The sequence below is a fragment of the Leucopleurus acutus genome (assembly GCF_964270905.1).
Source record: "Leucopleurus acutus genome assembly, chromosome: 10".
NCBI classification, from domain to species: domain Eukaryota; kingdom Metazoa; phylum Chordata; class Mammalia; order Artiodactyla; family Delphinidae; genus Leucopleurus; species Leucopleurus acutus.
In genome coordinates, this window is record NC_139153.1 from 11642559 (window position 1) to 11786737 (window position 144179).

Here is a 144179-nt window from a genome sequence, read left to right on the forward strand (position 1 = left end):
GTAGGATCAAAAGAGCGGAAGCAGGTAATTTTTATGGATTTTTATGTTATTATTTGTTAGCATTTTAATAGTTGTGATTTGCTAGACTTCTCATCCTACATACATATTCACTTTTACATTCACTTTCAAAACTTTATATTGTTTTTCTTAAAGGGATCCCTCTAAAACTTGGATCAACCCCTGCAAGACATAGAAAAGTCGACAGTGTCCTTCCTACTGCAAGATTCTCCAAGGGGCATGGCTGCAGGGAAAGCTCTAAGCAGGGCTCTCAAACTGTGGTCCCCAGATTGGCAGCATCAGCCTCACCTGGAAACTTGTGAGCAATGCAGATTCTCAGGTCTCACCCCAGACCTACTGAGTCATAAACTGTGGGGTATGGCCCAGCAATCTGTGTTTTCACAGACACTCCAGGTGTATTGGAGGCACTCTGAACTCTGCACACCACTGGCTCTCAGGGAATCCATTTCCAGATCCTCAGGGTAAAAATATGCATTTGTATTGATCCTTTCACCTAAAATCGATCAGCTTGAGACCGGACCTACGATCTACCAGTTCTCAGCACCCACAATCCCCTCTTCTACTTTACCAGAGGGCACGCCTCTCGCAAACCCAGAATCTCACCACTCTGGTTGCACAGCCGTGGCGAGTTTTTCTTCTGGGGCACCAAAGGGTCCATGTGAAATATTTTTCATGTAATAACCTGCCCTTTCCCTTCCCTCCTTGTTGGCAAACAGTGCCTTGCTCCAGAGGTTGTCTCCATACGTTCCATTCCTGCAGCAAACTACAGCGCGACTTCCTGCCAGCATCTCTCCATCCTAGAACTCGGAAGGGAGATGGCTATTACTGGACATGCATTACCACAACTATCAGGACTGAAAAATGAAATCAGACATTTCCGGTGAGCAAATAAGCCTGATAGGGCCAATTAACTTGAAAACAAGGATCCGCTTAGCCAATTATGTTAAATGATGGATACATTTTTTCTAAATTGAATAAGTCTACAGCTTCAAGGTTTTGATGCAAACATATTTAAGGGAGGTCATAAGATAAAGGCACTTATTTTTTTTAATGTATTATCAGAGATAATATTGCATTTAATAATATTTTAAAATTTCCCAGCACTTTTGAGTATTTCAGGTTACACAAGGTGCCTCTAAATTGAAAAATAACAGGTACAAAAAATAATCATTTGACAAATCTTGGAAGGCCTTTCTGGAATACATACCAGAAAGTGCAAAAGTGAATGACTCTAATAACTGAATAACAAATCTTTTTGCAAGTCAGTGGTTTCCAATTCTTTGCTTGCAACAAAATTGAAAGAGAGCCCAATTTATTTGTCAGCAAATGGATTCTAAAACTTAAGTTCTGATCATAAACTACTGGGTAATTTTGGGCATACTGCTAAGTTCAAAGAATTAAGATATCTATAGCTATAGATATTTATATATAATAGCTATAAAAACTCTTTGTACTTCTATCCACTTATTTACGTGAATGAGGTTACATCTATAAAAATGAAAAATAGGATAATTGATTCTAAAACCCGTCTCATTCTGGCAATAAGTAGTGTTCATCCAGAGACATACAATTCAATTAGAGAGAGAGAGAAAAAAAACAACAGTTACTTAATAAAAGGAAATTTTTCCAAAAGAATTTTACCTTTTTAAAAATTAGCAAAATACATATTTACGCTATTTATATAGTAATTGTAATGTTAGTTCAATCCTGAAGAAATTTTTTAATACTTGGAGTTTTATGATCACAGAAAATTTGTTAGACCTTCTATTTGTCAAACTATGTATGTTTGAGTGGGTGGGCAGCAAAACTTTAAGGACTGAAACATATTAAATCAGTAGAAAATTCTGTGGTGAAAAAGGAATAAAGAAGAACTTGTTTGAAAGTGCTTTTAAATAGATGATGGTAGGTAACAAATTGCAATCGTTTTTAGATTTAAACAAATATATTTAAGAGAGTAACTTTCAGTTTCATTTTAAAATGTCCTTATTTACCCACAAAATCAGTTCAGGGTGGCCCAGATGGGTTTTCCAGCAATGGAAGCCGGCTCTTGGCTCCCTTCTGGTTTTCTTGCTAAGCAGGTGTCAAGCTTTTCAAATAACAGGGCAGTTTTCTCCAAGAATTTGATCAGCCTGCCACTGAAGATGCCCTTCACCCTGCTCCCTTCAGAGTAGAGCTTCCTCAATGTACCCCATGATGCCAGAAATCCCTGCCTTGGAAAGGTGGATATTTGAGGAGGACCAAGCTCTTCAAAGAGGGCATTTCTGTTGTGTGGAGGCCATGTGGACCCCCAACTGGCCTCCCTGCCTCCTTCCCACATCCCCACACAGGCACGGAGATTATTCTGAGCTGTGGGGAAAGCCTCTGGCCCGGGCCTCTCCGAGCCAGTCCCAGTTCTTATCCCTCCCTGGGGTCCCTGTTTAAAGACTGTAGGGCTGGACTTCCCCGGTGGCGCAGTGATTAAGAATCCGCCTGCCAATGCAGGGGACACGGGTTCGATCCCTTGTCTGGGAAGATCCCACATGCCATGGAGCAACTAAGCCCCTGTGCCACAACTATTGAGCCTGCGCTCTAGAGCCCATGAGCCACAGCCACTGAAGCCCACGTGCCACAACTACTGAAGCCTGCAAGCCACAACTACTGAGCCTGTGCTCTAGAGCCTGCGAGCCACAACTACTGAGCCTGCATGCCCTAGAGCCCACACACTACAACTACTGAGCCCACACGCCGCCACTACTGAAGCCCGCGTGCTCTAGGGCCTGCATGCCGCAGCTACTGAACCCACATGCTGCAACTACTGAAGCCCACGCACCTAGAGCCTGTGCTCTGCAACAAGAGAAGCCACCGCAATGAGAAGCCCGTGCACCAAAACGAAGGGTAGTCCCTGCTCGCCTCAACTAGAGAAAGCCTGCGCGCAGTAACGAAGACCCTACGCAGTCAAAAAATAACTTAATTAAAAAAAAAGACCGTAGGGCTTGTCCTGGGTATCAAATCCAATTTGGCCATGATTAAAGGAAACACACACACAGAGCCTGCCGTGCGCCAGGTGCCATGTTAAGCACTTTACACATAATGATCCACTCAGACCACTCTGTGTATATGGACTGTTATCACCATCCCATGTAATGGATGGGAAAACTGAAAATGGATGGTATGACTGTGTAACTTGGCACAAAGCTCGTCAGTGGCAGAGCCAGCACTTACCCCAAAGAGCGTGGAACCGGAGTCCCTACCCTCACCCCGACACCCTCCAGCGCTGTCCACACAGGATGCTCCAGTCCACTCGCTCCACAGCTGACCGAGGGCTCCAGCTACCAGGGCTCTGCATCTTGGAGAGCGAAGGCGGGGCTGAGGCGTGATCTATGGCCCTTCAGCTGTCCACTGGCGTACTGGGCCTGCTTGAACTTGAAGTCAAGAGGATTACAAACCCATGGGACTTCATACACACACTCACCCTGCCTTACAGTGGCATGTGTTCTGAGATCAGCAGGTGCTTCCAAACTCGGGACTGCCCTTCACCCTGTTGCAATTCAGGACTTTTATAAAGCCCCGTCAAAATTGCAATGACACAGAGCTGGGACACCAGGATGTCACAGGGGCAGAATCAGCAACCCCTTCAAGACCCCATCAAGGTTCAGGCAGCAGTAGGCATGGAGGCCATCCCTCTGAAACCCTCCTAGGTCGTGCTTCCCCTGGACCATTAATCCCATCTTAACCTGTAAAAAGATAGGAGGAAAGAATTGCCTCGCTTAAGGTAACACCAAGAATTCCTTCCAGGTTCTAGAGAGACTCAGGTAAATGGCAGCAAGAAATTGAGAGTGAGTCAGTCCTGGGAAAAAGGAGGCTAAGGCGAAGAGGGTAGGGATAGGACAAAGGTCATTAAAAGTGGCTCTGACCCATACGTGAAGGACGGTTAAATGAAGGTATGACAGACAAGCCTGAAGTGGTATTACTCAGGGCTTAGCTGTAAGGAAACAAAACAAAGTTTTTATTCATCCTGTTTTATAGACTCTGCTCCCCTCTTTATCCTCTATATAATGTGTATGTGTGAGTATATAAAGGAGAAACAAAATGACAACTCAAAAAAAAAAGAATCTTTTAATAAAAATTACTCATAAAAATCCTAATAAATTTCAAAGAGCACGATATTTCTTAGTACATTTATAAAGAACATTTGGTCCTTTTACAAAAAGCTCCCTTTTAATTTAAATACATTTCTTATTTACAGATTAAACATAAAATATCATCTATAGTTGCAAAGCATATTGCACGTTACAGAGAGAAGCATTTGTATATTTCAATAGGTTTTTCCCAGAGTTTCCAACTCTAGATTTTTTTGTGTGTGTAAAAACATATTTACCTTTCTTGTGCATAATAAATAAAAATGCAGCCTGTGTTTTGCTATTTAAAACTAAAACAAAATACCTTTAAAAATATTATTTCTCTGCCTCTCAGTAAGAGGGAAGGGGGGTAACAAACAAATCAGGAAGGTCCACAGGTACTTAACATTCTCGCCAGATTCACATGTAAATTCAAGGGGGAACGTAACCCTGAGCCCTGCAAAACCTGGGGACACACAGCCCAGCCGACTCACCTTCTCACTTTCACAAGAGTCCCTGCCCTGCAGGAACAGGCACTAGAGAAGGAGCTGGATGTCTGGGAATGGAAAAGGAAAGAAAGATCAAGGCTTTTTTTTCCTAAAGTCCCTGCTCAGCCGCTCTAGGGCTGGGGCAGTCATCCGGCCCGACCTGGTCGCCAGCATTAAATCTGCGGTCGGCAAAAAGAAAGACAGACCTCTAGAAAAAAAGAACTTCTGATATTTTGTCTACAAAACCCAAAGTGAAGGATTACAGTTTGTAATCATTCATTAACTGAGCTAAGAAAATAGCTGACAGGGATGTTTTTCTTTGGTGGAGGACACAGCAGGGAGGCGAGAGAGGAATCAAGCTGAGACCCTCAGATTGCACGTATCCAGCCAGGGAGCTAATTTCCATCTGCACAGACACCATCCTGGTGCATAAACACACAGAAAACTATTGGACTGATGTGCACACGCCCCATGATCCAGGACAGCCTCAGAACCTGGGGATTCAGTCGCTCAGAGCAGTCACACAGAGCAAGTTCTGACGGAAGATTTCCAAGTTCTGAAGGGAAGATTTGAACATGGAAGCTGGATTTCCACCAAGGCCAGGACAATTGGAGAGCTAGCAAACACTTCCTTCGTCACCTCCTCCTCCAGGAAATGGAGTTCCTCAGTCACAGCACCTCAGCCAGCGAAGCCTGCCCTGGAACAATACAGAACTCTGTGGTGGGACATTTAGACTCCACCCACAAAGGTAGCTATAAGGTAGCTTCCCACAAAGGTTTGGCAAAACCACTTTCATTGTGTGAACCAAAGCAGAGTCTAGACATTAGCTACACACAGGATTGCAAGGATGGTGCAAGCTGTCAGCTGTTCCAAAGCATGGAATGTTTGGAATCAGGGTGCTCCTAGGGCAAATCACAAGGGAATTTCCCTGACACTCCCCTCCTCAGCCCTCGCCTTCCTGATCTCCCACGACACAGAAGAAACAGCAAAGACCCTGAAGGACATATCACAGTTGTTGACACTCTGACCTTTAAAGAGAAAGCAAGTTTTGAACGTGGCTCAAAGGACCTTCTCTGTAACTAGCCACGAGACGGGCATTCTGGCATCTAGTCACTGACTACATGGCATCCAGCTTCAGACTGGGCAGTCTGGAAGCTCAGCAACCGGGGTGAGAATGCGTCGCTCACCCTCGGACTCACGACTGGTATAAGTCCAGTGCCTGGAAGCCAAGAGGGTCTGAGACTTAATACAAAACATGTCTCATGCCAGCCTGTAGCCGTGAGGTGCCTCTGTGGCACTCAGGCCCAGGTCCCTGTTCCAGAGCGGGAGGGAGATGGGATACCTGAGCCCAGAGGAGGGGGAACATTGGGGTGCTATAACCTAACAGTGTGATCACAAAGGGCCCACTTTCTTCCCTGAGGTGCCCCGTTCTCCCAAACAGCTCATTTATAGTCCCACCTTGGTTAACCTGGAGAACAGGTGCAGGGATGCTCATGCAGGTGTGTGTCTTTAAAAGGGGATATTTTGGGTTTACTGAGGCAATGAAAATATTTTAAATATATAGAGTATTCTCAAAGAAACTTTTCTGTTCAGTAGATGAGACAATGTTGACAAACAGAATGCTTCTGAAATGAAGAAAAAATGTAAAACAGAAGCATTTGATTTTTTTTCCTTTAAAACATTTGCACAGTAAATGTTAAAAGACAGAGGTGACGTTTATTACTGAAAATCCCTCTTCTAAAAACCTCAAAGAGCTGAATTAGATATCTATTTTAAAACCAGCAACACTTAAATTTTCAAGAATAAAATTCCTCCCTTTTGATTGAAAATGCAATGGCTTACACAGCATTCCTTTCTAGCTTTAAAAAGACTAAAATAAAATCATTTGAAGTATCCTAGCGGTGACGGGTGAGCCACATGACAGGTGAAACTGGAGGTTTTTAAGAGACTTCCTACCCTTTCTATTGAGGTTCATTTCAACCTCTGACGTTACAGGGAAGCCAAAGCTCAGGGTTCTGCTTTCTCTGAGCCCTCTGCACAGTTCAAAGAGGCACAGTTCCGTGCTCACTAAAGAAATAATACCAACAAAGAAAAGAGGCGTTTTAGCACAACTTCCTCTTTATGTATGCTTGCTTAAAATATCAGGTTGAAAGGCAAGGACTGGCCAAGAAGTTTCCAGAACCTGCCTGATATCCATCCCATGCCCCTTTCGCTGTGGTCACACCATGTAGCAATACAAAACAAGGCGGTTAAAATCATAGCAGCAGCTGTGACATCCAGTGGCCCGAACCAAAAGAGTATAAGGCACCCATCAAAAGCCTGCATTGCACAGAGAAATGGCTCAAGGATGCCAGAAAGTCATCCGATCATTTCTTTCTCCCTGACTTAGCTGATTGGCACTAGACACAGAAAACAAAAACGAAACAATTCCAACCCAAACATGGTCGGAACTGATAATCCTTGGTTAGTAAATATAAGACAGATGAAAGCGCAGACGATCATAGGTATTTTTCTCTCCCTTGAAAGGCACCTGGTTCTGAAACTATGGGAGATCCTCAGGTGAGTTCACAATAAATGTAGAACACCATCCAAAAGATCTACCTGTTAAGCTCTTAAACTGTGAGGCGACAACTTAAGAGATTGCCTGTTAGAATTCGGATAAATTCGTGAGCAAATAATCTGTCAACACCATGACGAATTGCATGGGACGCAAATGCATAACTGGATGATTTTTCCCCATGTGACCGACAATCGTGGGTGGAGACCTGGGAGACAGCCCAATTATCCAATAAGAGAGAGAGGATGTCAAAATGCAGTAAATAGGGATGTCAGGGGAACCGCAGGCCCTGCTGCACAGAAATTCATTCACACTCCTCTGGCAGAGAGGCGGCCAGGCAGCGGTCACACAAGCGCCGGCAGAGAAGACTCGACGGATTCCACAGTAGGAAGGTCTGGAGATCCAGCCAAAGAGGCCCACCCACGGTGCACAGTAACATCCGCACGTCGTAAGAAGCCAACTCCTACGTACCTTCTCACTTCAAAGTACATCCTTAAGACAAACAGGGCATTTTATTGAACAGAAGAGAAACGCTAAAGTATCCAAGAATCTACCAGATGCGGCTGAGGAGCTGGACAGAGATTCCTACACCATCGTGGACAGCCAGACGCCTAGCCTCCTCCACTTCGGACTGGGTCGCAGCCTGGCCTGGGTTCAGCTGTTTTAGGTCCAGTTTCAGATGAGGCCGCGCAGGGGAGAGCAGATCAAATCAAGCCAACCATCTGGTCAATCTGTCGCATGTAGACGCTCTTTAAGGGCAGGGAATATCGCCTCTCGTCAGGAACACGATTGCACTAGAAAGAAAGTGAATGAGGGACAATTCGAATTTTGAGTTAAGACGCCATGTGTTAATTCCTCAGATGTGACTGGATGACCTCCCCTGGGGTTTCTCGTCCTGGCACTGTCAACACTTGGGGCCTGTCCCGTGCACTGCGGGATGGTCAACAGCATCCCTGGGCTCTTCCGCTATATGCCCCCCTGCCCCTAAGCCCCAGCTGTGACAACCAAGATTGTCTCCAGACATTGCTCAATGTCCCTTGAGGAGCAAAGTCACCTCCAGTTGAGGACCACTGATGTAATTTAATTTCCTCACTTCACAGGTGAAGAAATGGAAACCCAGGGAGGCTAAAACACATGCACCCAAGTGAAGAGGGGCTGGGACTAAACCCTGCACCCCTTGGGTCCTCAATCCACCCAGAATCGCAAAAAATGTTTCAGTTACTTGAAAATACTGTTGTTTTTCTGAGTCTGTTGCTCTTCTCATCCACAGCTAAAACCTAAATGCTTAAGAGTGTTACTTATTTACTTATTTTTTTAAATTAAAGGCTTTTTTGCTTTTCTCTCTCTCAAAGGGGATTTAAGTGTGAGAACCAAACGTGCTGCCTGGAAAGTTTCCACATATATTCATGCTCTTCCTCAAAGAAACATTTGCTCGCTGCTCTGTACCTGAACTCACACACCCTGCTCCTCAACTTTGCAAGATCGAGACCGACAGGTTCTTCAGTTGGTCCCAACGCCCCCCACTCGTGCTTTTTGTAGGTGCTGTGCCTTCTGCCAGAGCGTCCCTCCTGGGAAGCCCCCCCTCATCATTCCAGGAGCTACTGAGAGGCAACCTCCTGAGTGAAGCCCCCCTTGTTTTCCTGGCAGAGTAATTCCTCCCTCTTCGGTGTTTCAACAGCACTTCACACAGCCTCCTACTGACAAGCACCCGGGGGGAACCGGTCTCTACGCTGGGCCCTGGGCCCATCCAGCACCAGGACCCCTCTGACCGGCCCGCAGCCCTGGTGCCCGGCACAATGGAATCGGGTCTATCAGACAAGTGTCTCCTTCGGTACAAATCCGGGCTCCACCACGCGGCTCCACCGTGTGACCTGACCCTCTCTGTACCTCCCTTTTTCTGTCTGTGAAGTAGGGATCTTACGATACCCACCCCTCACAGGGCTGCTCTGAGAAGTTAGCATACTTAAGCATTTAGCACAGTGCTTAGCATGCGGTAAGCTCTATAAATAAACGTTGGCTATGATATTCTCTCTCCTCCTGTTTTACCCTTTCCTCTCAATCACGCTTTGTTCGCTTAATCTACACTCCATGGCCTAATATAAATTTCAGGGTCTTATCTATAGCTACAGAAATGCCTCTTTCTGAGACTCTTCTCAAATTACCCAACCCGAGTGTGCCATGAATATTCTGTCAGACACTCTGGATGATAATGTGATGAGTAGTGTTTTCTCTTCCTCCAATTGCAAACCACCCCTGGAGAAAGCAACTTACATTGGAGCTGGAGTTGATGACTTTTAGCTCATGAGGTCTCGGCCTGTGCCCCGACTTTCCCACTGGGTCCCGCCCTCCCTCTTCAGAAAAGAACTCCTTCCAGGGTGACTCCCGGAGATGTGCGTCCACAGATACAATGTGTCCCTCAGTTGTAAACATGTATCTGGTTCCAGATTTGTGTACTGGATTCTCCTCATCAAAGAGCTAGTAGAAAAAAGAAAAGAAAACAGACACAATTGTAGCAGGTTTGGAACCAATTCATAGGGCGGCTGAGTTCAGACTACTTAGGGACAAGAACCTGCTTGGCTCTCAGGCCAACTCAGGCTGTGGGGCGGAATCCCCAGTTGCGTTGAAACTCAGACACCTGGACTTCCCCGATCCCGCCCAGACCTAGAGATTAGAAAGCCCGGGGCTACGACCCAAGCGCCACTAATCTGTAAAAGCCCTAGATGATGCCCCCACGCTCTCCGGAGAGTCCCAGCGCTGGAATCCTGGAACTACCCCCAGCTCACACGCACCTAGGCCTGAAACTGGAAAAGCCTAGAGAGAAGGAGGTCGGTGGTTTAACCTTCACCAGGTCCCCAGGGCCTGACACACGTGCCACCGCGTGGCGCACTCCTGTGTGGGCTCTGAGGGCACAGGGCACCCCAGGCAGTCCTTCCTTCAGCAGTGGGCGTGGGTGGTGGAGGAGGGCGCAGCAGGGGCATCTAGAAAGGACCCCTAACCCAGGCATGCGGTAAACGATGCATGAGGAAGGACGCAGAACTCTCAGAGACGGAGGAAACCTCACAGGCACCTCAGGTATTTTACAAACGAGGAAGAACACTCGGCACAGCTGCTCCGTGTTCACACGGCTCCCAGGATGAGAACAGGGTCGGCCTGGGTCCTCCCCCTCCGCCACCCCCCGCAGCCCTGAGTTCTTTCTCCAGGAACACCTTTCTCCAGGAACACCTCCATTCATTCGCTCCAGAACTTGCCCCGTGAATACCCCGGACCCCACGGCTGCCGGACGGGATGCCCGCCAGGCTCTCGGCAGCCGACCGGACTGGCCGCACTGTGAGGTGTGGGAGACCTCGGTGCCCACAGGACCTGGTGGCAGGACCACGCGGCCAGCGGGCGGTTCCCCAGGAACCGTCACCTGCGCTTCACACAACGTGTAACCCAAAGAGTGTCTATGTGTGTACTCGGCAGTGCCTCCCGTACGAGGTCAGGAACCACGGAGTAGACAGCAACGCGCCTTTGCTCCGACAGTACTGCGCCCCTGGGCCAGCGAAATGTCCAGCCTGGAGCAGTGCCTGGTGGCGTATGTTAGATGGAAGGCGGAGGAGTGCTTGCTGTCAGCAGAATGGAGCACTTCCTGGGTTAATCTTACAACACACCTACCAGATACAAGTATTTACAGGTCTCGCTGAGGAAGAAGCTCTCCATCCGGTCCTCTTTGGATTTGTCGATGACATGATGCAGCGTAGCGTAGCCACACCTACAGAACAATCACCCAGTGAGGCCCACCTCTGCTCCTTCCCACCTGCTCATTAACTGAAGAGGCAGAAGTAGCCTATTCACAGAGCCACCAAGGCATCAGACACCACGTGAGAAACAAATTAGGGTAGGTTTAAGGGCTGTCCTTTTCCAGCCTAGATTGCCTGCAAACTTCATTAAAAAGTGGTCTGGCTGCCGAATCATCAGGTTAATGGCAGCGGAAGGGGGGTGGGGGCGGAGGACAGTATTTGCCAAAAGCATAACAGGACACCAAGAAAATGACTCGCAGCAAATTCAGAAGGACTGATTTAAATTTCGTGTCCCAATACTTGTATAGACTGACTAATCATTTGATAGTCTAAGACAATATTTTGTAAGAAAATACTCATGATATTATAGCTAGGTAAAAAAAGCACATCTCAAAAAACTGAAATAGAGTTTTTATACATATATACACACATTATAGATTTATATATAAATATATAAAAGAGTAGAAAACTATATACTTCAATGCTGATGGTAGTTATCTCTGCAGGTGGAGATTACAGTGATAATATTCTACCTCTATATTTTCTATATTCCATGAACTTTTTAGTATATATATCATTTGTATAACAGGGGAAATAAGTTACTTAAAAAGAGCTCATATAGTCTGCTGGAACCCTACAGGAATAAAGGTGAAAAATAAATTTTAATTCCCACTATGATGGGCAGGTTCTACTACACAAAAAGTAAGCAATTTCCCTACAAAATTAACATTAACGACCTGTTCTAAAAAGTAAAATGCAAAATAGAATAATATTACCTCAGCACAACTCAAATGAAATCAAAAGTGGCCAACAGAAAAAGGAAGGAACTTAGAAAACTAACTTGACTTTTGTGTACTTTTCCAGACTCTGCAGGATGTCCATTCCTACATGGAGGTAGAAGGGATTCTTGGTTGCCTAGAGAGAACACGAGAGAATGTGATCCAGCGGGGGCCTGGAAGACACGCCGTCAACACACATCGCGGTGATTGCAGGACGGTCCCGAGGAGACGAATCACTGTCCAAAGGTAGGCACGGGCCAGTTCACTTTATCCTGAAGGGTCGCGAATGTTACAGGATTAAGGTGTTCTGTCGGTTCACATCAAAGCGCACCTCCAATCTGCTTAACTTGAACGGGGTTGGGGGGGGGGCGAGAAGATCTGCCCCAGAGCAGATCAACTCCCTGCCTTTGGCTCTCGTGATCCCCATCGTGATCAGAAATGAAACAACGCCTCACTGACAGCCCCATATCTGAGAACAAATCCAGTTTCTGTGTTGCCTCAGAACTCGCTAGACACTTAAGCTGCGAGCACAGGGAACAGGACGTGGCCCCCATTCCATCCACAGCACCGTGAGAAGGGCTAGGGGACAAGAAGACTCTCAAGTATCTAAGGAGGCCTCCACGTGCTGTGCTCTCTAATCACCCTAGGAACTCAGTCCCTGGGTTGCTGCTTCCTCTTCTGTCACATGCTCACAGATGGTTTCGTTAGGGGAAAAAAAAAATTATCTGGGAAGATGAGACTTTTATCCCAAAACTAGTTTGAAAGTTGGGGATCACCTATAATTCGTGCCCAGTGCCAACTGTGCAGCAGCAAAAGCAAACGAGCACAGGGTCAGCTGTGTCTGGATTAGGAGGGCACACGGAGCAGCTTCCGAAGGCAGGGCAGAAAGCCACAGATTTCTCTGGATTCTAAGAAAGTAGTCAACATGAGGAAGAAGCTGCAAGAAGAAAGAAGCAGTGACAAAACAAAGAGGCATCAACCCAAAGGCAACAGACCTAAGCTTAAGAGGAGAACGCAGCCAGCACCCGAGTGTGTCACCCTCGCAGCGTGAGCGGCCGGACTCTACCCTGAGATCTGGGATCTGGGAGGCAAAACCAGAGGCTACCTCCCCACCCCTGAGAGCTTACATACAACTCACAAGGTCTCTCTACACCTGAAGTCAGTTACCAGTTGCATAGGATTTCTCCCTTTTTCAGAAGCAAATGGCAAGGATTCGGTGCTAAAACAAACTATGGAATAAATCTAAACTACTAATCCTACTACCAGAGCTCATGAGATCTCCTTGCGAGGGCCTGCCCACTACACGCGTCTGCCGAACGCACGGAGGGCCAGCTTCTTGGAAAGTGAGCAGCTCGTGCTGCTGAATTTGCGAATGGCTGACAACTCTCGATGTGTACGTATGTATGGCACGCCCAGAGGTATAAATATCGGCCTTAAACCGTCGGGGAGAAGATCCTTCACGGTTAGAGTGACATTTCCTCTGGCATTCAAGTAATTCCACAAAAGAGGAACACTGTATGTGTTTTTGAACGATTAAACAAAAGTAGGCACTCAGACAATCCCAGATGGTTCCCTTTCCAACTAAGAAAAATAATTTTTCTGTCTGAATACTTTACACAGACCAGGGTTCCGCAGTACATGAGGACAGAAATGCATCCCCCAACAAGAGTTGTTTGGTCAAATAAATTTGGAAAACAGAGAGCACCAAATCTTCCTCTTGATTGAAGGATGTGAGAAACAAGCCCTGCAGTAAAGATGCGACTCAGCTTTGCAGAACGTCGGGCAAACGCGTACATGACTGCAGACGTCTTCCCTGTCCCGTGCGACCAGGACAGACACTGAGCGCTAACAAGGCTCTGGGCCGGTGGTCACTCTAACGGTCGCTGTGAAATAACACTATTCCCCACCTGTCAGCAAGTGTTCCCTACGAACCAATTGCTACAGGTCTTCCCAGCATTTCAACACAAACTACTGTTCAACAAGCTCTTGTACCTGGTAGAGGAGATACGTAGACTCCACCAGCTCAGGTCTCAGTGGGTAGAAGAGCACGTCGGGGGCCTGCAGCTGCCAGTTGTACCTCTCGGGGAGGGCCCCGTAGCGCTTCCATATGGCGTAGTAGAAGGCGTGCAGGCAGATGGCGTCTTCCACGTCTCCTATCAGAACCTACAGGGAAGGCGCAGGTCACCAGGCTAAGACACTGTTCTCAGAGCGGCAAGACGTGACACAGGCCCTGGGCTTCCCCCTCCCCCCACCGGTCACCTGACCTACAAATGTGGCGGGAGACAAAACCAACCCAAAAGGAGCATCCCAGACAGACCCCCCACCCCCCATCTGGCTATCAATGCCAAAGCCCTGAGAACTGCACAGGACAAGAGGCTAGCTGTACTCGTGAATGGAGAACGGACAGCTGAGACATGAATCACCCAAAAGTCACACGCCGTTACTTTTCTGGCATGGCTTTGCACTGATTTAGTGTGGAGTAGTGCCCAAAGAGAATAATGGGGACGTACTGTGCTATTCACTTCCCAAATCTGAAGGAGCCAGAGAATGTTCTGGTACCATAAAAAGAAAACAGAGGGGGGAAAAAAAGCCCTTTCCCAATGACTGCTATTCCTTAGCAAACAGGATTGCGAAATACCTGCAGTCCTGGGAAGAACGCCTGCAGAGAGTCAATCCACGTGTTCATCAGCTGCCCGCTGAACATGTTCACGTTGACGTAGAGGGGCGGGTCCCCTTCCCCCTCGTTACAGGCTTCGCGACTGAGGAGCCACGCAGAGCGGCCAAAGGGGAGGAAAGAGAAACAGCTCAGGCTCTGTCCCCCCAGCAGCCCCTGGCAGCTTCACTTAGATGGAATCAACATTAACCTTTCTCCTCACTCATTCTTTAAACCTTTGGAGACAGGCTGCCTCCACCTCTCAATACAAGACTCTAGCATAAGATGACACTTACCAAAGGATAAAAGCTCTAAACCCAGCCATGGTAACACATTGGGATTTCACTGCATTTTGCAGAAAGCACTTTGACAATCAGGTTTGAGAAATACTTCCACGTAATTTGGTATATAGCATGGGTCAGTTTTGACCTGAGTGGGGAAGTCTGGTTATTTCTGCACAAAAAAAAAAAGAGTCTCTTCTCTAATAAAATCCTACACCACGGGCCTGGAGGAACACCTCAGAGCAAGAAGCTCAGTGATTACTACTAATTTAGTAAATTTAGGGGCTTTAAAAATCGAAAAGGATTGAACTCTGGCCAAACAGCCTCTTACTAAAACACATCACTTGAATTATCCTACAACAGCTAGGGTAGAAATGCGCAGGCAACTAGTAGCTATCACTTGCACTGGCCACTTAACACACACACGTGCACAAGGGAAGACCCAGGGAAGGCAGAGGCGGCACCAGGGTCGAGGCCGCTGCAGCTTCCAATGGTACTTCTCTTCTGCCGTCCTGAATGCACAACTGACAAGCGGCAAGCAAAGCTGTTTTAAACAAACACAGAGGGAAAAGAAGGTGGCAGCTGTCCTTCCTCTCATCAAGTATAAAGATCAATCCTAACTTCTTTAGAAAGTGAAAGAACCAACACAGCTGTGCCGCATTACAGCGCTATGTGCAATTAAAACCAGCGAAACAGAGGGATGTGTCACTCTTGTGGCAGCCAGTCTCCGGGCGGCCCCCAGTGACCCCCGCCTCCTGGCTGTCACACCCTTGTGCAGTACCCTCACAGGCTACATCAGCCCTGGTCTGTGTGACCAACAGTGTCCGGCAGAAGTGCTGGTTGTCATTCTGAGATTAGGGCATGAAAGCATATGACATCCATTCTGGTGGCTCTCTTTCCATCTCTCTCAGATCCCTCATTCTGAGGAAGCCACCTTCCATGAGCTGCCTACAAAGAGGCCCACATGGCAAGGAACTGACACTTCCAGCCACAGCACGTGAAGAACTGAAGCCTAGGGGGGGACCCTTCAGCCCTGAGTGAGCCGTGACAAGGCTGCAGCCCTCACCAATAGCTTGTGGATGACCTCGTGAGAGCCCCTGGATCAGCCCAGCTGCTCCTGGCTTCCTGACCCTCAGAAAATGGGTGAGATAATGTTTGCTGTTTTAAGCCACTAGGTTTCAGGGTAATTTGTTACGCAGCAGTAAATAGCTAATACCTCTTCACCACCCTCTCAAATGACTAACAAACAACTAGGAGGCAGTAAAATGAGGGCAGAGACCAAAAGACCCTGTGAATCTATGTTGAGAAAAATACGAACATTTCACAATACATTCTATTTGCTTGACGGGACAGTAAGAGAGATGGTGAGGAGACATACCCTCTTCTTAAGTAGTTCTGAATACTCTTATATACAGCATTAAACATTTCTAGGTCTTCTTTTTCTCCAAAGAGAATGTAAGATTTCAAGAGGTATTCATAGAAGGAGTCCAGTCCGGCACCCAAGCCACTCTGCTTTCCAACCCAATGGCCCGTCTGAATGTTCACAACATTGCCTGTGAAAACAAGCAAGCTCGTCAGGGCCCCCGGGTGGGGGGCAGGGGGGCCTCCTACTTCAGCCCCACTGCTCCTCAGCACTTTCGTCCCTCACAGGAAAGAGGAGGGATGAATGCGTGCCCCTCTCGTCTTTATCGGTCCTATCAGCAGCATGGGTGGCCAGAGCTTCCTGAACATACAGTGTTTCAACACTGACACAAAAATGGGGAAAACATTTAATGCACAAGAAAACTAGGCTTGTCGTGTTGCTTTTCCAGGTTGACAATGCATTTCAAAAGCCTAAAGGGTGTTGTTCATCAGAGAATGATGAATTATATAATTTACATTATCTGTAAAATGGAAAAAAAAAGAAAAACGGAAATAATCCAAACGTCCAACATCAGAAGAGTCAATGGACTGTCATATAGACTTTAAAGACAATAACTGTGAAAGCAAGATAACTTGAAACCACCTGCATGATTTGCCAAATGAAAGGCAGAATAAAAATATCTATATTATAATTTGAAAGTATACAAAAGTTGCACATGGGGCTTCCCTGGTGGCTCAGTGGTTGAGAGTCCACCTGCCGATGCAGGGGACACGGGTTCGTGCCCGGTCCGGGAGGATCCCGCATGCCGCGGAGCGGCTGGGCCCATGAGCCATGGCCGCTGAGCCTGCACGTCCGGAGCCTGTGCTCCACAACGGGAGAGGCCACAACAGTGAGAGGCCCGCGTGCCGCAAAAAAAAAAAAAAAAAAAAAAAGTTGCACACGACAGGCTGCAAGGGCCTAAGGAAAAGTTTAAAGTTGACAGTTTGGGGTGACACTGGTAATGGGGTGACGGGGCAACTGTTTTGTTTCTACTGTTGTTGTTAAATACAAAAAATTTATAAATAAATTGAAGAACTTAAGGAACAGTAATCGAAGATCACTTCTAAAAAGCAGTGCTTTTGCAATGACACGCTAGGCTCCAGGACCACCAATCCAGTTCCTTCCCGATGACAAAAAGAAAATATTTCTCAAAATAAGACAAACAGTTACAAGAGGCAAACAACCTATTTTAAAATAACATCTCGAGCTAGTAATATACTGATAATCATTGAAGATAAATAATGAGTACATAGGGGTTCATTATTCATTATACTTTTTCCTACTTCGCTATGTTTGAAATTTTCCATAATAATTTTTTAATAACATCTTGATCAAAATTCTCAAGGGAAAAAAATAAAATCTAATACAGGTTTAATCTGGGCTTTTAACCTACTACCACATGCCGTGATTTTTTAAAAGGAGGAAGTCACTCTACCAGTTAACTCTAAATTCCTATCTTTGGAACCTTATACTGAAGCACTATAATCTGCCTCCGAGGCAGTTCTTTTTATAGCATTTAACAATCATTTTCAAGTGGAATATGCCAAGGGATTCAGATCAGAAAGGAGCCCTCAAATAGGAAGAGCATTACTCTGTCCCATCAAACCTTCCACCCACCCTCTAAGTGAAAAGTCACAGGGAGAAATCAGATGTGGCAGACACTGAGGGAGGGCCCTTCTCTCTGAGCTGTCAATTTTCAGGTTCAGTGGTACAAGGAAGAAGGAGTGGAAAGGAGGGAGGGCCCCAGAGAAGAGGAAAGGAAAGGGGGCGATGTGCACAGTGCCAAGGGCCTCACAGGTGCCCCACACCTAACAATCCCGTATTGTTGCTCCGCAGGTTCCAAAGGGCTTTCACGGCTCGCCTGGCCACCCACTCAAACGTGGAATCCCCCAGCAGTCGACTCAGAATCCCAAATTCCACCAGCAGGGAACCAGCGCCGGCCGTGCACGTCTCATTATTACTGTCAGGAGGAACGCCTGTCTTTAGATTCACCTGGGGACAGGAAGAGACCAAGGATTTGTGGCAGAAGTCAAGGAGCCCACAGGGCTAGAAGACCAGGTTACAGCGACCACACTCCACTTATGAACCAAGCTCACCACAGGAGGAGTCAGCCCGCTGCCTCCCACTTTACATTCAAAAGGAAAATGGGGGTAAGTTTAAGACACAAACAAGACAGTACGAACACCAGAGCCCTGTGTTATTCATAAGAGCAAGTCTTGGGGGAATCATTGTAACGCTATTCACTAATCTGCCTCTTCCCAGCAGGTTCTCTTCATGGTGACGGCAGCACCAGGCTTTGGCACTGGGGACAAAGGCAAGCTGTGGAACCACGTAGAAATTTTAAGTGAGCTGCTATGAACTCACTCCTGCTCAGCAAACATTAACAAATCTTGGACTGGGAGAGAAATGAACCCAGCGAGCAAGTGACAGCCTGTTTGATCACTGAGGCTCAGTGGTCTGGCAATTCTCCCCTGGTTGCTGACCCAAAGGCTGACTCAATTCTCAGAGGGGTTCTGGACTCGGTAAATCAGATGCCACAAAGACAGAGTCTCATTCCAGACCTTGCATTTAAATCAGCAGCTAACTTACTGGTCTGTACAGGTTTTATTTGAAAGATCCACATGAAGTGTCCAAAAGAACATTCGCTGAGCTCCTAGAGCGTACGTGTGGGGAAATGGACCCAAGTCAGAAATGAAGACAAACTGCCCCCACTGTTTTGCAGCAGAGGATATAAATCCCACCTGCAAAAAGGGTTAAGAATACAGAGCACAGGAACATAACTTCCTTAAGGGAAAGGATTAAGTCAAATATGTCACTGTGGGCTTCCCTGGTGGCGCAGTGATTGAGAGTCCACCTGCCGATGCAGCGGACACGGCTTCGTGCCCTGGTCCGGGAAGATCCCACATGCCGCGGAGCGGCTGGGCCCGTGAGCCATGGCCGCTGAGCCTGTGCATCTGGAGGCTGTGCTCCGCAACGGGAGAGGCCACAACAGTGAGAGGCCCAAGTACCAATAAAAAAAAAAAAAAAAAAAAATTTCACTGTATGCCCACCCAGCACACAACAGGTGTCCAGTAAATGCTGAATGAATTAAAAACCATTTCTATCATATTTAGGGCCAAATTCTCTCAAGGACATGGCTTTCCTCTTCCGCATCAGCCCCACTCCTTCCCGCAAATAAATTCATCAACAAAGAGTTTTCATTCGGGAAGGTGGTGAGTTGTTGACACCGTCTACCTACCCGAGGGTAGGGGATCCCTGTCCTGGTGTTTTCAAAGGCAGGGAGGAGCCGCACGGCCAGGTCGTGAGCCATATGCAACAACTCATTATCATAATCCTTAATCGTCATGTCACCAAAGGGCTGCTTGGAGTCAGTTATTATTCTGTGGGCAGAAAGAAGGCTTCCCAGGACCCTAATGACAGGAAAAACAAAAGAAGAATAAAATCACGTTGGTTGTAACTGTGTACAATGCAGCTCAGAATGACAGAAGCAGGCTTGAATCCCCTATGGACTTAGCGCTGCCTGAAATCAGAGGGACTGGACTTAATGGCCCCCTGAAGTTCTTTCCAGCCGTGACAGTAAACGATCATTGTTAGCTAACAGCATTATGGAAAGGGAGAAAGCGAACCATTCTTCTGAGGCTACTGAGAATAATCCCACTTGAAGTAGTAACAATGTTTAGTCATTTTCATCATCTCATCAGAAGGGAGTGTCCTAATCATTCCCAGAATAACACCTTTTAGTATTAATAAACTACTCTTGGTTTCTCTCACATGGGGAAAAAACTCAGCAAAATAAAAAACAGAAAAGAGCAAGACAACAAACACTAAGTAACTTTTGTAATTCTGGCTGCCAAGCAACGTCCAATTCTCCAGCTTCTGCTAAACAGGCAAGGTGGGGAAGAGAAGGAGAAGGAGAGAATGACCCGACTGAGAGGCAGGCGCCCCCAGCTTAGATCTCAGTCCCTCAGCAGCCACGAGTTCAGGTCCCCCTCCAATGAGGTGAAGCAGATTGTGACATTTTTCAGAACAAATGTTTTCATAACTTTACTTTTAAATAAACGCTACATCTGGAATGTTATGCAGTGATACAACTTTCAAAGTTTAAATGGAATAGGAAGGCAGTCGCAATCTATCAAACTAAAAAGGCAAGATATAAAACATGAGCCCAGTACATTAGAGGGAGGGAGAGGGAGGGAGACCCAAATGGTCAGCAGTGGTTTTACTGCAGGCGGTGGGTGACAGGAGAAACTATGATTCCTTCAGAAATACATACGGGTTTTCCTAGGACACAGTGGAGGAAATGACACCAGACATAAAGTGAAATAATGAAAAACTCCTTTAAAGGGACATCTATCTTAAACCTGCATTACAATGTGTCTTTCTATTTGGTCCCAAATATAATTAATGAAATGGCAACTGTTTCAGTTTTGATCAATGCAAAGCAGATGAAAAAGGGACACAGTGCCCACAAGGTCTGCACGGACTCCCTACCTGGACCCCGGGGCTGGTGGACCCTCCAGGAGTTTCCTCCTTACACACCCAAAAGCAGCCTTCAATCCGTTTGATGTACTATTTTACCTTATCGTGGCCTCAAAGACTTGGACGGTGGAATCTTTGTCAAATGACACTGTGTTGATCACTAACTTGACTGCTTTCTGGAACTCGGATGAATTTCCCATTATCTTTAAAAAGAGGAACACAAACCATTACAACGGCCTGAAACGACACTGAGGCTGCATGATCGCAGGAGCTGGGCCACTTCATCTGAATGTCTGTACGTGTGGTTTTGCCACTCGTGGGAGAAGAAACACAAAAGGCAGAAGAGCACAGTTATCTCTTAGAACACATTCTGGGACAGACGGCAAGCCCATTTCCACCAAACTCAAGCATCCTATCTCCAAATGGCAAAACTGTGTCAGTAACTCCTCATAAAATCATTAGCAGCCCTCCTCGTCCTGCCCCATTCTCCCTCACCTTCTGTCTGATCTTGTTTAGCATGCAAGGCATTACACTTCCAGAAATTCCTGAAATGAGTAACAATAAATCCAAAAACTGAAGAAACGAAAAACATGGCTTTCCCTCTGCTCCTCAGATAACGCGACAGCTTGGGCGGTTAGCTCCCAGGAGACCGAAACATCTGGAAAACTGACTCCTTGCTTGTTACCCAGATGTCTGAACACTTTGGGAAATAGTGGTATTATCTTTTGGAGCATAGCATAAGACCAATGACATTCAAAACAAACAAAACATACAAATAACCAGCTCTACGTCCTTTGTAAGAAATGTTCTAGAACTAGGATTCCTATTTTGGGTGTGTGGATATGGTATCATTCCAAGCTTCTCTCTCTTATATGAACTGCAAATTGGACATAAAATTTGATAAAAATAACCTGAATAGAAATGCTTTCATGCCGTTCAAAATTTTATGACAATCCTGGTACTATAACGACATCATAAAGACACCAAAAAAAAAACAAGAAAAAACAATTTCATTCAGACACTACTTATTTCAAGTATGTCTTATTTCCTAGTGTTTATTGATCTAGTGCATCTTTTTTTCTTTTTCTCCCCCTCATTGTTATTTTGCTGTTACATGCAGAGCAAGTACAGACGTTTCTTTTCTGGCTTTCGGTTCTTTCTTTTTAAAAGATTATGCGATCATGCTGCAAGTTGCATCGAACAGTCAAGGGACTGCTATCATCCAAGTGTTTCCAAAGCACACCTGTTAAAGTTTGTTTAAAATGTCAGCAAAAGAAAAGGGAAACGTCAACAGAAGTAACACCTGAAAAATAAGCCTGAAGTGTACCTTAAAGACCGGATGTTCTACAATGAAAACCACAGAGATGGGTCTGTTTCCCTACAGATGTTCACCAGCAGCAAACTCTGTTATAGCAGCTGCAGGCGCTGATATGATCTCAGATCACGTGGAGGACGGCAAAGGAAGCCAACAGCTTTCAATGATATATTGTAATTTGCCATTTTAGACAGCTACGGAACAGAGTAACGAGGCTCTGAAATCGTTCACTCAGGCTCAAGAAAAGCTGGACTGCGTTTCTTTACTTCTCAGAGCCTTTAAACTGCTGGTGTGCATGGTGGCTCTCCAGTAGTGGGACACTAGTGGGACTGGTAGAATTTCTCAAGTTCATTTGGGAGCAGAACTCTTCTTTGAGGGAGGACACCCTTGGAATCTGTGTTGGGAAGTGCCAGGTTACGAGAAATTCATTTTCTTAACACGTATTTGCCCTCCTATCATGTATCAGACACCATGCGGTGTGGACAGAGTGCAGTGACTGTAACAGGGACAAGGTCTCTATACTTCAAGAGCATGGCAGACGGATAAAAAGACACAATGGGGCAAAAAGAGAGAGGGTCAGGGGGAAAAGGTGTGCTTTCATAAGCTATATATGAGTCTTGGGACTTTTTTTAAAGCAACACTTGTAGCCTGAGTCAGCCTCTGGTCCCCTCAACAAGTTAACTCTAATCAGGGTGAACACACCCGTCCGGGCACATTTTGATCAGTGATGGTGGATGACTGACAGGGAGTAGCAATCACTTCATAAGGAGAGATTGGGAAACTAAACTGCTGTGCAACTACAGCCTGGCAGAATGAAACCCCGGGCTCTCTGTTAGACCATGAGCCTAGGGGAATTGAGAAGGACCGCTCCAGCTCTTCCCAAGTTCCGGTAATTCTACTACTAGCAAGATCTGGGACAGCTGTAATGCATACTTAGCGAGCGTTACCCAATTCTAACTCCTGACAGCTTCAAACTCTGTTTAAGGAAAGTTAAAATGCAGGATTTGGAATCGACTTCAGTACAAATTTTCTTATGGTAAAGGTGTGCCGGACAACGGAGGAGAGCAAAGAGGCAGTAGAATCGTGGTTGCTAAGGAAATTTTTCAGCGCTACGCTGGGATATAGTCCCTTGCTGTATCCTACAGCAAAGGGTCGTGAGGCACACCAAGCACACACGGCAGCCTGGTAGTAAGAACCATGCATGGTGCCTGCCTGCCTTCCACGTGCTTTGGCTCATCTGTCTAGAGGCCTCCAGCTGCCTTGAGGGAAACCAAGGGCTGAGCATGTAAAGGCTGCTCCTGAGCTGGCAGCCCAAGTCTGGAGGGGGTAGTGTCCACAAAACACGGACAGCAAATAAAACAAGAGTGTTTATACAGAGGGTCTCTGCACAGGGGCTGGAACCAGGGCTCAGACTTGATTTGGGGGAGCCAGTAGCTGGGGCACATTTCAGGGGATCTTGTCCCCTGGAGATCTTGAAATCCTGAGATCCTGTCTTTTACTTCTGAAATCTTAACTACAGTAACTGTATACTGGTTCCTTTAAGGAATAAAATAGTGGGGACCCTGCAGAAAAATAGGTTTCCCCCAAAACAATCACATTTTCTTTTTTTTAAAAAAACATTTTTTAAAAATTTATTTATTTATTAATTAATTTATTTTTGGCTGCACTGGGTCTCTGTTGCTGCGCATGGGCTTTCTCTAGTTGCGGTGTGCGGGCTTCTCATTGCAGCGGCCTCTCTTGTTGTGGAGCACGGGTTCTAAGAGCACGGGCTTCAGTAGTTGTGGCACATGGGCTCAGTAGTTGTGGCTTACGGGCTCTAGAGCGCAGCAGGCTCAGGACTTGTGGCGCACGGGCTTAGTTGCTCCACGGCATGTGGGATCTTCCCGGACCAGGGCTTGAAACCGTGACTCCTGCATTGGCAGGTGGATTCTTAACCAGTGCACCACCAGGGAAGCCCAACGATCACACTTTCTCCTCTGCTTTTTTAGGGGAATCACATTTCCCCTCATCTAACCTTCAATGTTCTTCTTGCTCTCAGCATTAAGCTCATTAAAATAAACAATAGCCATCAGAGCTATGAATACATGTTGAGAATCACATTTCCTGGAATTCTCATCCCTGGGGGAAAGTAAGGGTAATTAACTCCAAAATATCTTAATTAATTTTTAAAAATAATAATAAAGCTGAACACTTACTGCAAGTGTATCCAACGCATCAACAAGAGTCAGTGAATAATTCCCTAGGACATCATTGATGTTCAGATTTGAACTGAAAAAGAAAGAAAATTAAAATTAAACCAAGGTACTTTTAAAAGATAAAAGAGACAACAAAACTAAACACTCATCAGAAACTAAAATGGCTGGAAACTTATTTATTCAGGGACTACTGTGGGTGGATCAGTATGGCAATGGTCCTTCTGCCTCACAAGGGACAGTCTCTATAGTGGCACAGAATAGCAGAGACACACACGCTTATGCTATAGTGGAAAGAACACAAAACGGGAAGTAAGGAAATGGGAAACAAGAGTCATTGCCCTCTCCAAGATACAGTTTTAACAGCACAAATGACCTTTCTGTCCAGCTTCAAAAAGCTCTGATTTCGAAATCATTAGGAATGAAAAAGGAGAGGCCCTGTCACATGACCTGCAAATAAAACTTTAATACAGAAATCAGACACTGGCGCAGATTACACACACAAAGCAGCAAATAAATACCTCAGTTACAGGCTCAGTATCACTCATCTGTCCTTGGGGTGGGGGAATAAATTAACTGCTTTGTATCATTTTTTCCCTAACGTACCACCCTAAGAATCCCCACCAGCTCCATCAATTGTGAGGAGCTGTTGTTTTACCATGAACCAAGCCAGGGCTTCTCGTAACTGCAGCTGCATTAATGATTCTACCACACACCTCCTGCCCCATGATCAACACCAGTCGCCCACTCTGAAACAATCTTAAGACACCAACTTCAGGGCTGCAATGAGGGTAACTGACAGTTCTTTATAGCACTAAAAACGACAAAGATAATACTAATACATCTGGGAAAGGTGGGGACGGAGAAATAGTGCAAGTCATAAAGTCAGCTTGACAAATTCTAGGGAGTTCAGCTATTCCTGTCCCGTTCCCACAAACCCAGAAAGCAACTGCAGAAGCTTGAAAAGATTTGAAAGTAAGGAGAGAAACGAAAAAGATGAAAAAGATGTAAGTCAGGAGAGAAAGAGGATGACTGTTTCAAGATTACGTTTATGAAAAACCACAGTGAAAACACCCTAGTTTTATCTTCAGCAACTGATTCACCGTCATTATGACGTCTTCCATCAAACCCCAGACCACGTCACCTGCTCCGTGGCTCTCTCTGATGGGTCCTGTCTCACTTCCCTACGGGCAGCATCTCCGTGTTCCTGTTGCTCGCCCTGCTCTCTGAGAGGCCTCCTATGTGCCTCAGCTGGGGCGAAGTGGGCCCCACGTGAAACACACCTCACATCCGATTTTACCTGAGCCTTTGTTTTAGGCTGATTACGTCACTTAATCTAGGACGAAGAATGTAGGGCAAAATTGTACCTCCTTTTTTTTTTGAAACAAACTATCTAGAAGGGGCGATCTGGGAACCAGGGCTCTCACATGTCTCTCCCAAGCCACGAGGCCAGCACACCACACCTGCTGAAGAACCGCACCTGCTGCTTCTAGCTGTCGATTCTTTCTGAATACATGAATATGATTGCAGAAGGTCCTCTGAAGACGAGAGCTGTGGGTTAAGCTCAGCCCTTCAAGGGCAGTGCCAGCCAGAGAGGATATAGGAAGTGTCAAAAGCTGGAGGGGAAGGCCAAAGGAGACAGGGAGATCCTCAATGCTGCCATTCAAGAACATTCTACTGAGCTTAAATATTTACCTCCACTGGTCTGCTGCTCAGAAACCAGGAGCTGCCTCCAACAACCCACCTCATCCCAACACGGGTCCCTCATCACCTAGCCTCCAGGCTGGATGCTGGGTGAACCCCGTGGGACCACCCTCCCCTGAGGCGTATCACCCTTTCCACCTGCACCGGCCCTGGAAGGGAGGACTAATCTGGAGCACTGCACTCCTTCCCATGGTTTACTGTGCTTTTCCTTTCAGGCTATAACTACACCGGACCCAGTTTTAAAATACTTCTCAGTAGAACGCCCAAGCAGCCACAACAGAGAACAATTGTAAGAGTTGGCACAAGAAAAAACGTGTTTGTAGTAACTGGTGGTTCCTTCTCTCCACTCAGGCAAATCCACTCAAAGACCTAAGGCGTTCATGAAAACACTTCCAAATGCTTTTCTACCAGATTGTTACACACTCTTTCAAAATGTGCCAAACTAGAAAAAAGAAAAATGGGGAGGGCAGGAAGGAAACAGGAGACTCCACAGAAGCCTGTTGGCCTAACGGCACCAGATTACCGGGCATCCACTGAGGCCAGCCCACCGTGCAGGCGAGACGGCGATCCGTCTGTCCTGTGCAAACCTGACCAAGAACTCAAACTTCAGGTACAAGGCTGGGTTCAAAAGTGCCCATCTTTCCACATAACCAGCTGCCGAACCACGATGGCTCTCCACTTAAGATACCCTGTGTGCCTGTTCGTGACATTCACCCCACGCTGCATTTTTAAGGTTCTTATTACCCCCAAACAGAGAAGATGGAGAAAACTATGGCCTTTCACAGAAAATTTCTGGCGACGCAGCTAACATAATGCTAACATAGCATGTTCAAAATTAAACGCATGTGTAAAAAAGAAAAAAAAAATTCCACATATACCTAACCTGTAACAGCTGTTCAGAAATCTACCTGATGCTGTGTAGGCACAGAGGTAATATAAGAAACAGTCCCTATGTTCCAGGGATTGACAATCTGGGGAGACAAGACAAAGGGAAAGGAAGGTGAACACACAACAGTACTCAAGTCTCACACGATATTAAAAGGTGGAAAAGCAGCTCAAAGGAAAGGAACCGAAAGGAGAACTGAGTAGATCAAGGACAGTCATCTTCAAACAGTTCAATGGCGTCATGGAAAAAGACTTGAGCCTGACTCTGAAGGAAGCCAAGATTTTAGGAAGAAAGGGGAATGCAGAGGAGGCCATCTTAAACTAGGGGTGCCTAGGAACGAGTCGGTTTAGGGGCCAGCATCGGTTTGGTTTGATTTGCTTTTTTGTTTGCACAGCAATATGGTTGGGGAGAAAACAAAGAAGGGTCATGCACCCAAGGTCCGAACTAACGTTATTATTCATGAGACTGCAAAATTTCAATATCCAGACTTACTTGAAGAAACTTTTGAATTTGGATCCTCCAACCCAAATCGGGGATGTGAGAGGAACTGAGTTTACATAGTGATTTGTAGCTGGACAGAAACGTTTGCTATTTTTAAAAAAGTGTTCCGGTTTTATTTACTTCATGTCAATACTCTTCATCCTACCTCCAGTCAAACAAGACAGGTAAGATAAGCCCCAAGTAAACGTGACTAAAAAGAGAAGACAGGCACATTGAGCACTCATACTTTGTTTCTGTACTTTTTACATAATATTCTAATGGCTAAGTTACTCTCTTTTTTAAGTGAGTCATTAGAATTCACTTGACAGTAATCATTAGAATACATTTGCTTAAAATAAATATCTGAAAGACTTTTTATTACCAGTTATTTATTTCAGGGATGTAAATGTGGCCTGCTCTTTTCCTGAAAACACGAAAGTCTGAGAGGAGTTAAGTGAAAGGAAAAGGACTAAGAAAAATTAACTTTCCACTCTTTACGAGCGGCCAGCGTGAGGGTCTACTCAAGGCTACCATAACCCCAGAGCTCTTTCACCTTCTCAAAGACACCAAGGCTGACCAACCGAAAGGGCACAACCCTTCCCACATGGCATCCCCTCAATATCTCTAACTCCATCTTTCCAAAAGCAATATATCTGTCTCAAAGCAACCTGCCCTCAACTTATCCAGACTGTCACTGAACAGTCAAACCAAACCACTCATCAGCAGATGTCATCCCCAAGCAAAGAGAACTAGTTAAGCAAAACAACTCAATTTCCTAAAATCTGGAAAAGCCTAGTAATTTTTTAAAAAAAAACTTACTTAAAATTTTTCTCAAAAAAAAAATTGAGATAGAAAATACATTTCTATGTATAAAGCCTGACACAGTGAAACATGAAAAATATAACTCATCAGTTTCCTACAACTTTAAAAAGGCCAAGTCCTTTTTAAGTTAACCTGGGATGTCCCCCTGGCTTCACTAAAAATCATGCTCTCCAAATGCAATTTAAGACAAGAATCTGTAGATAATCCAACCATTTTTAAAACTCTTTAAGTCCCTTTAGTGTATGGGCTTCCTTTTTAGGACCTAAGGACTGGACTCTGCTGCTTTTCATCAGGTGAAGGAAAACACAAGCCTCAAATGTCCACAGGGACCAAGCAGCTCAACTCCTCCACTGCCAACTGAGGGGAGCGGCCGAGAGAAAGGCAGCCATATCCAGCCTAACAGGGTCAGTGTCAAGGCACACCGGTTCCCTCCAGCTAGGAGGTCCTTAGCTGGGCGTGCTGTCCTCTTGGACTCTGATGTCAACAGCAGTAACCCTTGAAGCTCAGCCTCTGTAAACACGGCTGATGGAAGGGGAAGACTGGTAGATCTTCCCTGACAGCCCTGCCACCAGGGTGGGGGAATTTATGGAACAGACCCTACAGAGCAAGGAATGTCATCTTGAGCATCAGGACCCCAAATCTGGGCCACGCAGCCTCTCTCTCTCCCTTCCATCTAACCATCGTCAGCCTAAGGAGCCACCCCTGTGATAACGGAGAAAGGCTGTAGCCCTGCTCTGCCTCAAACTCACTAGATGGCTTTAGAGAGTCCCTTCTCAGGATCAACTCTTGAATTTTTATATTTTTATACAGTAAAGTTGGAGTTGGCTAGGTGGAGGGAGATAAGCGCCGTTTCGAAGCTGCGCTTACAAGGGATTTCATTTTGATTTGACTTTCACTTGGAGGAAGGATTGCAGACGGAAGTCTAAGGCCCCCCAAGCCACCCCTCGGTACTGCCACTGTCCCTTCCGGTCTCTGGGCCTCAGTTTCCCCATCTGTAAAAGAGACTGCGCTGACAGCTGTCCAGTAACAGAGATTCCAGGAGAAGCAAGAGAAGGACAGCCACCGGGCCGTCCACGCAACCCCCAGCCCAGGCCGACCTCAAAGGGGGTCGGTCAGCCGAGGCGCCGGACGGGTGGGCGCTGCCCCCAGGACCCTAAACGCCCGGGCACCAATGGGGGGACCCGGAGGAATGAAGGCTGCACCCGCCGGGAGAACGGAAGGAAGCGCGTGCGGCGCGCGGTCCTGGGCGTCGGGCCGGCGCGGGCTACTCACGGGTCTCCGCGGTCGGGTCCTCGGCCGCGGCAGTGGATGGGGTTGAGCTCGTCCTCGGGGAAGGCGTGCGCCATGTAGTTGTCGTAGCCGAACACGAACATGCCCCGCGCCAGGTCGCGCATCTGGGCGCGCAGCTGCGGCGGGAAGGCGCCGCTGTAGCGCTTCTCATACTCGTCCCGGCCCCGGCCCCGGCCGCCCAGCACGTAGCCCCAGTGGCCTGGGCCGCAGACGTCCGGCCCGGGCCGCCGCGGAGCCCGCCGCCGCCCCGCCGCCGCCCCAGGGACCTGCGGCTGCAGCCACGATGGCCCCGACGGCCCCCCGGGCGTCCCGGGCCGGCCCGCGGGCTCCGAGGCGGGAGACTCGGGGCCGTCGGGGCCCCTCAGGCGCTGGAAGCCGAAGCTGAGCGGGAAGCGCTGGTAGAAGCCCATGCTGGGCCCCAGCCCGAAGACGAGCCATAGCACTCCGTGGAGGCCAAGCCGGAGGAGCACCAGCCCCAGGACGAGCGCTCGCCATTGCATGGTCGCGCGGGCGCCGCGGGCATTATTTACAAACGCGGGGGGCCTTCCCCGCCGACCACCGCACCCTACGTCCACCCAGTAGCTCCGCTCACTTCCCCTTTAAGGAACTCCCTCGTGACGCACCAGGAACTGGCCCATTATCTCCACACCCCCAGCACCTCGGGCCGGGCCGGCCAGGCCCCACGTTCGCCCGCCCAGTCGCCCGGATTGGCCCGGCCCCGGCCCGGCCTCGCGGGGCGCGGCAGCGGACTCCCTCCCGCGCCATAGGCCACCCGTACGTCTCCAGCGCCGCGAGGCCCCGCCCCTCCTTCCGCCCCGCCCTCCGGGCCCCGCCCCCTGGGCGGGAGGATTCGGATGGGCTGGCGTGGCGAGTAGGGACCGCTCGGGCTCCGGACGAGGGAACTTTCAGCCAATGGGAGCGCGGCACGGGAGCGGACGGCCGCGGGACAAGGACGTGGCCCCGGGCCCAACCGGTTCCGCGTAGAGCCTGTTTCTCCCAGAGCTAGGAAGGAGGAAAACTACTCCAGCTCTATGTTAAGGATGGTGACAGGTAAAAGACGTAAGGAACGAGGAGGAAAAAGGACATTTCTGTAGGACAGGGTTTTTATTTTGTCTGTTATGTGGTAGAGGATGTTTTGTGGTAGAGGATGTTACGTGGTAGGGGATGTTATGTGGTAGGGATGATACTATCCTTAAGCTTAAGACTGAACAAAACGGTATCCTGAATTCTTTATGTTAAAACATCCTAATTTGTAGTCTTTTAACACTTTTTTTATTGAAACACCCTAACTTGGAAGAATTGCTCACGGTGATTGTTCCCAGGTCCTGTCCTAGACCTATCGAACTCCAGTGGAGTGTCCCGAGAATGTGTGTATAACAAGTGTTCTTGAGCAATTCTTAGCATCCGGCAATCTCAGGAAATATTGAGTTAGGTTACATTGCCTTTATCTCGGAAATAGGATCTTTTTAAAAACAGATACAGCGGTAGGAGTGAAGGCTGCTGCTGCCACCACCGAAGTATTTTTACTAGATCTATTTAATCATGTCCCCTCCTGCCCCTCCCACTGCCACCATCTCTCCTGTACAGTGTAGCAGTGACCTATCCTTTGAGGTGTGGGATAGATTCCTGGTCACTTTACCCCTCTGTATCTGCTTCCCATAATTAATAAGGTGGCAAGTGTCAGCTCTGAAGGTCTACTGCTTTCATGTGATGACTCAGCAGTTGAGGGGTTTTGTTTTCTTTTGCTTGCTGCACTTGAAAATGTCTGCTAAGGTTTGCCCTCCATAAGCTTAGACCATGTGCCTCTTATATACCGAGGTTCCCGAAAAGCTTGGGAAGCAAGGCCTGATGGGTGGCTCAAATCAGAGATTGGCTGAGTGACCAAGGGAGTGATTAAGGATGATAAAGTTGTCACGTGGCACACTCATCACATTCTCAGAGTCAGAGGACTTTTAGCAACACAGAGGAGGTATAATGGGGACTGAGAAGGAATCCAAAGAAACATTTGATTCTAACACAAGGTAGCAGGCACATAGTAAGGCCCTTTTTGTTGGCTGAGCTGTATTCCTGTCCAAAATCCTGAGATAGGCCTGCCCAAGCATTGAAAAGAGTGTAAAGAGTTGGAGCGTGGGTCTTTTGCCTATACAGATTCTTTTCCTCTGTGAAAGGCACCTAGGGACCCTGCTGAAAGTCCAACACCAGCGCTTGATCCTCAACTTTCAGATGCGCCCTCTTGGAACTTGCAAACTGAACGTGAATATTAAGGACCGCGTTGTATGTTTCCTCCCTAAGTTATTTTACTGCAAATCTTAACTCACCACAGTCAACTACAGACCACATTGATAATAGCTCCTGTTTGCACATTAGAGACAAGGTCTAATAAAAACAAATCTTTTTTCGTAACCGGAGAAAACCATCTAACTTTTGAAAGATCCTTTTCATGGTCAAACTGACAATACCTGCCAACTGTATATGTCTGGCGAGTTTCAAACTACTTTCACGTGTACTCATTTAACCTTCGCAGAAAACCTTATATGCTCTGTTCCATAAACCATAAGGGAAGAAGTCAGGTTGGGGGTCTCAAGTCCTCCAAGCTAGTTGGCTCTAGGCAGAAAAAGCGCTACTGCCCTGCTTTCTCACACTTTAGTCCCAGAAATTTACTGTAACTAGCTGGCCCTCAAAGCAAAGAAAGACTGGTCCTTCTCTATTCTTCCCAAAGCAACAATGCTGACACTAGTGTCCTGCAAGGCACAGCCTAGGATTTAGGGGCCAGGTTCAGAAAATATCTCCTTCTCGAATTAAACTCAACAACAACGAAAATCTTGTGCTAGCCCTTTAGATTAGACTAGACTCCCCTGAAGGTAAATGTGGCTAAGACTGGAACAACACCTGTATCTAACTAGAAAACCCAACCTTAAAAATCAACTCCTTAAGAGACTGTTTTGTGACAGGTTCTTCCACACATAAGCTCACAAAAGCATCAGGGGACTAATTAAAAAGAACACTGAAATGCGCCGTGGTAAAAATGGGTGACGCCAAAGAGATAACAGCTACGAACCCAGACTCAGAAGTCCAGCTGCCAGGTGTTCATATCTTAGCGCTGCCCTCTGAGTAACCTTGGGAAGTTACTTTTCAGGACCTGTTTTCTCATCTGTAAAATGAGGGTGATAAAAACAGTACTTACCACATACGGTTGTGAGAGTTAAATTCTTTATTGTATATAGTATACCTACAACAGTGCCACATACGTGGTGAGGCCTATTATTACTACTCATCTACTCTGTGTTAAGACCAGCAACTAGTAAAAGTACCTGGAACATATAAGGCTGAGGTCTGTTGGATTAATTAAATAACTAAGCCCCTACAATTTTCAAAGCACTATTTTAGGAGAAAAATGTGTCTAACTCAACCGAGCATGAAGTAGGACAAGGGCTAAAAGTTACCACAGTCTAAGAACAGTTGAAAAAGCTTTGAATCCTCGTCTAATTCCAGTTCTATTTAACTTAACCTGTTCCAGCTTCCACACATCAAGGTCCTAAATCTGTGTGATTTGGGTTACGTCCCAAAAGGTCATCCTAATTCAATCACCCTCTTACTTTGATAGTTGAAGGAGATGACTGCTTACCTCTATTTCAGTGCCTTTAAAGATATCCTCCACTGTAAATCAATAGACATTACAGTTCTGGGGATCAGTTTTGTGAGGCTGTGGGGGTGAATCAACGCACTAGTTTCCTAAAACTGCAAAGCCAGAAAAAAAACTCTGGCCCTTTTTTTTTTTTTTTTTTTTTTTTTTGTAGGTACGTAGGCTTCTCACCGCTGTGGCCTCTCCCGTCACGGAGCACAGGCTTCGGACGTGCAGGCTCAGCGGCCATGGCTCATGGGCCCAGCCGCTCCACGGCACGCGGGATCTTCCCAGACCGGGGCACGAACCCGTGTTCCCTGCATCGGCAGGCGGACTCTCAACCACTGCGCCACCAGGGAAGCCCGCTCTGGCCCTTTGATGACCCTAAAGGGTAGTCCCAGAGCTTCCTATATTAAATATCAGGACTAGAGTAGTCTATAAAAAGGAGGGATTTTTCTACTCTAAGAAGTTATGTGAGCTTCCCTGGTGGCACTGTTGTTGGGAATCCGCCTGCCAATGCAGGGGACATGGGTTCGAGCCCTGGTCCGGAGAGATCCCACATGCCGCGGAGCAACTAAGCCCGTGCGCCACAACTACTGAGCCTGCGCTCTAGAGCCCGCGAGCCACAACTGCTGAAGCCCGTGCGCCTAGAGCCCGTGCTCTGCAACAAGATAAGCCACCGCCATGAGAAGGCCGCGCACCACAATGAAGAGTAGCCCCCGCTCGCCCCAACTAGAGAAAGCCTGCGCGCAGCATTGAAGACCCAACGCAGCCATAAATAAATTAATTAATTAGAAAGGAAAAAAAAAGCAAAAGGTTATATAAACAACCCAAATGTCTATCAATAAGGACCAGTTAAATAAATTACGGAAACCCGACACAGTGAAAACCACACACAGTGAAATGGGAACCATACTACTGTCAAAGAAAATGAGGAATTCTCTACATAGGGCTGTGGAAATATCACTCGTACATAGCAAATGGAAAAAAGCTATGTTCAAATACCTCCTATACAAGAGACTTTTTAAAAAGTATATATTTCTATTTGTTTCCTGTATTTTGTATAAAACACTAGAAAGATAAATAAGAAATTGATATAAGGGTGACCTATAAGACCAGGTGGTAGTGGAAGAGTGGTTACTCAGTCATGGGTGGGATCAAGAGTTCCTACGTCTTTTTATGTATTTTCAATTTTTGAAACATGTAACATACATATGAAAAATCAACTTATTCAAAAAACAAATGGAACTTGGAGAAAAAATGATGAGCTTTCTGGCCCACACTTTTATTTTTTTAAATAAAGTTATTTATTTAGTTTTGGCTGTGCTGGGTCTTCATTGTTGTGCGCGGCCTTTCTCTAGTTCGGCAAGCGGGGGCTACTCTTCATTGCGGTGCACGGCCTTCTCACTACGGTGGCTTCTCTTTGTCGCAGAGCACAGGCTCTAAGTGCACTGGCTTCAGTAGTTGTGGCTCGCAGGCTCTGGAGCACAGGCTCAGTAGTTGTGGCACATGGGCTTAGTTGCTCCGCGGCATGTGGGATCTTCCCGGACCAGGGATCGAACCCATGTTCCCTGCATTGGCAGGCGGATTCATAACCACTGCACCACCAGGGAAGTCCCTTGCCCACGTGTTCCAACTACTATACCACTAAATCAAACACTGCAACTTTCCATCGAGAACTGATTTTCATCACCATTCACGTGCCATGCCCCAGCCCTTAAGTTACTGACGCGTCCAGAAAAAGTAGGAATAAGTTCCTAACCCTTCTTTGAAGGGAGAGGAGAGCTAGCAATTTCATAAATTGGCTCATGGTATGACAATTTCTTTTTCCTTAGGGGCTGATACAAATAGAAAAAGGAGTCATCTAATTCACGTATTGAGTAACAGTAGATAAAAATAATGGACTCTGGGGCTTCCCAGGTGGCGCAGTGGTTGGGAATCCGCCTGCCAATGCAGGGGACGCGGGTTCGTGACCCGGTCCGAGAAGATCCCACATGCCATGGAGCGGCTGGGCCCGTGAGCCATGGCTGCTGAGCCTGCGTGTCTGGAGCCTGTGCTCCGCAACGGGAGAGGCCACAACAGTGAGAGGCCCGCGTACTGAAAACAAACAAACAAAAGAAAAGATGGACTCTGAAAATGTAGAAACAAGATTGTACATTATGTGATACAAATTGTACAAAACTGAGGGTAGGCCAAAGCTGTGGATTATATAAGAGCTGGTTGGAGACATACTATAATTAGCAATCTGTTGATGTTCTACTTCCCATGTTCAAAAGGGAACACATTGATTTTGTTGGGGGATTCCCCCCCACTTGCTATTTTAAAGGACTATTTTCTAACTGCCCCCCCGTTTCTCCAAGCTCTAAATAAATTTTAGAACTTAGCAACACAGCAGTTATAAAGTGTTAAAACACTCACTCTAAACATTTGCCCCCAAATTGGTAGTATATCTGTGGTTTATATTTTTCCACATTGTATACCAGAATACACGTTTTTCTGCAGTCTGGGAGAAATGCTTTAGAATTTTTAAATGGCTTTCAAAGTATAAGCCCGTGTGGTTACAGCATTTCCTTCGAACAAAATGTAGGTTATTACATCATTCTGTAAAATGTCTGTGATCTCCAGCCGTTAACTATGTTAAAAGTTACAAAATGTAAACATTTCTGTGGTTTCAGGATTATTTTCAAGCAGAAGGAACACACGCAACACTAACACAATCACTAGGACAGACACTAGGAGCAGTGGGCTTTTTCATCTCTCTTCCCTGCTTTCAGTTTCACCACCAGCCAAATCTCTAGGCTGTTAGAACCACAGCCTGTGAGTAGGAGAAATAATATTAGAAATCCTCTACTCTTCATTTTGCAGAATGGAAAACTACGGAGCCAGAGGGGGGTTAGCAACTCACCACGGTCACACAATCAGTTAACAGCAAAGAATTCATTCTCTTAAATGCCGATCCAGCACTCCTGACAGAACCAAGTGAGCATTTTAAGCTGACAATTCTTTCCCCACCACAACCCTTTTATGAATGCAAGACCTGCAAGCCCCAGTAAAATGAGGCTAAGGTCCCCTCCCCCTCCTGATTCCTGCCAGGAAATGTGCATTACCTAAATCACCAGCTACCTTGGGATTTTAAAATAGAATTACCTCACACAGAGAGAGCTTGTTAATGAGATGGAAGAATGAATGACTACTGCTGTTGCTCAGATTAAGGAACTTTCCACTGAGTCTGTCTAGCATGTCAATGACTTGCTTCTGTTTCCCTAAGAACATTCAAGAGGCGGCAATTACAAAAGTACCCACTTTTATTAATAGCTGAATTTTAAACAGAAATTGTGTGGAGGATATTTACTAATCAACAGGAAGCACCTGCCGTGGGTTGTACATTTGTAGAACTGCAAACTGAAGGGAAGACGGGCAAGCCTAGTGTTTGCTTTAAATGTCTTCCTATTCAAGTATCTTCACTGATATACATCCTGCTGAGGGTACAACCTTTAAAGTTGCTAACAAAATGAAAATATTTCACGTACTGAACATGGTGGTTCCCCCAATGGCACATTTTTAGAGAACAGAATTCAGCCAATTGGATATTACAGATATGGTTCTGGCTACAGTAAATTAGCCGCTCCAGTTCTCAATCCGCCAGCCCCTGAAGAGGTTGGAATTACCAAAGCAACAAGATTTCAGGGTAACTGCATGAATAGAATACACAAGGCAATTACTTCCTCAGTCAAAAACAATAAACACAAAAGCAGACACAGTCCAATACACCCAATTTACTTGACAGAATCGAAGGGACTAATTTTACTTTATTAAGATTTTTTTTTTTTGACGTGGAACTTTTTACTTTTTTAATTTACGGCTGCGTTGGGTCTTCATTGCTGCGCGCAGGCTTTCTCTAGTTGCGGCGAGCGGGGGCTACTCTTCATTGTGGTGTGCGGGCTTCTCATTACAGTGGCCTCTCCATTGCGGAGCACGGGCTCTAGGTGCGTGGGCCTCGGCAGTTGTGGCACGTGGGCTTCAGTAGTTGTGGCTCGCGGGCTCCAGAGCGCAGGCTCAGTGGTTGTGGTGCACGGGCTTAGTTGCTCCGCGACACGTGAGATTCCCGGACCAGGGCTCGAACCCGTGTCCCCTGCATTGGCAGGAGGATTCTTAACCACTGTGCTACCAGGGAAGCCCTGATGTGGACCATTTTTAAAGTCTTTATTGAATTTGTTACAACATTGCTTCTGTTTTATGTTTTGGTTTTTTGGCAGCGAGGCATATGGGACCTTAGCTCCCCGACCAGGGATCGAACCTCACCCCCTGCATTGGAAGGCGAAGTCTTAATCACTGGACCACCAGGGAAGTCCCCAAAGGAACTAATTTTAGAAGTCTCAATTTTTGAAAGCAAACATAGACTCAGAAGCAGGGTGAAGCAAGCTAAACGTATATCCTCTCCCCAGCCATGCCCTCAACACACTCCTCTTTCGAAAATCGCTTTATAGGAAGCTGTTGAGAAAACAAGCAAACCGATAGCTTGACTAAATGGCTCCACTGATTCAATAAAAGAATTTAAACCTGATACCCAAGTACTTCTATCCTAGAAGTGCAAGATCACACATCCAACTGACAACACAATTTGGGTGCACGGAAGTACGGCGTGCATACCGAGGAAGAGCCGAGTTGAACTTCTCTGAGTAAAAATACATAAACTCGTTTCCCCAAGAGCTTTGATGGGATAAACGTTCACTTCTATAGTGCAAAAGATAACATACTATACAAAACAGGTCAAATGTTTTACTTTAAAAGTGTGCCTCTTCGGGAAAAACTACCAGGTTTGATACTTTAAATCTTTTCATTCTGGAACTGAAGTCAGCAAGTAGACATATCTTGTAATTTCAGTTTATTAATAGTTTTGTTATGATTTTTAAAACCAGATTACAAAATGCTTAACTAACTCAATACTTATTTTTAAAAAGTCCTAAATTTGGTGTATTATGACAGTTTACAAGTAGTAGCATTTCCTCCACCCCACCCCCCGCCCCATCGCAAGGTCAATTCTGTGGATATTTAAAAGTTTGTTTCTATTTTAACTAGCTCACAGACCCAATTCTTTAAGAGCTGAGCTGATTTCTTTCTAGCACATGGTCTACAGACCCAGCTCATGGTAACCTTCTTTCCACCCCCTTCCAAAAAAGTCAGCACCTTCCAGCATGATGGACATTTTAAGTTAAAACCATCAATACAACCCTCAAAATGCAAGTTTATTGAATAAAGCTGAGAAGAGCAGTAAAACAGACAAAAAACGCATCCACCTAAATAAAAAAATTCACATATTTACAAAGTTCAGTAACTGTTAGGTTCCACATGCAGAGGTTAATGCACAGGAAAATGTTGGTAGTAGTATCTGGATGTCTTGAAACCCTGGAAGCAATGAACAGACACACAAACACATTACGGTTTAGCTGTAGGTCAATTAATGAACCTATGCGGTCCCCACAGAGTCACACATTCTTGTTCTGATTCCTCCTTTTAGGCACAAGCAAATTGCCACATTCTTTGTAATGGTTCACAGTGACCATTAATGGTGTTGAAGTACAGTAGCAAGTTTAAATATCCCTTCATTTACAGAACCATCCATCCCATCAGGGAAGTATGCAACATGCTTCAAAGAATAAGAACAGAATTTTAAAAGCCAAGATTCTACTCATAAAAATGTGAATGGAGAAAAGCAAATAGTGTCTGTGCAACACGGTGCAGTATTTTGTACAGAATATCATTAAGGCCATGGCAGTCTATAAATTAAAACTGATATCATTAAAAGAACTTACTGTTGACTGCACTTCGAGTGCTCAACATGTCTGGAAATGCACTGTCTACATGAGTGCTGCTTAACAAAAGAAACAAAATCACACATAGTGTGAGGCAACACATACGCAAGTGTACCACAGAGTTTTATCTACTACAGTGGGCTATGTAACAATTTACAAGTGCTCCAGTTTTAATATGTCCCTTTATGTGCATGGAGATCACTAAACTACAAAACATGTTCAGGTAAGTTTTCATACATCTCTGTATCATAGAAGCAAACAACAGACAGCATCACTTCCTCACCTCTGTGTGATTATTCAACAGCCTGCAGCCGTTGTGCATGATTACATCAGATAAAGCAGGCAGGTCTAGAGTTGTCACAATAAACAAGATGTCTAATGGCACCAGACAAAAGAGTGCCAAACCTTACATCGATAAGAGAGAAAAATATGAATTTTTATTTGTTTCTAAGTATCTATTGTGCTGAAAGTCAACTTTATGACGGAATATAAAAAGTCAAGAGTTAGAGTGTCATGCAGCAGCACTGCTTTAGTGACTGGAGAGAGAAAGAACAGACAGGTGTTTCAACAGTCTGACATTCTTAACACGTTTATTATATTGGCTAGAATGCTCTAAATTCATGAAAGCTTTTGAGAAAATCTTCAATTCCCAACCCCTTAAAAAAGTGTGTTGAACCAGGAAAAAGAAAAGAAAAAATATAGAAGTAATGATCTGGACAGATACAAAACAGCATGCCTCAGTTCCTCCCGTACCCCCGACTGCTATCTGGAGAAGAACTCTCAGAAAGCAGAATGTGTTTAAAATTCATCGCCCAAGATCTTGCCAGTGTAAAGAAGGAACAACAACATTGATCTGGTGCCTCTATTCACTCTTTGCAGACCATTTTTTAAATTCCTAAGGTGTAATTATACATTTCACATGCATTTGTGAGATATGTAAACATTTTGTTTCTATCCCACATGAGTCAGGCTAAAGGTTTTCTAAATACTGTGTGTGGCACTAGAAACTTCATGCTGTATCAAGTCAGTATCAGCATTAAGCTACTGGACTCTATAATGAAATATCATAGACAGACATTTACTGAAAACCAATATAAAAACCTGGCCCAGAAAGACCAGAACAGAAATATGCAATTTTTCTTGATTTAAGATGGTCAAAAGTGTGGTTTTTTTTAAAAAAGCTCTACACACTGTTTAAGACAAGTATGTATAAGAAGCCTTTTTGTGTGCTGACTTTATCATGACAACTCTAGCTGATTCTTTATGAAGGGTTAAGGATACACATCTTCAGCAGTGCACATGAGAAATAAACTCTGAAAAAGGCAATTTCTTGGGTTTAGGAAGGACCATATTCTGGGAAGTACTTCAGAGGAACGGACAATAATTCTGGGATTGTAGCCAGGAAGGACCGGAAGACTTCAGGAGATGCTTCAGCTTCTTCTAGATTTTGAATGTTGAATAAGCCACTGAAGTGTGATATCTAAAGATGGAGGGGAAAAGAGTGAAGATGTTACGATACCAAAGTTAAGAAACTAAATATCAGAGAATATTTAAAACGCAGCTATTTCAAAGCATATCCTGGGCCTGCCCTCTTCTTTTCTGCCTCTATACTACTATACTTATATAGATATCTGTATCTATCCCACTATTCTTCATTCCCTGACCTTCAAGAGGTTAATCTGGAAACATGAGAGACTGAAGAGTCTCCAATTTAAAAGCTAAATTGTGTACAGAACAGCTTGTGCCTTCCTTTATTCATTCAAAAGTTTACTGATTGCCTGTAAGATCAGGTATTGTGTGTGAAGCTCCAGGATGCAAAGAGACAGGAAAACCACTCTCTGCCCTCGAGGAGCTTTCAGTATGCTGGAAAACATGCAGGTAGTCGTCTGGGTTTGGAGGACAGCCTCCACAGAATTCCAGGTAAAAGAAAGAGCAAAACGCATAGGATAAGCAGAGGCATGAAACTGTGTGGAGCTCTGGCTGGATGACAAGTGATAAGATGTGGCTGAAGCACAGGGATGGGTGAGGGGGGTGCCACTCATTGCTACGGCTAGAGCAGGGGTTCTCAAGCTCACCCTTTTCACATTTGGGGCTGGATAATTCTTTGCTGTGCACAGTACAATATTCTGCAACATCTGTAACCTTGACCACAAGATGCCATTATCACCACCCCCCATCCTCAGCTGTGACAAGTAATGGCTCCAGATTATCTCCAAATGGCCCCTGTGGAGCTCAGCTGTTCTCAGTTGAGAACCACAGGCCTAGAGGGAGCCAGATAACCTTGTGTGCCATTCTAAGATGCTCAGAAGTTTGGATTTTATTCTCAAGTCAACAGGAAGTCATTGGAGAATGTTAAGCAGGGAAACCATACTGTTTATTGTAAACTGTTAAGTTTATTGTAGTAAATTCAACAATGGCAACCGAGGAGGGCAACTTGGAAGGCTGCCAGTATAGAGACTATCACAACAGGAACAGGAAAGGGCCGAAGGCCTGAAGCAAATCAAGTGCTGTAGGAATGGAGAGGAATAAAATGAGGAGCATGTTCAAAATATAGAACCTAACAGGACTGAGCAAATGCAGGGGGTGAGAAAGAATCTTCTGGCCTGAATAAGTGTGTGTGTCATGGAGCTGCTGACTAACAGTAGCTAAAGGAAGAACAGGCTTGAGAAGAAAAGACTAAGGATTCGGCAGCAGGCACACCAAGTCTGAGATGGAGAAGGCAGCACATGGAGGTGCCCAGCAGGTAGTCTCATCTGCACAGATCTGAGGGAGAGATGGAGACTGGCAAGCCAGCATCGTAGAGGTGGCAACTGAAGCTACAGTGGCCGAGAACAGCCAGGAAAGGCACTTAGACTGACAGGACAAGGCAGCTAAGCAGGACTGGTACTTTGCTATGGCAGTCCTAGGAAATTAATACAGACATTAAGTAGATAAAGGGTATTCTGGGCTTATCCTTTAGAGAGCTAACATACTGCAGTAATATATTTTGATTTTGACACATGCAAAATCATAATAATGCCTATAGACCAATTTTTGTAAAGTCTTATTTCAAAAACATCATCCTGTTATAATGCACAGCTGGACACTAGCTCTGCAAAAGTTAATACAATAAATTGATATCACATAATGCTTAACTTCGTGTCTCTTTTGCATTTACTTCTTTAAATAGCGTGGAGCAGATTCAGGATATTATATTTGTTGTCAAAAGGTATAATGTGTACTCTTTTTCCTGAGGCAAAAGCAATAGTACTTTATAAGGGAAATCACTTAAACAGAAATGGAGATAACAAACAGTAAAAAGCATGAGCCATCCCTTCTAATGATACCCACTTCTTCCACAAACACCAGTCATTTCTTACCTATATTATCCTTTTCTTTGCAAGAAATTGAATAGCAGCAAATTTCTCTATCCTGAATAGCAGACAGATTCCTATAAAAAGCAGAATTAAGAAAATAAGTCTGTGCTTAAAACAACTGTCATCTTTTCACTCACTGCTCAATTTTGCTTGTTTTTTGAATTACTATACAGAAGAAATTATTTTACTGATACTAAAATTTTATGGGGACTTCCCAGGTGGCGCAGGGATTAAGAATCCACCTGCCAATGCAGGGGACAAGGGTTCAAGCCCTGTTCTGGGAAGATCCCACATGCCACGGAGCAACTAAGCCTGTGTGCCACAACTACTGAACCCATGTGCCACAACTACTGAAGCCCACACGCCTAGAGCCCGTGCTCCACAACAAGAGAAGCCACTGCAATGAGAAGCCTGTGCACCACAACAAAGAACCAATGCAGCCAAAAATTAATTCATTCATTCATTAAAAAAACAATGTTTAAGGGGAAAAAAAAATTTACGGGTTCACTTTTCTAGTATGTCAAGATTATGTACTCCAAAACGTGACTATGATCATTACTGAATAATACAGCAATGCTAAACAAAGCAGTGAGCAAAACAGTATAATTTAGAACCAAATTATTTTTAAAAAACCATCATTCATTCTTAAGACATACATTTTTTCAATTAGCTGTTTCTCATCCAAGGCATTAGGAAGATCTCTCTTGTTTCCAAGTACTAGCACCTTTAAAAAGAAAAGATACTGAGTAAATTTTACCTAAGAAAATGTCACAGAAGCATACCATATGCATATCTGTAGACATTAAAATCAGGATGTTACATCATGCCATAATTAAAGTATATTTATGTGACTGGTGGCCTATCTCATTCATTTAATCATTCAAATTAGAATTTATTCTAACTCCTACCATGCACATGTCCTTAATTCAATATGTGGCTGCCAACTTCTATTTGAAATATTCTAAGTCTACGGTATACATTCTGCTATTTCTTAATAAATCTTTACCAAGAAGTGAATATGATCTTAATAACCAAGGGTGGAGGAATGAGTTTAAACTATTTTTATCTGTTAGTCATTAATCTAACAGTAAACATGTAAATAAGCCTTTAAAATTCTACACCCATCCTATAAAATATAATGTATAAATATTCTAAGATAATGGATAAGACTGGGGTTCAGAATAACTGCAGTAGCCATAAACTGAGAATAAATATCACCATCTGATTGGTAGATGTGCTTTGAAAAACAAGGAAAGCGGAGAGGGGCGTCCCAATCATCACTCTATCTTCCCCAGGTACACCCATTCTACCTTATGAAAAGCAAAACCTATGAGTACATATAACGTATTTGATAACATCCTTACTGAGTCAACGTTCTCTAAGAAACTGTATCTTTGACCAATCCTGAGAAAGTACACGCCATGTCTACCTTGTCATCTTGTTAAACACTGGTCAACCCTATTTCTTTCACTTAATACATGCCCCTACCCCCACCCCTAACTCCAAACACGGCGACTGATTCTATTTCTAGGCCCTAGACGCTTAGTTCTCACGAAGGAGAAAGAGCCAAGGACGGAGACAGACAGCCAGGGTCACCAGGAGCTCCCCGGGGAATGCTAAATCACAGGGGTCAGAGAGCCAAAAGCCAAATCTCAGCGCCTGCGGTCAGCCCGTCCTCCCCTCCCCAACTCTTACCCCTCTCTACACTCTTATTTAAGTCACCCCACGTTCTCAACCTGGACCTGTGTGAGTTTTAAAAACTGCATCATGGTCATTTGTGATCCGTTGTCAGTTTCGGGGTTGCCTGACATCTTAGCCCTCTTCCTACATTTAAGAAATCTTCCACCTTATGAACCTGCCTCCCCATAAAGCTTCCTGCTTCTGTAGACAATTTCTTTTCCAGCCTTCCTTTCTGCTAGAGAATGGACACATAATCTAGGATCAACCAGAACTACAAATGCAGAGTCAGTACTGCAAGAAAGTGGGGATAGAGAATCCATTCTGCTAGGGAAGCGGCATCAACTAAATGAACTTCCAATCGGAGCAACTGTGTCTGGTGTTCAGAAACTGCATGAAGTCACCAGACTTACTCGATGGTGTAAGTCTGGATGTGGTCCTAGCAGCTGCTGAGCCTCCCTTGTTCCAGCCTATTTTCTGAAGATGGTTATGGGCAGCCTTCTCCCAGACTCGGTGAGCTACCCAATATCATTTCAGTAAATTCCTTTCTACTTAAATCAGCCTTCTATTGCTTGCAACTAAGAACTCTTACGGTGACCAAGATAAGACTGATTCTTTTACTTATGGTATGTAGAACTAGTTGTTAACATAGAAGAAGAATAGACTTTGAAGTCAGAAAGACATGGAGTCAAAACCTAGCTGTGCCAAAATGCTAATGACTGTGTGATCTTGAGTGAATAACAACTATTACAAAGGAGGGATCACACCATCGACCTCAATACCTTGTGAGGATTAACTGAGACAACATACCTCGAGGATCTGACACTCGTGAACTGGTCATGAGGGTAAAGCCTAGTCCTTTCCAGCATCCCTTAGCTCAACAAATGGCACCACCTTCCACCTGACTAAAAGAGCCAGGAACTAGGAACTATCCTTTATATCTTCCCATGTAAAACTACCGAGTCTGGTGGCCACTCTTCCTAAAGATCCTTCCAGTCTATTTCCTTCTCACAACCTTGTCTACGACCACCCTAATCCATGGTACTCTATTTTGCCAAGACAACTTCAATAGCTTCCTAAAACTGTCCTCCTTATAGTCACGCTTCAATCCATTCTTAAAGTGACATCAGAATGATTTAGATGATAAATCTCATCATTTAAAAACATCCAGGGAAGGCTTCCCTGGTGGTGCAGTGGTTGAGAATCCGCCTGCCGATGCAGGGGATGTGGGTTCGTGCCCCGGTCCGGGAAGATCCCACATGCCACAGAGCTGCTGGGCCCGTGAGCCATGGCCGCTGAGCCTGCGAGTCCGGAGCCTGTGCTCTGCAACGGGAGAGGCCACAACAGTAAGAGGCCCGCGTACCGCAAACAACAACAACAACAACAAAAAAACATGCAGGGAGCTTCAAGATGGCGGAAGAGTCAGACGCAGAGATCACCTTCCTCCCCACAGATACATCAGAAATACATCTACACGTGGAACTGCTCCTACAGAACACTGACTGAACGCTGGCAGAAGACCTCAGACCTCCCAAAAGGCAAGAAACTCCCCACGTACCTGGGTAGGGTGAAAGAAAAAAGAATAAACAGAGACAAAGAACCGGGATGAACCTGCACCAGTGGGAGGGAGCTGTGAAGGAGGAAAGGTTTCCACACACTAGGAAGCCCCTTTGTGGGCAGAGACTGCGGGTGGCGGGGGGGGGAGCTTCAAAGCCATGGAGGAGAGCGCAGGAACAGGGGTGCAGAGGGCAAAGAAGAGAGGATCGGTGCCGACCGGCACTCACCAGCCCGAGAGGCTTGTCTGCTCACCCGCCGGGGCGGGCAGGGCTGGGAGCTGAGGCTCAGGGTCGGAGCACAGGGAGAGGACTGGGGTTGGCTGCGTGAACACAGCCTGAAGGGGGTTAGTGCACCACGGCTAGCCGGGAGGGAGTCTGGGAAAAAGTCTGAAACTGCCTAAGAGGCAAGAGACCATTGTTTCCTGGTGCGCAAGGAGAGGGGATCCAGAGCACCACCTAAATGAGCTCCAGAGACGGGCGCAAGCCGCGGCTAACAGCGCGGACCCCAGAGACAGGCATGAGATGCTAAGGCTGCTGCTGCCGCCACCAAGAAGCCTGTGTGCGAGCACAGGTCACTCTCCACACCTCACCTCACGGGAGCCTGTGCAGCCCGCCACTGCCAGGGTCCCAGGATCCAGGGACAACTTCCCCGGGAGAACGCACGGCATGCCTCAGGCTGGTGCAACGTCACGCCGGCCTCTGCCATTGCAGGCTCGTCCCGCATCCGTACCCCTCCCTCCCACTGGCCTGAGTGAGCCAGAGTCCCCGAATCAGCTGCTCCTTTTACCCCGTCCTGTCTGAGCGAAGAACAGACGCCCTCAGGCGACCTACACACAGAGGTGGGTCCAAATCCAAAGCTGAACCCCGGGAGCTGTGCGAACAAAGAAGAGAAAGGGAAATCACTCCCAGCAGCCTCAGGAGCAGCAGATTAAATCTCCACAAACAACCTGATGTACCCTGCATCTGTGGAATGCCTGAACAGACAATGAATCATCCCAAATTGAGGAGGTGGACTTTGGGAGCAATGCTATATATATATTTTTCCCGTTATCTCTTTTTCTGAGTGTGTATGTATATGCTACTGTGTGTGACTTTGTCTGCATAGCTTTGCTTTTACCATTTGTCCTACGGTTCTGTCTGTCCATTTTTTTTTACTTAAAACATTTTTTTCTTAATAATTATTTTTTATTTTAATGACTATTTTATTTTATTTTATTTTATCTTCTTCTTTCTTTCTTTCTTTTTTTCCTCCCTTTTTTCTGAGCTCTGTGGAGGACAGGCTCTTGGTGCTCCAGCCAGGTGTCAGGGCTGTGCCACTGAGGTGGGAGAGCCAAGTTCAGGACACTGGTCCACAAGAGACCTCCCAGCTCCACACAATATCAAATGGTGAATATCTCCCAGAGATCTCCATCTCAACACCAAGACCCAGCTTCACTCAACAACCAGCAAGCTACAGTGCTGGACACCCTATGCCAAACAACTAGCAAGACAGAAACACAACCCCTCCCATTAGCAGAGAGGCTGCCTAAAATCATAATAAGGCCACAGATACCCCAAAACACACCACCAGACGTGGACCTGCCCACCAGAAAGACAAGATCCTCATCCACCAGAACTCAGGCACCAGTCCCCTCCACCAGGAAGCCTACACAACCCACTGAACCAACCTTAGCCACTGGGGACAGACACCAAAAACAACGGGAACTACGAACATGAAGCCTGCAAAAAGGAGACCCCAAATACAGTAAGATAAGCAAAATGAGAAGACAGAGAAACACACAGCAGATGTAGGAGCCAGGCAAAAACCCACCAGACCTAACAAATGAAGAGGAAATAGGCAGTCTACCTGAGAAAGAATTCAGAATAATGATAGTAAAGATGATCCAAAATCTTGGAAATAGAATGGAGAAAACACAACAAACGTTTAAAAAGGACCTAGAAGAACTAAACAGCAAACAATGATGAACAACACAATAAATGAAATTAAAAATTCTCTGGAAGGGATCAATAGCAGAATAACTGAGGCAGAAGAACGGATAAGTGACCTGGAAGATAAAATAGTGGAAATAACTACTGCAGAGCAGAATAAAGAAAAAAGAATGAAAAGAATTGAGGACAGTCTCAGAGACCTCTGGGACAACATTAAACGCACCAACATTGGAATTATAGGGGTCCCAGAAGAAGAAGAGAAAAAGAAAGGGACGGAGAAAATATTTGAAAAGATTATAGTTGAAAACTTCCCTAATACGGGAAAGGAAATAGTTAATCAAGTCCAGGAAGCACAGAGAGTCCCATACAGGATAACTCCAAGGAGAAACATGCCAAGACACATATTATTCAAACTATCAAAAATTAAATACAAAGGACAAATATTAAAAGCAGCAAGGGAAAAAATACAACACATAAGGGAATCCCCATAAGGTTAACATAAGCTGATCTTTCAGCAGAAACTCTGTAAGCCAGAAGGGAGTGGCAGGACATATTTACAGTGATGAAAGAGAAAAATCTACAAACAAGATTACTCTACCCAGCAAGGATCTCATTCAGATTTGACAGAGAAATTAAAGGTTTACAGACAAGCAAAAGCTAAGAGAATTCAGCACCACCAAACCAGCTTTACAACAAATGTTAAAGAAACTTCTCTAGGCAGGAAAAAAAAAGACAAGGAAAAGACATACAATAATAAAGCCAAAACACTTAAGAAAATGGTAACAGGAACATACATATTGAAAATTACCTTAAATGTAAATGGTTAAATGCTCCAACCAAAAGACATAGACTGGCTGAATGCTTACAAAAACAAGACCCGCATATATACTGTCTACAAGAGACCCACTTCAGACCTAGGGACACATACAGACTGAAGTGAGGGGATGGAAAAAGATATTCCATGCAAATGGAAATCAAAAGAAAGCTGCAGTAGCAATTCTCGCATCAGACAAAACAGACTTTAAAACACAGACTATTACAAGAGACAAAGAAGGACACTACATAACTATCAAGGGATCAATCCAAGAAGAACATATAACAATTCTAAATATTTATGCACCCAACATAGTAGCACCTAAATACACAAGGCAAACACTAACAGCCATAAAACGGGATATCAACAGTAACACATTCATAGTAGGGGACTTTAACACCCCACTTTCACCAACGGACAGATCATCCAAAAATGAAAATAAATAAGGAAACACAAGCTTTAAATGATACATTAAACAAGATGGACTTAATTGATATTTATAGGACATTCCATCCAAAAACAACAGAAGACACATTCTTCTCAACTGCTCATGGAACATTCTCCAGGATAGATCACATCTTGGGTCACAAATCAAGCCTTGGTAAATTTAAGAAAATTGAAATCATATCAAGTATCTTTTCCGACCACAATGCTATGAGACTAGATATCAATTACATGAAAAGATCTGTAAGAAATACAAACATATGGAGGCTACACAACACACTACTTTATAACCAAGAGATCACTGAAGAAATCAAAGAGGAAATCAAAAAATACCTAGAAACAAATGACAATGAAAACACGACGACCCAAAACCTATGGAATGCAGCAAAAGCAGTTCTAAGAGGGAAGTTTATAGCTATACAAGCCTACCTTAAGAAACAAACAACATCTCAAATAAACAACCTAACCTTACACCTAAAGCAATTAGAGAAAGAAGAACAAAAAACCCCCCAAAGTTAGCAGAAGGAAAGAAATCATAAAGATCAGATCAGAAATAAATGAAAAAGAAATGAAGGAAATGATAGCAAAGATCAATAAAACTAAAAGCTGGTTCTTTGAGAAGATAAACAAAATTGGTAAACCATTAGCCAGACTTATCAAGAAAAAAAGGGAGAACACTCAAATCAATAGAATTAGAAATGAAAAAGGAGAAGTAACAACTGACTCTGCAGAAATACAAAGGATCATGAGAGATTACTACAAGCAACGATATGCCAATAAAATGGACAACCTGGAAGAAATGGACAAATTCTTAGGAAAGCACAACCTTCCGAGACTGAACCAGGAAGAAAAAGAAAATATGAACAGACCAATCACAGCACTGAAGTTGAAACTGTGCTTAAAAATCTTACAACAAACAAAAGCCTAGGACCAGAGAGCTTCACAGGCGAATTCTATCAAACATTTAGAGAAGAGCTAACACCTATCCTTCTCAAACTCTTCCAAAATATAGCAGAGGGAGGAACACTCCCAAACTCATTCTACAAGGCCACAATCACCCTGATACCAAAACCAGACAAAGATGTCACAAAGAAAGAAAACTACAGGCCAATATCACTGATGAACATAGATGCAAAAATCCTCAACAAAATACTAGCAAACAGAATCCAACAGCACATTAAAAGGATCATACAGCATGATCAAGTGGGGTTTATCCCAGGAATACAAGGACTCTTCAATATTCGCAAATCAATCAATGTGATACACCACATTAACAAACTGAAGGAGAAAAACCATATGATCATCTCAATAGATGCAGAGAAAGCTTCTGACAAAATTCAACACCCATTTATGATAAAAACCCTGCAGAAAGTAGGCATAGAGGGAACTTTCCACAACATAATAAAGACCATGTATGACAAACCCACAGCCAACTTCATCCTCAATGGTGAAAACTGAAAGCATTTCCACTAAGATCAGGAACAAGACAAGGTTGCCCACTCTCACCACTATTATTTAACATAGGTTTGGAAGTTTTAGCCACAGCAATCAGAGAAGAAATAAAAGGAATCCAAATCGGAAAAGAAGAAGTAAAGCTGTCACTGTTTGCAGATGACATGTCACTATACATAGAGAATCCTAAAGATGCTACCAGAAAACTACTAGAGCTAATCAATGAATTTGGTAAAGTAGCAGGATACAAAATTAATGCACAGAAATCTCTTGCATTCCCATATACTAATGATGAAAAATCTGAAAGGGAAATTAAGAAAACTCTCCCATTTACCACTGCAACAAAAAGAATAAAATACCTAGGAATACCTACCTAAGGAGACAAAAGACCTATATGCAGAAAATTCTAAGACACTGATGAAAGAAATTAATGATGATACAAATAGATGGAGAGATTATACCATGTTCTTGGATTGGAAGAAACAACATTGTGAAAATGACTATACTACCCAAAGCAATCTACAGATTCAATGCAATCCCTATCAAACTACCAATGGCATTTTTCACAGAACTAGAACAAAAACATTCACAATTTGTATGGAAACACAAAAGATCCCGAATAGCCAAAACAATCTTGAGAAAGAAAAACGGAGCTGGAGGAATCAGGCTTCCTGACTTCACACTATACTACAAAGCTACAGTAATCAAGACAGTGTGGTACTGGCACAAAAACAGAAAGATAGATCAATGGAACAGGATAGAAAGCCCAGACATAAACCCACACACCTATGGTCACCTTATCTTTGATAAAGGAGGCAAGAATATACAGTGGAGAAAAGACAGCCTCTTCAATCAGTGGTGCTGGGAAAACTGGACAGCTACATGTAAAAGAATGAAATTAGAACACTCCCTAACACCATACACAAAAATAAACTCAAAATGGATTAAAAACCTAAATGTAAGACCAGACACTGTAAAACTCTTAGAGGAAGACATAGGCAGAACACTCTGTGACACAAATCACAGCAAGATCCTTTTTGACCCACCTCCTAGAGAAATGGAAATAAAACCAAAAATAAACAAATGGGACCTAATGAAACTTAAAAGCTTTTGCACAGCAAAGGAAACCATAAACAAGACGAAAAGACAACCCTCAGAATGGGAGAAAATATTTGCAAATGAAGCACCTGACAAAGGATTAATCTCCAAAACATACAAGCAACTCATGCAGCTCAATATCAAAAAAACAAACAACCCAATCCAAAAATGGGCAGAATACCTAAATAGACATTTCTCCAAAGATATACTGATTGCCAACAAACACATGACAGAATGCTCAACATCATTAATCATGAGAGAAATGCAAATCAAAACTACAATGAGATATCATCTCACACCAGTCAGAATGTCCCTCATCAAAAAATCTAGAAACAATAAATGCTGGACAGGGTGTGGAGAAAAGGAAACCCTCTTGCACTGTTGGTGGGAATGTAAATTGGTACAGCCACTATGGAGAACAGTATGGAGGTTCTTTAAAAAACTAAAAACAGAACTACCATACGACCCAGCAATCCCACTACTGGGCATATACCCTGAGAAAACGATAATTCAAAAAGAGTCATGTACCAAAATGTTCATTGCAGCTCTTTTTACAATAGCCAGGAGGTGGAAGCAACCTAAGTGTCCATCATCGGCTGAATGGATAAAGAAGATGTGGCACATATATACAATGGAATATTACTCAACCATAAAAAGGAACGAAATTGAGTTATTTGTAGTGAGGTGGATGGACCTAGAGACTGTCATACAGAGTGAAGTAAGTCAGAAAGAGAAAAACAAATACCATATGCTAACACATATATACATGGAATCTAAAAAAAGAAAAAAAAATGATCAGAAGAACCTAGGGGCAAGACGGGAATAAAGATGCAGACCTACTAGAGAATGGACTTGAGGATATGGGGAGGGGGAAGGGTAAGCTGGGACAAAGTGAGACAGTGGCATGGACATACATACAGTACCAAATGTAAAATAGATAGCTAGAGGGAAGCAGGTGCACAGCACAGGGAGATCAGCTCGGTGCTTTGTGTCCACCTAGAGGGGTGGGATAGGGAGGGTGAGAGGGAGACCCAAGATGGAGGGGATATGGGGATATATGTATATGTATAGCTGATTCACTTTGTTATACAGCAGAAACACATCATTGTAAAGCAATTATACTCCAATAAAGATGTTAAAATAAATAAATAAAGAGAAACAACCAGTCCCGCCCCACACAGCCTCTTCTAGTGTCCGGGCCACCGCAAGCTCGCCACACTCTACCCCACCCTCCTCACTCTGCTCTGTGCTCAAGAAACACTGGCTTCCTCCCAGTGCCCCACCTCCTCCTACCAAAGAGCCTCTGCCTGCAACTCCCTTTTCCTCCAGCTGTCACATCCCTCACATGCCTACACATCCCTCACATCTCAGCTCAAGCAGCACTTCCTCAGGGAATCCTTCCTTCTTCCCTCAAACTACATTAAATCTCCCCTCTAACTTACAACTCAAGAGCCCCTTGTACCTCTCCCTTGTAGCACTGATCACAGCCGTATTATTCAAATGATTTCATATCATCTACCTAGCTTCCTACTAAACCATAAGCTCCATGATTGTAGGCAGCATGTTTCTTTTCACTTCTGCTCACTACTATTTCACCAGGACTAAGCACTGCTCCTACTACATACAGTTCAATAAACAGCTGGTTAAGAAATGAATAAACAGCACACTGCACAGTATGTGGCAGATACTCAGTAAATGTAAGCCTTCCAGGCTTTAAAACAAAAGACATTTTACTGATTTCAAACACAATAAATAAAAATGTATAATTATACTTGTAGTAATAATTATAAATATTATAATTATATAATGTAAAATTAACCAGTACTCCATACTCACTGGAATTCCTTGTAACTGTGGCTTATCTAGAAGATTATGTAGTTCATTTCGAGAGGCTTCTATCTTTTCACGATCTGCAGCATCTATCATGTAGCTTTACAGAAACATAAAGTGATCTCAATATGTCTCCACCATATTCTTTGATGATCGCAATTAATAGATGTTTTAATTTTCTTAATTTATACCACTGTAACTGTTCATTAAAATAAAGTCCTCGATTTTAAAAGGCTGGCACCCAAAAATACTTTCTAATAGACTGTTCTACAAACTACTATATATAAAATTAGATAAGCAACAAGGATATACTGTATAGCACAGCGAATTATACCCATTATCTTGTAATAACCTATAATGGAATATAATTAAAACTACTGAATCACTATGCTGTATACCTGAAACCAACACAATACTGAAAATCAACTATACTTCAATAAAATAAGTAGATAGGTAGACTGTTCTTAGGGGGCTAATACATGATAGTAAAACATTTATATCCATTAGCTCTTAGCTACATAAAAAGCAAATAAAACTCTCATTCTATTTTTAAAGTCTGATGCTAATGGGATTACACTAAGAAAATATCTAAGAAAGACTGTTATTGCCCAAAGTAAAAATTGAGCCTTTAAAAGTATGAAAACCAGCGTTTTTCCCTTGAAACCTAAACTGACTGCAAGGGGGGAGACGGGGCGGGGGGGGGGGAGGGGCGTGGAAGCAGCTTACACAATAGCGTTGACCCCTCTGCAGTACCGTTCCCACATGCTCCGGAAGCGGGGTTGTCCTCCTATGTCCCAAATCTTCAAATCAAGATAGACAGTTCTTAATAAAGATATTTCAAATAACACATTGAAGAAAAAAGCAGCAGAAGGAGGGGACAAAGATCAAGCAGATATGCTCATTTCCACAGTATTAGAGCCAAACTGCTTTTGAAAAACTTGAGGTCAAACAAGCTCTTAACCTGGAAGTTCTTGGGGCCACTTCTAAACTTGAAGCTCATACTTAATATGTTTACATAAGACCTAATAGGTGGTGCTTGAGCAAACATTTAGTTTCTGTGCAATACTTTCTTTGCCTGTTAACCAATAAATTTCCAATATTGAAAATACGTAGTTTTTGAAATAGCACTCTTAGAATCTGCATAATCAGCCGTCATCCATATTTGGAGTCCAAGACAGAAAAAAACAGTTCATTCAGAACCTATTTAAGTTTAGTTGTCTGATTGGGTATATATTAACATCTAATCGTTTTTAGTTATTCTGTACATAACAGAAAACATTCCTACCTAGGTGCTTTTCTTATATAAAATTATTTTACCCATATGAAAGCTACTACCCACAGTAATTTCACTATTATGGCTACTCTGTAGGGCTATGTAAAGGTCTGAAGTCATGATATTTATCTTTAGGAGGCTTCCAATTTAGCCATAGACACTGGAAACATGCATGAAGACACACACGAAAAATTAGCAGCTTCATTAGATAAGCTACGGAACGAATTTAGTAAACAGCTTCTGTGAACCACAAGAACTGGGTAAAATGTCCATAAAGTTCAGGCTATAGAAGTAAACTCCCCCCATGAACAGGGAAGCCAAAAATAATACTACTAATAAATTAAAAAACAGTCCAACAGTCCACAGTTCAAACCTATGAAACTTATCCTAGAAACAAAATTATGTTAAACTAGTTAACTTTTTACTGTTTTATAGTTTTAATTTTAGGGCTTATTAGCAAAGAAAGGGAAAACTAGTTTACCATATTTGCTACCACAAATATAATACTAAATTACCAACATTATAAACAATTATTATCTTTCAATATAAAATATCATTCATGAAATAATGTAATAATATCACATTCCAAATACTCTGAAGATGGGATTTTTCTTTCCTAGGAACACCTAAATCCCAAATAATACTTCTGCCAACCCATATGCTAAGTTTTTTATGGGCACTTAACAACATTTCAACACACACATTTTGATCTATTAGAGCAAGAAAGAAAAAAACTTGATTTACACTCTTTTGGAATATGCCCACTCATTAATTAAGAACTGCCAATACTCATGTAAAACGCAAAGAAACAAACAGAAAAATTCCTAGTTTGTATCTGCTAACAATGTAAATCAAGTATGGCAAGAAGCTGACGTACCTTTATTGTGACGTTACCTTTAGTTACTTTCCTCATGTTGAAGCCCACTGTAGGTATCATATCTTCACTGAATTGACCTGACTGAAAGAAAACATTTTTAGACTAATCGTTGTTTATTAAAACATGTAACACTGCAAACCTTTCACATCAACATTACTCTGTACCCATCTTAGCAAATAACTGATTTTTTAGTGACGATAACAATATACCTTAAGAAAACACTCCTAATAGCCATAAATCTTGAAGAGGTGCATTATTTTTTTCATTCAAAGACATAGTCTTCCATTAAAGATACTTCTGAAACTACTATAATTTTTTCATATTTTTAAGTTTAAGAAATACTGTACAACTACATATGAACATTTATTAATTCGTGCACCTATACGTGAATTTTTGCATACAAGGTACAAGTAAATCGGAAGTAAAAGTTCAAAGTTTTCTATTTTTAGGATTGAAATTATTTTGACAATACTGTTAAAATTCACTGTTGCTTTTCTGAGTCAGTCTTTTAACAAGGCTTATAAAATGTTTTCTTCATGAACATGATCCTCCCTTATGTAATCAATTATATTCCCTTTTTGGTTTCTGACTTTCCTGTCAGAGGACTAAAATTAAATATCTTCTAAGAGTATTTATATTTTTAAATTTAAAATGTTCAGCCATCTAGGATTTGATTATACAATGCAAGAAAGGCCCTTTTTACAAATGTATAACCTATAATCACCTCACTCCTCATTTAATATTTATGTATTTACTTAGTATTTATTTTTGGCTGTGCTGGGTCCTCTTTGCTGTGCACAGGCTTTCTCTAGTTGCGGCGAGTTGGGGCTACTCTTTGTTGTGGTGCACGGGCTTCTCATTGCAGTGGCTTCTCTTGCTGCGGATAACAGGCTCTAGGTGCGTGGGCTTCAGTAGTTGTGGCACGTGGGCTCAGTAGTTGTGGCTTGGGGGCTCTAGAGCGCAGGCTCAGTAGTTGTGGTGCACAGACCCAGTTGCTCCGCAGCATGTTGGGTCTTCCTGGACCAGGGGTCCAACCCGTGTCCCCTGCAGTGGCAGGCGGATTCCTAACCACTACGCCATCAGGGATGCCCTCACTCCTAATTTAAAAATCCACACTTTCCTAACTAGATTGATGTGATATGCCAAATTCCATATAGAGACAATTCTATATCTGAGTCTTCCATTCTTTTCCATTAGTCTGTTTATTTCTAATTGGAAATAAATTAGGACTACATGAATTACTGTAGCTTATCCTACATATTATTCTATATAGCAGATCAAGAAGTTGGAATGTTCAGGAATGTGTTTCATCTCTCGCATTTGAAATAAACTTTAAAAATTAATAATTCTGTTAAAATACTAACTTCCCTTTATCAACTCTTGATACTTAACCAAGTCTCTCCACCTAGGCACATGGTTTGTCCACTCAAACATTCAAATCCCTTATATCGTTCAGTGAAGTATCATAATTCTCTAACAAGTCTTCCATCTTTCTTGTCATATTCTTTATTTTGACTGCAATTATGAAGTACACCTAATGAGTCACAATTGACACAGATTTTATATATTTACATATTCATATATTTTATTTGCCAAATGTTTATTTCTCAAGTGGTCTCTTATTTATTAGGTACAGCTCAGGATTATGAAATGTATCAACGTGGGAGTAATTGAACAAATGGAACTATTTTCAAGGCCCTAACACTGGCCAATTGTTTGCCACACATTCATTCCAAAACTGTCTACAAGTACCAATTGTACCAAGCACAATGAATTCCAATTTTACAAATTAATTTCTACATAACCCCAAAAGTGTTCTACTTTAAAAATTTTTCCCCTCCTGTTCAGTGGAGTTTGGGCTAATCTCAAAAAAATGTGAAAGAGAGAGAGAGAGAGAGAGAGGAGAAAGAGAGAGAGACAGAGAGAGAGAGAGAGAGAAAGAAAGAAAGAAAGGAAGGAAGGAAGGAAGGAAAGAAAGAAAGAAAAAGAAAAAAGAAAGAAAAGAAAGGACAGAAAGAAGAAAGAGAAAGAAAGAGAGAGAGAGAAAGGAAGAAAGTTAACACGACCATAATCACTACTTTATTTATACATACAGACATTATAATTTTCAGAACTTTCACATACATGATTTATATGTGTGAAGATCTAGTCATGATATCAAAACTACATATATCATAACTAGCCATAACACAAGAACAAAAAATATAACCTGAAAATGGGCAAAGGCAAAACCAAAGGCATAATCTATGAAAGAAATAATAAGATAACTTCATTAAAAACTTCTGCTTTGCAAAAGACAATGCCAAGAGACTCGGAAAACAAGCCACAGAGTAAGAGAAAAAGATGTGCAAAAGATACTCTATAAAGGACTGTTATGGGAAATATACAAAGAACTTTTAAAACTCAGCAGTACAAAAACAAACAATCCAATTAAAGTATGAGCCAAAGATCTTAACAGACATCTCATCAACGAAGATATACAGATGGCAAATAAGCATATGAAAAGATGCACCACATCATGTGTCACCACAGAAATGCAAATTAAAACAATGAGATACCACCACAAAGCAATAAGAGTGGCCCAAATCTGGTATTCTTTGGTAACACCAAATGCTGATGAGGATGTAGAGCAAGAGGAACCCTCAGTCATTGCTGATAGGTTTGCGAAATGGTACAGCCACTTTGGAAGACACTTTGACAGTTTCTTACAAAACCAAACATACTCTTACCATACAATCCAACAGTGACACTCCTTGGTATTTACCCAAAGAACTTGCAAAGTTAAGTCCACACAAAAACTCACACATTAAATGCTTACAGCATTGTTATTTATAATTGTTAAAACCTGAAAGCAACCAAGATGTCCTTCAATAAGTGAATGGATAGACTGGTATATCCAGACAATGCAGTATTATTCAGTACTAAAAGAAATTAGCTATTAAGCGACAAAAGACATGGAGAAGCCTCAAATGCATATTTAATGAAAGACCCAATGTGGAAAGACTACATGCTGTATGATTCCAACAATATCACATTATGAAAAAGTCAAAACTATGAAAACAGTAAAAATATCAGTGGTTGTCAGGGGCTGGAGAATGAAAAACAATATGGCAGTTCCTCAAAAAATTAAAAATAGAATTACCACATGATCCAGCAATTCCAGTTCATTTGGGTATATACCCAAATGAAAGCAGGAACTTGAAGAAATATTTGTATAACCACGTTCACAGCTGAATTATTCATAATAGCCACAAAGTGGAAGCAACCTGAGTGTCCACCTGCAGATGAGCAGATAAAGTGTGGTCTAGTCCTACGATGCAGTATTTTTCAGCCTTAAAAACCTTATTCATGGACTTGAGCACACGGGGAGGGGGAAGGGTAAGCTGGGACAAAGTGGAAGAGTGGCACTGACACATATACACTACCAAATGTAAAACAGACAGCTAGGGGAAAGCAGCCGCATAGCACAGGGAGATCAGCTCGGTGCTCTGTGTCCACCTAGAGGGGTGGGATAGGGAGGGTGGGAGGGAGGCATAAGAGGGAGGGGATATGCAGATATATGTACACGTACTGCTGATTCACTTTGTTATACAGCAGAAACTAACACAACAATGTAAAACAATTATACTCCAATAAAGACATTAAAAAAAACCAACCTTATTCATGCTACACCATGGATGAACCTTGAAGACATTATGCTAAGGGTAAGGCAGTCCCAAAAAAGACAAATACTTCATGATTCTATTTAAATAAGGAGCCTAGAGTAGTTAAATTCATTAAGACAGAAAATAGAATGGTAGTTGCCAAAGGCTAGAGAAGGGGGAAACAAGGAGTTAATGCTTACTGAGTACAGAATTTCAGGTTGGGAAGATCAAAGGTCCTATAGATGGACAGCAGTGATGGTTACACAAAAATGTGAATGTATTTAATAGCACTGTACACCCAAAAATAGTTAAGATGGTAATTTTAACGTTTTGTGTGTTTTACATTTTTTAGAAATGTATGATGTAAAGGGAGGCAATTATCCCTACTACTTTACAGAACAAGAAAGAAATTCCCAAGGTCACACAGCTCAATAGTTGCTGATTACATGTCTTACAGATCGCCATTGTGAACTGTAATAGGCTTTAATTAATATCTGAGGAGAGGTGTGTATGAGATAATGCTTCATTTATTTGGTATATTAGGAAAAGGTGCTATACATAATAAAGCAGCCAGAAATTGTAGCTAAAGTTTCTAGATAACAAAACTTTTAAAAAAGCTTGCACAGAAAGCTTTCTAAAATGAAATACATACTTGGTTAACTTCTCACAGTCTATGGAACATGATTTAATGTGTTCTTGGTGTTTCAGGGTTATTTTATAAATTGTAAAAAGAGAAAACTAGGGACTTTCCTGGCGGTCCCATGGTTAAGAATCTGCGCTTCCCAGAAATCTCTTGCATTCCTATACACTAATGATGAAAAATCTGAAAGAGAAATTAAGAAAACACTCCCATTTACCACTGCAACAAAAAGAATAAAATACCTAGGAATAAACCTACCTAAGGAGAAAAAAGACCTATATGCAGAAAATTCTAAGACACTGATGAAAGAAATTAAAGATGATACAAACAGATGGAGAGATATACCATGTTCTTGGATTGGAAGAATCAACATTGAAAAATGACTATACTATCCAAAATAATCTACAGATTCAATGCAATCCCTATCAAACTACCAATGGCATTTTTCACAGAACTAGGACAAACAATTTCACAATTTGTATGGAAACACAAAAGACCCCGAATAGCCAAAGCAATCTTGAGAAAGAAAAACGGAGCTGGAGGAAACAGACTCCCTGACTTCAGACTATACTACAAAGCTACAGTAATCGAGACGTGTGGTACTGGCACAAAAACAGAAAGATAGATCAATGGAACAGGATAAAAAGCCCAGACATAAACCCATGCACATATGGTCACCTTATCTTTGATAAAGGAGGCAAGAACATAGAGTGGAGAAAAGACAGCCTCTTCAATCAGTGGTGGTGGGAAAACTGGACAGCTGCATTTAAAAGAATGAAATTAGAACACTCCCTAACACCATACACAAAAATAAACTCAAAATGGATTAAAGACCTAAATGTAAGGCCAGACACTGTAAAACTCTTAGAGGAAGACATAGGCAGAACACTCTAAGACATAAATCACAGCAAGATTCTTTTTGACCCACCTCCTAGAGAAATGGAAATAAAAACAAAAATAAACAAATGGGACCTAATGAAACTTCAAAGCTTTTGCACAGCAAAGGAAACCATAAACAAGATGAAAAGACAACCCTCAAATTGGGAGAAAATATTTGAAAACGAAGCAACTGACAAAGGATTAATCTCCAAAACATACAAGCAGCTCAATATCAAAAAAACAAACAACCCAATCCAAAAATGGGCAGAATACCTAAATAGACATTTCTCCAAAGATATACAGATTGCCAACAAACACATGAAAGGATGCTCAACATCACTAATCACCAGAGAAATGCAAATCAAAACTACAATAAGGTATCACCTCACACCAGTCAGAATGGCCATCATCCAAAAATCTACAAACAATAAATGCTGGGAGGGTATGGAGAAAAGGGAACGCTCCTACACTGTTGGTGGGAATGTAATTTGTACAGCCACTATGGAGAACAGTGTGGAGGTTCCTTAAAAAACTAAAAATAGAAGTACCATACGACCCAGCAATCCCACTACTGGGCATATACCCTAAGAAAACCATAATTCAAAAAGAGTCACGTACCACAGTGTTCACTGCAGCACTATTTACAACAGCCAGGACATGGAAGCAACCTAAGTGTCCATCGACAGATGAATGGATAAAGAAGATGTGGCACATATATACAATGGAATATTACTCAGCCATAAAAAGAAAGGAAATCGAGTTATTTGTAGTGAGGTAGATAGACCTTGAGTCTGTCATACAAAGTGAAGTAAGTCAGAAAGAGAAAAACAAATACCGTATGTTAACACATAAATATGGAATCTAAAAAAAAAAAAAAAAAGGTTCTGAAGAACCTAGAGGAAGGACAGGAATAAAGACGCAGACGTAGAGAATGGATATGAGGACAAGGGGAGCGGGGAAGGGTAAGCTGGGACGAAGTGAGAGAGTAGCACTGACATATATACACTACCAAATGTAAAACAGATAGCTAGTGGGAAGCAGCCACATAGCACAGGGAGATCAGTTCGGTGCTTTGTGACCACCTAGAGGAGGTGGATAGGGATGGGGGGAGGGAGACACAAGAGAGAGGGGATATGGGGATATATGTATATGTATAGCTGATTCACTTTGTTATAAAGCAGAAACTAAAACAACAATGTAAAGCAATTATACTCCAATAAAGATGTTAAAAAAAAAAAAAAAGAATCTGTGCTTCCATTGCAGGGGGCTCAGGTTCTATCCCTGGTTGGGGAACTAAGATCCCACATGCCACGCAGTGCGGCCCAAAAAAAAAAGTGGAAATACTTAAAATATTTTTTTAAAAAAAAAAACAAGAAAACTAAATTTGATAACCTTTAAGGGCCCTTCTGGTAGTAAAATTTTATGATTACGACCATCAATTATAGTACCAGCCCATGATGAAATGATGTAGGAGGCTGTAGTATACACGGCTGCCCCTGAACTTTCATAAATGTTCATCTCTCTCTTCACCATTACTTCTCACTGCTGGCAGATGTTAACAATAACTTTCCCTAATTCACCTGGCACTGCTAATCTGCAATGGCTGAAAATTAGGTAATCAAATCTTCGGGTTTTTAATCCCCAAATGTCTTGAGTACAGCAAAATGTTCAAAAATCATTCATTAGCTTTTATGAATGGATTCTGTGGTATAACAACTTTACAGACTTGGAAGCATTTTCAACTTCTTTCTTCGTATCAAATCTTAATCGTCACTTTTCAAAGTTTGTGCTGAATGACTAAACCACTAAGCTGGCAGTTGTGCTCTAAATAACAGAATTTATTTCTATGCTGTCAAAATGCCACTAGGCTGAGACTAGCAATTCAGGAAACAAGTAGATGCTTTAAAAGTACTACTTAATTGTGTATCGTGCTATTTATTTTAACAAACACTTAAATAATGTGAAGCACTGTTTTAAGTACTTAGTAAATATTAATCAGTATTAACTTACTTAATCCTTTTAACAACCCTATGAAGTAAGTAGCATTATCCCCATTTTTCAGATGAGAAAACCAAGGCAAAGATAGGTTAAGTCATTTGCTCAAAGTCCCATCATTTTTAAGATCTGTGAAGAGAAGTAAAAATATGCTTTCATACCTGTCTTCCTAAATAGGATATGAAACATAAACTGACCTTCTCTTAATAACACAAATTCAAGACCACAAGTGGCACTCACTGTGATTTTGTGACAGTGGACAGAACTGCAGTTATCAATGTGTACCCAAAGTCACAAGGTAGTATCTTTGGAATCTGGCTTCGGACAAGATAAAATTGAAGCAAAATAAAACGGTAAAAAAAAAAAACTATCTCAAGGTCCAGGAATCTTATCACCAATTACACTACTTACTAACCACATGCAAGTCATCTTACCCTCAGGATTAAGCTTTCTTACTAGAGAAAAAGGTACTTGGAAGAGTATTTCCAAAATCACTTCGAGCTCTAACATTTATGGTTTTATGTTTTATTCATAGGCCTCTCATTTAAAATATAGTTAAGAGATGAATGCCTACAGCAGTAGGAAAAATGTGGCTCTTTTTTTTTTTTCCCAAAAATTCATTAGTATACCAAAGGCTAAAAGCAGACCTTGTCCCATAAAGTTTTGTTAGTGTCAACTTCAGCAAACAGAGCTGACCTAAATTTATTACTGCAGATCGTAGGAATGAGGCAAATAGGAAAGGGGAAGGAAAGAGAACAACCAAGGCAAAAGTTAACACCACGAAGGCAGAAAACAGGAGGCAGTGGACCTGTATTAGTGAAAGGACACTTCATTGAGTGTACTCTACGACAATAAGAATGGGGGACGGGTCTATTCTTTGTAAACAGGTTAATGTACAGAGATGTACCATGCAGCACTGGCTGCTTATATACATGATATCTGACACTAGTGAGAACACAGTGAAATACTCATACATTTCAGGGCTTTAAAGTAGAGACTCCAAATGGAACAGATTAGACTTTACCATTGCTCTTTTAAATGAACAAATGCAGAAATCAAGCTATTAACAACATGGTAGTAGAAGTTTCTCTTTGCTTAATCTGTTCCTCTGTAGTAGCAGTCCAATCCAATTCAACAAACTTTAAACACAAGTGGAAAAATACCTGCTTCGACAAATGTCTCACAGTCTCTTTCTCTAAGAATCTTTTTATTTTTTAAGGCTTTAGTTATCAAGCTAAAGAATGAAATAAAGAGCACAACAAAATACTCATACTAAATTTCTCCTTTCAGCCAAAGAAACTACTTTCGCATGTTAAGCAGAGTGGTCATCTCACACTATGACTCAATTGTTTAATCGCCAAAATTTACACACTTGACAAGTGAGAAGATATGGCCAATAAATACACAAGTTAGTCATTTTTCTTTCCAAGAACTTTTAATTCAAATGGAACACTGTTATTATCAATACCCATTTTCCTAGTTTGTAGCATTATTACGCTTCTTATATTTCACTAATAAGTAGAATTACTGATAATATTGCTCTTTTATTTCAATTTACAAAAGTTAAAAAAAATGGCAACCTATTTTTTACTGAAGTTGTTTAAAATGAAAGGTAGATCTAGGGGAACTTTTGATGAGGAGTAGGGTATTTCCATGATCTTAAAGTGTACCCCACAAACTACGCATCAGTTGCAGAGGGAAAAACAAGCAATTCTACAATGGAGAAATCAGACAACATCTTGACTTCACATGGGCTTCTCAGATGGACTTCATGTGCCTACAGAAGTATTACTACGAGGACACAATATCCCCCATATAGTATTTCAGCTGAGAATGCATAAACTAAATCTAATCATGAAGAAAGATCCAAAACAGAGGAACATTCTCTTAAAAAGGCGGGGGAGGGAGGGTAATTTTTCAAAGACGTCAATGTCATAAAAGATCAAGGCTGTAAAAATGTTTCAGACTAGATAGAGGGGACTAAAAAGACATGACAACTAAATGCAGTACCTGACCCTAGACTGGATCCTGCACTGGAGAACAAAAACAATATAAACAACATTATCGGGTCAAGTGACAAAATAGGAAGAGGTAAAATGTGAGGTTATCATTTTCTAACATATTTTCTTCATAATCTAATCATGAAGAAACATCCAAAACAGAGGAACATTCTCTTAAAAAGGCGGGGGAGGGAGGGTAATTTTTCAAAGATGTCAATGTCATAAAAGATCAAGGCTGTAAAAATGTTTCAGACTAGATAGAGGGGACTAAAACGACACAACAACTAAATGCAGTGGCTGACCCTAGACTGGATCCTGAACTGGAGAACAGAAACACTATAAACAACATTATCGGGTCAAGTGACAAAACAGGAAGAGATAAAATGTGAGGTATCATTTTCTAACATAATGAAGTTGGCAACTAAATTAGTTATGCAAGGGAATATTCCTAAGCTTAGAAAACACAAACTTAAGTATTTAGGAATAAGGGCCATGGTACATAGACCTTACTTACCTAAGGTGACACACGCAGTGCATGAATGATAAAGCAAATGAGGTAAAATGTTTGACCTCAGTAAAGGGTATATAAATGTTTTTTGGAATGCTTTTATTCCCGCAAAATTTCTGTAAATTTGAAATTGTTTCCAAATAAAAGATTTCTTAAATGGAATAATCAAATACCATCTTCTTGTATATCATATCTAGGACACAACTAGAATTAGAAGATAAATTACCTACTACAATAGTAGTGAAATTCATGAATACATTCAATCACAAGGAATTATGACAACTAGTTCAGGAACAAGTCATTGCTAATCTTGTTTTGTCCTTTAATATTCTAAAAGAATACTAACTTACAAATGTCTTCTAATAGAAAAATCCATGTTTTATAGTTTCAGTGTAAGGAAAATGCCTCTGGGCTTTAAAACTGGCATTTTAAAATCTACTCCAATGTTTTAATATTTATTTATAAGCTGGGAAATGAATTAAACATAGTGTGCTCTTCCAAGTCTAAATTCCTCTTAGTTTTGGGGAAAACTGTCCCACTTAACACATATTCTTCTTTTCTTTCTGAACATTTCATACAGTAGTTACCACTGTGAACACATACATCGTACCTAAGGATATCTCCCTACAACCTCTTTTTAAGGGGCTAGAAAAGATCATTCACTACAGCAGTATTTCAAGGATCATACAATGTTCATTTTCTATTTTAGAACATTTTGGACATTTCCTTAAATAATTTCCCAAAAGACAGTAATTTGTTCTCAGTTTTATGTGCCAGAGTTACTTCCAACTACAGACAAAATTGCTTCCCACAGGATGTCAGTTTAAAAGCACATGTTAAGATTCATTTGAGATTTAAATATTAGTAACCAAGGAATAATGTCTCTCAAAATCCCAGTGGGTTTGTTTGTGTTTTTTGTTTGTTCTGAGAGGGAGGGGTTCTCTTCAGTCCTTACCAGAAAAAATTAAGTAGCATGCAAAATTTTTAAATGTTAGGTTTCTTAGGGGCATAATCAATTAAGGCCTCTCATCTCCAAATGGCCCAGATTCTGAAAATGGGCCACCATTCCAAATAAACCAAACTGAAGAGCTATTTTTTCTGAAGCAAATTAAGTAATAAAAACTTTCTGCAGAATCATAAAGTTCCAGGATTACCCTTCAAAAAGTGGCGTAATTTGCAACAATACTGACTCAAAAAAAACTTCTAACTCTTCAAAAAACACTAGCCAAAAACATAAAGGCATCCCTAGATTCTGGCATGGACAGGCCCCCGTGTAGACTGTGGTCTAGATGCCAATGTTTTCCATCTGGTCTGCCAACTCAAACTGACTGGCAGCGGCTTCCACCTGGGCACAGTGAGTGCTGTGCTCTTCTTTCATCTGTGTTATCCACACAGAAGAGGGAGAAGTGCTTGTGGCTCTCATGCTAGGCATTTACAAACTCTGGTCTAGATGTTCTAATGTCGGCAGGCCAATTATAAAAGCCTGCTTTGCAGATGATCCAATCATCAACAGCAGACACAGACAATGAATCTGTATTGTAATGATTCACAAACAACTATTATTGTTCACCCCCTCCTTTATGGTTTTATCAACCCACAAAGCTACTGTGCCTCTGCCTTTATTCATTCATTTATTCACTCACTTATTCAACAACAGAGAAAAGGAAAAGAAAAGTAACTAGGAAACAAACATAAAACCATCACACAACAAATATATCCTACAGAGAAGATAATACAGGATGACTGGGTACCCAAGGAAAGCCTCTCTGAAGGAGTGATATTTAAGGCTCCAGACCCACTCGGATGCATAATATGTAACATTTAACCCTTAACTGCTACACTGATCCTCATAAACCACTCAAGAATTGTCTCTCTGCTGTCAGAGGCACTCTTGATATACTTGTGGACTGAAGACCACTCCTTTAAAGGGTCCAGTTAGGCAAGTCTCCAGGTTTTAGGATTGAAATTGCCAGGTTTTTTTGTTTTGTTCTTTTTTGATGGTAAATTTATGGTAATTTGGCAAGCAATCAGTTTTGCCTTGGGAGGGACTTCAGGTGAATAGTTTATTTTTAAAGTTAACTATTGGTTAGGTTTTATCTATACACCCCAAATAGTAGCAACATGAATTAAAAGTTATTTTTAGGTAGCAACATTAAAACTAGGTGAAAGGGCTTCCCTGGTGGCGCAGTGGTTCAGGGTCCGCCTGCCGATGCAGGCGACACGGGTTCGTGCCCCGGTCCGGGAAGATCCCGCGTGCCGCGGAGCGGCTGGGCCCGTGAGCCATGGCTGCTGGGCCTGCGCGTCCGGAGCCTGTGCTCCGCGACGGGAGAGGCCACAGCGGTGAGAGGCCCGCGTACCGCAAAAAAACCAAAAAAAACAAACAAACAAAAAAAAAAACTAGGTGAAAGACACTATGTTTTCTTTGATATGAAACTATGAAATCTGAATATAACAGATGAGAATTCTTTAGATAAAAACTTTTTACTAAGCGGGCTTCCCTGGTGGCACCGTGGTTGAGAATCTGCCTGCCAATGCAGGGGACACGGGTTCAATCCCTGGTCCGGGAAGATCCCACATGCCGCGGAGCAACTAGGCCCGTGAGCCACAACTACTGAGCCTGCGCGTCTGGAGCCTGAGCTCTGCAAGAGAGGCCGTGATAGTGAGAGGCCCGCGCACCGCGATGAAGAGTGACCCCCGCTTGCCACAACTGGAGAAAGCACTCACACAGAAACGAAGACCCAACACAGCCAAAAATAAATAAAATAAATTAACTGAAAATCACAGCCGAATTTAAAAAAAAAAACTTTTTACTAAGCATAATGACATAGGGAACTAATTAAATGCCTGTCACTCTAATTCAACTCATTTCAAACAACTAATTAATCCCTACTGCCTGCTAATACCAATAGAGCTACTATGCAGCAATCTCCTTTACAAAGACAAGTCTTGAGGATTAAAATGTTCTCAAACCCACAATTTCAATTAGGAGCCTGAAAACTCTCATTCCTGCTAACCTCTATTCCTGAAGAAAATTCACTTCAAAAGGTCTCTAATGACTATTTCCTATGTTCACTACGACTTTCATTAACAGCACATTAGTAACGGTTTTACTAAATCTACATCCAAAGAATTGCTGAAGAAAATTAATATGCTAGTCTATAGAACAATTTGCTAGTAAGCATCCCTAGTCAATCACTGGGCAACCACACCACAGTGCAGCATCTTCACTCAGTCAGAAATTCTGATGATGCAATAACAATGTAAAAAAGGGCCCCAAAAGAAATCAGTGCTGGAGAGCTTTAGCAAATACAGTATTTGCTAACTTGTCAAGTCATTAATATGTCTGGATGTATTTCCCATGAACATCAAGAGCCCACTATAAATCTGTAATAAATACTTGTATCTTTATATGAAAAAAGTCTACTAATCTTCACATGTAGGATGAAGCATGTTCTGAAGTCCGAAGCATGAGGGTCAGGGGAATTAGCATACAAGTCACATTTTCAGGCATTGATACTATTACTACTGATTGGTCTCTAGACAATTCTACTACTTTTTTTAATTTTACTTTCCTTTGTAACAAATACCTTTTCATAAAGAAAGTGACAAGAAAAAGAAATTAAAGGAATCCAAACTGGAAAGAAAGTAAAACTGCCATTGTTGGCAGATAATACGATAGTACATATAAAAAATTCTAGACACCATCAAAAAAATTCATCAGGCTTCCCTGGTGGTGCAGTGGTTGAGAGTCCGCCTGCCGATGCAGGGGACACGGGTTCGTGCCCCGGTCTGGGAAGATCCCACGTGCCGCAGAGCGGCTGGGCCCGTGAGCCATGGCCGTTGAGCCTGCGCGTCCGGAGCCTGTGCTCCGCAACGGGAGAGGCCACAACAGTGAGAGGCCCACGTACCGCCAAAAAAAAAAAAAAAAAAAAAAATCTTCAATGAATTCAGTAAAATTGCAGAATACAAAGTTAATATATAGAAATCTATTGTGTCTGTACACACCAACAGTAAACTATCAGAAAGAGAAAGCAAGAAAAAAAATCCCATTTACAACTGCATCAAAAAGAATAAAATATCTAGGAATAAACCTACCTAAGGAGGTAAAAGACCTGTACTCAGAAAACTGTAAGACACTGATTAAATAAATGGAAGATGACACAAGATGTAAGATAATATACCATGGTCATGTATTGGAAGAATAAATATTGTTAAAATAACCATATTACCCAAGATAATCTACAGATTCAATGCAATTCCTATGAAAATACCAATGGCACTTTTCACAGAAGTAGAACAAATAATTCTAAAATTTGTATAAGAACACAAAAGACTCTGAATAACCAAAACAATCTTGAAGAACAAAGCTGAAGATATCACACTACCTGATTTCAAGCTATTCTACAGAGCTACAATAACCAAAACAGTATGGTGCTGGCAGAAAAACAGACACATAGATCAATGGACAGAACAGAGAGCCCAGAAATGAACCCACCCTTGAAACTGAGTCTCCCTAAAACTAAGTTCCCTTACCAAGTATATCATTAATCTCTCTGTCCTATACTTTATTCCCTTTCTTGTCTCCTCTGACCTCAATGCTGTGCTAACTTAATACTAATCAACCAGTTGGATGACTGAAACTGCTGTTGTCGATGCCATCGATAATGTACTAAAACTGCTATCATAGATATTATCATATCAACATCAACGTACAAACTCAGGTTGTCCTCCAGGGCAAGATGAGCTAACAGACCCCCAACCCATGGACCACTTGGCAGATACTCATAAACCAGACTCCCAAAACTTCAAGTAAGAAATGTCCCATGACAATGATTAATCCCAGCCTCTTTGTTCTCCCCCCTTTAAAAAAACAAAAACAAAAAACTAACTCAAAGACCAAGTTGGAGTGGATCTGAGGCTTGCCTCCTACTCCCTTGCTGGCGTCCTGCAACATATCCTTACTTTGCTGCAAACTACCACTATCAGAGTTTGGCTTTCGGCACCATGGGCACACATGCCCTTTGCTGGATTTCACACTAAATTAATTAATCTATGACAAAGGAGGCAAGAATACATGATGGGAAAAAGATAGCCTCTTCAATAAATTGTGATGGGAAAACTGTACAGCTACATTAAGTGTAAAAACTAAAGTCATAAAACACCTACAAGAAAACACAGGCCATATGCTCTTTCACATTAGTCTTTTTTTTTTAATATTTATTTTTCTATTTGGCTGTGCTGGGTCTTAGTTGCAGCACGCGGGATCTTCGTCGAGGCATGCAGGATCTTTAGTTGCGGCATGAGGACTCTTTTAGTTGGGGCATGTGGGATCTAGTTCCCCAATCAGGGATCAAACCTGGGCGCCCTGCATTGGGAGAGTTGAGTCTTAACCACTGGACCACCAGGGAAGTCCCCTGACATCAATCTTTAGCAGTATTTTTTTGGGTATGTCTCCTCAGGGAAAGGAAACAAAAGCAAAACTGAACAAATGTGACTACGTCAAACTAAAAAGCTTTTGCACAGCAAAGGAAACTATCAACAAAACAAACACGCTGCCTATTGAATGGGAGAAGATAACATGATATGGATTTAATATCCAAAATATACAAAGAACTCTTAAAACTCAACATCAAAAAACAATCCAATTAAAAATGGGCAGGGCTTCCCTGGTGGCGCCGTGGTTGAGAATCTGCCTGTCACTGCAGGGGACATGGGTTCGAGCCCTGGTCTGGGAAGATCCCACATGCCACGGAGCAACTAAGCACGTGAGCCACAACTACTGAGCCTGCGCGTCTGAAGCCTGTGTTACACAACATAAGAGGCCGCGATAGTGAGAGGCCCGCACACCACGATGAAGTGTGGCCCCCACTTGCCGCAACTAGAGAAAGCCCTCGCACAGAAATGAAGACCCAACACAGCCAAAAATAAATGTAAAAATAAACAAATAAATAAAAATGTTGAAAGACGCTAATCTTAAGACCTCAACAGCAGAGATAAATATTTTTTTAAAAAATGGGCAGAGAACATGAATAAACATTTTTTCAAAGAACACATACAGATGGCCAACACACACATGAAAGGATGCTCAACATCACTAATCATCAGGGAAATGCAAATCAAAACCACAATAGGATATCACCTCACACCTGTCAAAATGGCTATTATCAAAAAACATCAAATAACAAGTGCTGGCAAGGATGTGGAGAAAAAGGAACCCTTGTTGTGTGCTTTCAGTGAGAATATAAATTGATATAGCCACTATGGAATAGTATGGAGGTTCCTTAAAAAATCAAAAATTGAATTACCATACAATCCAGCAATTCCATTTCTGGGTTTTTTCCAAAGAAAACAAAAACACTAATTCGAAAAGATATATGCACCCCATGTTCACTGCAGCATTATTGACAATAGCCAAGATAAGGAAGCAACCTTAAGTGCCCACCAATAGATGAATGAATAAAAAAGATGTGGGGTGTGATATGTGCGTGCGTGTGTATAGATAAATATACATTCAATGGAATACTAGGTATAAAAAAGAATGAAATCTTGCCATTTGTGACAACATGGATGGACCTAGAGGATATCATGCTAAGCAAAATAAGTCAGACAGAGAAAGACAAATACAGTATGATTTCACTTATATGTGGAACCTAAAAAACAAAACAAATGAACAAACGTAGCAAAACAGAAACAGAGCCACAGATACAGAGAAAACAGAAAGGAGGAGGGTGGAGGGGATGAGTGAAACAGCTGAGGAAAATTAAGAGGTACAATCTTCCAGTTACAAAATAAATGACTCATGGAGATGAAATGTACAAGAGTGGGGGAATACAGTTAATAATAATGTAATAACTATATATGGTAACAGATGATGACTTACAGTATGATCATTCTGTAACGTACTGAAATATCAAGTCACTATACTGTGCATCAGGAACTAACATAGTATTACAGGTCAATTATACTTTAAAAACAAGCACTCTTTTTAGAGGTCAGATTTGTGGCTACCAGAGGTGAGGGGTGGGGGAAGGGGGAATTGGATAAAGGTGGTCAAAAGGTACAAACTTCCAGTTATGAGATAAATAAGTACTAGAGATGTAATGTACAACATGATTAATATAATTAATTTTAATGCTGAATGTTACATATGAAAACTATTAAAAGAGTAAATCCTAAGCGTTCTAAGGGAATTTTTTTTCTTTTAATTTTATATGAGATAGATGTCACTAAATTTATTATGGTAATCATCTCATGATGTACATAAGTCAAATCATTATGCGGTACACCTTAAGTTTATACAGTGCTATATGTCAGTTATACTGAACAAAATAAGTGATTTTCTAAATTTAAAAGTTTCTTTCCCTCTTTCTGGGAAGAACTGAGTATTGATGGAACTAAAATGAGAAAGAGACTTATTTTTCACTGTATGCCCTTCTGTGTGTGCATGTACAGCTTGTTCAAAAAAAAAAAAAAGATTATAAAAAGAAAAACTTTCCTTCAAATCCTAAAATAGGCTTCTATTATTAAATTTAAAAAGGGGATTCCTAAAGCCAACCAAATGGTACACATCAATGAGTTACATACATAACAAAAGCCCTTCAGTCTTAAGAAAAACACTGTGATGGAAATCACAACTTGTAACCTACAAATGGTAAAATGAATCTTGAACTCTTTTAGAACAAAATAAGAGGGGACTTCCCTGGTGGCACAGTGGTTAAGAATCCCCCTGCCATTGCAGGGGACACAGATTTGAGCCCTGGTCCGGGAAGATCCCACATGCCACAGAGCAGCTAAGCCCGTGTGCCACAACTACTGAAGCCTGTGCGCCTAGAGCCCATGCTCCGCAACAAGAGAAGCCACCACCATGAGAAGCCCGTGCACCGCAACAAAGAGTAGCCCCTGCTCGCCGCAACTAGAGAAAGCCCGTGCGCAGCAACGAAGACCCAATGCAGCCAAAAAAACCCCAAAAGCCTAGTCTTTATTGAAACTCACTTTCTCCAAATGTAAAATGAAGATAACCAAGTCTCTACCTCAAGTTAAATTATTTAAAATACATACACCATTTAGAACAATGCCTGTTTTGGGCACTGGTTACAGGTACAGGGGGAGCATTGAATATTTGCTATCATCATCATCACATAGAGTCCATGAAATGTGATGTTAAAAAGTAGTTCACAGTGTTCTGGTTAAGATTAGGTAAACACACTCCACCCTGTCCCTTCCACTGAATGTAACTAAACACCATGGACAGAATGCATGCAGCAGCTAACTGAGAACTCTGAAAGTAAGTGTAGCAGATAGATTAGACAATGAAATCAGAACTCAAAACACAAGCAATCTCTTAATTTACGACAAAGGAGGCAAGAACATACAATGGAAAAAAGACAGCCTCTTCAATAAGTGGTGCTGGGAAAACTGGATAGCTACATGTAAAAGAATGAAATTAGAACACTCCCTAACACCATATACAAAAATAAACTCAAAATGGATTAAACACCTAAATGTTAAGACTGGACTCTATAAATCTCTTAGAGGAAAACATAGGAAGAACACTCTTTGACATAAATCACAGCAAGATCTTTTTTAACCCACCTCCTAGAGTAAGAGAAATAAAAACACAAATAAACTGGACTTAATTAAACTTAAAGGTTTTTGCACAGCAAAGGAAACCATAAACAAGACAAAAAGACAACCCTCAGAATGGGAGAAAATATTTACAAATGAAACAACAGACAAAGGATTAATCTCCAAAATATACAAACAGCTCATGGAGCTCAATATCAAAAAAACAAACAATCCAGTTAAAAAATGGGCAGAAGACCTAAATAGACATTTCACCAAGGAAGACAAACAGATGGCCAAGAAGCACATGAAAAGATGCTCAAAATCACTAATTATTAGAGAAAGGCAAATCAAAACTACAATGAGGTATCACCTCACGCTGGTCAGAATGGCCATCATCAAAAAATCTAGAAACAATAAATGCTGGAAAGGATGTGGTGAAAAGGGAACCCTCCTGCACTGTTGGTGGAAATGTAAATTGATACAACCACTATGGAGAACAGCATGGAGGTTCTTTAAAAAAGTAAAAATAGAACTGTCATACGACACAGCAATCCCACTTCTGGGCATATACCCTAAGAAAACCATAATTCAAAAAGAGTCATGTACCACCGTGTTCAATGCAGCACTATTTACAATAGCCAGGACATGGAAGCAACTTAAGTGTCTGTGGACAGATGAATAGATAAAGAAAATGTGGCACATATATACAATGGAATATTCCTCAGCCATAAAAAGAAATGAAACTGAGTTATTTGTAGTGAGGTGGATGGACCCAGAGTCTGTCATACAGAGTGAAGTCAGAAAGAGAAAAACAAATACCGTATGCGAAGGCATATATATAAAATCTAAAAAAAAAAAAAAAGTACTGATGAACCTAGTTGTAGGGCAGGAATAAAGAGGTAGACACAGAGAATGGACTTGAGGACATGGGGTGGGAGGGCGAAACTGGGGTAGCATCGACATATACACACTACCGAATGTAAAATAGTTGGCTGGTGGGAAGCAGCCGCATAGCACAGGGAGATCAGCTCGGTGCTTTGGGATGACCTAGAGGGGTGGGATAGGGAGGATGGGAGGGAGGCTCAAGAGGGAGGGGATATGGGGACATGTGTATGCATGTGGCTGATTCGCTTTGCTGTGCAACAGAAACACAGTATTGTGAAGCAATTATACTCCAATAAAGATCTATTAAAAAAATTTTTTTTAATAAATATATCCTCAAAAAAAAAAAAAAAACAACAACACAACATAAGCAATCTGATGCTATTTCCTAGTTGCTTCTTTGCTTTTTTTCCTTCCCTCTCAATCTCCCAGAGCCTGGATCAAAGGCAGCCCAATTGCCAGAAATGTATACCAAGCATGAACAGAAAAAGCTTAGAGAGGAGTCTTCTCTTTTTGGTAGGAGGACTGTGTATGGGTGTTTGTGGGCGGGGGGGGGGGGGGGGGGGGGCGGGCAGGGAGGTGGGTAATAGGACAGAGAAAGTGCGAGAAATGCCCTGGGTTTTATCCTTTCTCCTGCCATAGCCCCCAGACAAACCAAGTCTTGAAGCTGTGAGCACCTAACAGCAGCTATGGCCAAGCAAGTACCTTGAGAGGAGGAATCTTCTCTAACCATAGCAACTGTGGAAAGTACTTGGGGGTGGGGTGGATGAGAAGAGCACTGGGGGTGGTAGAGGGAGAAATCCCTGTTGATTTGTTTTTTCTTTTTTTTGGTCTTTATTCTCTCTCCTACCACTTAGCTCCTGAGAGATTCAGTTGAGGGAAGGGCACAGCAAAGCAAGGAGACTGACTCCATCCAACCACCCACAACTTTATAGCCAGAGGATCAGGAAGCGGGGAGGGGGAGAGCGCTATGAGTCAGTATCAGGGAGATTCATAAAGAAAGGGACTAGGGAAATGAACCCCATAAGTTGTATCTGAACTCCTGGGCTCATCCTCAAACTGTGATATGTGGGTCTGACCCTAAACAAAGGCCTTGAGAACTAAACTATGAGGTAGACCACTAGCCAGATTTCTGGTTAATCCTCTCAGTAGTGTACAGGCAGGAATGATCCAAACAGTACTACTGCAAACTGGACTGACATAAGAACCAAAGACCAAAGACCAAAGAAGGTTGATTGGAGCTTGTGGCCTGAACCTAACTGGGCCAAATGCCTGCTAAAACAAAACAACAAATCAACATTCTCCAAAGAATTTAAACAAAACCCAGAGTCTCATAATATTCAAACTGTCCAAAATAACTGAATATGTGAAGAATTAAGAAAATTTCAAGTAGCAAGGCAAAAAGACACTGAACAGATGCCAACATCAAGATAACACAAATAACGGAAATATCAAAGACTAGCTATCATAACCATACTCCAAGAAGGGCAAACACTGTTGAAATGAATGGAAAGAAAGTTTCAGAGGGTAAATAAAAGCCATAAAATAGAACCAAGTGGAAATCTTAGAACTGAAAAATACAATAACCAAAATCTAAAACAAACAAAAACAAAACAAAAACCACCTCAATGGATGGGCTAACAGAAGAATGGAGGTGACAGAAAAAAACTCAATGAAGTTGAAGACAGATCAAGAGAAATTATTCCAAGCTGAAAGAAACAGAAAAAAAGACTGGGGGAAAAAATGAACAGAGCCTCAAGGATCCATAAGACTATAAAAACGTCTAACATTCATGTCACTGAAATCCAAAAATAAGAGAAAAAGAATGATACCACAAAAGACTTCAAAGAGTCAAAACAATCTTGAGAATAAAGAACAAATTTAGAGGCACCATGCTACCTGATTTCATACTCTATTACAAAGCTGCAGCAATCAAAACAGTATTGTATGAGCCTAAAAAAACCACAAAGATCAATGGAACAGAATAGAGAACTCAGAAATAAACTGATTTATGACAAAGGAGCTAAGAATATACAATAAGGAAAAGACATCACTCCAATCAATGGCATTGGGAAAACTGGACAACCAAAAAACTGGATAGTGGTCCAGGTTCACTGACCAAAGAATGAAACTGTACCACTCACTATCTTACACCATATTAAAAAAATTAACTCAAAGTGAATTAAGGACTTGAACATAAAAGACCTCAAACCATAACGCTCCTGGAAGAAGACATAGGCACTAAGCTCCTTGCCACAGGTCTTGGTGACAATTTTTTTAATCTAACACCAAAAGCAACAAAAGCAAAAATAAACAAGTGAAACTACATCAAACTAAAAAGCTTCTGCACAGCAAAGGAAACCATCAACAAAATGAAAAAGCAACTTACCAAATAGGAAAAATATGTGTAAATCATGTATCTGATAAAGGGCCCATATCCAAAATGTAAGAACTCATACAACTCAAAAGCTAGCAAAACAAGCAATTGGTTAAAATCTGGTCAGAAGATCTGAAAACACATTTTTCTGAAGAAGACATACAGATAGCCAACAGGTACATGAAACAGTGCTCAGCATCACTAATCATCACGGAAATGCAAATTAAAACTACAAGAAAATATCACCTCACACCTGTTAGAATGGCTATTATCAAAAAGACAAGAAGTAACAAGTTTTGGCAAGCATGTGGAGAAAAGGAAACCCCTGTGCATTCTTGGTGGTAATGTAAATTGGCACTTTTGGCCACTTTGGAAAATAGTCTGGAGGTTCCTCAAAAAATTAAAAACAGAACTACCATATGATCGAGTAATTCCACTTCTGGGTATTTATCTGAAGCAAATGAAGACTCTAACCCAAGAAGATGTATGCATCCTTATGTTCAGTGCAACATTATTTACAACAGCCAAAATATGGAAACAACCTAAGTGTCCAGTGTCGAATGAAAAGATTTTTTAAATGTGACAGATTAATAGACATATACACATGTGCACACCCATACAAACACACACACAATGGAACATTATTCAGTCTTTAAAAAGAATGAGATCTTGCCGTTTGGAACAACACAGATGGACCTCAAGGGTATTATGCTAAGTGAAAAAAGTCAGACAAAGAAAGACAAATATTAAAAGCTCTCACTTATATGTGGAATCTAAAAACAAAACAAAACAGCAAAAAAACTAAGCTTATAGATAGAGAACAAACAGCTGGTTGCCAGAAATGCGTGATGGGGGGTAAGAGAAATGAGTGAAAGGGTCAAAAGTTACAAACTTCCAGTTATAAAATAAGTAAGTCATGGGGATATAATGTACAGCATGGTGACAAAAGTTAACAATACTGTATTAAATATCTGAAAGTTGCTAGTTCTTTCAAGTTCTCATCACAAGAAAAAAAGTTCCTTGGCAACTATGTAAGGTGACAGAGGTTCTCATCACAAGAAAAAAAGTTCAAGTTCTTTCATCACAAGAAAGTTCTCATCACAAGAAAAAAAGTTCCTTGGCAACTATGTAAGGTGACAGAGGTTAACTACACTTATTGTGGTAATCATTTTGCAATGTATACAAATATTGAATCATTTTACTTCACACCTGAAACTAACATAATGTTCGATGTCAATTATACAATAAAGAAAAAGAGAAAAAATGGCTGAAAATGTTCAAAATTTGCCGAAAGACAAACTTACAGATTCAAGAAATGCAACAAACCCAAAGCGGGGTAAGCTCAGAGAAAGCCACACCCAGATACATCATAATTGAACTGCTGAGACCAAAGACAAAGAAAAACATCTTGAAAGTAGCCAGAGAGAAATGATATATGACATGAGAATAACAATTTGAATGATTATGAATTTCTCATCATAAATAATAAATGCTTATTCAAAAGTGCTGGGTGAAAAAAAAGGACTGTCAACCTAGAACACTATATCCAGGGAAAACATCCTTTAGGAATGAAGATAATAAAGACATCCTCAAAGGAAAGAAGACTAAAAGAATTTGCAACTGGCAGATATGCTCTAAAAGAAATACTAAATGAAATTCTTCAGCCATAAAAGAAACTAACCTGGAGCTTCAGTAATTAAAGGAAAGCAAAAGAAATGATAATATCTGGGTAAATGTAATAAAGTATTTACTTTCTCTTTACTATAAAATGTTTGATGGTTGAAAGTAAAAATTACAACATTGTCTGGTATGGTTTTCAATGTATGTAGATATGATATGACAAGCACAACATAAAGGGAAAAAGGTAAACGAACCTATATGGTGGTAAGGTTTCTACATTCCACATGAAGTGATAATGTACTAATTTCAGATAAACTAGGTAAAGTATGTATATTTTAATCCCAAGAATAACCACTAAAGGAGCCATACAAAGGTAACAGTCAAAACCTCAATAAACTAAAATACTGAAGAATGAATAGAAAACAGAAGAGGAAAAAGGGAACAAAAATCAAAGGAGACAAACAAAACAAAATGGTAGAACTAAATCTAAACATACCAATAATTACAGTAAAAGTAAGTAGTCTAAACACACCAACTAAAAGACAGACTGTTGGAATATATATATTTTTAAAAAGACCCAACTATATGCTATCTTCAAGAAATCCAGGGCTTCCCTGGTGGCACTGTGGTTGAGAGTCCGCCTGCCGATGCAGGGGACACGGGTTCGTGCCCCGGTCTGGGAAGATACCACATGCCGTGGAGCGACTGGGCCCGTGAGCCATGGCCGCTGAGCCTGCACGTCCAGAGCCTGTGCTCCGCAACGGGAGAGGCCACAACAGTGAGAGGCTTGCGTAATGCAAAAAAAAAAAAAAAAAGAAATCCACTTCAAATATAATGACAGAGGTAGGTTAAAAGGAAAAAGCTAGAAAGAGTATCACCATGCAACGACTAACCAAAAGAAAGCTGGAGTAGCTATATTAATATCAAAACAGACTTCAGAGCAAGAAAAATTACCAAGGATAAAGAGGGACCCTAAATAATGATAAATCAATTCACCAAGAGCATATAACATCCTAAACATGTATGCACCTAACAACAAAGCTTCAAAATAAATTTAAAACTGATGGAACTAAAAGGAGAAATAAACCCACAATTATAGAGACTTCAGGATTCCTCTCTTAATTGATAGAACAAATAGCAAGAAAACAAGCAAGGGTGCAGAAGTTAACATCACCAACAATCAACTAGGTCTAATTGACATTTATAGAACACTCCACTCAAAAAGGGCAGAATATACACTATTTTCAAGTAAACATGGAACATTCAAGATAAACCATATGCTGGCCATGAAACAACACTTAAGCAATTTTAAAAGGTTCAAGTCATACAAAATATGTTCTCTGATTGCAATGGAATTAAACTAGAAATAATTACTACAAAAGTATCTGCAAATAACCAAATACTTGATTATATATAATCTATGGGGCAAGGAGGAAGTCTCAAGGAACTAAATCAAAAACACATCCAAATTTGTGGGATGCAGCTAAAGCAATGCTTAGAAGGAAATTCAAAGACTCAAATGTTTATATTAAAGAAGAAGGGTATCAAATTAACAACTTAAATTAGAAAAAGAAAAGATATGTACAACATGATGACTATAGTTAACACTACTGTACGGTATATTTGCAGGTTGTTAAGAGAGGAAAATACGAAGAGTTATCACCACAAGAAAAAAAAATTTTTCCTCTTTTTTTGTATCTAGAGGTGATGAGTATTAACTAAACTTGTGACAATCATTTCATCATAATATATGAAAGTCAAATCATTATGCTGTATACCTTAAACTTACCCAGTGCTTATGTCAATTATATCTCAATAAAACTGGGGAGGGGGGGAGGGAGAGCAAAATACATCCAAAATAAGCAGAAGAAAATAGTAAGAGCAGTAATTAATAACACTGAACAGAAAATCCATAGAAGTAAATCAATGGAACCAAGAGCTGGTTCTCTAAAGATAGATAAAACTGATAAACTAACAAATGAAAATAGAGAAGACAAAAATTATGGATACCAACAATGAAGGAAGAGATATCACTAAACCCTACAGACATTAAAGGGATAATAAGGAAATACTATGAACTCTATGCACACAAATTCAACAACTCCAGTGCAATGGACCAATTCCTTAAAAGTTACAATCTATCAAAACTTACCAAGGAAGAAAAACTTTAACAGTCCTCTATTTATTAAAGAAATGGAATAAGTAATTTTAAATCTTCTTAAATAGAAATCTCTAGGCCCAGACAGAGATTGGTGGGGAAGGGTAGTGGAGTGGGAGAATGCCAAGCTCCCCTGCCAGGAGGTTACTGGTGATAACTCCTCGATGGTTCCTGGTATCCCAGGAACCATTTATTCTAATTTTCAGAATACAACAAATCAGTTCCACACATACAGCTGCTTCCCCGAGGGTGTCTTTTCTCTTCTGACTGTACCCACATTTCAGTTTTAAGCAGTGTGAAAACCTGCTCCAATATTCTCTAAATAGAGAAATAAAGACAAGATTAATCTGTGTTGGAATTTATCCATGAAGCTTAGTTCCTGAGGCACCAAAAGAGCATCAAATTTAAAACTGCCACACATGGTCCCCAAAGTGAAGAAAACAAGCTATCACATCCTGTATAGGAAGATGATGCCATGACCATTGCCACCTCTGAAAGAGTATGAGTAAGAAGGTCACTAGGAGCCCCGCAAGCTCTGTATCGCATATTCCCCTAACTTCTCTTAGACAGGACACCCTGTAGGAACTGAACTGACACATTCAGAACTCCCAGGTCCAATATCATCCATTAACTACTTTTGCTTCCTGTTCAGCTCCATTTCTTTCTTTTTTTTTTTTTTTTTTTATGCGGTATGCTGGCCTCTCACTGTTGTGGCCTCTCCCAGTGTGGAGCACAGGCTCTGGACGCGCAGGCTCAGCGGCCATGGCTCACGGGCCCAGCCACTCCACGGCATGTGGGATCCTCCCAGACCGGGGCACGAACCCGTGTCCCCTGCATCAGCAAGCGGACTCTCAACCACTGCGCCACCAGGGAAGCCCAGCTCCACTTCTTTAAGGGAAGTTATACAGGAGTTTTTCTAGGCCATGAAGAAATCTAACTGTTGGCAACGTTTTACACAATTGTCTGAGTATGCCTCAATCTATTTCCAGGCAAACAAATTTCACTGCTCACTGAAACTGTAATATCCATTAGTGGCTTTTTAGATCTGCAATCAAACAAATGTCAAAGACATTACTTAGAAGGTACCAAGAAACCATCTCCTAGTTTAGAACTTAATCCATGACTACTATTACTACTTGAAACCCTTAAATGTTAGAATGAAAAATCCTCTAAATGTAACCTAGGATTACACCATATCTTGCCTGATGACAGTATATGCGTGATCTCTTATCAGTTCTTGTTTCCATCTGGAAGATAAATGAAGCTACTAAAACCATGCTCCACAATTATTTCATAAAACCGATAGGCAATCCTCCCTTATCTTTTAAAGACTAGCCTAGGCATTCTTTTTTTTTTTTTAACTTATTTTATTTATTTATTTTTGGCTGCATTGGGTCTTCGTTGCTGTACATGTGCTTTCTCTAGTTGCAGAGAGTGGGGGCTACTTTTTGTTGCAGTGCGCGGGCTTCTCATTGCAGTGTTTCTCTTGTTGCGGAGCACGGGCTCTAGAGCACAGGCTCAGTAGCTGTGGCACACGGGCTCAGCAGTTGTGGCTCATGGGCTCTAGAGTGCAGGCTCAGTAGTTGTGGCACAAGGGTTTAGTTGCTCTGCAGCATGTGGGATCTTCCCGGACCAGGGCTTGAACCCACGTCCCCTGCATTGGCAGGCGGATCCTTAACCAATGCGCCAGCAGGGAAGCCCTAGCCTAGGCATTCTTGACAGAACTAGTGGAGGCAAGAAAATGTTTATAAACACAATTCTGATGTCAGACTCTGGAGAAAGCAAACTGTGGGACCTATCATTAGGATACATTAAAACATGGATTTTAATTTATTAGTCCTTTACTGCCTACTTGTAACATTTTCTGGCCTTGTGGATTTACAAACTTATCTCCTCCACTAATAACGTCATGTGGGTTGCTTTGTCTTCCCCACTGTAAAATGTTTAGTAGCGCTGTTTACTTTTTTAAATATTAAAGTTAATAATTCCCTAAAAACATATTAAACTAAAACACATCAATTCTTTTAGCTATCTATTTATTTGTGTATCAGCGGAGGCATCTCTTATTCAATGTTTATCAGTTTGGCAGTACAGTGGCATGGCTGCACAAAATGATCTGAATACGTTCTCTCTCAATGGCTATTTTTCACCCTCTGGCTCTCTGGGTGTCCCCAAAGAAACATTAAACACTGTAAAGTTACTCCATTAGCCCAGTCAGTGTTATCAGAATTGCTTCATACTGAAACTCAGCTCTTAAATGATGGACAGTCATGAAACACTGAGTCACTGTACACTGCTCAGGTTCCAAACTGCAGAGCCTTCTAAGATGCTAACATCATTATTAATTCAGTAGCTGTCTACAACCCCACTTACTACCATCCGGGTGGGGAGCTTGGCAAGGAACTGAAAGTGCAGAAAGAGGCTGAAGTAACAAGAATATTTTCCAGTTTTATGTGATTACTGCATCAAGAATACATTAGTTATTAGCTAGGATACATGTTGCTGGCTTACCCTATTAATAACAATAAAAATAACAATAGCAGCACAACACCATTTGATTTATTGGCCTCACTTTACAGAAATGGAAGTTAGGGGTCAAGGTGTCAAGGTCACACACTCAGCTATAAATAGTGGCAAAACCGGGATTTGAATCCAAGTCTAAACTTCAAAGCCCTAATGTTATTCACTACTTGAATATAATACTTCAGGCACTTGAGGGTTATTTGTTGATAAATAAGCAAGGGTCATCATCTGTCCAGAAGCTTGAAGGCAACGTTAGGATGCTCAAAAGCAACAACAACAAAATACACACTCAATGGTCAATTGAGAGGCTGTAAATAGATACTATGCTAGTATTCTACTAGCATGTGCAGTAAAATACCAACTTAGAGCAATCAGAATCTCTCCCACCAAGCCAAAACCAGTAACCACAACTAAATGTACAAACAGGAAGACAAACCAAATAAACCAGCAAAATTTTCAAACGGTTGCTCTAAACATCCTAGCACGTCTACAGTGGATTATGGCAAAGGACAGTCTGTTATTTTAGTTTCTCTCTCACAATAATGGAAAACCTTCACCAAGAATCAGAAATTGGTCCCTAGCACCCATTACACCTCTACCCTGACTCTCAGGAGCCTTTCATCCCCCGCTGAAACTGAATCCCTACTCAGTGCTCACTTGAGGAGTGAGGGGTTTCCATTTCACCTACCATCTGAATGGAGCACATGCCCCTGCCCTAATTCCCAAACATCACATCAACCACAATGATAATTACTAACTATGGAGAATTCACTATATGCCAGGGATTGTGCTGATTACCTTACCTCATACCATGCGTCCCTGGGGTACCTAGTCTCACTCCCACATCACCAATGAGCAAACTAAAATTCTGAGGGCATCACAGAGCTTTGACAGATCTAGAATTCAAATTTAGGCCTGTCTGACCCAACATACTTAAACATGACCTGACTCTGCTTCACTCTATTAAGTCAATAATTATGAAGCACCTACTGAGTCAGGCCCAGAGCTACACTTAGGGGGCATAAATAATAATAAGTAAGTTTACAGTCTGGAAGTAGGGACAGATGAACAGATAACTGGCTCAAATACAATTCTGAACAAAGTATTATGACAACAGAGCAAGGGACAATTAACTTTGCCTGGGAGAAGAGCTGGGGCAAACTTTCACAGATCTGGGACCTAAACAATGTGTAAGACAGTGTCATCTAAGGGAAAAGGAACACCGGGAGATAAAAACTGTATTGTAGGCCAAAATAAAAGCGGGGGGGGGGGGGTGGGTGGGTGTTGATATCTTGGGTGTCTCATTCTCCTTCATTACCACAGTCTAACATGGATTCCAAAGGCCTGCTTCCTCTATCCTTCTCCCCACACCCACACTGGCAAATTTAAGACCCCCTCCTAAGTCTCACAAAAACAAAACACTAAGATTTAGAAATGCTCCTAGAAACGATAAATTAGAGGCTATTTAAACAACCAGTAAAGGAGACAAAGTATTTGGCAACAAACAGCCAAAGAAAGCTAAAATCGCATATGGAACAACACAAGGTCATGTCCAATTTCCAAACTAGTCTGTAACAGGACTTGGAAGAACTGTACTTATCAGGTGGCAAAGTACAACCCTAAAGGATTTGTCGGTCACCATGGATTCATCATAGTTCACCTTCTTTATGGAATACAACATTCAGGCTGAGCACTGGAGTTGAATTCCAGATCTATCTACAAACTATGTCACTTAAACCTTTCTTTACCCTATATAATGAATATCCACTTAACAAAGGAGCCACAAAAAATCATACAATGCATTGTGTGCGAAAGCACTTCATAAAACAGTCAACTGTTTCATTAACTAAATGAATGAAAAGATTTTTCTTGAATGCCCTGTGTGATGGAAATAAAGGAAAAGGAGGATTAAGAAATAGTAGGTGGCACAGTGGTTAAGAAATAGTCTGTTAAGAAATAGTTAAGACTATTAAGAAATAGTCTGGTGGCACAGTGGTTAAGAATCCACCTGCCAATTCAGGGGACATGGGTTTGAGCCCTGGTCCAGGAAGATCCCACATGCCTTGGAGCAACTAAGCCCGTGCACCACATCTACTGAGCCTGCGCTCTAGAGCCTGCGAGCCACAACTACCGAGCCCACGTGCCACAACTACTGAAGCCCGTGCGCCTAGAGCCCGTGCTCTGCCACAAGAGAAGCCACCGCAATGAGAAGCCCGCCCACCGCAACGAAGAGTGGCCCCCGCTCGCCGCAACTAGAGAAAGCCCACGCACAGCAATGAAGACCCAATGCAGCCAAAAATAAATAAATAAAAGAAATTAAAAGAAATAGGAGGTCTAGGAACATTCTTTGTGTTAATCACCCTTGAGAACGACATAGTGTAGGTGGCACAGCCACTTCCTGTCTTGTTTTATGGTAATGTCCACATTCGAAGATGAACTGATGTCTTTGAGCACTTTGAGCACTATAAATCCACGACAGACGGCACTAAGTGAGGCTCTAAGCAGACATCAAACTGCCTGACATGAGAACTGAGGATCACACTTTGTTTTCACAACCACACAGTAAAATAATCAGTAATGTAACCTGACAAGAAAGAAAAAATGATATTCTGAGCCTAATACTATCTACAAGCTTACCCAGCACCTAAGAAAAAAAATCCCAACAAATCGGATACTCTTTATGTTTAAAGAAAATAAATGACACATAACAACTTTTCTCTTCAGTAGAAAGACACTAAACCAGACATGTTCCAGGGATAGAAACATTCCTCTTCAAAGTAGCAAGGGCTTCCAAGACTATAAAAGAGTATGAGTCACTCTGAACACACAGCCTTCATTCAGCAGCGGAAAGGACCTGTTATGGAAGGCCTGCATTCTGGGCACAGATTAATGCACCTAAGCACCAAAAATAAATCAAGATAGTCCAACTGGGGCTTCCCTGGTGGCATAGTGGTTAAGAATCCGCCTGCCAATGCAGGGAACACAGGTTTGATCCTTGGTCCAGGAAGATCCCAAATGCCGCAGAGCAACTAAGCCCATGCATCACAACTACTGAGCCTGCGCTCTAGAGCCCGTGAGCCACAACTACCGAGCCCGCATGCCTAGAGCCTGTGCTCCACAACAAAGAGAAGCCACCACAATGAGAAGCCCACACACCACAACGAAGAGTGGCCCCCACTCGCCATAAGTAGAGAAAGCCCACGCGCAGCAACAAAGACCCAACTCAGCCAAAACTAAAATAAATAAATTTATTAAAAAAAAAAAAAGATAGTCCAACTGCAATTCTGAAGAAGTGGAGATATTCTGCTTGGTCCTTGCATACTAAACACTGGCAAGATTTTGGAGGAAATTTCAATTCTCAGTTTTAGTGCCACTGTACGTAAATATAGTACTAATTCCCTTCCCAAACAGCATTCCCTTTATATCATTAATTATATAATACATTCTATACTCAACTTATCCCCTTCTCTTCACCCATTCCACCTTCTCTACCCCAATATGTACTACTTGTTGATCACACAATCACATTTCCCACCATTCACTTAAATCCTTTTTAAAAAAACGTTTTTTACATCTTTATTGGAGTGTAACTGCTTTACAATGGGGTGTCAGTTTCTGCTTTATAACAAAGTGAATCAGTTATACATATACATATGTTCCCATATCTCTTCCCTCTTAGGTCTCCTTGCCTCCCACCCTCCCTATCCCACCCCTCTAGGTGGTCACAAAGCACCGTGCTAATCTCCCTGTGCTATGTGGCTGCTTCCCACTAGCTATCTATTTTACATTTGGTAGTGTATATATGTCCACGCCACTCTCTGGCTTTGTCAAAGCGTACCCTTCCCCCTCCCCATATCCTCAAGTCCATTCTCCAGTAGGTCTGTGTCTTTATTCCTGTCTTACCCCTAGGTTCTTCATGACATTTTTTTTCCCTTAAATCCATATATATGTGTTAGCATACGGTATTTGTCTTTCTCTTTCTGACTTACTTCACGCTGTATGACAGACTCTAGGTCTATCCACCTCATTACAAATAGCTCAATTTCGTTTCTTTTTATGGCTGAGTAATATTCCATTGTGTATATGTGCCACATCTTATTTATCCATTCATCCAATGATGGACACTTATGTTGTTTCCATCTCCTGGCTATTGTAAATAGAGCTGCAATGAACATTTTGGTACATGACTCTTTGAATTATGGTTTTCTCAGGGTATATGCCCAGTAGTGGGGTTGCTGGGTCATATGGTAGTTCTATTTGTAGTTCTTTAAGGAACCTCCATACTGTTCTCCATAGTGGCTGTACCAATTCATAGTCCCACCAGCAGTGCAAAAGTGTTCCCTTTTCTCCACACAGTCTCTAGCATTTATTGTTTCTAGATTTTTTGATGATGGAAATTCTGACTGATATGAGATAATATCTCATTGTAGTTTTGATTTGCATTTCTCTAATGATTAATGATGTTGAGCATTCTTTCATGTGTTTGTTGGCAATCTGTATGTCTTCTTTGGAGAAATGTCTATTTAGGTCTTCTGCCCATTTTTGGATTGGGTTGTTTGTTTTTTTCACATTAAGCTGAATGAGATGCTTACAAATTTTGGAGATTAATCCTTTGTCAGTTGCTTCATTTGCAAATATTTTCTCCCATTCTGAGGGCTGTCTTTTCATCTTGTTTATGGTTTCCTTTGCAGTGCAAAAGCTTTTAAGTTTCATTAGGTCCCATTTGTTTATTTTTGTTTCTATTTCCATTTCTCTAGGAGGTGGGTCAAAAAGGATCTTGCTGTGATTTATGTCAGAGTGTTCTGCCTATGTTTTCCTCTAAGAGTTTTACAGTGCCTGGCCTTACATTTAAGTCTTTAATCCAATTGGAGTTTATTTTTGTGTATGGTGTTAGGGAGTGTTCTAATTTCATTCTTTTACATGTAGCTGTCCAGTTTTCCCAGCACCACTTATTGAAGAGGCTGTCTTTTCTCCATTGTATATTCTTGCCTCCTTTATCAAAGATAAGGTGACCATAGGTGTGTGGGTTTATGTCTGGACTTTCTGTCCTGTTCCATTGATCTTTCTGTTTTTGTGCCAGTACCACACTGTCTTGATTACTGTAGCTTTGTAATATAGTCTGAGGTCAGGGAGCCTGATTCCGCCAGCTCCATTTCTCTTTCTCAAGATTGCTATGACTATTCGGGGTCTTCTGTGTTTCCATACAAATTGTGAAATTTTTTGTTCTAGTTCTGTGAAAAATGCCATTGGTAGTTTGATAGGGATTGCATTGAATCTGTAGATTGCTTTGGGTAGTATAGTCATTTTCACAGTGTTGATTCTTCCAATCCAAGAACATGGTATATCTCTCCATCCATTTGTATCATCTTTAATTTCTTTCATCAGTGTCTTATAACTTTCTGCATACAGGTCTTTTGTCTCCTTAGGTAGGTTTATTCCTAGAAATTTTATTCTTTTTGTTGCAATGTAAATGGGAGTGTTTTCTTGATTTCACTTTCAGAGTCTTCATCATTAGTGTATAGAAATGCAAGAGATTTCTGTGCATTAATTTTGTATCCTGCTACTTTACCAAATTCATTGATTAGCTCTAGTAGTTTTCTGGTAGCATCTTTAAGATTCTCTATGTACAGTATCATGTCATTTGCAAACAGTGAAAACTTTACTTCTTTTTCGATTTGGATTCCTTTTATTTCCTTTCCTTCTCTGATTGCTGTGGCTAAAACTTCCAAAACTATGTTGAATAAGAGTGGTGAGAGTGGGCAACCTTGTCTTGTTCCTGATCTTAGTGGAAATGCTTTCAGTTTTCACCATTGAGGATGAAATTGGCTGTGGGTTTGTCATATATGGCCTTTATTATGTTGAGGAAAGTTCCCTCTTTGCCTACTTTCTGCACGGTTTTTATCATAAATGGGTGTTGAATTTTGTCGAAAGCTTTCTCTGCATCTATTGAGATGATCATATGGTTTTTCTCCTTCAATTTGTTAATATGGTGTATCACACTGATTAATTTGCATATACTGAAGAATCCTTGCATTCCTGGAATAAACTCCACTTGATCATGGTGTATGATCCTTTTAATGTGCTGTTGGATTCTGTTTGCTAGTATTTTGTTGAGGATTTTTGCATCTATGTTCACCAGTGATATTGGCCTGTAATTTTCTTTCTTTGTGACATCATTTTCTGGTTTTGGTATCAGGGTGATGGTGGCCTCACAGAATGAGCTTGGGAGTGTTCCTCCCTCTGCTGTATTTTGGAAGAGTCTGAGAAGGATAGGTGTTAGCTCTTCTCTAAATGTTTGATAGAATTCGCCTGTGAAGCCATCTGGTCCTGGGCTTTTGTTTGTTGTAAGATTTTTAATCACAGTTTCAATTTCAGTGTTTGTGATTGGTCTGTTCATATTTTCCATTTCTTCCTTATTCAGTCTTGGTAGGTTGTGCATTTCTAAGAATTTGTCCATTTCTTCCAGGTTGTCCATTTTATTGGCATAGAGTTGCTTGTAGTAATCTCTCATGATCTTTTGTATTTCTGCAGTGTCAGTTGTTACTTCTCTTTTTTCATTTCTAATTCTATTGATTTGAGTCTTCTCCCTTTTTTTCTTGATGAGTCTGGCTAATGGTTTATCAATTTTGTTTATCTTCTCAAAGAACCAGCTTTTAGTTTTATTGATCTTTGCTATCATTTCCTTCATTTCTTTTTCATTTATTTCTGATCTGATTTTTATGATTTCTTTCCTTCTGCTAACTTTGGGGTTTATTTGTTCTTCTTTCTCTAATTGCTTTAGGTGTAAGGTTAGGTCATGTATTTGAGATGTTTCCTGTTTCTTAACGTAGGATTGTATTGCTATAAACTTCCCTCTTAGAACTGCTTTTGCTGCATCCCATAGGTTTTGGGTCATCGTGTCTCCATTGTCATTTGTTTCTAGGTATTTTTTTATTTCCTCTTTGATTTCTTCCATGATCACTTCGTTATTAAGTATTGTTTAGTCTCCATGTGTTTGTATTTTTTACAGATCTTTTCATGTAATTGATATCTAGTCTCACAGAGTTGTGGTCAGAAAAGATACTTGATACGATTTCAGTGTTCTTAAATTTACCAAGGCTTGATTTGTGACCCAAGATATGATCTATCCTGGAGAATGTTCCATGAGCACTTGAGAAAAATGTGTATTCTGTTTTTGGATGGAATGTCCTATAAATATCAATTAAGTCCATCTTGTTTAATGTATCATTTAAAGCTTGTGTTTATTTATTTTCATTTTGGATGATCTGTCCGTTGGTGAAAGTGGGGTGTTAAAGTCCCCTACTATGAATGAGTTACTGTCGACTTCCCCTTTTATGGCTGTTAGTATTTGCCTTATGTATTGAGGTGCTCCTATGTCGGGTGCATAAATATTTACAAGTGTTATATCTTCTTCTTGGATCGATCCCTTGATCATTATGTAGTGTCCTTCTTTGTCTCTTCTAATAGTCTTTATTTTAAAGTCTATTTTGTCTGATATGAGAATTGCTACTCCAGCTTTCTTTTGGTTTCCATTTCCATGGAATATCTTTTTCCATCCCCTTACTTTTAGTCTGTATGTGTCTCTAGGTTTGAAGTGGGTCTCTTATAGACAGCATATATATGGGTCTTGTTTTTGTATCCATTCAGCCAATCTGTGTCTTTTGGTGGGATCATTTAGTCCATTTACATTTAAGGTAATTATCGATATGTATGTTCCTATTCCTATTTGCTTAACTGTTTTGGGTTCGTTATTGTAGGTCTTTTCCTTCTCTGTGTTTCTTGCCTAGAGAAGTTCCTTTAGCATTTGTTGTAAAGCTGGTTTGGTGGTGCTGAACTCTCTCAGCTTTTGCTTGTCTGTAAAGGTTTTAATTTCTCCATCAAATCTGAATGAGATCCTTGCTGGGTAGAGTAATCTTGGTTGCAGGTTTTTCTCCTCCATCACTTTAAATATGTCCTGCCAGTCCCTTCTGGCTTGCAGAGTTTCTGCTGAAAGATCAGCTGTTAACCTTATGGGGATTCCCTTGTGTGTTATTTGTTGTTTTTCCCTTGCTGCTTTTAATATGGTTTCTTTGTATTTAATTTTTGACAGTTTGATTAATATGTGTCTTGGCATGTTTCTCCTTGGATTTATCCTGTATGGGACTCTCTGTGCTTCCTGGACTTGATTAACTATTTCCTTTCCCGTATTAGGGAAGTTTTCAACTATAATCTCTTTAAATATTTTCTCAGTCCCTTCATTTTTGTCTTTTTCTTCTGGAACCCCTATAATTCTAATGTTGGTGCATTTAATGTTGTCCCAGAGGCCTCTGAGGCTGTCCTTAGTTCTTTTCATTCTTTTTTCTTTATTCTGCTCTGCAGTAGTTATTTCCACTATTTTATCTTACAGGTTACTTATCCATTCTTCTGCCTCAGTTATTCTGCTATGGATCCCATCTAGAGTATTTTTAATTTCATTTATTGTGTTGTTCATCACTGCTTGTTTCATCTTTAGTTCTTCCAGGTCCTTGTTAAATGTTTCTTGCATTTTGTCTATTCTGTTTCCAAGATTTTGGATCATCTTTACTATCATTATTCTGAATTCTTTTTCAGGTAGACTGCCTATTTCCTCTTCATTTGTTAGGTCTGGTGGGTTTTTATCTTGCTCCTACATCTGCTGTGTGTTTCTCTGTCTTCTCATTTTGCTTATCTTACTGTGTTTGGGGTCTCCTTTTTGCAGGCTGCAGGTTCATAGTTCCCATTGTTTTTGGTGTCTGTCCCCAGTGGCTAAGGTTGGTTCAGTGGGTTGTGTAGGCTTCCTGGTGGAGGGGACTAGTGCCTGTGTTCTGGTGGATGAGGCTGGATCTTGTCTTTCTGGTGGGCAGGTCCACGTCTGGTGGTGTGTTTTGGGGTGTCTGTGGACTTATGATTTTAGGCAGCCTCTCTGCTAATGGGTGGGGTTATGTTCCTGTCTTGCTAGTTGTTTGGCATAGGGTGTCCAGCACTGTAGCTTGCTGGTAGTTGAGTGAAGCTGGGTGCTGGTGTTAAGATGGAGATCTCTGGGAGATTTTTGCCATTTGATATTGTGTGGAGCTGGGAGGTCTCTTGTGGACCAGTGTCATGAAGTTGGCTCTCCCACCTCAGAGGCACAGCATGACTCCTGGCTGAAGCACCAAGTGCCTTTCATCCACACAGCTCAGAATAAAAGGGAGAGAAGGAAGGAAGGAAGGAATGGAAGGGAGGGAGGGAGGGAGGGAAGGAGGGAGGAAGGGAGAGAGGGAGAGAGGAAGGGAGGAAGGGAGGAAGGGAGGAAGGAAGGAAGGAAGGAAGGAAGGAGAAAGAAAGCAAGAAAGAAAAAGAAAGAAAGGAGCGAGGGAGGGAGGGAGGGTGGGAAGGAAGGAAAGAAAGAAAGAAGATAAAGTAAAATAAAATAAAGATAAAATAAAATTAAATTAAAATAAAAAATAATTATTAAGAAAAAGATTTAAAAAAAAAAGCATAGAACCCTAGGACAAATGGTGGAAGCAAAGCTATACAGACAAAATCTGACACAGAAGCATACACATACTTACAAAAAGAGGAAAAGGGGAAAAAAAAATAAATCTTGCTCTCCAAAGTCCACCTCCTCAATTTGGGATGACTCGTTGTCTATTCAGGTATTCCACAGATGCAGGGTACATCAAGTTGATTGTGGAGCTTTAATCCAGTGCTCCTGAGGCTGCTGGGGGAGATTTCCCTTTCTCTTCTTTGTTCTCACAGCTCCCGTGGCTCTGCTTTGGATTTGGCCCCACCTCTGCGTGTAGGTCGCCGGAGGGCATCTGTTCTTCGCTCAGACAGGACGGGGTTAAAAGAGCCGCTGATTCGGGGGCTCTGGCTCACTCAGGCTGGGGGGAGGGAGGGGCACAGAGTGCGGGGTGAGCCTGCGGTGGCAGAGGCCAGTGGGACATTGCAGCAGCCTCAGGTGCGCCTTGTGTTCTCCCGGGGAAGTTGTCCCTAGATCCCGATACCCTGGCAGTGGGGGGCTGCACAGGCTCTCCAGAAAGGGGGTATGGATAGTGACCTGTGCTCGCACACAGGCTTCTTAGTGGCGGCAGCAGCAGCAGCCTTAGCATCTCATGCCCGTCTCTGGGGTCCGCGCTTTTAGCCGCAGCTCTTGCCCGTCTCTGGAGCTCCTTTAAGCAGCACTCTTATCCCCTCTCCTCGCGTACCAGGAAACAAAGAGGGTAGAAAAAGTCTCTTGCCTCTTCGGCAGCTCCAGACTTTTCCCCGGACTCCCTCCCGGCTAGCCATGGTGCACTAACCCCCTGCAGGCTGTGCTCACGCCGCCAACCCCAGCCCTCTCCCTGCGATCTACCGAAGCCCGAGCCTCAGCTCCCAGCCCCGCCCGCCCCGGCGGGTGAGCAGACAAGCCTCTCGGGCTGGTGAGTGCCAATTGGCACCGATCCTCTGTGCTGGAATCTCTCTGCTTTGCCCTCCACACCCCTGTTGCTGCGCTCTCCTCCGCGGTTCTGGCTCCGAAGCTTCCCCCTCCGCCACCCGCAGTCTCCGCCCGCGAAGGGGCTTCCTAGTGTGTGGAAACCTTTCCTCCCTCACAGCTCCCTCCCACTGGTGCAAGTCCCGTCCCTATTCTTTTGTCTGTTTATTGTTTTTTCTTTCACCCTACCCAGGTACGTGGGGAGTTTCTTGCCTTTTGGGAGGTCTGAGGTCTTCTGCCAGCGTTCAGTAGGTGTTCTGTAGGAGTTGTTCCACATGTAGATGTATTTCTGGTGTATCTGTGGGGAGGAAGGTGATCTCCGCGTCTCACTCTTCCACCATCTTCCACTTAAATCCTTAAAAAGGTCTTTGACTACAAATTCCCCTTTGCCCTGTACATCTGATTCAACTGTTCAACTGTACCCACTCCACTTCCATAATAAAGCTCACTACTTTCTCTTACTCCCCACCCCACTTAATTATCTCTCAACTAGACTTCTGTAATAATCTTGCAACCAATTTCCTTCTTGATGCTCTCTATATTGCTACTAAATTAATCCTTTGGAAACACAGGTCTTCATTCCCATGAACAAAATCTTCAATGGCTCCCCATGCCTACAGATTCAAATTTACTCAAGGCTTTGTGTTAACTGATTCAACCCATTTTTCTAGGCTTTTGGGTTTTTTTCCCTTCATGCAGGTTACACTCAATCTGACAAAAGTTCTTGCCCTCAATTGTGTCTTTGCTTCTCCTACTGTTCCTTCGTGGCACTGGAAGCGCCACAACAGAAGGAACCATATCTCTTTTGTTCTTCATTATGCATATGTTGCCTAGAACACTGATTCAACTATCCACTGAATGAATGAAAACCACCCTACTCAAAGCTCAGCTCCATGGCCATTCTCAACACAGTCCCACCCAAAGCCAGCAAACTGCCTTTCTAAAACTCCCCTTATGTCTTCCGTGAGGGTGGGGAGATTCCCATAACATTATGTGCCAATTTTAAGGCACTTAATATTTCTATCCTATACATGGCTATTATGAGGCAAATACTCTACCACAAATAACCCTGCCTGATACATTTATGAATCATCTCCTACCATGATGCCTTGCACACAGTTTGAGTATAAAAGAATAGATACACTACTTTGCTGTTATATTCATTCATTCACTCAACATTTAGAGAGCTTACTATGTGCCAGGCACTGTTCTTTGCACTGGGATGCACCAATGAAAAAAGGAAAAAGCCCTGCCCCTATGGAATTTATATTCAGAAGACAGATGAAGACAATAAGCAAGATAATCTCTGATGGTGCTAAGTGTGGTGAAAATTACAACGGAGGTGACATGATCAATCCTGACTGGGGAAGATACCTACCATACACAGGATGACAGGAAAATGTAAAGGTTAAAGCTGGTCAAATCATTTGGCCCACTTCCTGGAACTCCAAAGAAAACTACAAAATGAAAGTTTTAGGCGCCAACATTTCAATCACTCAACAGTGGAAAATCATGCCTGTAACCAAAATGTACACATAAGGGTTATTTAAAGCCTGTAACATCCTTTTTTTCTTTTTTAAAAAAATATTTTTAAGATAAGGGTAGATGTTGGTTCCTTGGATTGAGAGAGGAAGGGATCAGGAATTCCGTCTTGAACTGACTGAATGTGAGTTGCCTATTAGCCGTCAAAGTAGGTAAATCAAGTAGACTACTCGAGACCACTCAGCATGTACAGCATGATCCCATCAATGTTGTCAAGAAAGCATATACTGGGCATTATGCTAAGTGAAATAACTGAGACAGAGAAAGACACATATATGGAATCTAAAACAAAACACAAAATATCCCAACTCATAGATGGAGAACAGATTGGGGCTGGAATAGGTGAAAGGAGATCAAAAGGTACAAACTTCCAGTTACAAAATACATACAGAAGTCATGAGATGTAATGTACAGAAAAGTGACTATAGTTAAGAATACCGTATTGTATACTTGCAGTTACTACGAGAGTAATCATCACAAGAAAAAAAATTCTAACTATGTATGGTAGTGATGTTAACTGGACTTACTGTAGTGATTATTTCACAGTATATACAAACATAGAATCGTTACATTATACAACTAAAATTAATATATTATATGTCAAATACATCAATTTTTTAAAAGCTGATATTTGTATATATAAAGGGAGAGGAAAAAATCTGAAGGATATACAGCTTAATATTAATAGTGATTAAATCTTAATGGTATTAAAGATTATTTTTTCCAATCTGTATATCCACACTACTTTTTTAAACAATATGGATTTTGTGTATTTTTTTAAACGTTTTAAGTTTTTTAATTCAGCCACTGAATGAAGAAATAATAAGATCAAAATAAGGAAACCAACAGCTAGTGGAGTGAAACAGGTAGATTATAGAGGGAGAAAAAAGTGAATTTCCTCCATTTCCCAGTTTTTCCTCTGAAAGAAACTATTCAGAAATGATCAAATCTATATATTTGTGTTAAACCATTCTCCAGACAAAATGAGCTTTCAAGAAAAAAGTAAAGAAAAGGTAGCCTAGTGATGTGTGTCTAAACCAGACCTTAAGCCACCTTAAGAAAGGAAACTCTGCCAAAAGCCCTTTCTGGCCCAGCCTGCATGCAGTCTGCAGAGCCCAATTCTCATCTAGGGGAACAGGCCAACACAGACACAGCACACTGCCTGCTGGGGCTTGCAAATTTACAGCTGTCAACAGTGACTAAAATCCACTTGGATCTTAAATCCTGGTTTAAAAATTACAACAAACATACACAAAAAGCACTACTATGGTTTAATACAAATTTAAAAAGTTCATCTAAGCATATATTTGTACAGGACACCTGAATTCTAGAGGGCAGGTACTACTCAAAAGGTTCACTCTTTTCTTCCTGTTGGGATCCGTCTACCTTTCCACCTCTTAAATAAAGCAGCAAACCATCTCAGTTTTTCTTCTGGCAAGAGGCTGGGATCTTATAACTGGCATTTTATATTGGAGCCTTTACACTTTTATTTTATTCTCTGATCTGTGAGTAAGAGTTCCAATTCCAGATATAGGAAAGCACCACTAAATTCTCAAACAATAAGGTTGTCAGTGCTTATTCACTCTTCACAAGCATCAAAACCGAAGAACAGAGAAGTTAAATGACTTGTCCACAGTCCTGCCATTAGTCAGTGGTGGGACAAACAAAAGAACAACTCATATTTCCAATTCCCTGTAAATTCTTTCCATAACAAATAATACAATTATATATACACACACACAGACACACAGACACACACACACAGTCCAAGGAGAAGTATATAGATCTATTAACCTCATTTTCTAAAAGGAAGAATTATATGAGTAGGTCCATCAAAAATAACTAGCCTATCCAGGAGGCTAAAACATTTTTTCTACCAGCCCATCTCAGCTATCAAAAAAATTCAACATGATAAAATATAACGTGCTCAAAACTTTTCCAAGAATTAAACAAAACCAAACCTTACTTCCTAAACAAAAGCTACAAATATTTAAATATAATTAAGAGAAATCTAAAAAATAATTGAGCATAAAGGCTGATGATTACATCAAATGTTACCCCTGACACATAACAGTTACCATTTAGAGCGCTATGTGCCAGGCACAGTGCTAAGCACTTTACATACATTCATTTAATTCTGAAAACCACTCCAGGAGGCAGTTCTTTGACCATCTACATTTTACAGAGGAGGAAAAAATGAAACACACAGATGCTAATACAAGTGATATATAGCCAAGTCAATATTCAAATCCAAATCTATCAGATTCCAAAACTCTCATTCCTAACATTATGCTACACTTTGCATACTGAAATATGAATATGGGTTCATAAAGACACTTGTTCTTAATTTTATATTTTAAATGTAATATTTGTCCATTGCAAAATACATGTTAGCACCCAGTGTATGCCAGAAACTGTTTAAGACACTTGGAACACATCAGTGAACAAAAAAGAGAGAATTCCCTGCTCTCCAGGAGATCATATTATAGTAACCTAGCAGCTAACACATGCCTTATTTTGATCACTGTTCAGTGTTTTAGAAGTATAAACCCGTAATAACTCCATGAGGTAGAAACTACTATTATTCCTATTTTACAAGTAAGGAAGCAGATACTGAGCGGTTAAATAACTTGCCAAAAATAGTACAGGTGTTAAGAGTCAGGATCTGGACCTAAATAATCTGGCTTTCAACTCCCAACCTCCATGCATTCTAATTCATGTAGCCACTTATACATATTCCAAATAAACTCAACAATACCACATTCATATACCAACAAATTTAGGCTCAAAATATATTCTTATAGTAACACTATTTTGGTAGATGCTTAAGTAACTGTCATCAAGTAAATTGATACAAAAGACATTTTTAGAAGCATTTTGCCAATCATCATACAATTTTTTTTTAACAACAAATGATTACTTTTGTAGCCCAGTTTAAGAGGAAAGGCCTCAATTTTCAAGAAAAGTGTCACTACTTAGGTACCTGAATCCTAAAATTATTTTGCCAGTATTATAATTTTTTAAAAATACAGTATTCTTAGAGATAATTTCTAAATGAACCCTAAAGCTTTATTAATATTTTAATTTTTTTTAAAAAGTTTGTCCGGATATGAAATAAGAATCTTATTCTATTATATAAAACTGGGAAAACTATGAAATCAGATCCAAATACAAGATCCAATATCTAATTTAGGAAACAATATAACGGGACTTCCCTGGTGGGAGAGTGCTTAAGAATCCGCCTGCCAATGCAAGGGACACAGGTTCGAGCCCTGGTCTGGCAAGATCCCACATGCCACAGAGCAACTGAGTCCGTGCGCCACAACTACTGAGCCTGTGCTCTAGAGCCTGCGAGCCACAACTACTGAAGCCCGCACGCCAAGAGCCTGCGCTCCGCAACAAGAGAAGCACCGCAATGAGAAGCCCCTGCACTGCGAAGCCCCTGCACTGCAGTGAAGAGTAGCCCCTGCTCACCACAACTAGAGAAAGCCTGTACGCAGCAACGAAGACCCAACACAATCAATAATAAATAAATAAAATAAATTTATTAAAAACAAAAAACAATGTAACCTTTAAAAAAAATAGCACAATAGAATGTAAGACTTGTGGTTTTTACTTTGAAGAAAGAAATTAACTCAAATCACTCCATTACAGATTTCAATTTTGGTTTGTCCTGTCTCAGAAAAACTAAATGCCTTAAATTATCGTTTGATTTTGACCTATTCAGCAGACAGGTTAATATTTCTTTCCTTTGTTTTTTTCGTACAAGAGTTCAAAAGACATAAATCAACTTTTACAAGTATAAATGATACTCAAGTTATAAACTTAAAAATTTCATATGCTATAGCTTCAAAAAGTGGTCTACCTGGCAAACTTTCTTAGACTCTGGTTTAGGAAAAACTGCTTTTAATACACCCCCCGCAAAAAAAGTGAGCAGCATCCCACTATAATAGGCAAGACTAGGTAAGGACTGCACGGAAACATGCCATAATTCTGGAATACAAACCCCTAAGACAATCCACCAGGAAGTCTAAAACAAATTAGGCTGTGATAGCTAAAGGGGATGAGCTGTATTTATATGGCTTGCCTGCAAAGTTTAGTAAAAAAGAAAATTGAAAAAGGAATTATGTTCTCTATAGTCTCAGTCTTAGCGGTTGCTGAAGCATAAATAGGTACTTCTTAAAACATTAAACGAAGAAACAGAGCAATTATCTGATAGGATAGTTTTAAAATACTGCTGGTTAACTTTACCTTACCAACAAAACTAAGTATGCCCTAAAAATACCACAGGACAAAGTGCTTAAATGAAGTCCAAGTTTTGTTCAGAAGACCTTCTCAGTAGGAGTGCATACTTTCTGGAAAGCAATTTGGCCATTTGACATGAAATATGTTCACACCCTTGACCCAGTGACGCCAACTCTGGAACCCATCCTCAGGAAATGCAGATCAAACTGATGTACAACAGCAAAACCTTGCAAACCACTCAACTGTCCAATAATGAGGAAATGATCAAATATACGTGGTATATCCACAAGATATGCTATAACAGGATAAATTATGAAGGAATTAAAGATGGTTTTAGACACAGAAAAATGTGTACACCGTAATTAAAAGAAAACAAACCAGGATACAAACATTATAAACGTTATCTCAAGACTTTTTTAGCCGTTTAGATATATACTTTTTTTAAAAAAAAAAAAGATGAAAAGGAAATACTCTGGTATGCTGACAGCAGTTAACTTTGGATGGTGGAGATAACAAGCGGTTTCTTCTATTTTATAGTATTCTTTTCAAATTTCTGCTAATGACCCTGTGCTATTTTGATAATTAGGGGAAAAAAAGATCTTCTAAAAATAATATGTAAATAACTATTCTTTAATAGGTGCAATGCATTTTGTATCCATGTTCACTGACATTCCACTTTATCTATGAGAAACACAGTGCTTTAAGTTGTGAAATATCTTCTAAGTTAGTAATTTAAAGTGCCTTAATGCACTCTTAACAGCTTCTTAACGAGAACATTTTGTTTTGAGATTCTAAGCCTGCATGGAAAACACAATGGGAAAGGGGAAGGGGGTAAAGAACTTTGAAGAAATGCTCCTTGGCAGGATGCCTCCTGTTCCACAACTCTGAATGTGTATCTGAAGATGACCTCACTGGAAGGCCAGCTCCTACAGTCAAGTTTCAGATTTGCTAAACTTTACAGGTGAGCATGTTTTCTTTAAAAACTATTTTTGCCCTTCTTACCCCAAAGTAATTCAATAAGAAGCACTGTGATCACAGAACTATTTCTGCTCTTAAAAGATATTAAACGTAGTTCAATAACCCAACAATGCCTGTTAGCCAGGTATTTAAATGTCCAAACATAGTATTATAATATTCCACTATTGCTACTTTCCATAGATTATCATTCTTTCCTCTAATTGATGTCCTCAAATACACAAACACTGTGTGTGTGTGTCTGTGTGTGTGTATATTCCTCAAATGTTAGTCAATATGCTTAAGAAGGTTGGATCTAAAAAGCTATCCAGATTTGTAAGAGGAGTATATTTATATTCAAAAAAGATGTTTAAAGGATTAAGAGCTCCCAATTCACAGCTCTATGGTTCTAACCTCAGGTAAATCTACAGACGCAGAAAGTGCACTGGCCATGGGTTCTAATTTTATCTCTGCTACTAATTAGCCTTAGGAATTTCACTTAACCGTTCTGGATCTCCCACCTACAACTATAAAACGAGGGTAAAATTAGACCACTTAATTAAGGTTTTTACAAACTCTTCAAAAAATTATTCTAGGTGCAGATTTCCACCATTTTCCCAAATATCTCCTTCTTCTGATTCTCAGCAGTAATAAACTTTTCCCTGGATTAACCTCTGAGCGCTCGATACTTCACAAAAATGTAGACAAATTTTTATACTACTACTAATTCCAAAAATACACAATGTCTATAAAACTTATCCCATAACATTTTGGTAAATCCTATTAAACATTTCTTCATAAGTACCCTATAACCCATCTATGGGTCTCAGTTAAAAATAAAGATTACTCAACATACATTACACATACAAGACACATGCTTTATTACGTCATAACTGCCATAATACTTAGCAATGGGCAGTATTTCATTTCCTAACACTAATCAAAAAAATTAAAGACTAGATGTGTTTCTTTTCTGTTTTTTAATATTCAAAACAAAGAGAACACTACGTATATTAAGTGTCTCTACATAAAACATTAGATAACATGAAGTATCATTTGGGGTTTGAAACCATAAGAATATGAATTTGAGGACTGAAACTCTCTGTAAGCAAACTGCCTAATTTCAGAATGGACCAAACCCTGCATATAAGTAATTCAGCTTCACAAACCTTTTGAGTAAGTTAAATGACATCACTCAAAGTTTTCTTAACTTTTAAGGCAGAAAATAAATACACATTTTAATTTGACGTTTACAAAAAGCTGATGTTTACCTAAGAAAATTGGCTTCACCTGAAGCTTTTCCTACCTGGAAAGTTACTTGTTGAATTTGAGAAATAAACGGCCAACTTTCTAAAGTAACACGTAGGAGTCAACGCGTCTGAATTTCTGAGTCTATAAATCAAACACTTTATACAAAGAATAATGCAGTTGATTTTTTTTAAGATAAAGCTAAATTTACTATTTTGAACACACTGTTTCTATCTAAAACTCTGTAAATTCACTTTTAATTACTAACGTTTTCCTCACCCTCAATATATTCTATAGGAACCACAGATTAGATTAAAGTCTGAGGTTTAAAAAAAGGCATGAAATTTACCGAGGTCTCTTTTTTTCCAGCATCTTAAAGGCCACGGGCAATTACCGTCACGATTTTTTCTTAACAGAACCTACCCACATCGTATCATTCAAAAAGAATGGTATAGGGAATTCCCTGGCGGTCCAGGGGTTAGGACTCAGAGCTCTCACTGCCATAGATCCAGGTTCAATCCCTGATCGGGGAACTAAGATTCCCCAACTCGCACCGCGCAGCCAAAACAAAACGCAATGAAGAGTCTAACATTAAAATAATAGCTCACTTTGAGTTCAACAGCTTTCCGGATGTTAAAATAATCTAATGCAAAAAAGGGGGGAACGGAGAGGACATGATGTGATTACTTGCCACAATCTAGGAATCCACTACAGCAGTCCACATTTGGATACATACACAAATTCAAAGACGGAAATGACCCCAGCTAATTCCTTTCTGAATATTTTTCAAAATATCGTTTCTGCATTAAACGAGTATACCCACTACAAATAATAACATCAGTTACCATTCATCTAACCCCTTCTATAGGCAGGCATGACGCGAGTCACTTAACATCTGTCAATTCATGTACTCACAGCAACTCTGTAAGAAACCCATTATTATCTCCTCTTAATAGATGGGAAATCAAGGACTGAAAGAGGATACAAGGCTGCTAAGTGGCAGAGCCAGACTGCAAACCCAGGGATGCTTGACTTCAAAGTTCATGCTCATTATATTAAACTACACTGTCTACTGGAAACATAAGCATGAAAATAGAGCTTGTATTTTTAGAAGTTCCTCAAAGATTTACTAAACTTTTTTTAGGTTTCCCAAGAATAACTACTTCTCTGCAACAAACAAGACTGACTGTAGTAATACACCTATATACCCTATAAAATAATTCAGTCTTGTCAAAAAGATAGAATTTAGGAGGAGACACCAATTCTTATCTGAAAGGAATATCAGAAAATGTACAGTTAAATGAGCTCAGCTGCACTCAGGCTGAACTTTTCCACATCACACAAAAGTTCGAATATGGATACTTAGTGCAAAGTCTTTCCTTACTAATTTTAGTGGTACTAGACACACATGCCACTTTTCTATGACTGTTGAAAAAAGTCACCTCAAGCACCCCCCCAATCATATTATACAAAAAGAGCCCAAAAAGTAGGCCATGCGACATTCCTCAAAGGAAGTTTGGAGTTCTGCTGATCTCTATTTCTCCAAGTCTTACTCATTCCTGTTGCTCTATAACTGCAAGGACTGAGAGTCACGAGTTACACAAGTTGTGTTCCCTAACAAGGAAATCGTGTTTGAATAATTCCAGTAACCCAACCAGTTGGACAGCTAGTCGCCTATTTTTTCACCCATCATCTAAACGGTGGAGGAACTGCTGCCATCTCTCTTTGGAGTAGCTGGGCAAGCACAAGCCCCTATCAGCTAAGACTGAGGCACAGCAACTCCTGGGCTGTAAATAAAGATTGACGAGAATCTTTCGCTCTTATTTCTTCCCCAGCCAACCAAACAAGCAATATTGAATCATCCTCCTTCCCCTCAATCACTGCTGAATAAACACCACATTATATATAGGTTCCCAGGGCAATTTCCCTCCCAGACACCCATTCCCTGGGCGCGGAATAAGCTACGTTCCTGCCCAGACCCTTCCCCTCCCTTCATTTAAGAAGCACCATCACACAAGACCACCCCCGCTTTTTCAACGTAGTTAACTTTACGCTGGCTGCAAATCTTACCCCCTAGATGAGGACATTTAGCTCTAGAAATGCAAAGACCCCCTAATTGCTCGGCTTAATAAAAGCTGTGCATTTATAAATCAATTATACTTCAATTAGATATGTAAAGTGCAGAATAAAGTAAAATAAAAGCTGTGCACTACTTTGGACTGGCTGGAAATGTCCCTCCCCAGCTTTACCGGTGAGCGCAGCACAATCAACTTGATCTTGGCCCCTCGGGGAACGGGCGAAAACCAGTAACTGAATTACAGCGGAGAAGCTGCCCACAGAATTCAGGAATGAGTCCCCACCGGTCCCCTGCTTTCCTACATCGGGGCTCTTCGTCCCGAGTGGCTAGTTGAGAGGATCTCAATTTTTATGCTTTCTCACGGGACACACGGAGTCGCCAAATCCCACCCTTCAGGAAAGTGACAAGCTGGAGTTAACCCTTCCGCTGCCCTCACAGTCCAAACCCGAAGGAAACCCCAATTCCCCAAGCGCCTTAAAAATGTGATAAGCCCAATTCCACCCTTTCCAAACCCCGGCCGCGTTAAGAACACGGCGCTTGGAAGAAAACAACTAAATGGAATTAACCCTTCAGCTGCCGATCTCAGCGCTACACTTCAGCCACCAACACACGCGAAGCTCCGAGTCCTGACCCTAGGGGAGGTGACAAGCACGGCTACTCCCTCCCCCAACACACACACACTCCCAAGAGCCCCGCCGCGCAGAGGGGACCCCCAAGCCAGGCCTGCCCGCGGACCCCGCGCCGGACGCGCGGGCTGCGGCGCCCCGGGCGGGTGAGCGGGAGGGCACTCACCGCGATGACATTGACGAAGGTGGTCTTGCCCGAGTACTGCAGCCCTACGAGCGTCAGCTCCATCTCCTCCTTCCAGAAGAGCGAGCGGAACCAGTCCAGCAGGCGGGAGATGAGAGCCAGCATGATGGCGGCCGGTAGGAAGGACGGACGGGCGAGCGGGCAGGCAGCGGTGACGACGACCTCCACACAAGTGGGCCTCGGCCCGAACCCCCCAACGGCTCCTCGGGACCCCGGCTCGACGCTGGCGGGCACGGGCTGGCGGCGGCAGCGGCCGAAGCCAGGAAGCCGAACGGGTCATATGACTCGCCCTACCCCGCACGCTTGTCCCCGCGCTGCCGTCTGCGCCCACGGCAAGAGCGGCGGGCCCCCACCCCCACCCCCCCGGCCAGGCGCGCCCGCCGCCTACAGCGCCACCTGTTGGGGCCTCCGTGCAGCACCGCGTACCTGCGAGCCGCCCTTGGGCTCCTTTCCTACTACCCTCCTTGGCTCATTCATATTGGTTCATTCATCTTTCATCCTCTTTACAATTGTTTATTGACAGTCCGCTCTGTGCAGAAAGACTTCAAAACTCTGGGGATACAGCATGGAAATCCCTGTCGTATATAATAAAAGATGGAAGCCACATGTATTTATCAGTAGAGAAGTGATAACTCCAGTATGTTCCCAAAAGGGAATACTATAGAGCTGTTTAAAAAAGAATGAGAAAGTTCTATATAAACTGATATGGAATGATGTCCAGGAAATATTTTGAAGGAACATAAATGCAAGAGGCCAACTATGTATTAAATGACATCTTCAGTATAAGATGGGAAAACAAGAATATATATGTACATATATACAAATACGTATTGTAGTTGCATAAAGAGGTACTGGGAGACTAGTAAAAATGGTTTTCTATGGGGGTCAGGGAAACTGGATAGTCAGAAACTGGATAGTTCCCAGAAATGGGAACGAGCCTTCTCTGGATATCTTTTTATATCATTTTCACTTTCAACCATGTAAATAAGTCACCTGTTCAAAAGTTTAATTTAACTAAAAAGTACACTAAAATATCTGCAAGGTTTTCAAATTTTAAAAAATACCTTCCCCTGAGGAGCTTACTTTCCAGGGGGGAGATATGTAACATAATAAACAAATAAATATAAGATATAATGCCATGTAGTACTGAGCATTATAAAGAAAACTGAACAAGAAGACACAGGAGTGGTCCCTGTTCTAGGGGTTAGGGTCAGAGTAGACCTCTCAAAGGAGTTGGCCCTGGATGGGAAGACCTGGAGGACATGAGAATGAGAGCCTGGCACACATCTGGTGGAAGCACGTTTCAGACAGAAGGAACAGCAAAGACTCTGAAGGGGAAAGGCACATGGAATGCTCTAGGAATAGAAAGACAGTCATTGTGGTTAGCTCAGAATCCTAATACTAAGAGATATGGACGGAGAAAGATGCAGGGACCAGAGGAAGTAGGGTATGGTCGCCCTAGTTCAGGTCTTGATATGATGGGGAACTCGGACAGTGAACCAGTTTATATTTTTAAAAGTTTTCTCTGGCAGCTCCATGCAGAACTGACTGTAGGAAGGCATTATGGGTTGAAGTGTGTCCCCACGAAAGATACATTGGAGTCCTAACCCCCAGTACCTCAGAGAATGGCCTTCTTTGGAAACAGGGCCATTGCCAATGTAATCAGTTAAGATGGTCTTAGTGGAGTATGGTGGACCCTTAATCCAAAATGACTTCTTCTCCTCAAGAAGACTAGAAGATACACAGACACAGGAGGGGAGAGACCCATGGGACAACAGAACCAGAGACTGAAGTGTTGCAGCTGCAAGCCCGGGAACACCAAGGAATTGCCAGCAAACCGCCAGGAACTGGAAGAGAGGCACCAGGAACTGGAACAGATTCTCTCTCACAGCCTCAGAAGGACCCAACCTTGCTAATACCTTGATCTTGGACTTCTGGCCTCCAGAACTGTGAGGCAATACATTTCTGTGGTTTTGAGCCACCCAGTTTGTGGTCCTTTGGTATGGCAGCCCTAGCAAATTAATACAGAGGGAAAGAGCAGAAGCAGTGAGATGGGTTCAGAAGCTCTTATACTAGTGTAAGGGAGTGATGCTGGTGGCTGGGCCCAAGACTTTGGACACACTTAGGTGTCGGCTGCCACGGACCTTCTGTTCTAGAGAGAAAGACAGTGAACAAGTCAACAAACTAATTTCAAAATGAAAAGTTGAACATTCCTCAACCTTTACAATTATCATAATTTCCTTCACCTCTAAAACCATTTAATAGAAAAGTCACTTCTTACCTCCTGATTCTAGTTTCACAGTAAAAAAACACAAAACCCCTTTTATCAGGTGTTCCCAGTGGTGAGGACTCAGCACTTCCACTGCCCAAGTTCAATCGAGTTCAATCCCTGGTTGGGGAAACTGAGATCCCGCAAGCCACGCAGCAGGGCCAAAAAAAAAAAAAAAAAGAGAAAACTTTATAAATTATTTTTTATCGTAAAAGCACAATATGATGGTTGTAAAACCATCAACTAGTAGAGAGGTATGATAAGGAAAAGGGAATCTGTCTATTGGCATCCTCAATTCCCCATCTCTGAAGTAACCCATTTTAAGAGTTTACTCTTTTTTGATCAAACAAACATTTATACACATATACGGGGTAGAGAATTTTCTCTTATGCACAAAAATGGGAACATGTTGTAGGTATTACTCTAGAGCTTCCTTTGTTCAGTTATAGTTAAATACATTTCATTAAAAAGAAAGGCATAAATATTCAAATAGATATTCAAAACTTATCATTTCCTAATCACTTTAATACAGTTTACTATTAGCTATATTCTTTTCTTTTTAAAATAAATTTATTTATTTATTTATTTTGCTGTGTTGAGTCTTCGTTTCTGTGCGAGGGCTTTCTCCAGTTGTGGCAAGCGGGGCCCACTCTTCATCGCGGTGTGCGGGCCTCTCACTATCGCGGCCTCTCCCGTTGTGGAGCACAGGCTCCAGACGCGCAGGCTCAGTAGTTGTGGCTCATGGGCCTAGCCGCTCTGCGGCATGTGGGACCTTCCCAGACCAGGGCTCGAACCTGTGTTCCCTGCACTGGCAGGCAGATTCCTAACCACTGTGCCACCAGGGAAGCCCTTGGCTATATTCTTGAAGCTATTTACAAGTAGTGTATCCGTAGGATGGAAATACCATATAATGGAGAACATTTCTTCCCAACTCCAAGTTCATCGATTCTCATTGGTAGCTTGAAATTAACCACTCTGGGAGTATTTGCACCATGGAAATTGGCAAACACTACAATTTAGGCTACAATTTACCCTTCCCTGGAGAGCCAGTTGTTAGACATTGACTGGCACACTACTGATAGTACCTAATTCATAGCACTAAAGTGAGAATTAAATAAAATAACAGTAAATTATATTAAGTAAGATAATGAAAGGCAAGATGATACACTTTTTGTGTATAGTGTTCATAGTATAGAATGAACCTTCTGATCACAGCTCCTCTACCTATCAGCTGTGTGAACTGTGCAAGCTGTCTAACCTCTCTGTGCCTCTAATTACTGTAAAGGGAGGTAATATTGCTATCAGCCTCAAAAGGTTATTGTGAAGAGTAAATGAATTCACATGAAACTCTTATTATAGCACCCGGTGCAGCATTCACATTCACTAAATGCTAGCTATTATTTTTGGAACATAGCGACTCAGGACATTTGGTTAGCAATTCAGGCGCTCAGTTTCTCATTTGTAAAATAGGGGTAAGGATACCACCCTTATTTGATATTTTAACTGAAGAGGCATTTTCTTCTGGAGTCAGTCCATCATGTACAAAGTCCTGTGGGTACTCTTCCCTTTGAACTTTATCTAGAGTTAAGTTTTAAAAATGGGAATTTTTCCTATACACTAAAGTTGAAAAATCTGTAAGAGAAATTAAGGAAATACTCCCATTTACCACTGCAACAAAAAGGATAAAATACCTAGGAATAAACATACCTAAGGAGAAAAAAGACCTGTACACAGAAAACTATAAGACACTGATGAAAGAAATTAAAATTATACAAACAGATGGAGAGATATACCATGTTCTTGGATTGGAAGAATCAACATTGTGAAAATGACTATACTACCCAAAGCAACCTACCGAAGCAGCCACATAGCACAGGGAGATCAGCTCGGTGCTTTGTGACCACCTAGAAGGGTGGGATATGGAGAGTGGGAGGGAGATGCAAGAGGGAGGGGATATGGGGATATATGTATACGTAGAGCTGATTCACTTTGTTATACAGCAGAAACTAAAACAACAATGTAAGGCAATTATACTCCAATAAAGATGTTAAAAAATATGTAAATAAATAAATAATAAAAATGGGAATGCAGGATCATGTGCTCAGATATATTCCCAAGTCATGCGTAAAGGTCAGGAATCCCATTGTCCTGGGAATGTGGATGAAGAGGACAAGGCAAGTGATCAGAATAACCCATTTGTTTGCTACATGGCTGTTGTATAAGAAATGGAAAACTCTATGGCATCAGACCTGGACGCATCCTTGAAGACCATTCTAGTTTGGGCTATCAGAAAAAGAATTTGAAAAAGAATAGATACATGTATATGTATAGCTGAATCACTTTGCTGTACACTTGAAACTAACACAACATTGTTAATCAACTATACTCTAATATAAAATAAAAAGTTAAAAAAATTAGAAAATAAATACATACAATAAAATAAATAACTCTCCCCAGGTGGGTGAGAAGTTGATCTGTGAACTTAGTTCCAGATCCTCCATTCTTAGGCCACTGAATAAAGCTTGTGCTGTGTCGATCTCAAAAAAAGAAAGAGAGAGAGAAGAAAACTGAGGCACGGAGGAGGAAATATCACAGCTAGCGACATGATTTTCAGTTGTAATCTTAAGAACAGGCACCATTTCTACTTAAACTAATAAAGTCATTCTGAGAAAATGAGTGGTTAAGGTCTCATCTCTTAGCTGTCTGTTTTGTCAGCCTCATATTTGTCTAATGAGATAATAGTTTTGGACAAGGAATAAGACGGGTGTGACACATTCCATATGTTCCCACTGGCCTAATTATCAGTTTCACAGCATTTTAAAATGACAGCACCTGAGCCTTCTCCACAGGACATGGCCGCATCTTGGCCAAGTCAGTCAAAGAGCCAGAATCTTTCCTTAGCCATGGACATCAGCCCAGGTCATAGAGAGAGCCCTTCAAAATTGACAAGGGGCAGAATGCCAGCTTTGTCTTTTAAAAAGAGAGCATCAACCTCGGGAAAAGGGAAGCAAGAACCAGTTAGGGAATACTCTTTAGAAGGAACACTCCTCATTATTCTAAAACTGAACTCGTCAACCCCGTTGTAAGAAAAGTCAACGATTTGAGAATTCCAAGGGTGGAAAACAGATACTAAACAGATGCTCGGGGTGATGCAAAGAGCACTCTGCTGGCAAGGAAAAGCCTTACCTTGAATAAAAAGTTCTCATTCTGGCTTTAAAGCCTAAACAGTGACCTTGGGCAAGTCACTTCCCTCCTCTGGGCTTTAGTTTCAACTGTCTATGAAAGGAACCAAGTGAGGTAAAGAAATGAAATAAAATGCAACAAAGTAGAAGAAACAACAGAAAAAGAAAAGAATACAGGCACTGGATAGAAGCATTAACTTTTTTCAAATAGATCTCTCCTTCATCCAGGTCATCTGTGCTTTTTGGTGGATTTGATTACTGGTCAGTGTTATGGTTTCGGGGGTAAAATTGTAAGCAGATAGGGAAGGGGGTGGCGGTCCTGGAGAAAGAGAACTAGGCCTGGCTTTCTTGACATAAGAGGAGCCATTTTTGGCCTAAGCCATTTTGTGATCTAAGCCTGGCCACAATGTTGATCTTTGAGCAGGTCTCAGTAACTAATGATCTGAAGAAAACAAGGGAAGACAGGAACAAAAGAAAAGCAGTCAAGGAAACAATAGTTCAGCAACAAAACAGTCCTAGTTCCTCCTCAAGGGATATACCTAACAACCTGACACAGACCTCCAAGTTTTGCAGAAACTAAGGCCCCACCGTGGTGGAGGATGGTAACAACATGCTGAGATCCCAGACTGGTCAGAACCCAAGGAATGATGATGTTGACCTTTTCCAACCCTCCTGACTTTAATCAACCGAAGACTGGATGCTGGCCACCTCTGCCCCAGTTCTATCCCGCATTCCCTTCTGCTCAAGCTCCTTCATGAATATGCATGTACTCAATTTAAAGTGTCCCCCTTTGCTGTTTAGGGAGACGCTGCTTTGGGAAAAGATCCCCAGTGTCCTCCTTACTTGTTGCAAGTGATAAATCCTTCCTTCTCCCCATCTTTGGCTTAGTTGTGCTTTTGGGTTCAACACGCACCAAGAGGTGAGTCCAGTTTGGGGGTAACAAAAGCCTGCCCTTTGGAGTCAAGCGGGAGCAGGTTTGCATCCCAATTTTCTCCCTTCTGACTTCTGGCAAATTACTTCACCTCTCTGAGCCTAGATGGAAATAATACCTGCTTCTCAGGGCTGTCACGGGAGTCAAATGAAACAACACAACGACGCCTCAGCACAGGGCTCTGCCCACAGAAAGTGCTCCTTTAATCCCACTGTCGTTACTTCTCACATCTGAGATCCCAAAGCCTAACGTGGAAATTCCCTCTTGCGTGTTCCTGTGACAGGCACGCCGCCCAGTAAATGACTGACCCAGTGTCCGCCTAAGCATTCCCATTCTACGACCACACGCCCTGGGGGTCCTCTCTCTCGGCTGTCCTCACAGCCACTTTAGGAGCACTTAGGATACATACAGTGGTTTCAGTGTTGGAGCCGGGGTTTCTCAACCTCAGCACTACTGGCATTTGGGGCCTCATAATTCTGTGCATGGGCAGCTTTTCTGTGTGCTGTAGGATCTTTAAAAGCATCCCTGGACTCCATCTACTAGGCACTGGCAGCACATCCTCGCCCCATTATGACAATCAAAAACGGCTCCAGACACGGCCAGATAGTCCTCAGGGACAAGATTGCCCCCAGCTGAAAAACCACCAGATTCGACATTAGTTCTTTTGTTTTTTTCCTATTTCCCACTGTCCTGTCCTTCAAATCCAATCTGGGGCAATGGTGGGAGTGGCAGGAGTGGCCCCCCAGGTAGGAGGAGTATTTTGTCACTGACATTTTCAATACTGCAGCACAGCAGTACTAAAAAGCAAATAAATTACTGTTGGTTTGTTATCGAGTTTATCTTCTCACCAGGAAATGCACCCCTTTATTGCGGCACCCAGCATCCCGCCCCCTTGCCAGGCCATTGCTCTGTGCAGTGGTTCTTCCCCTGCACCCGTTATTCTTACACCATAAAAAACAACCTGCTGTCACTTTAAATGGCTGCGCACACTTCAGGTTCAGTAACAAATATATTCAGTTTTAAGAAACTGACAAAAAAATTATTTCCGGTAAAATTTCTCCTGCTGCCTAGTTTGAGCCAGCTGCAGACTGGACCTTTGGGAAGGGATATAGGACAAGATTGCCTGCTTCTGTTTCCCGGTGTATTCGCTTCCCAGGGCTGCTGTGAAAAAGGATCACAGACTGGGTGGCTTAAACAACAGAAATGTTTTGTTTTACAGTCTGGAGGCTGGAAGTCTGAGATCAAGGTGTCAGCTGGGCTGGTTCTTCCTGAGGGATGTGAGGGAGCGTCTGTTCCAGGCCTCTCTGGACGCAGGGAGCCGGGTGTGGGGGGGCTGGAAAGTGTTGACTTGACCCACAAGGCCATAGTAGGTGCTGGCGCTCTCTGGGTGCGGTAGATATTTCAGGCTGATGGTTTCCCTCACGGAGCACTGGAAATATCTCACCTGCAGTTCACTGGATTCAGGCAAGTGCATCTCTATTTCAGCAGGTGGCTTAAGGTTGCCTTCTTTTAGAATCAGAGCACCCAGGAGCCTTTTTTCTGCTGAGATCTCCTCACTCCACCAGGAGGTCGCCACAGACAAGACCTAAGACAGCCCCACTGCGGTTCTCTCCACAGGGGATCCACATCTGGTCCCCTGAGAACACTCAATGAAATTTGCCTTCACAAACTGTGGGGATAAGGTTGCCCCCAGTGTGGTAACACCTTTTTCTCTTCAGTCGGAACAGCTAGTCAACCCAGTGCCACACGTTTTAGATTTCTCAGGCGGCGTCTCCAAGGGGTCCCTTTAAAGCCCCTTTCCCTAGGTTTAAGTTAATGAGAACGAAAGGACTCAACTTATCCACGGTTCTCTCTCCAAACACTTTTTCCTTTAATTTTCCCCTCTGGGTCCCTTTCCTACTCTCAGTGGGAGGAGTTCAGCACCTCCAAGCCATCCCTTTCTGCACGTCCTGCACGGCGACCTGACACATCTCCTTGACATGTGACATCTATTATTTTGGTGCTTCAGTCAAAAGCAGAACCAGATGGTTTCCCTGAAACCGTCTTTTACCCTACTATTATTTACAGGGCTGAGGCCCTCTGAAGGCAGGGATTGTCTTACTCAACTTGGCGTCCCAAGCCTCCAGCTGCGGGTCTGACCCCTGGTAGGGGGATCTGTAAATGTTTCCCAATGAATGAACGCCAGTTTCCAGTCCTCTCCACGTTCGGATCCCTCTTCTCTGACAACGTTTCAGTTTGGTTTTATTAAAGTCCTAAAGCAACCTTGGGTAATGGAATAAAGAGACAAGCGTAGAAAAGGGAGATGGAGATGAACTTCGTCCAGCTTCGGAAAGGATGCCTCTGATTCGGGCAGGCGGGATGCACACAGGCAGAGGGGCGGGCGGAGCAGACGCGCCCCCCGCTGCGAGGCTCCCGGCGGTCTCGGAGAGGCGCCGCTGCCTTTGAGCTCCAGCTGGCGGCTGCCGGGCGCACTGCAGGGCTCCTCCTGGCTGCGAGAGGAGGGACCACTGCTCCTACGCGCAGCGGGATCGTCTGGGATGCTCCGGGAGATTTTCATTGGCTGCCAAGACAAGTTCAAAGGCGGCCTGGAAGCTTTCAGGATAGACACGTCCGTCCAAAACGCCCCCGGCGTTGACCGGACCCAGGCAGGTGGTCTGCCCTGCGGATGTGCTGAGGGAAGACTGACTCAGGGCATCCAAAGAAAACTCTGTTAATAACATGGGGTTCCACATACTGCTCTGGGGCCAAAAATATGCTGTGGAACAGAAACACTTGAATCGACCTTTCAGATTTTTTAAAAAAGGGTTCATTGTTATTGCACTGGTTGCTTGTAAGAGAAGATAAAGGCACTTGGGGAAATAAATTTTGACATGAGAGGTATTTTTTATAAAATAATTTACATAATATATATATAATAGAAGTAGCCTCTGATTGGTGTAAATACTTTGAACAACCCAGATGTGTATAAAGTAGAAAATCTGAATCACTATCCCCTCCCTGGCACCCAGCTTAACTCCCTCTCCAGAGAGGTAATCATTATTAGACAGTTTGGTGAGTGTTCGTTAGTAATGGTAATCGTGGTAGTAAAAATAATAATAAGAGCAAAAATGGATCAAGGACTCACTTATGCGTCAGGCACTGTCCTAGGTCCTAGGCATTGGGTCTCAGTGAACAAAACAGAAAAAAAGAAAACCCTCTTGAAGTGTTTGTTCTACTGGTCTGATCTTCAAATGGGCCAGGAAAACCACAGTCCCTGATGATCTGTTGTCAGTAACCTTTCTGTGACATATGTGGTAATTTAATAAGAATAATAATTCCTTATGCTTATTTAACCAGTATGAATTGCTTCCTGATCCCTGGGTTAGCAGCAACTTTATGTCTTTATTTTTGAAATTGAATTAGGACCCGTTCACAGCCTTATATATCACGATTAGAAGGGAGTCTGGTATCTGTCTGTTGAGGTGCTCTCTCTACCTTGCATGCAGGATTCTAGAGGGGATCTTAGGATCCAAGAAGGGGGTCTGCTCGACTTCCAACAGGAAGCATCCTGACTTCTGAGTCCAGAGTTGACCAGAGCTGCTAATGTTCCAAGCTACTACTTGATGTCATTGTCAGAAATGAGCCGCCCACTACATGGGGTGACGCAAAATATTGAACCATCTGTATACCGTGGGTATCAACCGATCAGAAGACAAGCAAGCTGCAGTGCCAGTGTAGGGTGCTGGGACCCCCACCACTCCTGAACCTAACCTTTGTTCACTAGATCATGGATACTGGAGGGGAGGGTGGGGAAGCCAGGTCAGAGTCATCGCAGTAGAGGGGACACTCGAGTGGGCGGAGGATTGAGGCAGTGGCTAATGAGCCGCCATTACAAACGTATTCCAATATGTCAACCACCCATAGAGCCACACCTGCGTGGGCAGGTAAATAGCCCAGCTCATGGTCTGTCAAGTGGGGTTGCTGATGGTGGAAGTGGATTCTTGCTTGCCCAATTCCATGCCCTAGACAGTGCATCCCTGAAGAAAGGTAGATGATGTCTGTTCCTTTCCTTGATCCACGGAGCCCTTCACTGCACTCCACAATATTTGAACCCAGTTCTTACAGACATGCTCCCATGAGGTCATCCCTCCTCAAAGGGTCTGCCTCTGTGTGGGCTCTGCAGTCTAGTGGAACTGACATCACTTGCCTCCTTCTTATTCCCAAAGGGAGCGTCCCAAAGAGGCATTTGAGCTTTTGGATATAAAATGCTGATTTCACCTTATTTTCTAGGCAATGGCATTGGCCCCATCTCTTCTAAGAGTGGCTACCACAAACCCTTGGCACACAGATGTGCATATGCCAGACACACACACACACACCCTCCGAAGAAAGCTCCCTGTATTTTATGGGTTCTCAAACTTCAGGAAACATAAAATGCAAATTTCCAGGACTCCCTCCCTCAAGAGTCTAGTTAATCAGGTATCCAGTGCAACCAGATTTTTGTATTTTAAACAAGACACCTCTCAACAATTGGCTCTGAGGCAGATGGTCAGACGAAAACAAACACCCACTGTTCCTCAACAAGGACTTCAGCTCCATTTACAAATCACTTTGTGTTTTGCAAACAATGACAGGTGTGTTGCCCTCTCAAAGCCCTAATGCTGAACAGAGAAGTAAATCATAAACTCTAAATTTGGTTGTTACACTCACCCTATTAGTCTGTTTCCTTTAAGTTGTCCCTGGCAAACATGCCCAGAGATTCCTTTTGAGATTGGAGGTTATTGCAAGGATACAAGGGAATCTGAGGTAGCATGGTACCTTTCCCCAACCGTGTAATCTATCTACATCCCAATGCTTCTTTGATCAATGTTCACGGAGACTTGAGGCTCAGGAGATAGCCCGAGTGAAGTACCCATCTTTATGTTTATTCATTTAGAATATATATTTCCCCCCAAAGGGCTTATGATTGGTCAGCTCTTCACCGAGCAGAGTGGAATGCTCTTCTGAACAGTTTCACACCCCACACAGCCTCAGAGGGTGGAGTTTCTCATGTTCAGACAGCTTTGGTGCCATTTCTGATCCAATGACACATGACCTGAGACGTGAGTTCATTTTTCAAATTATATGACAACTCTTGGAAGAAAGCCCCTTGTAGGAATATTTTCCCCAGAGGAGATAAGGGCAAGCAGGCTCTTGAAGGTTCATGGAAAACTCTTGGCTTCTCCGTGTGTTTTCCATTGACTGGGGGCATGTGGTACATACATACATCAGAATACTATTCAGCCTTTGAAAAGAAGGAGATTATACCATGTGTGACAACATGGGTGGACCTGGAGGACATTATACCAAGTGCAATAGCCAGTCGCAGAAAGACACGTATTGCATGATTCCACTTCTATGACGTTTCTAAAACAGTCAAATTCATAAAAGCAGTGACTGGAATAGCAGTTACCAGGGGCCAGGAGGAGGGGGATGTGGGGAGTTATTCGTCAACAGGTATGACGTTTCAGTTAAGAAGAATTAGTTAAGTAAGAAGAGATGTGCACTATAACATTGTACCAACAGTCAACAATAATATACTATACACTGAAAACTTGCCAAGGGGATAGATCTCATGTTAAGTGTTCTTACCAAAATAAAGGAGTCTTTTCATACCGGAACCTTGCTTTCCATCATGCTGAACGTTCACTTCCTCCTTCAATTCTCAGCCCAGTACTTAAAAACTCATTGTGTATGAATGACCAAAAATTTTTCTTTGTTACTTCTACTCAAGAGTTTTTGTTCCATTTTGAAAACATACGTGTGTGTGTGTGTGTGTGTGTGTGTGTGTGTGTGTGTTACTTTTTCAAGGCTTCTGGTCAATGGTGCACAGAATTTAGCCACCCAAGGTCTGTTGAGAAGATAAAAGAAATTTTTTTATACCACTGAAACCACAACTATGAAGGAAAACAAAATAAAGAAGCCAGGAGCAGAGCTAAAACTGGGGGTGGAGGGTGGTGGTGGGGCGGGGCGGGAATTCTAAAAGGTAGAAGCAAAATGGAATTTGGTGAAGACAGAAAAGAATAGAGAGGAATCACTCAGATAAAGAGCAATCCTTCCCGAGGGTGAGAGAAGCTTGAGGGTGGGAGTCCACAGGGAAGGGCAGCTGGGAGGCCATCACGGGATTAACAGCAGTGTTCTGGCCATGTATTGCTGGGCTGCAAACGACCAAAAACTTAAAACAATGACAATATTTATTTGCTTACAAATCTACAGTTGAGGCAGAATTCACTGGAGACAGCTGTGTCTGCTCTTCTCAGCACTGGAGCAGTTCAAACATGGGGGCTAGATCACCAGGGGCTGCTTGGTATCTCTGTGTGGTTTCTACAGATGGTCTCTCCAGTGTGGTGACTTCAGGGCAGTTTGGCTTCTTACATGGCAGCTCAGGGCTCCAAAGGGACATATCCCGAGAAATAGCCAGGCAGATACTGAATTGTCTTTATGACTTAGCTTTGGAAGTCGTATAGCATCACTTCCACTGCAGACAGTTCAAGGGGAAAGAACATAGACCCACTTCTCAAGAAGTGGAACAGTGTAAGCATCAGGTTTAAGAAGAGTATATTAGGGCTTCCCTGGTGGCACAGTGGTTGAGAGTCCGCCTGCCGATGCAGAGGACACGGGTTCGTGCCCCGGGCCGGGAAGCTCCCACGTGCCGCGGAGCGGCTGGGCCCGTGAGCCATGGCCGCTGAGCCTGCGCGTCCGGAGCCTGTGCTCCGCAACGGGAGAGGCCACAACGGTGAAAGGTCCGCGTACCGCAAAAAAAAAAAAAAAGAAGAGTATATGAGAGGGGATAGTTTCATGTGCCCATCTTTGGAAAATACAAACGGCCACAAATTACGTTTAGACCAGCTGCACCAGATAATTACGGAAAACCAAAACAGTGAAGGGTCAAGATGAACAAACACAACTGACCCGGGAAGGAAGAAAAAAAATTCAGGAAACACAGATTTTTTAGTAAAAACTGATTAGGACCATCAAAATTACTTGAGAATATTTTACATCCATAAAATAATATAGGCTGATATGAGAAAGACATAAGCCAAATAAAAGAATCTGACCAAAGTTAATTATTGGATGGACTGGCTGGATAATAGAAAAGGTACGGTGAGGACCAAGACAGCAACCTAGAAGATAATCTTGAAAAAATCCCCTACGATGTAGAGCAAAAAGCAAAGAGTGAAAAATCTATTTTTTAAAAGCTGGTCTTTAACCAGAGGAGTTGAAAACTTATGTCTACACAGTAACTTGCATAGAGATGTTTATAGCAGCTTTATTCACAACTGCCAAAACTTGGAAGCAACCAAGACGTCCTTCAGTAAGTGAATGGGTAAATAGACTGTGGTACACCCAGACAATGGGTTATTATTCAACACTAAAAAGAAATGAGCTATTAAGCCACGAAAAGACAAGGAGGTACCTTAAATGCACATTACTAAGTGAAAGAAGCCCGTCTGAAAAGGTTACATACCGCGTGATTCCAACTATATGACATTCTGCAAAAGGCAAAACTGAGACAGTAAAAAAGATCAGTGATCACCGGGGCTTGAGGGGAAGGAGGGATGAATAGGCAAAGCACAGAGGATTTTTAGAGCTGTGAAAATAACGTATCCTTATACGTTTGCCCAAACCCATAGAATATACAACACCAGGAATGAACCATAATGTAAACTATGGACTGTGGGTGATTATGATGTGTCACTGTAGGGTCACGCTGATTTTTTTTAAAAGTACCGTACTGGTGAAGGCGTCCCTGGTGGCGCAGTGGTTGAGAGTCCGCCTGCCGATGCAGGGGACACGGGTTCGTGCCCCGGTCCGGGAAGATCCCACATGCCGCGGAGCGGCTGGGTCCGTGAGCCATGGCCGCTGAGCCTGCGCGTCCGGAGCCTGTGCAAGAGGGAAGGGAGAGGGGTGGATATAACGGTAGTAAAGAAACTGCACTGAGTTCTTCATAACTCATGGCCTGAAGGCAATAGATACCATCTACAGTCGATAAAACAGGACATGAATATGTATACTGTTGAAAATAAATGTTAACTACTTGCGGAACTTAAAAATCATTAAAAATGGCCATCTCTGGACTTCCCTGCACTCCGGTGGTTAAGACTTCGCCTTCCAGTGCAGGGGGTGAGGGTTCAATCCCTGGCAGGGGAGCTAAGATCCCACATGCCTCGTGGCCAAAAAAGAAACAAAACAGAAGCAATACTGTAGCAAATTCAATCAAAAGACTGTAAAAATGGCCCACATCAAAAAAAATCTTAAAAAAAGAATGGCCATCTCTGCGAGTGAGTGATGGATTCAGGGTGAAAACGGAAGTTGAAAATGTTAACTGTTAGTTCCTTCGGATGGCTACAATTGGGACCGTGATAGAGCAGATTACTACCTTTACTGTTTTGTTTGTTTAGGGTGGCTGACGGGAGAGGTCAAAGCCTCCCCGACTTCCTCCACAAGCGTTCCCTTGGTACCTTGCGCGCCTGCGCTGTTCTTTCGCTTTAGCTCTGCAGGATGTTTTATCGGGATTCAAGCCACCCAAGGTTCCCTTACGACAATCCCTGAGATCTCATATGAGAACTACCAACCGGAGGGCTTAGAAGCCAGTGAGGCAAACCTGAAGGCTGGCTGACTGCCTTACTTTGCTACTCCTGACATTTCCTTGTTGGGGACACCAGGTACGGCCAGGATGACACCAACTTGCCTCACTATCATTCTAAGGAATTAGCTTAAAAATTTATGGCTAATAGAAAGTTTAACAATAGCAAAGGCATTAACATTAACAAGGAACTTCCATCTCTGCCCCCTTCCACCCTTTCCCCTACACACACACACACACACACACACACACACACACACACCCCTCCTGTTTCCATGGAGGAACTTCCTCTTAAGCAAAGGTGCACCTGGAAATATGTGGGCATTATTTTGGTTGTTAAATAACTGAGCCGCATGTCAAGGATGCTAAAGATCTCACAATGTGTAGGACACTTCAACCAGAAACTGTCCTGCCTAATATAGCAATGGCAACCATTCAGCAACATCCCAATAGAGCGACACTCTTAACTCTCTGTTCCCCTTCCTCCCCTACCCCAGGGAAGGAATGATTTCTCTAATTGGTAGCTTTGGGAGAAGGAATGAGGAGGGTAGCTCAGGCCCTGCTGGGATCTATTTTCTTGGAAAGACCTGGAATTCATCCACACCAGAGCCTGGGTGGGAATATCTGTTAATTCTAGTGGAATGTTAGCAAGCCCTTTGGGACACAGTTCTGAAGCCACTGTCTGCAGTCACCTTTGTCAGTAATAGAGATGACATTTTCATGTCCATTTGTCTCTCTGCTGTGTATTATTTCCCAATTGTTTTGAACTGGGAAGGGAATCAAGGAATGCTATTTATTTATTTTAATTTTTATTTTTTCTGCGGTACACGGGCCTCTCAGTGCTGTGGCCTCTTGCGTTGCGGAGCACAGGCTCCGGACGCACAGGCTCAGCGGCCATGGCTCACGGGCCCAGCCGCTCCGCGGCATGTGGGATCTTCCTGGACCAGGGCATGAACCCGTGTCCCCTGCATCAGCAGGCGGACTCTCAACCACTGCGCCAGCAGGGAAGCCCCAAGGAATGCTATTTATTGATCCAATATTTTTTTAAAAATTTGAGAGACTTAGGAGAAAAAATGCAGGATATAAATGCCAATAGTCTTTAGAATTTTCAGTGATCTTAAATTTTAAAATGCCCATCATTTAGAATAATTTGTTATTCATACGGATTAAAGGACATTGAAATGGTATTTTCATTATTAAGACTGCACCTAGCCTAATGCTAAAATAGACTCGAGGCTGCTTTTTTAAAAATGCATACAATTGCACAAGATTTTCTTTCTTGCTTAAAGATACACAGTATGGAAAATCAAGGTCCAATAACAAGATAAAGCATGCTCTACAGTCCTGTACAATTTTAAAAGATAGGCAGCAAATTAAGTACTAAACTTTCAGGTGGCCAAAGCAGAAAGGAAAACACAGTTTCAATACTGATTCTGCCCCCTGAATATAAGATTTAAATATATTTTAATTGATTTTACATACACACACACACACACTCACTCACACACACATACACCAGCCAGTGTACCAGTTGTTCAAGACAAAATCAGAATTGCTAGCACGGATGCCTGAGGGAACTTTCTACAGTAGTTTTCATAAAGGGCTTATTGGCTGATATAATGGTTATTCCTCCACAGCATCTCTAAAGCAAATATATCAGTGAATTACTTTCAGCTGTTTCTTATGGTTTTCTTCAACACAAGCCATGAGCATGATGCCAAAGCAGAATTTAATAAAAGGTCTCCTTCAGAGACCAAGACAATCCAAGAAAACTGCCCTCCAGTGGTCTGGCTCGATGCCCAAACTTACAAGGGATAGACTGTTTCATCATTTATAAACATTTTGGAATAGCTGCTATTATCTTGTATATATGATAAATGTTCAAATTCTATACTGCCAATACCCTATCATCTACTCAAGGACATAAATCATTCCAAACCTTGGACATTCTTTAAAATTAAAAAGAGCTAGAAAATCTAAATGCTTTTTGCCTTTGGATTATACTGCTTGGATATTTTTTTAAACAGTAACAATTTACTTCCTCTAGTATCTTTTTCTTGGTTGTCTGTATCCTCTGATCTTCAACATGTGAGCTCACTCACAGGGTATGGGATGGAAGAATTTCCACTGAGGTAAGACACTGAGTCATTATAACTTATACTTATATTTCCTTTTTAAGAAAGAAAATAAAAGGGAGGGAAGGAGGGAAGGAGGGAGGGAGGGAGCAAAGAAGAGGGAATTAATAAAGCCTTCCCGGGGCTTCCCTGGTGGTGCAGTGGTTAAGAATCTGCCTGCCAATGCAGGGGACACGGGTTCGAACCCATGGTTTGGGAAGAGCCCACATGCTGCGGAGCAACTAAGTCCGTGCGCCACAACTACTGAGCCTGTGCTCTAGAGCCCGAGAAATACTGCTTTACACAGTATATTTCAACATTTTCCAAATTCCATTCATTCAGGTATCATCTCATCTCCATGATTTGTGTCAACTACCATCCATTCTATTAAGACTTCGATTCTCACTTTTTTTGACTTTAATAAGTTTATCTGAAAAAGAAACTTGTGGGAATTTCCTGGCAGTCCAGTGGTTACGAGGCTATACTTTCACTGCCGGGTTCAATCCCTGGTGGGGGAACTAAGATCTCACAAGCTGCAGGGCGTGGCCCCAAAAAAGAAAGAAACTTGTATGTTGATTCCATAAGTGGAAGACTAGTATAAGTTGTCATAAAATGAAAACCATAATAGGGAGGGTGGGAGGGAGGGAGACGCAAGAGGGAAGAGATATGGGAACATATGTATATGTATAACTGATTCACTTTGTTATAAAGCAGAAACTAACACACCATTGTAAAGCAGTTATACTCCAATAAAGATGTTAAAAAAAAAAGAAAACTGTAAAAAAATTTTTGTAAGCATTACAACTAAATTAAAAAAATATCTGTCCATGTACCTTTAATATTAACGTTGGTAAATGAAAGAAAAAAACATAAAGCTTTTAGAGGAAAATATAGAACGCTATTTTCAGGACCTGAGGGTAGGCAAAAGTTTCTTAGGTCACAGAAAGCAAAATCACAAAAGAAAATTAGGTAAGTTGGATTTCCTTAAAATTTCAAACTTCTGCTCATCAAAGACACAATTAAGAAAACACAAGGACTTCCCTGGTGGCACAGTGGTTAAGAATCTGCCTGTCAACGCAGAGGACACGGGTTCGATCCCTGGTCTGGGAAGATCTCACATGCCATGGAGCAACTAAGCCTGTGAGCCACAACTACTGAGCCCGCATGCCATAGCTACTGAAGCCCACGTGCCTAGAGCCCGTGCTCCTTAACAAGAGAAGCCACCGCCATGAGACGCCCGCACACTACAACGAAGAGAAGCCCCTGCTCGCTGCAACTAGAGAAAGCCTGCACGCAGCAGCAAAGGCCCAGCACAGCCAAAAGTAAGTAACTTTTTTAAAAATTAAAAAAAAAAAGAAAATACATAAACACGCTACAGATTGGGAGAAAATATTTGCAAAACATCTACCTGACAAAGGACTTCTATCTAGGGTATGCAAAGCATTCCTACAATGTAATAACAGAAGACAACTAACCCAATTTTAAAAAGACAAAAGTGACACTTCATAAAAGAAGATATTAGACAATAAGAACAGGGAAACAGTGAATGGTTTATTCATTGACTCTACAAACATTCACTGAATATTAAATATGTGCTCCATGAACAGAACAACTGTGCTCCTGAGGGCCTCACTGCTGGTAGGGGAGGCGACTAAACAGATTCATCAAATACAGTGTATTGAGTGTTATTACACAGATAATAGCTTTTCACGTATGTATACATACACAAACACCTCTGTACACATCTACATGTATATACGTATGTAACATATATTGGTAATACATAACAATAATGCAATATGTAATAAATACTAACATATAATACATTACTAATATATAATATATATTATATAGTCACAGGTTTGAATACAGATTTATATTTATGAAGATTTTTGTGTGCCACTAAGGGTAAGGGCCCTTCATGCCTGCCTTGAACATTTATTCAACATTTCCTGAGCACATTAACTAAACCTGAATGAGTATGTGCTAAGTCATGTAAGGAAATAAAATATTCATATATGATTCCATTTATATGACATTCAGGAACAGCAAAAACCTATAGAAATAATAATAGTAGTCATCTTTGGCACTATTTTGATCGGGATGGAGCTCAGGGGAAAATCGTTTCCTGCTGAAATGTTCGAAAAAATCTTGACTTGGGTGATTGCATACACTTATTTGTGTTTGTGGTAGGAAGTTATACCTCAATAAGAAGTTTAAAAAGACAAATCAGGCAAGCTCATGCCTTAAAGGACATTGCAACCTCGTTGCCAAAAATAAGGTATGTTGAAACTAGCTACAGCAGAAGGTAAGGTATGTTAAAAGTGATGGATCTAGGGGACAGTGTGGCTCAGGGGTAGAGGCATGGCCTCCACACCAGGAGGTCTTGGATTTGAAACCAGCCTCGTGAACTTGGGCCAGTCACTTCATTGCTGTGAGTTCACTCCTGGGAACCCATTAAAGCAGCGGTCCCCAACCTTTTTGGCACCAGGGACTGGTTTCGTGGAAGACAACTCTTCCACCGACAAGGGCGGGGTGGGCGGTGGTTCAGGAGGTAACGCCAGCAATGGGGAGCAGCGGACAAAGTTCCACTCGCTTACCTGCCGCTCACCGCCTGCTGTGCGTCCCGGGGCTTGGGGACCCCTGCATTAGAGCTTCCCTGCTCTATAAAATGTGAATCATCGTATTTCCCTGCCAGGATTGTAGGCAGGATCAGACGAAATCCCTTATGTAAGTCTCTTACCACAGGGCCTGGCACTCATTTGTATTCAGCAAGTCTCAGCTTGTATTACTGTTACATACAGTCATTCCTAACAACTCTCACAACACGGTGAGAATAAGTTCTCACAGCCACAGTAGCCCACACGCAGCAAGTGGACCTTTCTCTATCGGTCCACTTTTCAACTGGACCTCTGTTGAACCCTTGTTCTGTCACGTGGCAGAAAATAAAATCTCAGTTCCTGGTTTTCTCAGTTATTTCAGGGTCGAGCTCAGTCCTTTCGTGGTTTCTGCTTCCCAGATCGGGAGGTGGGTTAGGTTGTGCACTGAGGAAGTGGCCAGTCCATGCCAGCATCCAGGGGATCTACCTTGTTCCATCAGAATCCTGTCCTGAGGGGCCTGGCAATGTCACCCCTCACACTGGCACTCACCCCCCAACCCCAGGCTCCAGCCTCTACTGCATACATTACCACCACGTTGAAAGAGGCAGGCGTGTTTTAGCATGGCAGCAGCTAAATGCTCTCATCATTTAAAATAGACAGTAGATATTTTAAAATAATTTTAGGGAAATGCTAGGTCCTGCAAAGCCTCTAGCCAAGTGCTCACCAATGTGGGACACTTCCCAGATCTAAGTTCTCAATTGCTATTTGACCACCTTCCTTTTGCCACTAATCTCTCTCTGGCTGCCCAAGGTTTCCGTCCTCCAAAACCAATTAACAAGAGAGTTGGAAAAAAATAAAATCAAAAGCTGGATTAGCATATCATTAAAGGACTTCATTTTCCACATAACAGAATCAAAAGAATGAGTGGAGCATGGCAGGTGCAGGGAGGTAAGGAGAGAGGGGGAAAATGACGATAGCAATAAAAGTTACATTTATTCCATGCTAGCTGCTGTACTGAGGCTTTTTTTTAATAATGGGAATTTTTTTTTACTTTTGATATTGTCTCACATAATTTTTTTCTTTAATGGGAAGCAACAGCAGATGGGAAAGGAAATAGTCTACTTCTCTTACCAGCAATCAGCCCTGTGCTACTTAGTTCAAAGCAGGATTTCCCCCTTGGTCATGAAGTTCTCATAAATTGGCTCAGTGAATCCTCACAGCAACCCAACGAGGAAGCCCCACAATCATCTCCACTTGAAAGATGAGCGCATAGGTTTTTTTTTAATAATGCACTTTTAAAAAAAAAAGTCTTTATTGAATTTGTTACAATAGTGCTGCTGCTTTTTATGTTTTGGTCTTTTGGCCATGAGGCATGTGGCATCTTAGTTCCCCGACCAGGGATCGAACGCACACCCCCTGCATTGGAAGGCAAAGTCTTAACCACTGGACCACCAGGGAAGTCCCACAAGATGAGTGCATGGAGTTTTATGTGTGAGAGATACACGGCTCTTGTTGAAGCCACCATTGTTTTGGGTCTCTGCACTGCACCCTCACATCTAGTCTGGTATGGTCATTGGCTGTCTTGGTTTTGCTACCCAGCCTATCTCCTCCTCTACAGCCATCACTATTTTTTTATGTATGTATATTTTATTTATTTGTTTTTGGTTGCATTGGGTCTTAGTTGTGGCACATGGGCTTCTCTCTAGTTGTGGCGCGCAGGCTCATTTGCTCCGTGGCATGTGGGATTTTAGTTTCCTGACCAGGGATTGAACCCATGTCCCCTGCATTGGAAGGCGGATTCTTCACCACTGGACCACCAGGGAAGTCCCTACAGCCATCATTCTTATGATGCCATTGTTAGTGTACACACAGCAGCTGTACGGCAGTCACGGAAAGAATACATCCAGTTGGGAATTTAATTCATAGATTTTTTCTTTAGAGGACAGCAACATTGAGGAGAAGGTACAGCTCTCCCAAATACCCCTTTGCACCCACGCTCACTACCCGCCCCATGAACAACATCGCCCCCAGAGTGGTCCATGCGTTACATTTGATGAACTATATTAACACATCATGATCACCCAAATCCACAGTTTATGTCAGGGTTCACTGTTCGTGCTGTACATTCTATAGGTTTGAACAAATGTATAATGACATATATCCACTATTATATTATGATACACAGTATTGCCACTGCCCTAAACATCCTCTGTGCTCCGGTTTTTCATCCATCCCCTTGTCCCCCAACCCCTGACCATCACTGATCTTTATACTGTCTCCATAGTTTTGTCCTTTCCAGCATGTCATATAGTTGGAATGATTGGCTGGGATTTTATATATATATATATATATTTATTTATTTATTTATTTTTGGCTGTGTTGGGTCTTCGTTGCTGCCCATGGGCTTTCGCTAGTTGTGGCGAGCGGGGGCTGCTCTTCATTGCAGTGCACAGACTTCTCATTGCGGTGGCTTCTCTTGTTGCGGAGCACAGGCTCTAGGTGCATGGGCTTCAGTAGTTGTGGCACGTGGGCTCAGTAGTTGTGGCACACGGGCTTAGTTGTTCCGCGGCATGTGGGATCTTCCCGGACCAGGGCTCGAACCCGTGTCTCCTGCATTGGCAGGTGGATTCTTAATCGCTGTGCCACCAGGGAAGCCCCCCCCAGACTCTTAACAATGTAAAAAAGCTCAAAAATCATCTAGGCCTGCGGTTTTCAAGGCTTTTTAGTTGTGAGGCCCCTTGCTCAGGCACTTACATGGAAACCCATTAAGTGGAAGAATTTTCCTTCCCAGGGTCTGGTACTGTGCTTTGCACTTGGCCAGGATTACCTCATTTCATCCTGTCTACAGCCTTAAGAGGGAGGTTCTTCCTTTTGTACATTGACAGAGAAAGATGCCAAGGGTCAGAGACAAGCAAGGGCACATTGCCAGTGGCTGTAGCAGGTGGGATTCGACGTCAGGATTCCTGACTCCACAGCCCGTGTCTCTGCTTCCACATAAAGGCAGAGGTGATTTAGTTAAAGCAGAGTGTAGGTTTTCAGAGCTTGCTTCATTCTCCCCTTAACCCTGACCTTACCCTTGGCCACCTGGGACACTGTTTAAAAAATACCCATCGAGGGCTTCCCCGGTGGCGCAGTGGTTGGGAGTCCGCCTGCCGATGCAGGCGACACGGGTTCGTGCCCCGGTCCGAGAAGATCCCACATGCCGCGGAGCGCGTCCGGAGCCTGTGCTCTGCAACGGGAGAGGCCACAACAGTGAGAGGCTCGCGTACGGCAAAAAAAAAAAAAAAAACCAAAACCCATCGAGTCTAACACTTGATAATTTAATCGGTTAAACTGACTATCATCAACCCCAATATATGGAAAAACAGTCCCATACTTCTCAAATACACCCTAGCTCTTATTTTCCCTCCTCTTCAAAGTACTTAGATATAATTTTCCCTGTCATCAATATGCACATGCAATTTAATCCTTGGCTTCTTTTAACCTAAATCTATTTTCTATAAAAATTCTCATGTATAGGGGCTTCCCTGGTGGCGCAGCGTTTAAGAGTCCGCCTGCCGATGCAGGGGACACGGGTTCGTGCCCCAGTCCGGGAAGATCCCACATGCCGCGGAGCGACTGGGCCCATGAGCCATGGCCGCTGAGCCTGCGCTCCGCAACGGGAGAGGCCACAACAGTGAGAGGCCCGCGTACCGCAAAAAAAAAAAAAAAAAAAAAAAATTCTCATGTATAAATCCAGACATTGGACTCACCAATTTAAACAGCTGTTTATCATTTTTATAGAATACTCCATAACAGAACTTCCTGCCCCATATTCCATGGAAGCCTGGTTCCTGATGATATTAATAGGTGTCTGCAATAAGAAGGGGTTTTTACCAGTTTTTATATTTATATGAAAAATATATGTATTTTTTGACAAGTTTGGGAAATGATACACATGCTCTCCTGAACATCACATGCACATTAGAAAATTAAAGATGATAAAAAGTCATGTAAGGACTTCCCTGGTGGCACAGTGGTTAAGAATCCACCTGCCAATGCAGGGGACACGGGTTCGAGCCCTGGTCCAGGAAGATCCCACATGCTGCGGAGCAACTAAGCCTGTGTGCCACAACTACTGAGCCTGCGCTCTAGAGCCCATGACCCACAACCACTGAAGCCCGTGAGCCTATAGCCCAGGCTCTGCAACAAGAGAAGCCACCGCAATAAGAAGCCTGTGCACCGCAACTAAGAGTAGCCCCCGCTCATTGCAACTAGAGAAAGCCTGCACACGGCTATGAAGACCCAATGCAGCCAAAAATAAATGAATAAATTTATTATTTTTTTTAAGTCATGTAAGAGAGCAACGGACATGATTAGGCTTAGCAAACGGATTTGATCATAAAATCCTTTTGTAAAAACCTCTATGGAGCAAATCCACTGCTCTACAGATCCACCCGATGAAACCCTGTCCTGTACCAGGGTTGCTTGGTCCCTTCTCAGTGAGTGTGGGACCCTTACTTTACAGACAAGGAAGGTAGACTTTCAAGTCACCCATCTGGCTGGCAACACCAATTAGGATCGTAGCTCAGGTCTCCTAATAACTTTTACAGAAATCCCTGTGATCAAACTGTCTGGGCTCTTAAAGATGGACACATATTCTGATATTTTACAACTGATGGAGAGCAAGCCAGCACACCTCCTAGGCCCTACGGTCACCTCACGTCGCCTGGTAACCTGGTGGCCCAAGGCCTCTTAAAAGGAGAATAGTTATTGCGTGAGGATGACTCAGCTTTGCCTCCAAATCCTAAGGTTCTCCGCTGGGAGGCACCTGGAGGGGGCACACCAGCGGCTCGGAACAGTTTCCCTCTGCTGAGGCGCTGCAAGCGCCACCCGGCAGCAGCCTGATCCCACGGCACAGTCTTCTTGTGTTCTAGGCCCTGCAGAAAACTGATGGATTTTTGGGTTACACAATAAGCGGGTTAGGAATAAAAGTGTGGGCTCTGGGACTTCCCTGGTGGCGCAGTGGTTAAGAATCCACCTGCCAATGCAGGGGACATGGGTTCGATCTCTGGTCCGGGAAGATCCCACATGCCGCGGAGCAACTAAGCCCGTGCGCCACAACTCCTGAGCCTGTGCTCTGGAGCCCGAGTGCCGCAACTACTGAAGCCCATGTGCTCTAGGGCCCACGAGCCACAACTACTGAGCCCGAGTGGTGCAATTACTGAAGCCTGCGTGCCTAGAGCCCAGGCTCCACAACGAGAGAGAAGCCACCACAATGAGAAGCCAGCGCACCGCCATGAAGAATAGCCCCTGCTCGCCACAACTAGAGAAAGCCCGTGCACAGCAATGAAGACCTAACGCAGCCAAAAAAAAAAAAAAAAAAGAAAGAAAGAAAAAAAAAGAAAGTGTGGGCTCTGGCATGGAGCCCTGAACAATGTGCTTGCTAAGGGCAAAGTGAATATGGGGTGGGTAGAGGAAGACAGTGGTCATAAATATCCGCTATGACCACACGATCAGTCGCAGAAACCAGGACCGTGATAGCTGTGTGCATTCTTCCTTATTTGACGTGAATATATTTGCTTATACACAAACCAGTTTTCCCCCTCTTTCATTGCTCTAGCCTCTAGAATAAGATGTGTTAATAGTAGTTAACCTCATATTTCATTATTTAAGCTACGGGATATCACAGGGACATTGACTTACCTAGAAAAGAAATCACCAATAAATGGACTTTGGACAGGTTCAACATGTTTGTGGATGTATGAGACAAATTGTATTATGCCTCTAATTGGTTAAACTGCCACCTATCAAAGAAGTACTGGGTATGAGATGGGAAAGAGGTGCGAAGGAGTGTAATTCAGCCAGTACTCATAGGAACTTAGAAATAATACTGCATTTGTCCATGCAACGTAATTCAGCATCCTTGAAAAGTAAGTGTGCCCATAAGGTTCAAGGAAATTGATGCCTTTGCACTGGAGGATAAATAACCAAATGCCACCTGGGGGGACTCACACTCTCCCAGGCTTCTTAGAACTTACAAGCAGCAGAGACTTTTTGTTGATACCAAGAGACGATGGGGGAGGCTCTGTGCAGAAATGATTTTTGGTGCCAGGTGACTCATTTTTAAACAACTTCCACATTCGGCAGATGGTGATGATGCCAGCGCTTAACGATAGAGCTGGTAAATCAGGACGGCATGTTTCCACACTTCTCAGATGCTTATTTCTAAACAGTATGGAAAAACCACATCTTTGGGTACCTCTCTCTGCAGTGACTCATGTAGTCTAAGCAAGGCTGCCACCTCTGGAGTCCATGCTGCCCTCCTGTTAGAATCCGGCAATGGACCACACGGATTAGAGTACGGAAAAAGGATCCAGACACTCATTTTTCAGATGCTGAAAACATCAGGCCACAGAATACACTTACCACAGATATTTTCTGTCTTGATCATTTCTCACATGAACACTGTCCTATTGAAAGGACCTTAACCCTCATCAAATTCCCATGTGTTCCAGACACATTAAATCATGTACCCATAGAACCTATGGGGTAGAAGGAACTTATACTCATTGAGACCAGAGCAGAAATAACTAACTTTTTATCAAATATTTCATGCTCCCCCTCCCATGCAGAAGAGGCTGAAACATGGCTGCCCAGGGAGGCAATACCTTTCTCAATGCCTTTCTTTTGTGCAAGGGCGTGTGACTGGTATTGGCCAATATAAAGTGAGCAGATGTGATGCGTGCCACTTCTGGCCAAAGCAGTTAAGAAGAGGGTGTGTCACTTCTTCTCTCTCCCCTTCCTCCTGGACACATAGGTCTCTAAGCCTTCAAGGGATGGCAGAGCCATGAGATGAGACATGCTTGGGTCCCTGAATCACCATATGGGTCCCTGGATCACCACCAGGACGATCTTCATCAGATTGTTATGTGAGTAACAAATACATTTTTACTGTGTTAAGACTCTGAAATCAGGGTCTTAATCATTCTTGTAGCTAGCATTTCCCTAATTAATACAGAGTCCAACTTCCATCTTCCTCTCTCTATCCAGTGTTTTAATTCTCTTTACAACTCCTCATAGAGATATTACTAGGAATACCAAGAAGCAGTTTGTACGATGGCCGAGATTATGCACCCTGGTATCAGGCAGACTAGGTTTTTAATTCCATTTTCTATACTAATCTAGCTATGTGTTCTTGACCAAGCCAATTAACTTCTCAGAGCCTTGGTTTCCTCATCTGTAAAATGCACATAATAATAGTACTTATGTCATAATATTGTTGAGAGAAGTAAAGGAGCTCATCCCCATAAGGCACTAAGTATTTAAGAAATGAAGGCTTTTGTTCTTCCTGGCATTACCCTACAGGTGATCATGCAACACACGCTGGTGACACTATTAAAGAGATCAACGGGCAGGTTTTTGTTGCACTGCCACTTTCCAGAGGGCCAGAGGAACTTAGGCATACAAGCAGCTTCCCTACTTAGATACCAGGACCTTAGAAAATTGGGTGAGGTGATCCAATAGAAACACAGGTCCTAGGAGACTCGGGTACCAGGAACCCAGAAGGAATAAGCATCAAAATCTCTGGGCACTAACACATCTTACCAACACTCAGGGTCCTTCTGTAAAGAGGAGATGGGAGCTGTTGTTTTCTGGATGTACACGTGAGGTCATGTGGGAGACGCGAGTGGATAGACCCAGTGTAGGTCTATCGCTGACCGGGCCTCAGGAAATGGAGCCCTCCCCCATGGTCGCTAAGGGAACCCCAGAGATGCTCTCAGGTGACATGAAAAAGGGGGAGCCCCAGCACCAGAAGAAGGCTTGGGAGGAACGCTGCTGGGAGCGCATGAGGGAGATGGAAGACAAGGGCCAGGGCGGGCGGCCAGAAGCCTGTGCTCCGCAAGAGAATCAGCAGTTTCCTGCCTCTGATTCCTGTACCTGCTCCGCCGGCTCCGCTTTGGGCCAGGGCACCCTCTCCCTTTGCCCTCTTAGCAGAAGTGCAGAGCGCCTTGTAGACTTCCTGCTGACCCCTCTGTCACCCGCTGCCCCAGGGCAGTCCTCCTTTGGCAACAGGAGTCTGAAACAAGACTCACCCTTTCCTTCCTTTGCCCAGATGCTAAGGGTTGGAAAACCAATGCAGATGTTTGGCTCAAAACCACTCCAAAGAAAGATGAGAACAGCCTGCTTCCTGCCGCCCCTCTGGACAGCAATCAGGAGAGTGATAACTCAGACCCTGCCCTGTGCCCACTTCCAAGATCCCTCCAGCCAAGCCGCCGAAGAGGCTTCACGACACTGGACCCACCAACTACTTCAAAAGCCCTCTCTGAAGAGCAAGAAGGACAGACAAGGAAAAGCAGAAAGAGAAGCTCCCGTGCAGCACCCCGGGCATCTGCACCGAGGGACACCACTGGCTCAGGCTACCTTCTCCCTCTGGGTGTCTTTCGGTCACGCGTTTGTACCGCTGCTGCAGTTTTCAAGTATTTGGATTTGAACAGATGAGGGAAGGCTTTCCGCCACAGGAGGGAGAACCAAGAAAATTTCAAATATGATGCATTTTCCAGATTCCTGTCTTTATACCAAAATAAAGTATTGATATTCATGAAGGCAAGCAAGAAAGGAGGGAGGGAGGGAAGGAAAGAGAAGCAGCCCTTCAGAGTAAATCATAATTTATCTTGTGCTTACCTCATAGTCTGGTTTTCAGCACCCCCAACACTGATGACCTAGAAGAAAATGGAGTCATGCAACAGTGCGTAAGTGACCCGTCCCCCCAAAACACACATCGGAAGCAGCCCATTCCAGCTCCGGATGATGGGACTGAATACTTTCCTTTATACTGAGACAAAATAGTTCTGCCTCTATTTCTCATCCCTGGTCCTCTCTCCTGTCTTGGGTCCACGTGGAACAAGTCTAAATTTTCTTTCGCACGTGAAAGTCCACAGTGAAGCCCTGTCCATGTGAGAGCGGAGAGAGGGGGCAGTCTTCTTGAGGATTAGCTCTCCATGGGGAGCCTTCACCATTGCAGCAGTAACAGGCAAAGTCTTTCATGGGTTTTTTTTGAGGGATGCTAAAGGACTCTGAACCCCAAGTCATCCTTCCAAATTCCAGTCTTGACTTAACTCTTTTACTGTCCCCTCTTCTTCCTCAATGTCCCCTAATATGGCATAGAGGCTGCAGGAAACAGGACCAGGATAGATACGTTTGGAGGTCAGAGCATGAGATGTGATCCAGTTTGTATTGGGGAGCAGAAAGAGAGACCCCAAAATACTGGAGATGCTTATATCCAGTCAGCACAGGCCACAGCTACTCATTTTTCATCATCACCAAGGCCCCATGGGTGAGACAGGAACAGGAAGTCAGAAACACCTTCCTCTACCAATCCTGTCCCAACATGTCTCACCAGCCCAGGTTTCCCTAATACCCTCCCCTCTGTCTTCTTTTCTAAAACGATCCTTCAAGATGTTGGTGGAGATAAGAGGAAAGATTTGAGAGAAGAGAAAGGAGGGGGCATGGGCTATTTATTCAAGAATTTAAACCCGGGCTTCCCTGGTGGTGCAGTGGTTGAGAGTCTGCCTGCCGATGCAGGGGATGCAGGTTCGTGCCCCGGTCCGGGAAGATCCCACATGCCGCAGAGCGGCTGCGCCCGTGAGCCATGGCCGCTGAGCCTGCGCATCCGGAGCCTGTGCTCCGCAACGGGAGAGGGCACAACAGTGAGAGGCCCGAGTACCGCAAAAAGAAAATAATAATAATAATAATAATTTAAACCCCTTAAAATCTGCCTATTCCGAATTCTCCTCAGAGATAACTTACTCTTCTGATTTTCTCAGCCTTCTACTCCTATCTTCCCAAGTTGACAAATATTGTTTGCCCATGTGACACCCTTTTCCTTCCTCCTGGTCAGAGCTTTCTGAGTTTCCTCTGAGGAGGCACCCTCCTTGGTCCACATGGTTCATTCGACTGACTGTCCACAACTCACCATTGCAGGGATGAATGGAAGACCAAGACCTGACCGAGCAGAGTCATGGTGATTGGCTTGGGGACAAAAATGGGATGGGAGGCAGCCCAATGAGAGTCTACACTGTGGATTTTGCTGGAACTATTGGAAAGGATGTGCTGAGATTGCTAAGCCAACAGGATTTAAACCTGGAGCTGCAGACAGCCATCATCACCTGCTCTTGAGGAAAGCCTGCAGAGCATGAAGCTAACACTAAGGGGTGAGGGACCAAGAGGTGAAGAGACACAGGCTTTGGCTTACGGCTGTTTGAGTTGAGTTTGTCTCTTGCATCCAAAATTACTCAGAATTCTGAGTAATACTTGACCCCGGTGGCTCTGAAACTTTTTGGTCTCAGAATCTCTTTGCAGTTTAAAAGTTTATTGATGACCCCAAAGAGCTTTTATCTGTGTGAATTATTTTTATTGATATTTATCATATTAGAAATTAAAATTGAGAAATTTTATAGCTGTCAATAAAACTCACAATGAACTCATTTCGTGTTAGTATAAACAACATATTTTTATGAAAAATAACTACACTTTCCAATAGAATATATTCAGTGAGAAGCATGCCCTTGTTTCACATTTTTTTCAATTGTCTTGCAATGTCTGGCTTAATACAACATAGCTGAATTCTCATATATGTTTCTGCAGAATGACATTGCCATATGTTCTTTGGTTAAAGTATGGGAAGAAAACCTGGCCTCACAGAGATATGTATTGTTAAAAAAGACAGATTTTACAAGGCTTTTCAGAGAGTTGTGGGTATTCTTTTTTGGTATTTTCCCAAAACTTGACAAGTGGTAGTCTCTTAAAAGTTTGTTACAATGTGGAATCTGAAACTATAAAAGGAGCTTTTCATATTCTATATACTCATAAAAAATGAGGGTGATAAAACGCAAAATAATATCTTAGAATTAACAGGAATATAGTTTTGATCTCGTGCATCCCCTGAAAGGTTTTTAGGGACCTCCAGGGGTCCCTGGACCACACTTTGAGAACGACTGCTCCACCCTAAGCCTCATCAACTCTGACTCTCTCTGTGTGTATTTTTCTAATTTGAACTTCCTTTTATTCCTTTTTTTTTTTTTCTGGCCATGCCGTGCGGCTTGTGGGATCTTAGTTCCCTAACCAGGGACTGAACCTGGGCCCAGGCAGTGAGAGTGCCGAGTCCTACCCACTGGACCACCAGGGAAATCCTTAATTTAAACTTCTAATCTGAAGAAAAGGGAACTGATTTGGCTCATTCAGTTACCCTTCAAGAAGAAAATCTGTATTAAGTTTTTCAACTAACAGTGCTGGGTGCTCCCCATGCTCCGGGCACCGTGGTGGGAGCTGGGAGTACAGTGAAGAGCAAAACGGAACGGGACCCTACCCTCACGTGGCCGGTAGCCGAGCGTGGCTCCCAGACATCAGTCCTAACATAGCTTTACAAACTGGGGTAAGTTATGTGAAGGAAACTACAAAAAGTCAGGGAGCGGTAAGGAAGTTCCTCAAAGAAGCGACTTTTAAAAGATAAAAGCATGGGGCTTCCCTGGTGGCGCAGTGGTTGAGAGTCCGCCTGCCGATGCAGGGGACACGGGTTCGTGCCCCGGTCCGGGAAGATCCCACATGCCGCAGAGCGGCTGGGTCCATGAGCCATGGCCACTGAGCCTGCGCGTCCGGAGCCTGTGCTCCGCAACGGGAGAGGCCACAACAGTGAGAGGCCCTCGTACCGCAAAAAAAAAAAAAAAAAAAGATAAAAGGATAAGTAGGACGGTAGAGGAGAGGCATGGGGAGGGGCAAATGCCTCTGGCTCCAGGCCGAGGCAGTTCCATGTGATATGTCTTAGCAAAGGAGAAGTTGCAGGAAGCCAGCATCCCTGGAAAGTGAAGGTAGGGACCACATTGCAGGAGAGTCTGGAGAGGTAGACAGGAGGATCTCTTAGACACGGTGCTTGCAAAACACCATCTCATTGGCTGCTGGCCTGCCTACAGAGGAGTGCCTTTGAGTCTGACACCTGCCCCTGGTCCAGGCAGCTGGAGCCAAGATGCAGGGTCATGTGGTGGCCCAAGCATCAGGGACCACTGGGAAGGGATTGTGGGAGTACAGCAAGCACTCCCAGAAGACTCATGATCCCCTCTAAAAATCATATTCCATCTCTCACGGCTTCACTGTTGCCCGACGCACAGCCGTCCTCTGATTTGGAAGCCTTGAAGATCTTCTGCATTTGCTGGTCACCCATGCTTGACTTTCAGTAGGGACATTGTCACAGGTCGGGCTCCCGAGAGACAGATTCGGAGATGGAGATTAGCAGCCAGATGACTATTAGGTCTTGGAGACAAGACTTGTTAAAGAGAAGGGACAGAAGCAGGATTGGACAGAGGGACAAGCTGACCTGCAAGGCACTCTCAACAAAGGTCTCAGCTAATCTCATGGGCAGCTCTGAGGCTGCGCTGGCCCTCCTGAATTGTCTCGATTTGCAGCAGGAGGGTCAGCTTTACACCCTAGCATCTCCCAGTCACTGGATATGCGTTGCTCTGGAAGGAAGCATGACCTTGGAAGGCAGCATGACTAGGCAAGGCAGTTTTCTTCAGTTAGTGCAAACCCCAAAGTGGAATGACAACAGATGGCTCTCTTCCAGCATCATTCCCAAGTCCTAGGGGCATAATCCTTCTTTCCAGAAGGAGGATCTGAGTGGTGCGTCACAGAGCCCATCACGCTCAACACTCAACAAGAATCACAGTGGCGTTTATGAGGACAGAGGAGGCCAGGGACTCAGCAGGATTGAGTTCCAGTGCTGGCTTTTCATGAATCAAACACACATGAAAACTTACGAGTTGGTGAGCTGGTTGCACCCTGCCTGTCTCTCCACCTTGTCTCATAACCATTCTCCCTCATCCATCTACTCCATCAACCCTCCAAGCTCACTTCCTCCTTGGGGCCTTTGTACTGTCAGTAAGAATTATCTCATCTGTGTGCTTAACTAGAAGATATGTTCTGTGGGCATAGAAACTGTGTTCTTCATCTTTGTGTCTTCAGAATTTAGAACACAGTAGGCATAAAAACATTTGCTGGAAAAAAAATGAATGACTGGACTTCCTTGGTGGTGCAGTGGTTGGGAGTCCACTGCCAATGCAGGGGACACAGGTTTGAGCCCTGGTCCAGGAAGATCCCACATGCCACGGAGCAACCAAACCCGTGTGCCAAAGTACTGAGCCTGCGCTCTACAGCCCGCAAGCTACAACTACTGAGCCCGCGTGCCACGACTACTGAGCTCTCATGCCACAACTACTGAGCCCTCATGCCACAACTACTGAGCTCACATGCCTAGAGCCTGTGCTCCACAACAAGAGAAGCCACTGCAATGAGAAGCCCACGCACCGCAACGAAGAGTAGCCCCCGCTCACCACAACTAGAGGAAGCCCATGTGCAGCAACAAAGACCCAACGCAGCCAAAAATAAATAAATAAACTTATTTAAAACAAAAAGAATGACTGAGTACCAGGCAGAGTGGATGTACTGGATTGCTAGGGCTGCCATAACTAATTACCACAGACTGCGTGGCTTAAACTACAGAAGTATGTTTTCTCACAGTTCTGGAGGCTACAAGTCTGAGTGTCGGCAGGGCTGATTTCTTTCGAGGTCTCTCTCCTTGGTTTGCAGATGGCTGTCTTCTCCCTCTGTCTTCACATGGTCTGTCCTCAGTACATGTGTGGATCCAAATTTCTTCATCTTAGAAGGACACCAATCACATTGGATTAGGGCCCACCCTCATGGCCTCATTTTACCTTAGTTACCTCTTTAAAGACCCTATCTCCAAATGCAGTCACATTCTGAAGTACTGGGGGTTAGGACTTCAACATACAAATTTGGGGAGAAACAGTGCAACCGAAAACATTGGGGGGACACAAAAAGGCTGTGTCGTGGGGTTTTTCTCGCAGAACAATTGCTGTCTCACACAAAAGAAGGGATGACATGACACCAGCCAGGCTTTTGTTTAGTCTTTACAACCAGGCACTGTGCTGGTGCTTTCCAGGCATTAACTTATTTCTCCTCACAACCATCTGTTGAGGTAGGGAGCAATAGGCCCATTTTACTGACAAGAAGACAGAGGCTCTGAGATCTTACTTACTCAAGGTCACACAGTGGCCAAGGGGAGAAGCTAAAACTTGAACGCAGATCTCCTGACGCTAAGCTCCCACAGTTAACTATTTCTAGAGAGTGCCTCTCGTTTATCTTCACAGCTTTCCCACCCCACGATTTAAAATGGTAACACCCTGCCTCCACAGAACCATAATTAGTTTAATTACATGGTATTTTGTGATGTCCGCGCTAAGTCACCTGTAGCCCTCTCCATGGAGACGGGAACCATCCACGAAAATAACAGAAACCCAGGTGTTGCCCTGCATTCAGGGTAGAGAAGCCTGAACAAACCTTTCTTTTTGCTCCCAGCACTAAGTCTAATGCTCCGCTCCCCTCCCTGAAACTTAAAACCAAAATCAGAACTTACTTCATTCTCTGTTTCATTAGCTTGGAATAAGCCCAAGATAAGGTTAACCAATGGACGAGTCTGAAAAAACTGCAACCAATTACCCCGAAAAATATGCTAAGCCTGAACAGATTTATTCAACGTTGCTTAGTGGGTGGCTTCACAGGACGGAGGCCAAGATGTATCATCTGCTTGGCTTTGCCTTTGATTATTCATTGACTGGCATGACTCTCTTACCATAAGCTGATACAGTCTCCCGTCTCAGAGAGAGAGAGCGAAAAAAATACAAAACACCACACTGACTGATTCATTCCAAACAGAATGGTTTGGTTTTTTTTTTTTGAGACAGACCTGTGGTACTAATGAACCTTCCCTGTTTTCCTTTTTAATTCAAGGCAGCAGATTAATGAAAAATTTAGTGATGGGTGTGCAGGTGGAACGTTCTACTGATGCCTCTGGGTGTATATCTGAACACACGTGATAACTGGCTGTTATCGGCCATGCATGTTGGTAGACGTACTGTGAAATCATCTCATTTAACTTGCACAAGATCCCATAGGTAGGTGCTGTCATCCCCACTGTACAGGTGAGGAACCTGACTCTTTAAAACTGTGTTGTTCAATACGGTAGTCACTAGCTACAGGTGACTATTTAAACTTAAACGTAAAGTAATTACAATTTTAGAAGTCAGCTCCTCAGTTACACCAGCCGCATTTCAGGTACTCAACAGCCAGGGGTGGCTAGTGGCCACCGGATTGAACGGATCAGATGTAGAACATTTCTAACCACACAGAAAGTGTTGTTGGACATGCTCCTCTACAGTCTAGAGGCAAGAGCCTTGCCACTTGCTTAAGCAGAGGTGAGATTCAAGCCCAGCTCTCTCTGCTCCAAACCCACTATTTCACCACACCCATGGCATCTGTGGCCTCCCAGTGGGAGCCTCTTAGGTACGGAGGGCAGCAACCTTGATCCTGATTTCTTTAGTATTCCCACGGCACCTTACACTTAAACTGAAAACTTCTTTCTGCCCTGAAAGGCGTGTTGGAAAATGCCAAGAAATGACCAGCAGGTGGTGTGTGTGTCCCATGTCTCATAAAAGCGTGCCATTCCCAGGCTCTGCTAAAAAAGGACCCTGCAAAATCCAAACACTTGTTCTGTTGCAAGACAAAGGCTATAGATAAAATTGGAATTGTTCTCTCTCTTCCCTCTCTTTAAGTTCTTTTTCTTATCACTCAGAAACTTTGCAATAAAGACGTTTAAAAAAACTGGAAAATACAGCCACCTTCCGATGTCAGCTCCCTTGGCTTTAAATAATATCTAAATGTGGATTACTCTGAAATGTGCCTCCTCAGACAGACCCATCCCTAAAACTCTTAATGTATTTATCCAACTTCCTACTTGGTATCTCACATGGGTGTCAAAAAGGCATTTCGATATGAATTTGACCAAAAAGGGACTCTCACTTCCCTTACCCCTCTGCCTCCCAAAGTTGTTCTTCCCCCATCTTCCCTATTTCTAGAAATAGTACCACCATACACAAAGTTACTCAGGCCCAAATCCTAGCCTGCGTGCACGTGCGCGCGCACACACACACACACACACACACACACACACACACACACACACACATTACATCACTTCATCAGCAAATCCTGGTGGTTCCACCTCAGGAGATCTTGAATCCATTTACTTCTCTCTGTGTCCACAACATCTCGCTCATCCAAGCTGTCATCCTCTCTTGCCTGGACAACTACAGTGGTTCCTAACAGGTCCCAATGCTTTGACCCTTGCTATTCTCCAACACATTCTCCAAAGACATCGTTTAAAACCAAATCAGAGGGACTTCCCTGGCGGTGCAGTGGTTAAGAATCCGCCTGCCAGTGCAGGGGACTCTGGTTTGAGCCCTGCTCCAGGAAGATCCCACATGCCGCGGAGCAACTAAGGCCATGCGCCACCAACTACTGAGCCTGCGCTCTAGAGACTGCAAGCCACAACTACTGAGCCTGTACGCCACAACTACTGAAGCCTGTGCGCCTAGAGCCAGCCCGTGCTCCGCAACAAAGAGAAGCCACCGCCATGAGAAGCCTGCGCACCACAACGAAGAGTAGCCCCCGCTCAAAGCAACTAGAGAAAGCCCACGCACAGCAACGAAGACCCAACGCAGCCAAAAATAAATAATTTATTTAAAAAAAGAAAAATCAGAGTATGTCACTCCCTTTAGAATAAAATCCAAGCTCTTATCAGGAAGTTCATGTAGGCCTACAAGACCCTACAAGGTCAGGCTCCTCCCTCCCAGGGCTTTTATGGTTGGTCACTAATCTCTCACATCTCCTGTGGTTCCTCAAGTACACCAATCTCTCTCTTCCCTCAGGGCCTTTGCATGATCTCTGGTCTCCTTTCAGGAGTCACCTCCTCCGAGACACCTTCCCTGATTACTCTGTCTAAAGAGACCTCTTCTTCTAGTGTTTAGACCATCACACTATTTCATCCTTCAGAACATTGACCCCAATTGTAAATAAGGTTGAACTCAAAGGTACCAGCTCCAAAGTTCCAGTACGTTTCAAAAGAGGAGGGAACAATGGCATTCAGAAGAACTCATACCTGAAGGCATATTTTCAATTAAAATCGTCCTCTTGTCTTTCTTACTTCAAAACACCTCTGGCATTCTTGCTTTGGAATTTCCTCCAGAGCCAAGCATTTGATCACAATGTGATTCGAAATGGGCTGCGATACAGAAAGAGGCAAAGAGCACGTTTTAGAACAGTACTGTGATATAATCTCATTTTTCAAGTGGAAGAAATACATGACACTCTCCCTCACTTTCCCTGAACACACCTCCCTCACACACGCACTCCTTCCATGGAAACACAGTTGTCCCTCCGTATCCTCGGGATATTGGTTCCAGGACCCCGGGCAGACACAAAACTTCGCGGATGCTCACTTCCTGTCTATAAAATGGCGCAAGCGCAGTCGGCTCTCCATATCCGCGGGTCCGCGTGCTCGGTTCAACGCGCTCTGTGGTTGGTTGAATGCATGGGTGCGGACGCCGCAGGTACGCGGATACGGAGCGTGGACTGTATTTTAAGTCTGAAAGGAGACTCGCTAAATTGTTAACAGTGTTTACAGTAAGGAGAGGAGAACTTTCAAAACGCGCCATTACTCCTCTGAAACTGGGATTCCCAAGGGAGCGGATAGGGCGCCGCGGGGCTGATTTTCAGCTGGAATGCAGCAACTCGGGCTGACCCGCTGGTCACAGCCCCCGTGCCCTCTTACTGGAGTGTGCCATGACATACCAACTTTTAAATGTTTTCACTGACACCCAGAAAACAACCCAGGTTCTGTTTACTGCCCCAGTACACACTGCTGTATTATTTAAATTCAGTATGATACGTGGGCATCGATTTAGTTCACATCACATATTTGACAAAATTCGGTTCATCTCAATACTGAGCATCTACCATTGCCGTGTACCAGTGGTGGGGTGAAGAGGCAAGGACAGATGAAACACAATGCCTGCCCCCAAATCTCACAGCCCGTGACCAAGACTATTATCACCCAGCTTGGTCGTGACAGTTTGATCTGAAAAACTGTTGGCTCTTTTCAAATATCTAGAAAATTCTCAAGGGAGCTGGGGGCGGGGAGTGTAAATAAAATCCTGCCTTGTCTCCGAAGACAGTTCCAAGAGAAGACTAGGAAAGTCTTTGGAGCAAAAGTGGCCACTAAAGTAAGTCCTTGGTAGCCGAGGAAGCTTGGGTGGGACGATCATTTATTTGCTGTATAAATTCTGGCACCAAAAGTAAAAAGTCATTCACATTTTCTTAAACCTATAGTCCATAGTTCCACCGTAACCCCTTTTTCTTAACACAAATATTTTTGTAACATCGTCCTTCCTCTCCTGAATTGTAATTTACACCGGGTATAATCTACCTACAAAAAATTTCTAAAAATCAATATATTGTTTTGTCATATAAGGGAGAAATAAAAAATACAGTTTACAGTATAATATGTATTTTATAATATGAAAGTGCTCAGATGATTCAAGAATCAGTGAGTAGTCAAATGATTGCACCTGTTTTTAATGATGATATCTGGATTTCAGAAGAACTAGACCATATTCGACTGAATGTTGTTCACTGTTTTGCTTTATATTTGCTATTTCCAAACAAGGGCTAGATAAGCATACACAGAATCTCCATGAATGAAACAGCTCTAAATGAAAACTGATGCAACTATGTGGCCCTGGTGACTCAGATCCCAAGTGTGATACTGCCATTAATGACATCATTTTCCAAGACGGCGGACATCTCTCGGTAAACTGCTAGAGCCTTCCTTCCATTTACACAATAGTAGCGTTCCTGGGAAGCGTGGTGGCTATTAAAACCATGCTGGTGTTTGTGTTTGTGTGAAAAAAAGAGTTAGGACCTATGTTCAGATAATGAAAAATAAGTTCTCACCTGTGCCAGTGGTGGGGCTTTTCAAATCTTGAGGGACACAAGACAACTCTTTGCTCCGCAGGCCTGTCTCATACTGACCCCCAAAGCCAGGAGGATGTGAGACTTCCTCATTTCCATCCCCACAACCCCTGCAATCCTTGTGAAAACCAAAAGCACCGTCACCAGGAAAACATCCTCTAAGGATGTGCTATCCCCTTTGAGAAACACTTCCTTGAAGTCACAACTCTTAGGAGAACTCCAGGTCTTTTGGTCACTCTTCGGGTTACTACAGCGTTACTCTGTCCCCTGTCACCCAGCTGGACATCAAAGGGTCAGCAGCAGGCAAGTAGTGGGGCCTGAGAAGAACTGCTGACAGTGATGACGGCTCTGGAAAGAACAGACCTGCTCCTGGGGAGTGAGAGGCTGAACCCCAGGCAGTAGGTGACACTCTGGCTCCAAAGAGCACACAGTACTGGCCACAGGAGGGAACTCGGCCAGCAGGTGATGGGGACAGAGAGAGGCCCTGCGTGTGAGAACAGGAGGGTGAGCTGCAGCCACAGGAAAGCATGGGGCATGCAGCAGCCGCAAGGCACCCACAGACGAAGTCCCAGTAGTAGGAGAATCACAGCCTAAGGACACTTCCAGAATTTCAGAGAGAAAGAGGAATAATGGATGGAATAGAGGGCACTGGTTAAGAACCTGGGCTTTGGGATCAGACGAGTTCAAGTCCCAGCTTTGCCACCGCCGCCAAGTGTGACTTTGGACCAGCTGCTTAACTTCTCTTTGACTCTGTCTCCTCGTCTGTAAAATGGGCACTAATGGCAGTGGGGTGAGATGGGATCAGAGGGAAGGTGCTGAGCATGCCGCCTGCTCCAGAGCACGACTCTGTCTCGTTTGCTCCCCTTTATACCCAGAGACCCTGACACGCAGGAGCCACACTTCAGCCCTGGTCGAGTGACCCGGCTCGGAAGGCCGTGTGAAAGGTAGCCACTCTCACCGTTATGAAGGGACCAGGTACTGGGGCTGGGGTAGGAAGTGGGGACTTGGTTCTTTACTGGGATACCGGATCACAGGCAGTACAAGAAGAGGAAACCAGATCATCCGGGTGACTGAAGCCGGGCTCCCAAAATCTCTGAGTGAGGACAGCCCTGGTCTCGGCACTCAGGGGCTGCCAAGCTCCCAGGAGAAAGTCCTGCAGCCCCACCATGGGGCCAGACGGCCACGGGGCGCTGCGAAGCACGGGAAGGAGGCCTGAGCCAGACCTGGCAGAGCGTGCTGGCCTGCAGACCTGCGACCCCACGACAGGTCCTCCCGCCTGGGAACTGTACACATCAAAACTAAACAGCGCCGTGCAAAGTGAGAGAAAAGTAGGCCAGCCCTGGCTCCTTCCCCCGCACCAGCTCCGGGTCATGTCACTCTCCCTTCTGCGTTCTGGGCTCCAGCCACACTGGTCATTTCCTTGTTTCTCGAAAATGCTAAACTTCCCCACCCACGTCCCCACCAGTCACTCTTCGCCCGGCTG

General features: G+C 42.7%; 2 protein-coding genes across 2 annotated transcripts; both read right to left on the reverse strand.

The window, feature by feature from the left end:
* Window positions 1-4094: 4094 nt before the first annotated feature.
* Window positions 4095-29831, reverse strand: EDEM1 (ER degradation enhancing alpha-mannosidase like protein 1). The gene is made up of 12 exons (XM_082848446.1): window positions 29205-29831; window positions 24044-24116; window positions 20633-20736; window positions 19293-19464; window positions 17863-18046; window positions 16031-16205; window positions 14357-14477; window positions 13711-13881; window positions 11781-11854; window positions 10815-10911; window positions 9432-9635; window positions 4095-7954 (listed from the first exon to the last, which is right to left on the reverse strand). Exons 1-12 carry the CDS (start codon window positions 29720-29722, stop codon window positions 7865-7867), a joined length of 1983 nt encoding a protein of 660 aa, XP_082704572.1. The 5' UTR covers window positions 29723-29831; the 3' UTR covers window positions 4095-7864.
* An 8086-nt stretch (window positions 29832-37917) lies between these two features.
* ARL8B (ARF like GTPase 8B) lies at window positions 37918-104300 on the reverse strand. Its single transcript, XM_082847215.1, has 7 exons — window positions 104063-104300; window positions 54964-55044; window positions 53540-53613; window positions 52820-52913; window positions 42670-42737; window positions 42017-42087; window positions 37918-40137 (listed from the first exon to the last, which is right to left on the reverse strand). The coding sequence occupies exons 1-7, from the start codon at window positions 104183-104185 to the stop codon at window positions 40088-40090; spliced, it is 561 nt and encodes a 186-aa protein (XP_082703341.1). The 5' UTR covers window positions 104186-104300; the 3' UTR covers window positions 37918-40087.
* Window positions 104301-144179: the final 39879 nt, after the last annotated feature.

Bases quoted from the DNA above. Each gene is read 5' to 3' on its own strand.
- EDEM1 (XM_082848446.1), bottom strand. From the start codon at position 29,722: ATGCAATGGCGAGCGCTCGTCCTGGGGCTGGTGCTCCTCCGGCTTGGC. The intron at 11,855-13,710 runs GTACAAGAGCTT...TGTTCTCTCTAG, and splicing joins CTACGTATCTCCTCTACCAG to GCAACCAAGAATCCCTTCTA. The intron at 9,636-10,814 runs GTAGGTGTGTTG...TTTTTCTACTAG, and splicing joins CCTGTAAATACTTGTATCTG to CTCTTTGATGAGGAGAATCC.
- ARL8B (XM_082847215.1), bottom strand. From the start codon at position 104,185: ATGCTGGCTCTCATCTCCCGCCTGCTGGACTGGTTCCGCTCGCTCTTC. The intron at 55,045-104,062 runs GTGAGTGCCCTC...GTTTTCTTTCAG, and splicing joins CCTTCGTCAATGTCATCGCG to TCAGGTCAATTCAGTGAAGA. The intron at 53,614-54,963 runs GTACGTCAGCTT...CTTGATTTGAAG, and splicing joins AAGGTAACGTCACAATAAAG to ATTTGGGACATAGGAGGACA.